The 143,796-nt window shown below is 44.6% G+C and overlaps 1 protein-coding gene and 1 pseudogene across 7 annotated transcripts; both read left to right on the top strand.

Annotated features, from left to right (window-relative positions):
• Positions 1 to 2,826: 2,826 nt before the first annotated feature.
• On the top strand, positions 2,827 to 3,600 carry LOC104678721 (annotated as a pseudogene).
• An 8,805-nt stretch (positions 3,601 to 12,405) lies between these two features.
• ACTR3B (actin related protein 3B) lies at positions 12,406 to 112,098 on the top strand. 7 transcript variants are annotated; one of them, XM_030933029.1, is made up of 12 exons: positions 12,406 to 12,591; positions 36,035 to 36,090; positions 57,424 to 57,548; positions 58,501 to 58,611; positions 71,314 to 71,409; positions 73,247 to 73,354; positions 77,139 to 77,183; positions 80,177 to 80,350; positions 81,855 to 81,947; positions 108,819 to 108,944; positions 110,181 to 110,264; positions 111,178 to 112,098. In XM_030933029.1, exons 1-12 carry the CDS (start codon positions 12,548 to 12,550, stop codon positions 111,271 to 111,273), a joined length of 1,158 nt encoding a protein of 385 aa, XP_030788889.1. In that variant the 5' UTR covers positions 12,406 to 12,547; the 3' UTR covers positions 111,274 to 112,098. The 7 variants fall into 7 exon arrangements, 6 of the variants coding, with proteins under 6 accessions (XP_030788889.1, XP_030788892.1, XP_030788890.1 ...); XM_030933032.1 differs by lacking the exon at positions 36,035 to 36,090 and adding an exon at positions 68,477 to 68,513 and having other exon boundaries at positions 12,414 to 12,591; positions 77,135 to 77,278; XM_030933030.1 differs by having other exon boundaries at positions 12,420 to 12,721; positions 77,135 to 77,278.
• Positions 112,099 to 143,796: the final 31,698 nt, after the last annotated feature.

Here is a 143,796-nt window from a genome sequence, read left to right on the forward strand (position 1 = left end):
TCGCTTTGCCCTTGCATTAGGCACAAAGCTGTGGGCCTCCTTGTGAGCACCTTCAAGGCAGTCTTATTCAAGGAAGCATTGGTCAGGCCCTTAAAGTCACTGAAAGCACTCACAGTCACCATGGCGTCTGATATGGTTTGGCTCTGTGTTCCCACCCAAATCTCACCCGGAACTGTAATCCCCGTGATCTCCACATGTCAAGGGAGAGACCAGATGAAGACATTTAAATCATGGGGGTGGTTTTCCCCACACTGTTCTCGTAATAGTGAGTGAGTCTCACGAGATCTGAAGGTTTATAAACGCAGTTTCCCTGCACTCGAACACATGCTCTCCCACCTGCCACCATGTAAGACGTATCTTTGCTTCTCCTTCATCTTGTGCCATGATTGTTAAGTTTCCTGAGGCCTCCCCAGCAATGGAGAACTGTGAGTCCATTAAACCTCTTTTCTTTATAAATTACTCAGTCTCAGGTATTTCTTCATAGCAGTATGAGAACAGACTAATATAGCATCTTATAAGAAAACACCGAAGAGGGGCTGCAACATTTTCCAGCAGTAATTTTTCTTTTTCTTTGTTTTTTAAGACATGGGGTCTTACTCTGTCACTCGGACTGCAGTGCAGTAGCGTGATTTTGGCTCACTGCATCCTTGACCTCTTGGGCTTGGGTGATCCTCCTGCCTCAGTCCCCCAAGCAGCTTGGACTACAGGTGCGTGCCACCATGCCTGACTAATTTTAAAATTTTTTTTTAGAGACGGGGTTTTGCCATGTTGCCCAGGATGGCCTCGAACTTGTAAGGTAATAAGGTAATTGTAAGGTAATAAAGTAATAAACCATGTCTTTATTCTTCACATCAGCCCTGTGAAGTCATTTCCTGCCTTTTGACAAGATGGAAACTGAGTCACAGAGAGGTTAAGTAACTTGCCTAAGGAAACAAATGCATCAAGTCAGAACTGAGATTTAAATCAGGAAGTTTGGTCTCAAAGCCTGTACCTTTGACCAACATGGACTATTTGGCTTCGAATTACAGAAGTTCTGGCACCATGACCATTAAGTGTCTTTGGACACAAGGGAGAGTTGGTATGAGGACATGAATAATTCAATATAGCTCATTTCTATTAATGAAAAGATGTCTCAAATCTTAAGTAATATTGAGGATAGGTGTCTTTCAACCATTTTTTATACCTTAGTTATAATCCAGGTAACCAAACACAGCTGTGTGATGTTGGCCACACAAATCTAAAGTTGAGAGAATCACCAATGAGAACAAGCTTGGCCCATGGCCTGTGGGCCAAATGCAGCCCAGGATGGGTTTAATGCGGCCCAATGCAAATTCGTAAACTTTCTTAAAACCTTATGAGTTTTTTTTGTGTTTTTTTTTTTTTTTTGCTCATCAGCTACCATTAGGGTTAGTGTATCTCATGTGTGGCCCAAGACAATTCTTCATCTTCCGTGAGGCCCAGGTAAGTCAAAAGATTGGACCCCCTTGAGTTAGAAGAAGGCAGCTGCTGAGGACCAGGGCAGTAATGGTATGGACACTTGCCATGTGACACTACTTAGCATTTTTATTTTTAAAAATTTTATTTATTGATTCATTTTTGAGACAAGGACTTACTCTGCTGCCCAGGCTGGAGTGCAGGGGCTTGAACATAGCTCACTGTAGCCTTGAACTCCTGGGCTCATGTGATCTTTCTGCCTCAGCTTCTTGAGCAGCTGGGACTACAGGTACACTACCATATCTGGCTAATCTTTTTTTTTTTTGGTAGAAGTGGGGTATTGCCATGTTGCCCAGGCTGGTCTTGAATGCCTGGGCTGAAACCGTCCTCCCACCTTGGCCTCCCAAATGGCTGGGATTATAGGCATGAGCCACCATGCCCAGCCCTTGGTATTTTTATACACTAACTTTAAAACTCAGAAAAAGCCTTTCTTACAGACAAAGAAACTAAAGCTCAGAGATATTAAATTACTCATATAAAAACATACATTTCTTTTCTTTTCTTTTCTTTTTGAGATGGAGTTTCACTCTTGTTGCCCAGGCTGGAGTGGAATGGCACGATCTTGGCTCACTGTAACCTCCGCCTCCCAGGTTCAAGCGATTCTCCTGCCTCAGCCTTGCAAGTAGCTGAGATTACAGGCACACGCTACCATGCCCGGCTAATTTTTGTATTTTTAGTAGAGACGGGGTTTCACTATGTTGGTCAGGCTGTTCTTGAACTCCTGACCTCAGGTGATCCACCCTACTCGGCCTCCCAAAGTTCTGGGATTACAGGTGTGAGCCACCGCGCCTGGCCTCACTTCTAAGATGGGCTTTGAATGCTGGTCTTAGAGATTTCAAAATGTGGGCTCTTTCTATTCTGCAAAAAAACAAGTATAGTTAATTTTATGCATTTTTGTTGGTATAAATTAATATAATTAAAAATGTTGGCCGGGCGCGGTGGCTCAAGCCTGTAATCCCAGCACTTTGGGAGGCCGAGGCGGGTGGATCACGAGGTCAGGAGATCGAGACCATCCTGGCTAACACAGTGAAACCCCATCTCTACTAAAAATACAAAAACTAGCCGGGCGAGGTGGCGGGCTCCTGTAGTCCCAGCTACTCGGGAGGCTGAGGCAGGAGAATGGCGGAAACCCGGGAGGCGGAGCTTGCAGTGAGCTGAGATCCGGCCACTGCGCTCCAGTCCGGGCGACAGAGCGAGACTCCGCCTCAAAAAAAAAAAAAAAAAAAAAGAAAAGAAAAGAATACAGTATTGGTGAGCGGCCATCTTGCTCCTGCCCCTGACAGTCTCTGGGGTCACAGGATGCTAAGACTGCTGCCTGGACCTTTGCTGACCATGCTGTCCCGGGTGGAACTTTCTGCCACTGCCACAGTGGCCCCCTCTCTGAAGAATGCAGCCTTCCTAGGTCCAGGGGTATTTCAGGCAACAAGGACCTTTCACACAGGCAGCCACACCTTGGCCCTCTACCACCTTTTCCTGAATATGGAGGAAAAGTTCGTCTTGGACTGATCCTTGAGGAATTCTTCAAGTTTCTTTATCTTAAAGCCGGTGTTAACAGGACCCTATGTGCTCGGAACTGGGCTTATCCTGTATGCTTTATCCAAAGAAATATATGTGATTATTGCAGAGACCTTCTCAACCATATTAGTAGTAGGGTTACTTGTCTATGTAATTAGAAAATATGGCGCCTCTGTTGCAGAATTTGCTGATAAACTCAATGAGCAAAAACTTGCCCAACTAGAAGAGGCGAAGTAGGGCTTCCATCCAACCAATCCAGGATGCAATTGATTTGGAGAAGTCACAGCAGGCACTGGTTCAGAAGCTCCATTACCTTTTCGATGTGCAGAGGAATAACGGACTGCTGTGGCTTTGGAAGTTACTTACCAGGAACGACTGTATAAAGTATATAAGGAAGTAAAGAATCGCAGGGACTATCATGTATCTGTGCAGAACATGATGCGTCAAAAGGAACAACAGCACATGATACATTGGGTGGAGAAGCACGTGGTGCAGAGCATCTCTGCACAGCATGAAAAGGAGACAACTGCCAAGTGCATTGTGGACCTAAAGCTTCTGGCAAAGAAGGCTCAAGCACAGCCAGTTATGTAAATGTATCTATCCCAATTGAGACAGCTAGAAATAGTTGACTGACTAAATGGAAACCAGTCTATGTGACAAAATCTTTCTATATTGGTGTCTACTGAAGTTATAATTTACTTCTCTTAAAAATGAAAAGTTTATTTCATATGGTGAAAGCACAAAATCTATTGGCCAGTCAGATGTTTCTCATCCTTTTTACTCTGCATTTGAGTTCCATGATCACTTCTGAATAAGCAGTTTGCCTTTATTAAAACCTGCTGCCTGATTAAAGATGACCAGGTTATAGTTTAAATTTGCAATTAATTCTACCATCTTGCAATAAAGTGACAATTGAATGAAAAAAATACAGTATCATTTTTACCTTAACTATCAGCTCTAGATATCAAGAACTCAGTGGCCATATGTTGTTCTGCAAGTTATTCTCGCAGAGAATTCACTTTGCACTTTTTTGTGTAAGGCAAGTACATGAAATAGAAGGATAAGACATGGAAATGTTGACCTAAAAGGAAGAAGCTGAGGCAAAATTAATCTAAATAGAGAGTTTATTTGGGCCAAGTTTGAGGATTGCAACCCGAGAATGTAGATTCCAGTTACCCTGAATCTGCACTCAGGTTAGTAGCAGTTAAAAGTGAATTTTTTTTTTTTTTTTTGAGATGGAGTTTTGCTCGTTGCCCAGGCTGGAGTGCAATGGCGCGATCTCAGCTCACTGGAACCTCCGCCTCCTGGGTTCAAGTGATTTTCCTGCCTTAGCCTCCCGAGTAGCTGGGATTACAGGCATGTGCCACCACGACTAGCTAATTTTGTATTTTTAGTAGAGACGGGGTTTCTTCGTGTTGGTCAGGCTAGCCTCGAACTCCTGACCTCAGTAATCTGCCTGCCTCAGCCTCCCAAAGTGCTGGGATTAGAGGTGTGAGCCAACATGCCTGGTCACAAGTGGATTTTTAAAGGGAAAAAAGAAGCAATTCCTGGCCGGGTGCGGTGGTTCACGCCTGTAATCCCAGCACTTTGGGAGTCCGAGGCTGGCAGATCACAAGGTCAGGAGTTCGAGACCAGGCTGACCAACATGGTGAAACCTCATCTCTACCAAAAAAATATATACGCAAAAATTGGCCGGACGCGGTGGTGGGCAGCTATAGTGCCAGCTACTCAGGAAACTGAGGCAGGAGAATCACTTGAACCTGGGAGACGGAGGTTGCAGTGAGCTGAGATCACACCACTGCACTCTAGCCTGGGTGACAGAGCGAGACTCCGTCTCAAAAAAACAACAACAACAAAAAAAGAAAAAAAAAAGGCAATTCCTGAGTTGTTACCAACAATTTAAATTAACATCAAATAAACTATTGGTGGGCTGTACATTGTTAAGCTGTAGGTTGTGGCTATAGTGTCCAGTGTGGCATTATTAGGTTAATTTATAGCTACTTGTGGCAATAGTAAGCAGTTTCAAGACATGAATACATAGCTCAAAAAGGGGAAAGTACAGTGGGATTGCTGTCTCATTTCAGTGCCTCTCTGGGCCTGGTAGTTTAAAAGGACTGGTATTCCTCTGATAAAAGGTCGTTTGTCAGAAACATATTGTAACTTTGCACGTAGTTTTCAGATACACATTGTTGCAACTAGAGGTTCTGCTGAATGAAGCAGTCAAGGCAGCAAGTGTGGGTTCCCATTTACCCCCCTCCATCCTGTGCCTGCTCTGTTGCTCCACCCCATTCACTGTGACCTCCTTGTTTCCCAGCACAACTTCTGCTGGAAAGGACTAAGTTAATATCTGGTGAAGATATTTTTCTAATGACATAGTCTTGCTTTATTCATTCTACTATAATTACATGAGAATTCCTGCTGTCCTGCTTCTGATAATGTTCCAGAATGAACATCAATAAGGAGAGGAGAGACCCTTGGAAAGCCAGTTCCTCCAAAACCTGTTGCTTGTGAGATTGCACAATGGCAAGAAACATTTGGACCTAGTTTTTGGCAGTACGCTGTGTCCAGATTGCCTGGAATCCAATTTACGCTACTCAGCAGTTTCCCTCCCTATTGGCAAAATAATTTAATTTTTATTGGATACCACTCAGTCTCTAGGACACATAGTGATTGTGTGATGGGAATTCATGGCATTTGTTACTGAAAAGAGACAACATTCAAGGTAAAGAGCTCAAAAGTAGAAAAGTGTATTTAAAATGATAAAAGGATTGAGTTAGTCTGAAGGACTGATCACTGAGATTCCTTCTGGCTCTAACATCTATTATACCTATGCTTACCGGATGCTGGTTTTGCACAGCGTGCCCAGCTGATAAATAGGTTTAATGGACTCACAGTTCCACATGGCTGGGGAGGCCTCACAATCATGGCAGAAGGTGAAAAGCACGTCTTACATGGCAGCAGCAAGAGAGAAGGAGAGCCAAGAGAAAGGGGTTTCCCCTTATAAAACCATCATATCTCGTGAGACTTACTCACTACCATGAGAACAGTGTGGGGGAAACCACCCCCATGATTCAGTTCTCTCCCACTGGGTCCTTCCCATAACACCTGAGAATTATGGGAGCACATTTCAAAATGAGATGTGGGTGGGGACAGCGCCAAACCATATCACACCCCATTATGGCTAGGAACTCAGCTTTCAAGGTTTCTCTGGGGTCCCCTTGGCCAAGAGGGAGTCTGTTCAGTCAGTTGTGGGGCTTAGAATTTTATGTTTATCTCTCAAACCCTAAATATTGTCTGATAGAGTGGATGAACTTATTAAAATGCAGCTCCCCAGATTTCATCTCTGGATTCTGAGCAGTGGGCATAGAATCAGTGACTGATTCTGATGAGAGGCACATGGAAGCACTCAGCCTACTTTGTTGAATGAATAAATGAAGCGGATATGAATTGAAATTGGAAGGATGAGGGAAGCTTTGAACAGAGTTTTGAAGGATGATGAGAATGAGGTAGGTGAGGAATGTTCTAGACTCAGAGCCCTGCACAAACACCTGACAATACAGAGGGTTTGAAGAACAGTGTGTGGGCATAATGTGAGATGAGATTGCAAAGGTAATTTAGAATTTGATCTTAGAGAACCCTGAATGCCATAATAAAGGTTTGGATCAAATTCCATAAGAAAAACACATCACTGATGGTTTTAGGGAAAGAAGATTGACCTAATACATACATTTTGGAATTCTGTCATGATGTCCCTCATAGCAGTACAATTTTCCTGAAAGATGTCTTGGAGAGACAAAAGCCTGGAGACAGGGTGGCTAGTGGGAGGCTATTGAGCAGTTGAGCAAGAACAACAGTTGGAGTGAAAAGTAGGGGACAGAGACACAAGGGAAGCGGTGGGGTTGAATGACCAGGGCTTGGCAGCTGAGTAGTATAGGAGGGAAGCAAGAAGAGAAGGGGGCATGGAGGGTCACAGTCTGAGTAACTGCCCTTGGCAGAGACAAAACATAGCAGAGTTGGTCTGAATACGTTCAGTTCTCTGGGTAATTTTCTTAAGACTTGTGGTTTGGGGTCTGTTATTAACTCTCTGAACACACTCAACACACTCTGGCCAATCAACTCTTGCTTGGACCATTTTCTCCTGCTGTTGCCAAGACATCAGCGAGGCCCATTGAGTCCAGTGACAGGCCCTTCCTCTTAAAGGAGAATGCCAGCTACTTTCAAAGGAACGGGGTTCTAATTTTTTTGGTACTCCTTTCTCGTTTGCATCCTCATGGCAACAGGGAACACACAGCTTGCTCTTGCCTACAGCTCTGAGATTTAAGATTCGCAGAGCTGCTGGGTGGGCAGGTTTTGAAGACAGCCTTTAGTTTTTGTGTTCTTTTTCCTTCTTGGCCCAGCACAACTACTTAAATGCAGGACATTAAGATCCCATTGTCCGGGGACTCATGCACTAAATCCCATTGGATAGACAATCTCTAAGCCCTGATTATTTTGTTCTTAAGCTGTCTTAATATGCATAAATATATGGCATTGCCAGAATCAAATGGTGTTTATTACAAGTTCATTTGAGAGTGGTGTGGATCTAAGGCAGTACTTGGGATCATAGTTATGAAATGGTCACATCGTCTGCTAGAGGAGATGCTGAATTGTATATGGGAGGTGTTCTGGTTTCCATGTTTCTGACTGTTGGCAGCAGGTGGAGTAGGAAGCCATTGTTACGTAGAAGCACAATAAAGAGATGCTTCTTCCTGCTGACAAAAGCCAACTAAAACACTTCTCTCATGACAAGTTGAATTTAAGGCACAAATCAGAAAGCAGGCTGAGCTACTCAGAGAAAGGTTTCCTAGGTTAATATGCATTTAGTAGCAGGAATTTTTAAAAGTATATTGGAGAGGGCAAACCTCTTTACCAATATAATTAATAAAGATAGTACTTGAAGTGCTTTTTTTTTTTTGAGACAGAGTTTTGCTCTTGTTGCCCAGGCTGGAGTGCAATGGCACGATCTCAGCTCACTGCAACCTCCACCTGCTGGGTTCAAGTGATTCTCCTGCCTCGGCCTCCTGAGTAGCTGGTGACAGGTGCCACCACACTTGGCTAATTTTGTATTTTTAGATTTTTAGTAGAGACGGGGTTTCACTGTGTTAGCCAGGATGGTCTCGTCTCCCGACCTCAGGTGATCCACCTGTCTTGGCCTCCCAAAGTGCTGAGATTACAGGTGTGAGCCACCATGCCCGGTGAAGTGTTTCTTATAGAATAGGAGGTTTATACCTCTGTGGGTGTGTCGCCTTAGGTACTGTCAAAACTGATGCAATTAGTTTCTGATGTATAGGAGTATACAATCTAAGAATAACACAGAAGAATATACAGAAAACTGTCTTAGACTGTTCAGGTTGACATGACAAAATACCATTGACGGGGTGGCTTAAACAATAGAAATTTATTTTTTCACAGTTCTGGAGGCTAGAAGTCTGAGATTACCATGCCAGCAGAGTTGGGTTCTGGTGAGGCCTCTCCTCTTGGCTCGCAGACAGCCGCCTTCTTTTGTTCTCACAAGACAGTGCTGTGTCTTCATACAATGGCCATTCCTCTTCTCGTTGATCAAACCCAATTTCAGTCAGGTATTGGCAGCCACATATTTCAGAGGAGATGAGGCCCCTCTCCAGCCCAAGGGGGTCTTCTTCAGTAATCTAAGTCAATTCAGTATATCAGAGGTGACTATTTCATAACTACCATTCTGAGTCCTGCGTCATCCCAGCACCACTTTCCAAGGAACTTATGATAAACACCATTTGATGCTGGCAATGCTGCATATCTATGAACATGAATAAACCATCCAGTGACTGCTTTTGGCGTAGGTTGGAATTGTGGGTTGAAGTGTGTCTCCTACAGAACGTGCTGAAATCCTAACCGTTGGCACCGGTGAATGTGATATTTGGAAACGGGATATTTGCAAATGTAGTTAAGTTGAGATGAGGTCATTAGGGTGGGCACTAATCCAATATGATTGGTGTCCTTATAAGGAGAATGCCATGTGAAGATGCAGACAGTGGGAGAAGGCTACGTGATGATGGAGGCAGAGACTGGAGTGATGCACCTGCAAGCCAAGGAATGCCAAGGGTTGCCAGGAGCCATCCGAAGCTGGGAGAAAGACATGGAACAGATCCTCCCCTAGGGTCTTCGAGAGAACATGGCTTTGCTGACACTTGGATTTGGCCTTCTGGCCTCCAGAACTGTGAGAGCATCAGTATCTTTTGTTGAAGTCACCCAGTTTGTTGTTCTTTGTCATGGCCACCCCAGAAAAAGAACAGAAAAAGAGCTGATTAATGACACAAGAAGAGAAGCAGCTGGGAACTTCTGGAAACATTTCCTCCCACTTCCTTTGAGAAAGGGCATCATGATGGGGCATTTCTTCCACTGTTTTTGTCCATCATGATTTTGGTGCATGGAGTGGCTGCAGCCATCTCAAAACTGCACGTGATAAGCTGAGGACAAACGTCAACATGCAGGGCCCTGGCAGAGCTGAACGTACAGGCCCATGATGATGCCATGGAGTGGACAAATTATCCTGGAGTCACTGGATTTCCTACTGTGTGAGATAACAAATTTGCTCTTTCCTCGTGCCACTTGTAGTTAGGTTTTCTGATATCTGCCTATAAAACATCTTTGATATATCAAGGGTTAGTGGTATCTAGAGGAAATCACTGAGGTCAGGAAATCTTTTGTTTTCTACCAGTCGCTGACCATAACCATCAATCCCAGTAAGTCCTATGCAGAGAAGATGCTCCCTGAACACGCACACCCTTTATTACTAGTCAGTACCAAATTCCTATAAATGCTTCTTCCCTGGTGTAGTAGCTGGGTCCTATACAAGCCTTGAGGTCTTTCTTCCTGGGCTTTGTACATGTTTTCCATCCCAGAAACACTCTTCCACCCTACAGTCTCCTCCACCTAGCTGCTTTCTGCCCACCTTCTGGGTTTCAGCTTCAATACCATTGCTTTGAGAAGTCGCTACTGATTCCCAAGTCAGCCCCTCTGTGGCTTGCTGGGCACCCTGGACTTGCCCTGTCTTCGCATTGACTACACGGTATTGTAATTGCCTGTTTCCTGTTGCTGTCTCCCAGTGGACTCTCGTGGGCAGAGACTCTGAACATCCTGTTTACTGCTGCATGCTCAGTCTAACACAAAGCCTGACTCACAGCAGGCGCTTGATATGTCTGTTAAGTGAATAAAATAAAAGACATGGCAGTGTCAACAGCCTGTAATTTAGAATTAATCTATGTTTAGGCCAGGACCATGGAAAAAATAGGAGTTGGACTGGGAGCAGTGGCACTTGCCTGTAGTCCCAGATACTCGGGAGGCTGAGGTGGAAGGGTCCTTGAGCCCAGGAGTTCTGTGCCACCCAGAATGACGGATCCGCACTAAGTTTGGCATCAATATGGCGCCCTCCCAGGAGCAGTGAACCACCAAGTTGCCTAAGGAAGGATGAACTGGCCCAGGTCAGAGATGGAGCAGATCACAACTCTCATGCAGATCAGTAGTGGGATTGTGCCTGGGAACAGTCGCTGCCCTCCAGCCTGGGCCACATAGTGAGACCCTATCTCTAAGAAACAAGCAAAAAGAAAAGAAAAGAAAAAGAAAAGGGAGCAAGGCAGGGCTTTGGCAAAACACAAAGCAAGCCAGCCAATCTTTGGCCCCAGCCTTGGGCTCCTAAACTGGGATTCCTCCACACTTACTCCCTTTTATTTTCCTCCCATTTACTTCTCTCTTCAGTTCTCCTAAACATTCTCTAGGTCTGGGCCTTAATGGGTACTTATGAGTTAAAAAAAAAAAAAAAGATAATGGGTCACCTAGGAGTGGTCAACATATCTATTACTTCTAGGTAAAAAACACAATGTTTTAAGTACCTGTAAAAACAACATGTCTCAGCTGGGCGTGGTGGCTCATGTCTGTAATCCCAGTACTTTGGGAGGCAGAGGCAGGCGGATCACGAGGTCAGGAGTTCGAGACCAGCCTGGCCAGCATGATGAAACCCTGTCTTTACTAAAAATACAAAAAATTAACCGGGAATGGTAGTGGGCGCCTGTAATCCCAGCTACTCGGGAGGCTGAGACAGGAGAGTTGCTTGAACCTGGGAGGCGGAGGTTGCAGTGAGCAGAGATTGCACCACTGCACTCCAGCCTGGGCAACAGAGTGAGACTTGTTTCAAAAAACAAAACAAAAAAACGACGTTTCCAGAAAGCTCCTAAAAAATTAGTATCAAGAATTTATGATCAGGCAAGAAGCAGGAAGCAAGTGGCGAGTGGGGCTTTCAGTAACTTGATAATATAGTAGGTGGTGTTTGCCTTCTTTGGTTTCAGTAAGAACTTTTGGGCAATCATCCCATCTTTGACACTGGAAAACATTTTCCAGGAGTGATCTTGGTGTGGTTTACTCAGTCTAAGGTCATTCATTCCTTAAGGCTGTCCCGCATTTGTTTTGCAGATTTTTCTTCTGAGAAAAATTTAGGCAGTGTTAAGTAAAATAATTCCAACTAATTTTTTTTTTGGTTTGTCTTTTTGAGGTGGACTCTTGCCCTGTTGCCCGGGCTGGAGTGCAATGGCACGATCTTGGCTCACTGCAACCTCCGCCTCCCAGGTACAAGCTATTCTCCTGCCTCAGCCTCCCGAGCAGCTGGGATTACAGGCGCCTGCCACCACCCCTGGGTAATTTCTGTCTTTTTAGTAGAGAAGGGGTTTCACCATGTTGGCCAGGCTGGTCTGGAACTACTAACCTTGTGATCCGCCCTCCTCAGCCTCCCAAAGTGCTGGTATTGCAGGCGTGAGCCACCGCGCCTGGACAATTCCAACTAATTTTTTTTTTTTTTTTTTTTTTTTTTTTTTTTTTTGCTATATGGGGAAGGTTACTCATTCAACAAACATTTGGGCACTTCCACATATACACCAAATACTGTGCTAAGCACCTGCTGCTCATCAATAGTTATTAAGACAAACTCAAGCCCTATCCTAGAAGATCTGATAGTCCAGTAGGGGAGACAGACTACAAATACATAAATATAAAAATATAAACACTTTGCTTTAAGGGTTAGGAATGAAACCAACAGATTGTTGAGACAGAGGATACAGTACCGGTGGGGGACCTAGTCAGGGTGATCAGGAACAACTTCCCTCGCAAGGTGACATTCGAGCGAAGACTTACAGGATGAGAAAGGCGCCAGGCCTCGGAAATGGGGTCGCGTTCATGTAAGTCAGTTAAAAATAAACCCCAATCTCTCCAGCAGCAAGGTTGGACGTGTCGGGCCAAGAAGCCTCGGTGCCAGCACTAAAGATGGCGCGCCAGGGGAGGGGGCGGCGCACTCGCGCGTTCTGATTGGCCAACCGGGGAGTGACGTCACGTGTCGGCCGCCGAGCATCCGGGCTCCTGGCGGCGGCGCTCCGGAGGCTCGCGGGAGACGCGGCGCGCAGGGCGAGCGGGCGGCCGAGCGGACAGCGGCGGGGCACTCCCGGGGGGCCGGAGGGGCCGAGCGCCGCGCGTCCCGAGCATGGCGGGCTCCCTGCCTCCCTGCGTGGTGGACTGTGGCACCGGGTAAGAGCCGCTCGGCGCCCACCCCCGCTCCTCCGCGGCCCCGCTCCCGGCCCCCGGCGTCCACCTCAGCTGGAGGTCGAGCTGTGTCAGTCGCCCGGGGCTTGAGCCCCGCGACCACCTACCTGGGCAGGTGGGGCGCTGGCCGCCGCTTCCCTCCAAGCCTTGCCTTGACGTCTTAAAACCCCCTCTTCCCCGCCGGGAAGGGCCACAAGAGGAAAAGCACGGAGGGGAGGGACGCGGTGCCCACTCTGAGCTAGCCAGGCGCTCCTCGCCTCCCCCGCCCACGTGGCCGGGTCCCTGGTCCCGCAGCCCGGCTCCGGCCGCCGCCGGGGTGGACACCCTGAGAGGCACCGGGAGCGCGGGATCTTCCCTCCTAGGAATATTCGCCAGCGTGAGGCACAGATCACTGCAGATCCTTTAACGTCACTCATCTCCTAGCGAACGGTGTCCCTGCCTTCCAGCGTTCTCAGCACTGGCCCTCGTTCTGTGCCCGCGTGTGCGTGTCATTCCTCCTGGCTGAGGATTCTTTACCACCTACTTGTGGAGAGAATTGCATCGATCTCCCAACTTGACACCCTTTTTACTGCCCTCCCTGCGCTTTTCCAGTATGAAATGGCACACTGAGGCCAAGCTCTCGCTTTGGTTTGCATAGATTTGCCTTTTTGCTGAAAAACGATGTGTTTAAAAAGACTCCATTTTGAAGAACACCCTAAATTTGGGAAAGCATGTGTGTGGAATTGTGGTACAGGTTTTTGTTTTTAACTTTTGGAGTGTGACCACTTCGATGCCGTTAAGCTATTAAAGATAGATCTTAGGAAATGCCCTGAAATATCGGTGACCCAAGTTAGCTGGTTGTAGTAAGCTGATTGCTGAATCCATGTAGCTGGTAGTTTGGGAATACAAGCTTGCCTGCTTGCGTTATGGATGTAGTGCTTAGTAAAATAGCCTGGAAGTAAATTTGGTCTCTTAGAGATTTTTTTCAAGAAGGGTTTTTAATCATTTTTGCCACAGAATGTTCCGCGGCATGTTCACCTTACCCTTGATTCTTTTCTATAGAAAAATGCACTCGGTTTGGTTTCCTTGACAACCTTGTGGGGGTGCCGTCTTTAATTTGCTACAGTCCATCTCCTACTGGTAGTTCCTTCCTTTTTGCTGCTGAAGCGACCAGAAGTGGTTATGGACTGGAAAAATCTGCCTCTTTGCTTGTATGAGTTCTTTTTGAAATACACATCATATCAACCTTTGTAGCTGTTTATTTTAGAACTTGCTTTTCTCCCTAAAACTTAACAAGACAAAGTCAGCGTTGTTGATGCTACAACTCCTCTTAACTCATGCCCTCCCTCTACCCCCGTGGGTTCACCTCATGTCCCCTCAGGTCTGGTTGTGTCAAGAATGAAACCAGGAGGTGAAAGTATTTTTCATTTCCATATTTGCATGTGAGATTTTTGCTTTGTATTTTTGGTCTTGCAGAACTATTGAAGTATAAAGGATTTCTTGATAGTAGCAATAAAATAATGCTCACAGAGTTGTCATACCTTTCATATTAGTAAGTCATGGACCTTACTCATCTCTCTTGCTATAAATACCCAAAATGTCGTGCTCAGTTTTGACCTTTTGAGGTAAGTGATTAATGTAGCTTGGCTCACTTGGAGATTCAGCTTCTATAGATCGTTGTTTTGTGGCCCAAAGTCATGCTTCAGAAGTTGGTGTCAAGACTTAGAAACGGTGGCAGGGAGTCCCCGTATGAATTCCCCATAGCCAGTGTATGACCAGAAGGAGCCTGAATTTTCTAGCTTGAGCACATCTTGTATTTCCCAGTGAGGTAAAATGATTTTTGGCTTCAGTTTTGCCTCAAAATAGGAAAAAAAATGGTAAAATTCAGATAAAAATAACCAAGCCAAAGGAAAAGAAGGGACCTAGGAAGTCACCCTGAGCTTTAGCCCAGTGGCTGCTGAAGTTGGTCCGCACATTTGAGCTTAGTCTTCCTATCCAACAATATTATAAGAGTCATAGTTATGTAATTTCTGTCATCAGAAATCAAGAGAAATATCTGTTTCTTGAGTGAAAAAAGCCTTTTTTGTAGTACTAAATTGTAAAAACATTAATGTTGAGCTATACATAGTGGGCACTAATGATTTATTGGACAGTGTGATAAACAGTATTTTTTACAAATAAATTTCATCCCAGTATCCTTGAATCCTCCTCTGGTAAACTCCGAGACTAACTGAGTGAGCACTGGTGTGCTGGGGGCCAGGATAATATGGACAAAGGATCTGCTGAATCCAAAAATAAAGCTTCATCTATTTAAAGGGATGACTAGGCTGCATAGTTTTCAGAGAATATTTCACAACTCCAGTCTCACTTCTCTGAGCCAAACTTTTTAAATGAAGTCTTTTGCATTTTTCAACTTACTTTGAAATAATTTCAAATCTACCAAAAGCTGGAAGAGAACAAAAAACTACTGTATACTCTTCTTCCAGTTTTACCAACTGTTAACATTTGCTTTGTCACAGTCTGTATGTCCATACATATTATTATTACTTTCCTGCACTGTTTTGAGAGTAAGTTGCAGACATCACTTCCTTTTATACCAAAATACTTCAATGTCTGCTTTCTGAGGACACATTTTCTCTTCTAGAATCACATACTAATCATCAAAATCAGAAAATTTAACATACGTACAAGTAGTATCCTACATACAGTACAGATTCTTGTATTTTGTGGAATATCACCCATAAAAGACCTCCCCATCTAGCGTCATACGTTGCATCTGGTGGTTGTCATGTCTTTTAAGTCTAATTTAATCTGGAATAATTCCGTAGCCTTTTTTTGTCTTTCAAGATGTTGACATTTTTGATAGCCAGTTGTTACCTAGTCTTCCTCTGTGATAGATACAGGATAGGCATATTTGTCAGGACTGCCACAGAAGTCCTGCTGATCCTTCTTAGTGAATGCCATCAAAAGGCTTAAGATAGGGACTTGCCTCACTCTTGATGAGGTCCACTTGGATCGTTTGGAGAGGGTGATGTCCACGAGGTTTCTTTACTGTTCAGTTACTGTTTTCCTTTGTAATTAAGAAGTCATTTGGCCGGACGCAGTGGCTCATGCCTGTAATCCCAGCACTTTGGGAGGCCAAGGTGGTGGATCACCTGAGGTCAGGAGTTTGAGATCAGCCTGGCCAACATGGTGAAACCCCGTCTCTACTAAAAATACAAAAATTAGCTGGGCCTGGTGGTGTATGCCTGTAGTCCCAGCTACTTAGGAGGCTGAGACAGGAGAATTGCTTGAACCTGGGAGGTGGAGGTTGCAGTGAGCTGAGATCGGGCCACTGTATTCCAGCCTGGGCGACAGAGTGAGACTCCGTCTCAAAAAAAAAAAAAAAAAAAAGTCATTTGTGGGGGAGTATTTTATGTAAGTATTCTTAAACTTTCATCCATTAGTTTTAAGCATCCATTGGTGACTATTTTTTTTTGTTTTTTTTTTAAAGACAGAATCTTGTTCTCTTGCGCAGGCTGGAGTGCAGTGGCACAGTCTCTGCTAACTGCAACCTCTGTCTCCCGAGTTCAAGCGATTCTCCTGCTTCAGCCTCCCAAGTAGCTGGGATTACAGGCATGAACCACCATGCCTGGCTAACTTTTTGTATTTTTAGTAGAGATGGAGTTTCACCATGTTGCCAGGCTGGTCTTGAACTCCTGATCTGAAGTGATTCACCCACTTTGGCCTCCCAAAGTGCTGTGATTACAGGCGTGAGCCACTGTGCCTGGCCCAGTGTGATTCTTGCCTGAATTGCTTATTATGGTGATGATTGCAAAATGGTGATTTTTAAACTCTATTATTCTGTCTCCATTTATTAGTTAACATTTTATCGTAAGGGAGAACTTATCCATAGTCCTCATTTGTGTATTGATTGTCTGTATTAGTTGTCGTTCTGTTCAAAGTGTGATAATCCATTATGCCGTCCTTATTGTCATCGGTGGGTGATTATCTATTGCCTTGATGTGTTTTGATGCTTAAAGTGTCCCGGATTTGGCTAAGTGAAGCTCATTCAGGCTGGCTCCCATGTTCTTTATTTTGCATTTATTTTTTGAAATGGAGCCTCGCTCTGTTGCTCAGGCTGGAGTGCAGTGGTGTGATTTCGGCTCACTGCAACCTCTGCCTCCCTCTGAGTAGCTGGGATTATAGGTGTGCACCACCATGCATGGCTGGTTTTTTTGTGTTTTTAGTAGAGATGGGGTTTTGCCATGTTGGCCAGGCTGGTCTTGAACTCTTGACCTCAGGTGATCCACCTACCTCGGCCTCCCAAGGTGTTGGGATTACAGGCGTGAGGCACTGACTGCACCTGGCCTTGCATGTTCTTTAGACATGTCTTCATTTTTTGAGCATTCTGTTGTTATCAAAAGAGTGCAAGGGGCTGGGCCCAATGGCTCACACCTGTAATCCCAGCACTTTGGGAGGCCGAGGCTGGTGGATCACCTGAGGTCAGGAGTTCGAGACCAGCCTAACCAACAAGGTAAAACCCCGTCTCTACTAAAAATACAAAAATTATCCGGGCGTGGGGTCATACGCCTGTAGTACCAGCTACTCGGGAGGCTGAGGCAGGAGAATTGCTTGAACTGGGAAGCGGAGGTTGCAGTGAGCCGAGATCTCTCCACTGCACTCCAGCCTGGCGACAGAATGAGACTCCATCTCAAAGAAAAAAAAAAAAAAGCAAGGATATCTTTTTGTATTTTTTGCCTGAGTATCTGTGGTTTAGATTTTTAGAAATGGGCTTTCTGCGTCAAAGGGCAAATGCATATGTAATTTTGCTAGGCAGTGTCAAATTCCACTCATTAGTGTGCATTCTCACCAGTAGTGTGTGAGGATACCTGTGTCTTACAGACTCACCAGTAGAGCCTTTGCCGATTTGTAAAATTACCAGCCTAGGAGAAATGATATCTTAATGTCTTTGTTTTGTGTTGCTGTAACAGAATACCACACACTGGGTGATTTATAAAGAAAAGAATAGAATGGTGAAGGTGACAGCAGTTAGTTGGAGTGAGCATCTCCCAAAGTTCTACAGTGTGGCCGAGGACCTCGATTGCTTGATTTTACATTGTTCTTTATTTTACTTATTTATTTTTATTTTGAGACTGGGTCTTGCCCTGGCCTGTTTGTTTTTTTTTTTTTTTTTTTTTTTTGTTCTTTTTGGAGACAGAGTTTTGCTTTTATTGTTCAGGCTGGAGTATAATGGCGTGATCTTGGCTCACCGCAACCTCTGCCTCCCAGGTTCAAGTGATTCTCTTGCCTAAGCCTCCCAAGTAGCTGGGATTACGGACATGCACCACTATGCCCAACTAATTTTGTATTTTTAATAGAGATGGGGTTTCTTCATGTTGGTCAGGCTGGTCTCGAACTCTCGACCTCAGGTGATCTGCCTGCTTTGGCCTCCCAAAAAGCTGGGATTACAGCCGTGAGCACCTGGCTTTTTTTTTTTTTTTTAAATAGCCATTGCAAATATTGCGAGATACATTGTTACAGGAAGTCCCTTGCCCTCCCAAAAGCTACCCCACTTCTCTGTCGAGAGAATGGCCCAGTTCTCTCCTGAGTCCACAAAGGGGAGGTGACAGGATTGCTTTCGTGTACATTATATAATGCAAAATTTAAAAAATCTTCACCTGAATACTTTTTGTTTTATTTTGAATAATCAGCCATCATGGTCCCCATTTTTGTCCCCAACTTGAGATGTATGAAGGCTTTTGGTCTCCCTGGGAGTGGGTAGTAGTGTGGAGGCAGCCAGGGCATACCTGTACACTGACTTGAGACCAGTTCAGTAAAAGTGCACACCTTGAAAAAAGAAAAAAAAAAGTTTATTTGCCTCACAGTTCTGGAGGCTGCAGAGTCTCAGAGCATGGTGCCAGCATCTGATGAGGCCCTGCGTGCTGTGTCATCCCATGGCGGAAGATGGAAGGGTAAGAGCACGTAAGATTGTGAGCATGAGAGAGGGCTGTACTTCATATTTTAACAACCCACTTTCATGATTATAATAATCCTTGGGTTTATTTTTTCTGTCTCTTCATTTCTCTAGCTTTTCTCTGGGGTTTTGGTCTTTTGCTTCTTTATTTTTAGAAGCTCTTCATGTATTAGAGTCTTTTGGGTTCTGCAGACCACTCCCAGTTCCAGTGATTTGCTAGGAGGAATCAGGACTACAGTGAAAATGTACAAAGCAAATCAGCCAAGGGAAGAGACGTGGGGTGGAGCCTAGAGGAAACTGGGGCGAGCTTCCCGAGTCCTCACCCAGTGCAGCCACGCAGGATGCACTTAATCTTTACCTCCAACATCAGGCTGTGACAACATGTGTGCAATACTCTGTACCAGGGAAGCTCCTCAGAGACTCAGGGCCCAAGATTTTCACTGGGGGCTTGTCATGGAGGCACCCTGTGCATAGCACGTGCCAGAATTCCAGAGTCCCAGAAGGAAAGCAAGGCATTGGCATAAACCACATTGTTTGCCACTCTAGGCGCAGTGAACTACTTTTAGCATTTAGGGAATGATAGGAACCCCCCCAACTCCAAGATCCTAGATGCCAATTAAAGGCCATTCCTCCAAGCAGGACTTTCTAAGAGACTGCAGTCTCAGGCCCATTAACTTTCTTTTGCACACAGGGAATATTAACCCTTAATGATATACGTTGCAAATATCTTTCCCCTATTTATTATTTGTCTTTTACCATGCAAAGTTTGTTTCCTTTAGCAGTCGGATTTATTAATCTTTTCTTTATTGTTTCTAGATTTTGAGTCATAGTTAAGAAAGGTTGTTTTCATTCCCAGATTATGTGATGGTTTATTTTTTCTTTTTCTTTTTTCTTGAGACAGTCTCACTCTGTTGCCCACACTAGAGTGCGGTGGCACAGTCTCCACTCACTGCAGCCTCCACCTCCCGGGTTCAAGCAATTCTCTTGCTGCAGCCTCCCGAGTAGCTGGGACTACAGGTGCATGCCACCACATCGGGCTAATTTTTGTATTTTTAGTAGAGATGGGGGTTTCACCATGTTGGTCAGGCTGATCTCAAACTCCTGACCTCAGGTGATCCACCCACCTTGGCCTCCCAAAGTACTGGGATTACAGATGTAAGCCACTGTGCCCAGCTGGTAGTTTTTTTTTTTTTTTTTAATGGTTTCATTTTTTTCATTTAAATCTCTAATTCATTTGGAATTTATCCTGAGATAAGGTATGAAAAATGAACCCAGTTGGATCCACTTGTGTGTGTGTGGCTATGGCTGCCCTGTTTATCTCAACATAATTTATGGAAAAAACCCAACGATTGGAGATGCTGCCTTTATCATGTGCTACATTTGTCTATGCAATTGTGTTTCTTTCTGATTTTGTATTGCGTTGTATTAGTCTACTGGTCTGTTCATAATAGCGGCACCACACAGTTTTAATTAGGCTATTTAGAATAATTTCATTTCTAATGGTTCCAGCTTCCCCTGCCCATCTAATTCTTTTTTAGAGCTTTCCCATGTATTTTTGCTTGTTGTTCCTCCAAGTGATCTTTATAATCAGCTTCTCTAGTTCCAGGAGAGAAAGCCTGATGGCATTTTTATTGGGATTGTATTAAACTTAAAAATTAATTTAATGAGCATCATCATCTTTATAACACTGAGTCTTCCTATCAAAGAACATGGTTTATCTCTCCATTAGTTCAAGTCTATTTTGTGTCTTTTAGGAATACTGTGGTGTTTCCGCAGATAGATTTCTTGTTAACTTTATATCTATGTATTTGATTTTTTTTTTTTGCTGTCATAAATGGTGCCTTCTCTTTCATTTTATTCTCTGTTTTTCTTGAATATATGAAGACAGTTTTTTGATTTCTAGATTGCATGGTGATTTTTCATGGTAGTTATTCATTTTATAACCTGCTGCTTTACAGACTACTCAGGTTATTTGTATGAATGTTTCCCTTGATCCCTAGGGATTTTCAGGTATAAAAACTTGTCATTGGGCCCGGCGCAGTGGCTTACACCTGTAATTGCAAGCACTTTAGGAGGCCAAGGCGGGCAGATCACGTGAGGCCAGGAATTCGAGACTAGCTTGGCCAACGTGGCAAAACCCTGTCTTTTCTAAAAATACAAAAATTTCAGCTGGGTTTGGTGGCACACGCCTGTAATCCCAACTACTTGGGAGGCTGAGGCAGGAAAATCATTTGAACCTGGAAGGCAGAGGTTGCAGTGAGCTAAGATTGAGCCACTGTACTCCAGCCTGGCCAACAGAGCCAGCCTCCGTCTCAAAAACCAAAACCAAAACCTGACAATGGCAAAAGAGATTGTTTTACCTCTTCCTTTCCATTTTTAGGGACTCTAACTGCTTTTTTATTGACATAGTGCAGGGGCCAGTACCTCCAAAACAATGTTAATTTAAATTAGAGTGGAGTTAGTGGGCATTATTATTTTATCCCTGATTTTAGCGGGATAGTCTGTTTTGTTTTGTTTTTCCCCATTTATTGTGGTCGAAGAGGGTTTGTGAATGTTCTTTGTATTCTTTTTTTTGAGTCAGAGTTTCACTCTTGTCGCCCAGGCTGGAGTGCAGTGGAGCAATCTCGGCTCACTGCAACCTCCACCTCCTAGATTCAAGTGATTCTTTTGCCTCTGCCTCTCAAGTAGCTGCGATTATAGGCGCCCGCCATCATGCCCAGCTCATTTTTTATATTTAGTAGAAACGGGATTTCACTATGTTGGCTAGGCTGGTCTCGAATTTCAGACCTCAGGTGATCCACCCGCCTCGACCTCCCAAAGTGCTGGGATTATAGGCATGAGCCACTGTGCCTGACTAGGAGATATAATCTTTGTAAGTTCTGAGTTTAATGTAGCTATATGAACTATCTTATTAATGATGTTATTTAGGGTTTCAGGTTTTTTTTTTTTTTTTTTTAGCTGAGACCGAGTCTCCCTCTGTCACCCTGTCACCCAGGCTGGAGTGCAGTGGCGCCATCTCGGCTCACTCCAGCCTCTACCTCCTGGGTTCAGGTAGTTATTTGCCTCAGCCTCCTCAGTAGCTGGGATTACAGGCACCCGCCACCATGCCTCTAATTTTTGTATTTTTAGTACAGACAGGGTTTCTCCATGTTGGCCAGGCTGGTCTCGAACTCCTGACCTCAGGTGATCCACCCACCTCTGCCTCCCAAAGTGCTGGGATTACAGACATGAGCCACTGCACCTGAACTCACTTTGTGTGTGTGTGTGTGTGTGTATGTGTGTGTGTGTGTGTGTGTGTACCTAGTCTGTCTTGGACTGAGAATGGCGTACTAAGGCCTCCTGTTATTAGTCTCCTATTAAGGTCTCCTTGCATTTTCTGTGGGTCCTGCTTTATGAAAGTTGTTGCTGGCATGTTGGTTGTGTAGATGGAAATAACTTGTTTCTTCACTAGAGTTGTTGATTTAGCATATTAAGTAGCCTTCTAATTGTTGTGTCAGCTGAGTTCTGCTTTGTCAGATATCAAGATGTGTGATCCCTGCTTGCTTCTCCTTGTGTTTATCTGATGTTTGTCCATCCTTTTATTATTCTTTCTGAATTGTTTGTACCCAAAATATTGTTTGATTTTGCTTTTTAGTCAGTGTGAAAATGTTGCCTTTTATTGGATGACTTAAGCTCATTTATACTCATAGATAGGTGATTTAAGCATATTTATATGTATTGATATGATTGATATATTTGGCCTTAGTTTTGCAATATTTACATATATACGTATTTAAACATAATCTTTTGCCATATAGTCCATTTTGTTTGATTTATATTATATCTTTTTTGGTGCACTTTAGGGCAGACTGTATTTTTGTCTAATGGTTATCATTATATATAGTCCTTTTATTTGTGGCTGGTTTCTGTTGGCTCCCAGCTGTGAGTAATCATGAAATTAGCTTGCATCTCTTCTTCCCCTCCCGCTTCTCCTTTTCACCATCTGATTTGCAAAAAAAGCCATCTAATTAATAAAAATTATTAGCAGTCAACAAGTTTATTATATTTTATGTGCATTCTTTTCATGTTGCATTGGACCTGTATTGACAGAGGACAGAGCCATAAATTACTATACTTTTTCCCTTACAACTGCCATAAAAGCTTCATTTAAGAAAAGTTCTCTGTAGCATTGATTTTACCATATGTCTTATATCCTTTTCATACTAAAAGATTCTTTAATAGTTTATTGGGCATATGGTGCTATAAATACACATTCACGTAACACTACTTCCTGGAACCTCCTAAAAATGAACAAAACTAACCAAAAATAGAAAACAAAACAGCTAAAATTCATATCACATTTTATGAAATTTCCAGGGAAGTGTGGATCCATTTGCAGGAGGATACTGAGATGTGGCATTCCTGCCCATCTTTGGCTGGTTGCAGGTGTCTAAGCATACGTTTCTGAAAGTACCACTCACAGTCCTTACAGCAGAGCTAGGAGCTGACGGATGAATGGACCACTGCCAAAGAAGCATATTCTGGCAGCAGCTCCTTTCCATCATAAAATACAGCAGGGCATGCTGAGCTGAAAGAGGGACCATGTAGTAACAGTATCATTATGTTCTTTGACTTTGTGTCACTAAAGGAGAAAACCTGTGAGGATGACCAGCTTATATCTGATCAGAAATTGCTAATATCTAACATAAGGCATTTCCCCTTAAACCTGCCTGTCCTGCACAGTGAACTTCGGAATGAGACATATGCCCAGAACAAAGGATTTAGTAGAATTAGTAGAAAAGTATGCCCAAATTCAGGCTCTGATTGCTCACTGTTCAGCCAGTTCTTCTAAACAACCAGAGGACTACACAGAGATTTCAAGACATTGTATTCGGTATCATTGTAAGCAGGGCGAAGAGTTGTTGAGCAAGCAGGTGCAGGGAGACCTGCACCCATTCGAAGCTGAGTGTGAAGCAGAAAGGACCCACCATGGGACTGTGCACAGAAAATAAGGAAAGAAACATAACAAGCAAAAATAGATGAGAAAGTACACTTTGGAAAGAGTACTTCAGTAATTAGAGTGGAATTTTATTTTTTTATTCTTCATTTTTTGAGACGGAGTCTCGCTCTATCCCCAAGGCTCGAGTGCAATGGCTTGATCTCGGCTCACTACAGCCTCTGCCTCCTGGGTTCAAGCCATTCTCCTGCCTCAGCCTCCCGAGTAGCTAGGGTTACAGGTGCCTGCTACCACGCCTGGCTAATTTTCATATTTTTAGTAGAGGCGGGGTTTCACCTTGTTGGCCAGGCTGGTCTTGAGCTCCTGACTTCAGGTGATCTGCCTGCCTCAGCCTCCCAAAGTGCTGCGATTACTGGTGTGAGCCACTGTGCCCGGCTAGAATGGAATTTTAGATAAAACCACTTTGCTTTTAAATTTAGACAACATGAGCTCAATAAAACAAAAGAACAGAGAAGTAATTTTAAAAGATTAAAGAAAGCTAAAAGGAGGACATGGAGGTCAGTCAGCTGACATCCATAAGGAAAGAAATAGAAAACTGAAATCATTTCAGGAATGAAAAGCATGTTGGAGGTTGCATGAGGTAGTACCAGTGGTTCTGAAATCTCTGACATGGAGGATCAACTTCCTGAAATTACATAGACCACGGTAGGAAAGAACAAAGGGGTAATGGTGATTAGAGAGAAGATGGAAGCTGTGGGAGAAGAGTCCAGAAGGGATCTACTGTAGTCAGAGCTGGTGTTCCTGAAGAAGAGAACAGAGTGTATGGAACAGATGTAACATTAATAAATAAAAGACAAAGTTTTCCTGGAATATAATGAAAGATCATATAATATTAATATAAGGACTCACTGTGAACTGGAAAAAATTCACTGAGTCATTAAAATGGAAGTGTATCCTGGTTAATTTATAAAACCTGAAAGATAGACCAGGCACGGTGGCTTGCACCTGTAATCCCAGCACTTTGGGAAGCTGAGGCGGGCGGATCACCTGAGGTCAGGAGTTCCAGACCAGCCTGACCAACAGGGAGAAACCCCGTCTCTACTAAAAATACAAAATTAGCCAGGTGTGGTGGAGCACACCTGTAATCCCAGCTACTGGGGAGGCTGAGGCAGGAGAATCGCTTGAACCTGGGAGGCGGAGGTTGCAGTGAGCTGAGATTGCACCATTGCACTCCAGCCTGGGCGACAAGAGTGAAACTCCATCTCAAAAACAAAACAAAATTTAAAAAACCCTGAAAGATGAAAGAATCCTATATTTAAGCAGGAAAAAAGCAAACTGGCCACCTCTAATGGAAAAAATAAAATCACCTTAGTCTTGGGGTTTTCAGCAATGTAATGTGCCAAAAGGTGATGAAGCAATGCTTAAGAATGTTCTGAGGGGGTGCGGGCACAGTGGCTCATGCATGTAATCCCAGCACTTTGGGAGGCCAAGGCAGGAGGATTGCTTGAGCCCAGGAGTTGGAGACCAGCCTGAGGAATGTAGCAAGACCCTGTCTCTATTCCCCTGGCCCCCGAAGGAAAAAGCTGGGTGTGGTGATGCGTGCCTGTAGTCTCAGTAACGTGGGAGGCTGAGGTGGGAGGATGGTGTGAATCTAGGAGTTCCAGGTTATAGTGAGTTATGGTTGTGCCACTGCACTCCAGCCTGGGTGACAAAGCGAGACTATAGCTCAAAAGAAAAAAACAAGAGTAGGGGAGTTAGGGCAAGAAAGAAGACAATGTGATTGGATTGAAATGTCATTAAAATGCAGCATAATAAGACATTTACAAATGGGCAAAAGCTCAGGAATTAATAGCATTCAGAAACCTCACTGAAAAGTCTACTTGCAGATATAACCCAGCCAACTGAAAGATGAATCAGCGAGGGCTCCAGAAATAGAGAGGTTGAAGTACAAAGATACCAGCTTCAGTAACTGAATAATCTTTCTTGGAGAAATAAGCCAGAACGAAAAAAAAAAAAAAAAAAAATTGAATAAATACGGACTCAACCTTAAAAATGTCAATACAATGATAACATGCCCTAGCAAAATTTCCTGAAAGTCAGCAATATCATGGGGGATTAGGTTACGACTGGGCTGGGGACGGGGAGTGGGAGTGGGAGCAGGAGATAGCACTGTGCTAATTGTTGTATCTTTCAGAATATGTAGTTAAGGAATACGGTTTCATTTTTTGAAATTGATAAATTGAGAAGGCTATTATACTAAAAACAGACTTTGTATACCTTTGAAATGTACAAATTGAGAGGAAGAAAAGCAAATAAAATAGATTAGGGAGTAAAAGGAAACAGGCAACAACAAGGAATAGTACAAAAGTTAAAACAAGAGTAAGACTCTTCTGTTGCACATGAGAAGACCTCACCTGGCATGGACTCAACTAAATTCACTTTCTGTACTAAACGAAAACTATGTTGGTTACATATAGGTCAGTCATTCAGAAAGTAAAAGGATGGAAAAAAATTCAAAAAAGAAAGTAGGCCGGGCGCGGTGGCTCAAGCCTGTAATCCCAGCACTTTGGGAGGCCGAGACGGGCGGATCATGAGGTCAGGAGATCGAGACCATCCTGGCTAATACGGTGAAACCCCGTCTCTACTAAAAAATACAAAAAACTAGCTGGGCGACGAGGTGGGCGCCTGTAGTCCCAGCTACTCGGGAGGCTGAGACAGGAGAATGGCGTGAACCCGGGAGGCGGAGCTTGCAGTGAGCTGAGAGCCGGCCACTGCACTCCAGCCTGGGTGGCAGAGCAAGACTCCGTCTCAAAAAAAAAAAAAAAAAAAAAAAAAAAAAAAGAAAGTAAAAGGGGCCGGGCAGGGTGGCTCACGCCTGTAATCCCAGCACTTTGAAAGGCCAAGGTGGGTGGATCACTTGAGGTCAGAGTTCGAGACCAGCCTGGCCAACATGGTGAAACCCCGTCTCTACTAAAAATACAAAAATTAGCTGGGCATGGTGGTAGATTCCTGTAATACCAGCGACTCAGGAGGCTGAGGCAGGAGAATCGCTTGAACCCGGGAGGTGGAGATTGCAGTGAGTGGAGATCGTGACACTGCACTCCACCCTGGGCAACAGAGCGAGACTCTGTCTCAAAAAAAAAAAAAAAAGCAAAGGAATGGTTCAAAAATAAGCCAAACAAATGCGCAATAAAAGAAAGCATGAATATTATTTGATTGCAAAGCAAAACATTTTAAATGAAACAAGGGTTTAATTGTTATTTTTTGGTTTATTTACAAATGTTTGATTTTATCATTGTACTCTGACCCTGCCAGTTAACTGTAAGTGCAAAGAACCTTTGCTTTACACATTCCAGAAAACTTCTAGCGAAGGCTGAAGACAGGGAAGGGCAAGTGCCCAGCAGTGTGGGGCAGGAGAGGGGCTCACCATAGCCTGAATATTTTGGGCTGTCCACACTTGCTCCTAAGTCCTCCAGTTCCAGTCCCACAGGTACCTGGACACCAATCAGTTCCAGAGCCTTTAAGAATCTAGGGTGTATGTTGAGCTGGTTCTCACCTCTTGCCACTGCTGGCTTTCTTATATCTCTAAAGTCAGGTACGATGGGTCCTCAACTTTCCAGGACCAAAGTCTTGCTGTTGTCACCTTTTCTTTTCTCCACATTCTCAAGGTTTAATATTGTTTTAAATTTATTTTTCTTTTGAGACGGAGTTTTGCTCGTTGCCCAGGCTAGAATGCAATGGCGTGATCTCAACTCACTGCAGCCTCCGCCTCCTGGGTTCAAGCGATTCTCCTGTCTCAGCCTCCAGAGTAGCTGGGATTACAGGCATGCGCCACCATGCCCGACTGGTTTTGTATTTTTAGTAGAGATGGGATTTCTCCCTGTTGGCCCGTCTGGTCTCGAACTCCTGACCTCAGGTGATCCGCCCACCTTGGCCTCCCAAAGTGTTGGGATTACAGGAGTGAGCCGATGATGCGCCTGGCCTAAATTTTTTTTTTTTTATTTTTAAAATAATTGCTAAAAATTGTTTTTGCCTTGGTTTTAGTGGGGCTTTGGGAAAGAGTGAAGTTAGATAATATGTTTAGTCCACCATTTAAACAGTTAAAACACTTTTGAAACATTTTAACTGGAAGTCAGAGTTTACCTTATAATAATGTTCAGAATCCACAGAAGGGCAGTATGCTTTATGATCTTGTATATACGAAATAACATAGAGGAAGAAAAAAGTACTCAGAAGGAGAAATAGAAAATTTAAGCACAGGCAAAGATACTGGATTTGGATAAAACATTTAAGTTTAACTTTATATATTGAATTCTTCGTGCTATAGAGACTATGCTTTTCTATGCAACAACCCAAGGAACATTAAAAAAATAGGTCATGTAATTTACATTGCACGATATGGAGATTGTACATTGTTTTAAAACTATCATTAGGATCTGGGAACAATTTTACTTTTATCAAAACCATATTTAAACTGTGAAAAATCTTAGGAGGGAGTAGAGCTATTCTGATTGAAGTTTGGGGTTTGAGACTGGACCTCACCAGGGGTCTCAATCAAAAGAACTTCTCACAGGACACAGTTTGAGAACACTAGCCAGGCTTGGTGTCGTGCACCTATAGTCTCGGCCACTCAGAACGTTGAGGCAGATGATTGCTTGAGGCCAGGAGGTCAGGGCTGCAATGAGCCATGATTGCACCACTGCACTCCAGCCTGGGTGACAGAGTGAGACCCTGTCTCAAAAAAAAAAAAAAAAAAAAAAAAAAAAAAAATGTAAAGCACTGTTTTAAGATGTAACAGTTCTACTTTCAAACACAAATTAATTGACCTTAGGGTCATTACCTTCTGCTTATGACACATGTTTGGAAGAGGAGTTTCAGTTATATATAAATATGTTGAGTCAACAATAGGTTAATTCTCCTGACTTTGTAGAACTGAAAAGTCTACATATTACTGCTGTTGAAAGATAGGCGCATCTAACAAGTAAAGTGAAAGAGTCTTTGTGCAAGGGCTGTTTAAAATGTTTGGGGCAGGCTGGGCGTGGTGGCTCAGCCTGTAATCCCAGCACTTTGGGAGGCTGAGGCGGGCGGATCACCTGAGGTCAGGAGTTCGAGATCGCCTGACCAACATGGAGAAACCCTGTCTCTACTAAAAATACAAAATTAGCTGGGCATGGTGGCACATGCCTGTAGTCCCAGCTACTTGGGAGGCTGAGGCAGGAGAATTGCTTGAACCCAGGAGGCGGAGGTTGTGGTGAGCCGAGATCGTACCATTGCACTCCAGCCTGGGCAACAAGAGCGAAACTCCATCTCAAAAAAAAAATTAAAAAAAAGTTTGGGACAAATAATGATATATCTTATCTACAGAGAGAAGCATTGGAAACATACACAGGAATAGAAGGTGGGTAGAAGGCAGAAATGGAGTAGAGTAAGACTTCTTAAGGGATACCTTTTTATATTGCTTTGAATTTTGACCTATAACATATTCTTTGTTTAAAAGGCAGAGGTGTAACTATTGGTAGTGCTTTATGCAGCTGTTGACTGGGTCTGCTTCCATGGTTTCCTCTTCTGTCTTTCCTGATTTCTGTATGAGAAAAGGTCTCAGAAAAGTTAAGGGACCCGTGGAAGGTGGGATGAGTTTGAGAACATGGCTGGCAATCTGTAAGTATAGTTTATGTGTTTTTGAGAGTAGTGCCTACCTCCATCATGCTAACTTTTGGAAGGTAGTGTTAAAAAAACCAAGGGCTTTTAATGTAAAGGTGATGGTCTTAAATGCTTATATACATGTGTTTGGGAAAATTGGATTAGTGTAGTTCTTCCCATTTGGGATAATATATATATATATATGTGGAAGAGAAACGATATGAAATTTTAGCATGTAGAGGGACTTTCAGTGTAGAAACAGGAAGGAAATTATTCAGGAAAATAATTGGTAGGTTTGATCACCTAGACTGTTTAAATATTTATATTTCAGAAAATGTATAGCAAGGTAAACAACAAGCTGGGAAAAATTAGCAGTGTTTGTGAGCAAGCACAAATATCCTCAGTATATAAGCATTCACACGAATTGATGAGAAGCACTAAAACTCCAGTAGAAAGGTAATCTAAGGAGAATTCATGGGAGAAATAGAGATCACTAGTATACAGAAAAATAATATTCAGTAGTAAGTAAATAAATCACTGCATGATGAAATCCTACTTCTTTTGAATTAGGAAATATTATCCAAAATGGCAACATTTAACACTGAGGTAGGGATTATTACCCACATTTTAGAGATGAAGAAACCAAGGAATGAAGGGATTAATTTACTTGCCTGAAATCACATAGCGGGTGCTGGGATTTGAACCTAGCATTGTGGCCCTATTAAGCTGGCCTCACATTATAAATATATAATATTTTCAAGCACTTTCAAGCTATATTATACATCTGTTTATGGCAGTAACTATACATCTTCATTTTTGATGGTTGTATAGAATATTATTGAATGGATGTAATATAATATAATTTAATATATCCTGTATTTTGAGTGTTTCCAGGTTCTGGTGTTTGTTTTGCTATTATATTGCTTCCCCGAACATTTTTGTGTGTGTCTATCTTTGCATACATGTAAAAATACTTATGTTAGGTAAGTTCCTAGAAAGGCACTATTTGGCTAATAAGGTGGGTATATGCATTAAAATTTTTGATAGTGCGACCTTTTATCGTGGCTCTTTAACCCTTTACTATCACCTGTGTATAATTTACCACCACCTTCAGTATTGGCACCAGTTTTGAGTGGCTTTGCATTAAATTTGTAGGTAGATTTAGTAATATTCAATATTTTTACAAGTACTGACTCTTCCTCATCCTGAACCAATTGACCAGAAAAATATAAAAAAAGAAAGGACTCTTCCTGTGTAAGATTAAGGTATGTCTCCCTTTGTCTGCTTGTGTATAGTTTATTTAAAGAGCAATGTTGTTTTTAAGGGCAGGAGTAATAGCTTATTCATGTAGTTATGCAGTTTATTCTTAAGGGTAATGTTCTGTCGCTGTTGCCATTCTGAGTGGGATGTTTTCATCCATTATATGTTCTTATTGTTAGATAGGGAAGTTGTTGATTTTTGTCTCTTCATTTAGTAACTGGTCATCTTTTTGAATTTTTTTATTGCTTTTAGTTTTTCACTTAATTTCCTTAGTTATTCCAGGTATGCAGTTATCATCTATAAAGAATGAAATTTGGCGGGCACGGTGGTTCACGCCTGTAATCCCAGCACTTTGGGAGGCCGAGGTGGATTGCCTGAGGCCAGGAGTTCAAGACCAGCCTGGCCAACATGGTGAAACCCCGTTTTTACTAAAAATACAAAAATTAGCTGGGCATGGTGGTGCACGCCTATAGTCCCAGCTACTCGGGAGGCTGAGGCAGGAGAATCACTCAAACTTGGGAGGTAGAGGTTGCAGTGAGCCGAGATTGTGCCACTGCACGCCTGGTGACAGAGCAAGACTCCGTCTCAAAAAAAAAAAAAAAAGAAAAAAGTTGAATTTTAATCTCCTTCTTCCCACAATCTTTTCCTTTACTCCGTTCTTTTTGATTTGTAATACCTAGTTCTTCCTAAACAATGATAGTAGATCTCCTTGGCTTAATTCTGGCTTCAATAAGGATTCTTAAGTGTTTCATTTTATTTTGGTTTGAGATTTTTTTTCCCCCATTATCTCTTCCTAAGGAATCTCTCCCTTTTTAGCTTAAGTTTTTTACTTTCTTTACTTTCCTAGATTGAGCCTAGATTTTTTTTTTTACTACTTCTGTTTTTTTTTTTTTTTTTTGAGATAGAGTCTCACTCTGTTGCCCAGGTTGGAGTGCAGTGATGCCAGGGCTCAAGCGATTCTTGTGCCTCAGCCTCCTGAGTAGTTGGGACTACAGGCACGTGCCACCATGCCCAGCTAATTTTTTGTATTTTAGTGTTGAGATAGGGTTTTACCATGTTGCCCAGGGTGGTCTTGAACTCCTGAGCTCAGGTGATCCAGTGCCTCACCCTCCCAAAGTGCTGGGATTACAGGTGTGAGCCACCACGCCCGGCCTTTTTTCACTACTTCTTAATTGCATAGTTTGAGTTGAAAAGCATTTCCTACGTTTTTTTTCATAGAGTACCTATACACACAGTGTTTTAAATAATAAGACAAAATTGCTGCATTTGGTAGCTGGGCTCTGTGGCTCACACCTATAATCCTAGCACTTTGGGAGGCCACGGTGGGAGAATCCCTTGAGCCCAAGAGTTTGAGACCAATCTGGGCAACATAGGAAGACCCCCCTCTACAAAAAATAAAAAAAACTTACCCGAGTGTGATGGCATGTGCCTGTGGTCCCAGCTACTTGGGAGACTGAAGTGGGAGGATCACTTGAGCCCAGGAGGTTGAGGCTGCAGTGACCTGTGATCACACCACTGTACTCCAGTCTGGGTGACAGAGTGAGACTGTGTCTCCGAAAATAAATAAATAAAATAAATAAATAAATAAATAAAGGACATATGGGTTCTTTCTTCTGAACTTCTGACCAGTATTAAACTTCAGTATTACAGATACATCTTGCTAAATGTGGGGGGAAGGAGGTTTTGGTAGAATGTGACAGTGAGGTTGGGGAGCTTGCATTATATAAAAATGCTAAAGGTGACTTCATGTGACATAGTTGAGGTCAGTGAGTTCTAGGCTGGTTGACCACCAGAACCATGCGGGTGAGGGAGGGGTATTAAGAACACAGATGTCCAGCCTTCTCTGGAGATTCCCATTTACTGAATCTTGCACAACCTCTGGGAATCTCTTTCAGGAGTTCCCCAGGTGATCTGGTCAGCCACATGTGGCTTATTCTTTCTTGATGCCTACCGAGATCTTAAACTTGCCTTCCAGGTAAAGTAAGCCATGATACAACTGGAAAACTCAATCTGAAGTCCTGTATCCGATAGGTAAACATTCTGAGGAACACTTTGAGGACCTGGACCATGTCCACCCGCCTCCCTATCCTCAGTCTGAGTGCGGCTCAGTGATTAGTACAGTGCCTGCTACATTGTTTCTAGCTAGTAAATTGGTTGAAATAGGGACGTTTCTTTTTTTGGTAAATGGTGTCTTGAGCACTTGCCATATTTAAGAACTGTGTTTTGCTGTTGCTTTTTTGGTCCTGCTCTTCATGGCGTTGAACGGTGATGTTATCATGGGACAGGCCAGTCTAGCATTGAATTCTCCTGGGAAAGAATTTGAGGATGCGTACTTTTTAGATGACATCTACTGAATTATATAATAGATTGTCATTGAAGTTTGGGATGGATGAGGCTGTGTCGGTGCAGATTTTATTAAAATTTTAAATTTGAATGTCTCTTAAATTTTGTTTGATGTTTGTTACGTTATGATTATTCAAAGTAACAAAACTTCAAGTATATTTGATACTATTAATATATAAGGAAGAGTCCAGGAAAAATGGAAAGATATTACATTAGGATAAAGTGATCTGAATAATTTGTGCTTTTGCCAGTGTTTTTTAAAATAACTTCAGTTCTGATAGGAGGGTAAGGATCTTATAGTAAGTTGTTAGCACATGAGAATATTAGGGCCAGGCATGGTGGCTCACGCCTGTAATACCAGCTCTTTGGGAGGCCGAGGCAGGCGAATCACAAGGTCAGGAGTTTGAGACCAGCCTGGCCAACATGGTGAAACCCCATCAAAAATTAGCCAGGCATGGTGGCAGGTGCCTGTAATTCCAGCTGCTCAGGAGGCTGAGGCAGGAGAATCGCTTGAAACAGGAAGGCGGAGGTTGCAGTGAGCCAAGATCACACCACACCACACTGCAGCCTGGGCAAAAGAGCAAAACTCCATCTGAAAAAAAAAATTAATTTCCTCAGTCATGAAAACCATCATTGGTTTCATGTCATTGATACTTAAGGTACCTGTGTGACTCTGACACAGAGGCCTCCTTCCAAGATGATACTGTCTAAAAGAATGATGTGGCTCCAGAATCTGAACGTTCCAGCAGCTGCTTAGTTGAATTTTAGAGCTGTGGGCCTAACAGCGCTCAAGTCTGTTTTTGTAGTCTGACATTTTCCTGCTGTGGGTCATAGTTACGATTTCAGGGTACAAAACTTTGAGATGGAAATGAGCCATAGTTGTTGAAGGCCTATCAGGTATCTACTAGATCTACCATTTGTTTCATACATTTCATTCTCACCACTATACAAATTAAACTGTCCATGGTGTACAGTGGAAAGAATGAATGCCATCACTTGGGACACAGAACACATGGCTTGTTTTTTTTTTTTTTTTTAACTTTTCAGATTTTTTTTTTTTTTTGAGACAGGGTCTCGCTGTCACCCAGGCTAGAGGGCAGTGGTGCAGTCATAGTTCACTGCAACCTCGAACTCCTGGGCTTAAGGGGTCCTCTTGCCTCAGTCTGTTATCCCCATTTTACAGTAACTGACATACAGATAGGTAAAGTAGCTTGCCCAAAGATACACATTTGGCAAATAGTGGGGCTGGGATTTGAACTCAGTATGGTGCCAAAGTGCAGAATATGAAGATGATATAACAGCCTCAAACTTAGCACCTAATTTTAATAAATGTTAACATTTTACCATATTAGTTTCAGTGTTTTTTTTTTTTTTTTTTTCTGAAACCCATTACGCATAGGCCACTGCTTCTGTTTAAGTAGGAAATTATAGGAGATGTGATTTTTTTTCTGGTTCCATCAGATTCTTTTTCTGACTTTCAGCATCCCTCTTGCAAAAAATATTGGTCCTTCCCCTAGCAGTCTGACGATGATTACCTTTTTTATAACTGGTGAGAATACATTGAGCAGTTATTTCTGGAGTATTTGCCATGTGCCAGGCACTGTGCTGGGGGTGTAGATAGAACTATGAGAAAGGACCCTGTTCTGGGCAGCGTGTGGAACTCATAGTCTAACAGTGTGGGAAGTTGGATTTATTTAAGCATAAGGTGCATCATTTTTGTGGGAAGTAGCTGATGTAGCTTGTTAAAGACACAGATTTGACAATTTTAGTGATTTCTGGTCTGCTTGTTGGATTCTGTAGGCTTCTTTAGCCTTGGGTTAGTAATTCATTTATTTATATGTATTTTCTGGAATAGAATTCCAGATGTTAAAATTGGGAAGGATCAGGAATTCTAAAGGTCAGGCTCTGTTGCCTCCATTCTGGGTTGGCTCTCGGTTGGCTCTGAACTCCACCTTGTAGGTGGAACCCTGGAGTGGAGTTGTGGGTCCGCTTGGCCTCGTACTCTGTTTCCGGCTCTTGAGTTGTGGAACTGGAGAGAGCTTCACATGGTCTTACCTCCAGAAGCTCCTTGTAGGGCCTGAGGAGTCTCAGGACTTGGCATTGCCCTGGCTCCTGTGGCTTGAAGACCTCAGATCCTGGGGAAGTTCAGCAGTCGTATGTGATTTGAGGGGAACTAACTTGTTTTTTTTTTTTTTTTTTTTTCGGTCTCTTATCCATTCACTGTGTGTTCAAAAATAGTAAAATTAGCATATGGTAAAATATATTTAAAAATTGTAAAATTAATTTATTAGAATTTGGAAGTATTACCAGATCAAAAATTTAATATCAAGCATCTTGAAATAATTTTTAAGTAGAATGAATGAATCAAGTTAGTTTCAACACTGCTAGTATTAGCTAGCATTATTACAGACGGCTTGGTTGTCCAGACGTTACTGTTGATTAGAGTAATCCTAATAAGAAGGGAAGCGCTGATGAGTCTTCTCAATTTACTTACCGCTTTTCAACTTTATTTCCAGCAGATGGTTCTGAGTGGTGTTTTTTTTTTTTTTTTCACCACCCCCCCTTTTATATTTAGGAGATTAGCAAATGCTTTTGGAACAGATAGTAGTATTTTGGCATTTGTTTTAGTTAAGACTTTTGGAATCTATCATGCAGTGTCTTGACAGAAAATGGGCTCCTTCTGAAATGAGATGATAAAGAGATGCTCTTGTCAGATGATTCTCAGGAGACGGCAGTAGCTGTTTCTTAGACATATGCCATGACATTTTAAGAAAATTATATAATCATTTTCTAACCGCCGCCCCCCACCCCACAAAGTTCAGGAAGTTTGTATAAAAGTTCTAGGAAGTAAGTATACTTCTTAGAGAGCCAGCGTTGGAATTAGCCTGCATATGTAGATTGGAGTTCTTTTTCTGCAGTTCACTAGTGTGGGCAGTTTAATCAACTTCTCAGCACCTCCCTTTTCTCATTTGCAAAACAGGGATAATTTCTACTTTCTTCACAGGGTTTCTGTAAAGATAGAGTGTAAAAGCACTTTTAAAGTTATTAGGGATGCATAAATGTAATTTATATGTTAGTATATATGTCTTTTTTTTCTACCAGAAACAAGCATAATATTTTAAGTTTTTGCAAAACTGCTTTCTTTGAAATTAGTGTTTGATTCTCACTGATCACAAGTTTTTTCTTTTTTAATTTCAAGGACTATTCTGAGGCTTGATATTTTAGGACTTGGAGAGCTTATAATGAAAGACATTAATCCAATATAGACGAGAGTATTATTATCTAAACATGTGTTGATGACTTTGTGCTTTTAGGTATACCAAGCTTGGCTACGCAGGCAACACTGAGCCCCAGTTCATTATTCCTTCATGTAAGTAAAGCTCTATCCTTGGGTTTATAAAGGTTTGTGTTTCTCAGAATTGTTCTAAGTGTTCTGATTCTGTTTTTCAAGGCATATTAATGTACCTATGTACTTACCATCTTCTTTTAGAAGACCGTTCTGGTTACCCACAACTTTCTAGTCCTTTTGTTCCATTCTGATAAAGCCCTTGTCACTGTCATTGGAATCTCAGCTTGGGTGGTCAGCAGGGTCCGTTTATTCAATTATAAATGCCTGAACTGCCTAGAAAAAGTGTATCTGGTCGTTAAGGTTAATTTGTAATTTTAAGTACATACAATCTGTTAGCTTAGTAACTCAATACACTGAATATCTCTTGTACTACACTATTCACTCTATTGAAAGATTTTTTTTTTTTTTTTTTGGTAGAAATGATAGGCCTGGTGACTGTTTTTATTGTGTTCAGTAGTGTTCTATTTTTGTTTAAGTTTTAATCAGTAGAGAATAAGTTTAACAGAAGTGTCCTTGCAGTTTGGCATGGGGTGTGTTCTACTCACTCTCTATTTCCTGTAGGAGTCTTCCCAAGGTTAGTCAGTTGTTAAAGGATGGGATTCTCGGCTGGGCGTGGTGGCTCACGCCTGTAATCCTGGCACTTTGGGAGGCTGAGCCGGGTGGATCACCTGAGGTCAGGAGTTCAAAACCAGCCTGGCCAACATGGTGGAAACCCCATCTCTACCAAAAATACAAAAATTAGCTGGGTATGGTGGCGGACACCTGTAATCCCAGCTACTCGGGAGGCTGAGGTGGAGAATCACTTGAACCCGGTGGGTAGAGGTTGCAGTGAGCCGGGATTGTGCCACTGCACTCCAGCCTGGGTGACAAGAGTGAAACTCCGTCTCAAAAAAAAAAACAAAAAAAACAACAACAAAGGATAGAATTCTCTGGAACTATCTATATTTCAGGTTATTATTTGGAAACAGTTTGATGTATTCATCAAGAGTAAGTGAAATTCTGTTTTCTACATGTAGCTCTCATAAGTTGTGATTTTAGAAATCGTAAGTTTTTAGGGGGCTATGATGTTGTGATAACAGGCTCTGTGAAGAGTGAGGAACTTGGAGAGGGAAAAAACGGCTGGAGAGAAGGTGCTTGATTCGTGTTTATTCAGGGGAGGGCTAAAGCGGTGTTTGGTGAATGTGGGTATTCACATCACTAGAAAGTGGACTCCAGATTCTTTGGGAACATTTAAGTAACCTCATTCCAGTTCCTTGCTTGCTGAAAAACCGGCCATGAATGTGATTTTCTAGATGTGAACGCGCTGCCGTGAATGGGTTATCGTGATGACAGGCGTGATTGGTCTGCTGTGTCCTCATTTTGAATTCATAAATGAGTGTCTTACTGTGCTTGGGCTGCCATAACAAAATACTAAAGACTGGGGAAATTAATGTTATTGTAGCCTGGAGGTTGGAAGTCCAAGATCAAGGTGCTGTCAGGGCTGGTTTCCAGTGAGGCCTCTCTCCACAGCCTGCAGAGGGCTGCTTCTCTCTGTGTCATCCCATGGTCTCATCTCCGTGTCAGTGTGTGGGGTTGCTGGGGACCTCGCTGGTGTCTCTTTCTCTTCTTGTAAGGCCACCACCACTCTTATTGATGGGGACCCCACATTTACGCTAACCGCCTCCCTAAAAGTTTCATCTGCAAATGCAGTCACATTGAGGGTTAGGGCTTCAGCATAGTGAATTCTGTGGGGACGTGGTTCAGTCCATGACAATTGGTGTTCTGTAGGATGAGTCAGTCTTTTGTGAATTTCATTAATGTGACTGCCCCAGAACCCGATCATTCCTTGCTGAGTTGATAAATTGAACTTCCTGACTTTTCAAAGCAGAAGATTAGATTTTAACCTTGTTAAATGCAACAGCTATAAAAGGCTGACCTTGCACCTTTTGCTTTAATGTGTTGCCATTTAAAGCTGTCGGTAGCATTCAGTTGGCTGCCCCATTTAACCTGTCGTCATTAATAGAGACGGGAAGCGAAGACAGTTATTATCAGGATTTCATTCACTGTCAAAAAGCAGGAGAGCTCTCAGACTGTGGCTGTCAGAACCTTAGCAGTCGCAGAAGCTGGGAGGATAATACAGATGTCAAAGAGGTGGGAGTAAAAGAACAGTTACTTTGTTGGGCTGAGTTTGTTGCAAGAGATGGAGGCCCCAGGAGTCAAGGTTAGAAGATGTTCGGGCAGAAGTGAGGATACTGAGATGTGGAAGGGAGGGCCTGGGTCACTGTGGACAGTTAGCCTGCTGCATGTCTTGGGACTGGGAGTGGAACCGTTTTGTGCAAGTGTGTGGATGTGTGGTGAGTGCTGGAGCAAGACTTTCTCTGCTGGGCACGGAGGGGAGGCACTGGGGGGGTGTGGAGAAGCAGGGGTGCTGTGGGATGGTGGGGAGAGCGCCAGGAGGTGGAGACGACCTGTGGAGAAGGGCCGGGTGGCGAGGGACTTGCAAGGGTCCTCTTAAGGACTTCTGGTTTTAGTTTGCATCCCAGGAATTTTCGGACTGTTTGTGAGGTTTCTCGCTGAGGCCTGGCCCCCTGGACGGAGAATCCTCAAGCCCCATCCTTGCCTCCAGGGGCATCTCTGCTAGTGTCTGGTTTGTTGGAGCTTCTGTGCAGAATTGGCTTGGTTGTTTGAAGAAAGTTTTTCCCACTTTTTTTCTTAAGTTGTTGGAGGATATCGGTGGTCCTGCCACAGCTTCAGGCAGAGAATGAATGTGTGGTGATCAGAGAAGGTGTGGTGTAGAAAGAGGCTGGACCAGGAGGAGCAGCGAGGGGCTGAGAGAAAGGGCACACATTTTAGAAATTCGATACGGGAAGAGTTCAGGTATGAAGAAGTTTAAGACCCAGGGAAGAGAGTTAGGCTGCAGATAGAAAGTATAACAACAGGTGCTGTGGGTCATGCCTGTAATCCTAACACTTTGGGAGGCCAAGGTGGGCGAATCACCTGAGGTCAGGGATTCGAGACCAGCCTGGCCAAAATGGCGACACCCCATCTCTACTAAAAATACAAAAATTAACCTGCATGGTGGCGGGTGCCTGTAATCCCAGCTACTTGGGAGGCTGAGGCAGGAGACTCACTTGAACCCGGGAGGTGGAGGTTGCAGTGAGCCAAGATTGAGCCATTGCACTCTAGCCTGGGGGACAGAGTAAGGCTGTGTCTCAAAAAGAAAAACAAAAACAAAAACCACACACACACACGCACACACAAACACACTCACACACTCCATGCCATGGACTCACCACCGGGAATGAACACATCAGCATTACTGCACATTTCATCTCTGTATCAGAGCAAATGAATAAATGATACATTCTAGGCTGAGTATCAGCCCCCTCTTCTTTCCCTCTTTCCTCTGGTGGATATTTTCTGATTGTATTTTTATTCAATTTTTATCTGTATATAACATGTACAAATATACATTGTTTTGTGAGTTCAAACATTTCCAAAATGGTATCACACTGTAACTAACTTTCTCCATGGTCTTTAAAAGGAAAAACCCTCAATATTATGTTTTCATCATGTATCAGTTCTGATACATACAGATGTACATCAGAGTTCTAACGTGAATATACAACAATTTTTTTCCTTTTGGGTATTTTTCACATTTCTCTGTTATATAAAATGGTGCAGTAAAAATCTCCTTATGCATATCTGCTAGTTTCCTGAGAGGAAATAATCAGAAATTGTTTTGTCACAGAGTGTACACCCCTTCATCCTTAGGCAACACCTTATTAGGTATTGCCACGTGGCTCCTCCAGGAGGCTGTCCTGATGGATATCCCGTTGGCAGTGTGTGAGTTTCTGCTTCATACATCCTTGACAATTGGTATTGTTTGACTTACATTTTGGTCAGTCTAATGAATGTAAAACGATAGCTCATTCAAAGAATTTCTATTTCTCAGATTACTGATAAGGTTGAGCACCTTTCATTGCCTGTTCATATCTTTGCCCATTTTTCTATTGCATTTTTTAATGGAATTACAGGAACTCTTTGTAGAGGTTAAATATGAACTTTTTGCAGACACTTTTTTATTCTAGGACATTTTAAAAAATTATCTTTTATCACCTAGAAATTAAAAATTTTGATATAGTAATACTTTTCAGTCTTTTTCTTTTATAATCTGTTTCTGTTTAAAAAATGCATTTCTGCCGGGCGCGGTGGCTCACGCCTGTAATCCCAGCATTTTGGGAGGCCGAGGTGGGCGGATCACAAGGTCAGGAGATCGAGACCACGGCGAAACCCCGTCTCTACTAAAAATACAAAAAATTAGCCGGGCGCGGTGGCGGGCGCCTGTAGTCCCAGCTACTCAGGAGGCTGAGCCAGGAGAATGGCGTGAACCCGGGAGGCGGAGCTTGCAGTGAGCCGAGATCGCGCCACTGTACTCCAGCCTGAGTGACAGAGTGAAACTCTGTCTCAAAAAAAAAAAAAAGAAAAAATGCATTTCTACTCCAAAGTCATAAAGACTTTCTATATTTTTCTAAGAAAATTTTAAGTTAACTTCTGAGTATGGTGTGAAGGAGATAGGTAATTTTGTTTTCCATGTGGAAGGCTGGTTGTCCCAGCACTATTTATTAAAAAGTGTGTTCCCGTTTGGCACACCTCCTTGATCGTATTGAGGTTCCATTTACGCTTGGGAATATTTTTGGTGTCTGTGTTTTGTTTCGTTGATGTATTTATCTGTGTTCCACACTCACAGTGTTAAATATTATTACTTTGTCATGTTTTAATCTAGTGGATTCAATTCCTACTCATTTTTTTCCTCAGAATAGCTTTGGCTCTTTAGAATCAGCTTAAGTTCCATGAAAATTATAATGGGGTTTTGATTATTATTATTATTATTTTATTATTTTTTTTTTTGAGATGGAGTTTCGCTCTTGTTGTCCAGGCTGGAGTGCAATAGTGAGATCTCGCCTCACTGCAACCTCCGCCTCCTAGGTTCAAACGATTCCCCTGTCTCAGCCTCCCCAGTAGCTGGGATTACAGGCATGATCCCAGCTGATTTTTGTATTTTTAGTAGAGATGGGGTTTCACCATGTTTGCCAGGCTGGTCTGGAACTCCCGACCTCATGATCCTCCCTCCTCGGCCTCCCACAGTGCTGGGATTACAGGCGTGAGCCACTACACCCAGCCTTGATTATTATTTATAGATTTTTTTTTTTTTTTTTTTTTTTGGAGACGGAGTTTCTCTCTTGTTCCCCAGGCTGGAGTGCAGTGGCATGATCTCGGCTCACTGCAACCTCCCCCTCCCGGGTTTGAGGGATTCTCCTGCCTCAGCCTCCCCAGTAGCTGGGATTACAGGCGTGTACCACCACGCCCGGCTAATTTTGTATTTTTAGTAGAGACGGGGTTTCTCCATGTTGGTCAAGCTGGTCTTGATCTCCCAAGCTCAGGTGATCCACTGGCCTTGGCCTCCCAAAGTGCTGGGATTACAGTCGTGAGCCACTGCGCCTGGCCTATTATTTATAGATTAATTGGGGAAAAATTTGACATCAAATTTGACTTTCTTGGATCGGAATATAGTATTCCTACCCTTGAAGATGGTATATGTGTTTCATTGTTTATTTATGTCTCTTGTGTTTTTCAGTAATGTTCTAATGTTCTAAAGTTTTTTTTTAAGATGGAGTCTCGCTCTGTTGCCCAGGCTGGAGAGCAGTGGCACAATCTCGGCTCACTGCAACATCCACCTCCCAGGTTCAAATGATTCTCCTGCCTCAGCCTCCTGAGTAACTGGGACTACAGGTGCACACCACCATGCCTGGCTAATTTTTTTTAGTAGAGACGGGGTTTCACTATGTTGGCCAGGCTGGTCTTGAACTCCTGACCTTGTGATCCGCCTATCTCAGCTTCCCAATGTGCTGGGATTACAGGTGTGAGCCACTGCGCCCGGCCTTAAAGTATTCTTTAAAAAGCTCTTACAGGATGGGCGCAGTGGTTCACACCTGTAATCCCAGCACTTTGGGAGGGCTAAGGTGGGTGGATCACTTGAGGCCAGGAGTTAGAGACCAGCGCAGCCAACATGGTGAAACCTTGTCTCTACTAAAAAATACAAAAATTAGCTGGGTGTGGTGGCACACACCTGTAATCGCAGCTACTTGGAAGGCTGAGGCATGAGAGTCGCTTGAGCCTGGGAGGTGGAGGTTGCAGTGAGCTGCAATTGTGCCACTGCACTCCAGCCTGGGCAACAGAGCCAGATGCTATTTCAAAACAACAACAGCAACAACAACAACAAAAAAGCCCTTACAGTCTCACACAGAGGGCTGGACACAGTGGCTCACGCCTATAATTGCAGCACTTTGGTAGGCCGAGGTGGGAGGATTGCTTGAGCCCAGGAGTTGCCAGCCTTGGCAACATAGTGAGACCTTGTCTCTACCGGAAATGAAAATAAATTGGCTACGTGTAATGACACTCACCTGTGGTCCCAGCTACTTGGGAGGCTGAGGTGGGGGGATTGCTTGAGCCCAGGAGATTGAGGCTGCAGTGAGTTGTGACTGCCCTGCTGCGCTCTTGCCTTGGTGACATAGTGAGACCTTGTCTCTACCGGAAATGAAAATAAATTGGCTACGTGTAATGACACTCACCTGTGGTCCCAGCTACTTGGGAGGCTGAGGTGGGGGGATTGCTTGAGCCCAGGAGATTGAGGCTGCAGTGAGTTGTGACTGCCCTGCTGCGCTCTTGCCTTGGTGACATAGTGAGACCTTGTCTCAAAAACAAACAAAACCCCAAAACAACTCTTTACATAGTTTTTGCCAGCTTTATTTTTAGGTACCTTTATATTTTTGTTGCTGTCATCAAAATACTTTAAAAATTATATTTTCTAATTATTTCCAGCGTATGGGAATGCTACTGAGGTTTGTAAGTTTTTTTTTAAATCCAACAACCTTTATTGACCTCTCTTATTTGTTTTAATAGTCTGCAGATTCTTTAAAGTTTTCTATGAAGACTATTGTATTGCCTTCAAATAGTGGTTATTTTGTCTCTTCCAGTTCTAACACTTTGTGTTTCTTTTCTTGATCTTGCTGTGTTGACTAAAACTTCTATTAAAATAATGATCAGGACTGGAGACAGCAGGTGCTTTTTTGACTTTCCGACTTTAATGAGAATGAGATTTTATTATAGTACTCTACTAGTGATTACTGTAGGTTTTTGCAGAAATCCTTTTTCAGATTAAAACAGTGGTCTTCTACTCCTAGTTTAACCTGAGGGTTTTTTTTTAAGAATTAAAAATATCATGACTGACAGTGAGTATTGACATGTAGTCAAGGCTTTTCTGTTTTTGAGATGATCATATGGTTTTGGACATCTGTGGTTTTTTTTTTTTTTGAGACACTATACTTTAAGACTGGAGTGTAGTGACATGATCATGACTCACTGCAGCCTTGACTTTCCAGGTTCAAGAGATCCTCCCGCCTCAGCCTCCCAAGTAGCTGGGGACCACATGTGGGAGCCATCATGTCTGGCTAATCTTTAAATTTTTCATAGAGATGGAGTCTCATTATATTGCCTGTGCTGGTCTCGAACTTCCTGGGCTCACGCTATCCTCTCACCTTGGTCTCTCAAAGTGCTGAAATCATAGGTGTGAGGCACCCCACCTACTCTTAATAGGAGGAATTACTTTAATACATTTTCAAATATCGAACAGTTATTTCTTTTCTTTTTTTTTCTTTTTGTGGAGATGGGGTCTCTCTTTGTTGCCCAGGCTGGTCTCAAACTCCTGGCCTCAAGTGATCCTCCTGCCTCAGCCTCCCAGAGCACTGGGATTATAGGAGTGAGCCACCGTGTCCAGCTTGAACAATTATTTCATTTTCGGGATAAATCATACTAGGTTATGAAATATGAAGTACATGCTGAACTGTAATTGCAAATATTTGAGAACTTTGCGTCAGTATTCAAAAGTGAGATTGGACTGTAATTTTGATTTCTTATTTTTGTCTGGTCGTGTATCAGGATTATATGGGCTTCATAAATGAGTTTGTTAGCTTTCTTTTTTTATTCTCTGCAACAGTTTGAATAAGATAGGGATTGTTTGTTCCTTCAAGCTTTAGTAAAAATATGTAACAGTTTTTTGAGAAATATGCTGGATTAAAAAAATGACTATTGTCGTGTCTCTCAACTGTTGTAGCAAATGTTCTGAAGTATCTGTGTCTTAAGTCCTTAGATACACTCTTCTTGATGACCTTCCTTAGATTGCCCTCAGATGACTTTTTTGGCATTTAGGAAAGTAGTCACGTCTTTTCTTGGTTATCCACATCCTATAATCCTATACCCAAACAATTTTTTTTTTTAACTGCAGAGCTTGTTAAAAAAAAGAACTGTTCTGTTTGTTTGTTTGTTTGTTTGTTTGAGATAGAGTCTTGCTCTGTCGCTCAGGCTGGAGTACAGTGGCACGATCTCAGCTCACTGCAACCTTCACCTCCTGGGTTCAAGCAATTCTGCCTCAGCCTCCCAAGTAGCTGGGATTATAGACGTGTGCCACCATGCCTAGCTGATTTTTGTAGTTTTAATAGAGACAGGGTTTAACAGTGTTGCCCAGTCTGGTCTTGAACTCCCGGCCTCAAGCTGTCCGCCTGCCTCAGTCTCTCAAAGTGATTACAGGCATGAGCCACTGCGCTGGCCCACTGTTCTTTATTATTAAGTTTAATCTTGTTAGTTTTGATTCATCATTACAGCTGAAGTGTTTTGGCCGGGCGCGGTGGCTCAAGCCTGTAATCCCAGCACTTTGGGAGGCCGAGACGGGTGGATCACAAGGTCAGGAGATCGAGACCATCCTGGCTAACACGGTGAAACCCCGTCTCTACTAAAAGATACAAAAAACTAGCCGGGCGAGGTGGCGGGCGCCTGTAGTCCAGCTACTCCGGAGGCTGAGGCAGGAGAATGGCGTAAACCCGGGAGGCGGAGCTTGCAGTGAGCTGAGATCCGGCCACTGCACTCCAGCCTGGGCGACAGAGCGAGACTCCATCTCAAAAGAAAAAAAAAAAAAAGAAGTGTTTTATTTTCTAGTTTAAGTCATTTATAAGCTCTGTCTTTAAAATATTTTATTTTGAAATAATTATAACCTAATAGGAAGTTGCAAAGATAGTTTAGAGAGATTCTGTGTACACTTTTCCTATATTTCCCCAAAGGTTGCATCTTACAAATTGTAGTGCAATATTATAACCAGAAGTGAGACCCTGTCTCTAAAAAACAAAAACAGACCAGCCCCAGGAAATGGATGTTGGTACAGTGTGTGTGTATAGTTCTATGTCATTGTAATTCTATCTGTAGATTCCTTGAACTACCACTGTAATCAAGTTACAGAATTATTTTCTCACTACCAAGATCTCTCTGGTGCTACTCCTATATAATTACACTTCTCTCCCTCCACTATTCCTAACCACTGCTCTGTTTCCATTTCTATAATTTTATCATCTCCATAATATATGTTCCTCAATAGATTAATATTTAAACTGACGGTGGTATATCATACACTAAATACTACTCAGCTGTAATGCTACTACTCATACAGTGTGTGCCTGTTTTTTTTTTTTGAGACAGAATCTCGCTCTGTTGCCCAGGCTGGAGTGTAGTGGTGCGATCTTGGCTCACTGCGACTTCTGCCTCCTGGGTTCAATCAATTCTCCTGCCTCAGCCTCCTGAGTAGCTGGGATTACAGGTGCCCGCCACCGTGCCCGGCTAATTTTTGTATTTTTAGTAGAGATGAATTTTCACCATGTTGGCCAGGCTGGTCTCGAACTTCTGACCTCAAGTGATCCACCTGCCTTGGCCTTCCAAAGCGCTGGGATTACAGGTGTGAGCCACCGTGCCCAGTCACTGTTTTTTATTTAGCTGATCAGTAAGTGTGTTATGATTTCTCATCATTTTCAGTTCCCTAATGGCTAGTGATGTCAAACATCTTTTCGTGTGTTTATATGCCACCTGAATGTCATCTTCCTTGAAATGCCTTTTCATGTATTTTGTTCATTTTTAAATTTGACTATTTATATTTTTACTGTTGTGTTTTGAGAGTTCTTTATTTTTACTTTTATTTTAAAATTTATATTTTTTAGAAACAAGGTGTCTCTCTGTTGTCCATGCTGGAGCGCAGTGGCGCAATTGCACCTCATTGCAGCCTTGAACTCCTGGGCTCAGGTGATCCTCCTGCCTCAGCCTCCTGAGTAACTGGGACTACAGGTGTGCACCACCACACCTGGCTAATTTTTAAATTTTTAAAGTTTTGTAGAGATGATATCTCACTATGAGTTGTTGATATATACCAGATATAAGTCCATTGGTCAAATGTGTGGTTTATAATAATTTCTTCCAGTCAGTAGCTTGGTTTTTTACCTTCACAGAGTTTTTCACAAAGTTTTTATTTTTGATGAACTAGCTTTTTTGATTCATTGATTTTCTCACATTTCCTGTTTGAAATATCAGTGATTTCTATTGTTATCTTCATCATTTCATTCCTTTTGCTCGTCTTGGGTTTATTTTGCTTTTCTTTTTCTAGATTCTTAAGGTGGGGTGGAGTCATAGATTATTAGTTTGAGACTCTTCTCATATAAGCATTTAGTGCTAAAATTTTCTGTATTAGCATTGCGTTAGCTGTGACATTCCTCCGAATTTTGATATGTTTTCATTTCATCCTGTTAATGTATTTTTTAGATTCTCTAAAACTTCCTCTTTGACTATGGATTCTTACAACTGTGTTTTTAAATTTCCAAATATGTAGGAGATTTTCTCATTATTATTTGTTACTGATTTCTGGGTTAATTTTATTGTAGTCAGAAAATACACTCTGTATGACTTAAATTCTTTTATATTTGTTGAGGTTTGTTTTATGGTCCAGCATAAGGTTTCTTTTGGTATAAGCTGCATGGGCACTTGGAAAGCAATGTGATTTCTCTTCTTGTCAGAGTGTTCTATAAAAATGGCAGTCAGAGCCTGTGGGTTGATGGCATTATTGAATTATTTGATATTCTTGCTTATTTTCTGTGTACTTGTTCTATTAAGTGTTGAGAAAGAGACATTGAAGTTTACAATTATAATTGTGGATTTGTATATTTTTTTCCCCATCAGTTTTTGCTTCATGTATTTTGCAGCTCTGTTTTTTGGTGCACACCCATTTAGGATATCTATGTCTTCTTGATGGATTGACTCTTTATCATATATAATGTCCCTGTCTGTAAGTGGTAATTTTCTTTGCTTGAAAGACTACTTTTTCTTATAGCAGTATAGCTGCTTGTGCTTTCTTTTGATTAATGTTTGTATGGAATGTCTTTTTTTCATCTTTCTACTTTCAACTTACTTATATCATTACATTTGAAGAGTTTCTTGTAGACAGCGGAGATCAGTCTTATTTTTTAATGCACTCTGCCAGTATCTATTTTTTAATTGGTATATTTAGACCATTTATATTTATTGTAATTATTGATTACTGCTTTTCTGTTTATTCCTTTTGTTTTTTGTTTTTCTGTTTTGTTTTGCCTAACTTCTATGGGTTATTTGTACATTTTTTTAAGAATTGCATTTCGATTTATCTGTAGTTTTTTTTTTTTTTTGGAAACAGAGTCTTGCTCTGTCGCCCAGTGGCATGATCTCAGTTCCCTGCAACCTCTGGCTTCTGGGTTCAAGCTATTCTTGTGCCCCAGCCTCCCAAGTAGCTGGGATTACAGGCATGTGCCACCACTCCCAGCTAATTTATATATATATTTTTAGTAGAGACAGAGGTTTGCCATGTTGGCCAGGCTGGTCTCGAACTCCTGAACTTAAGTGATCTGCTTGCCTTGGCCTCCCAAAATCCTGGGATTACAGGTGTGAGCCATTGTGCCTGGCCTGTCTATTGTGTTTTTGCATACATCTCGTTGTATAGTTTTTTAAGTGGTTGTTCTAGTTATTATAATTAAAGAAATATATATATATTTTCCCCTTGGTCTACTGGTATCAACATTTTACCAGTTGGAATGAAATGTAGAAACCCTACCTCCCTGTAGGTCCCTTTACCCCTATTTCTTTTCTTTTCTTTTCTTTTCTTTTCTTTTCTTTTCTTTTCTTTTCTTTTTCTCTTCTCTTCTCTTCTCTTTTCTTTTCTTTTTCTCTTTTCTTTTCTTTTTCTCTTTTCTTTTCTTTTCTTTTTCTCTTTTCTTTTCTCCTCTTCTCTTCCCCTCCCCTCCCCTCCCCTCCCTTCTCTCTCTTCTCTTGACGGAATCCCACTCTGTCCCCCAGGCTGGAGTACAGTGGCGTGATCTTGGCTCACTGCAACCTCCGCCTCCCGGGTTCAAGTGATTCTCCTGCCTCAGGCCTCCCAAGCAGCTGGGATTACAGGTGCCTGCCACCACACCCAGCTGATTCTTGTATTTTTAGTAGAGATAGGGTTTCACTGTGTTGGCCAGGTTGGTCTCAAACTCCTGACCTCAGGTGATCCCCTTGCCTCAGCCTCCCAAAGTGCTGGGATTACAGGCGTGAACCACCGTGCCTCCCCCCCATTTCTAACGTAATTGTCTTAAATCTTTCCTCGATATACATTGAATCTCATGAGATTCACATCAGTTATAATTTTTGCTTCAACTGCCAGACATAATTTAGAAAACTCAAGAGGAAAAGGAAAATAATTCTCCACATTTTTGCTCTGTCCATTGTTCTTTTTTCTTGATGTACCCAAATTCCTTCTTTTATCATTTCTTTTCTCTTTAGAGAACTTCCTTTAGCCATTCTTTTTAATATTTATTTATTTTTTCATAATTAAAAAAACATAGGCTGGGCACGGTGGCTTACGCCTGTAATCCCAGCACTTTGAGAGGCAGAGGTGGGCGGGTCACAAGATTAAGAGATTGAGACCATCCTGGCCAACATGGTGAAACCCTGTCTCTACTAAAAATACAAAAATTAGCTGGGCGTGATGGTGTGCACCTGTAGTCCCAGCTACTTGGGAGGCTGAGGCAGGAGAATCGCTTGAACCCAGGAGGTGGAGGTTGCAGTGAGCCGAGATCACGCCACTGCACTCCAACCTGTGTGACAGAGCGAGACTCCGTCTCAAAAACAACAACAACAACAACAACAACAACAACAACAACAACAAAACAAAAAAAAAAACAAAAAATCATGGACTGCCTGAACATCCCAAGCCATTCTTTTGAAGTGGGAATGCTGTTGACAAATTGTGTCAGTTTTATTTCAATGGAAAGTCTTGATTTGCTCTTTATTCTTAGGGGATATTTTTGCTGAACACAGATTTCTGGATGGACAGTTCTTTCAGCACAAAAATGTTGTGGCACCTTTTTTTGTGTGTGTGTCATGATTTCTGATGAGAAATGTCCTTGGAAGCTGAATTTTTTCTTTTTTTGGTCTTTAGTTTTTTAGAAGTTTGAGTATAATGTGTTTTGGAATGGATTTTGTTTTGTTTTGTTTTGGGTTATCTTATTTGGGGTTTGTTAAGTACTGAATCTATTAGTTTATTTCTTTTTCTTCTTCCCTTTTTTTTTTCTTGCCAAATTTGGCAGTTTTAGCCATTATTTCTTTGCATGCCTTCTGGTCCTGCCTTCTTTCTCTTTTCCTTCTGGGAATTGTAATCCATGAATGCTAAATCTTTTCTTATATATCCCAGATGTCCCTGAGGCTCTGGGCTCTGTTTTTTTTTTTTTTCTTCTTCTTCCAGTCTATTTTCTCTCTTTTGTTTGGACTGGGTAATTTCTGTTATTCTGTCTTCAAGTTCAGTGTTTTCCTCTGTCCTTTTCTTCTGTTGAGGCCATCTCTCAAGATTTTTATTTCTGTTATTGTGATTTTTAATTCTGTAATTTCCATATGGTTTTGTCTTTATATCTTGTTTCTTTGCTGTGGCTTTGTATTTGCTTGCTGAGACTTCCTTTTATTTTCCATTTGTTTCAAGAGTCAAGAGTATTTGAGATTGCTCTTTGAGGCATTTTGTGGTGGCTCCTAAAATCCTTGTTTGGTAAGTATAATGTCTGTGTTATCTCAGTGGCATTGTCTATTCATTGTCTTTTCTCTTTTCAGTTGAGATGTTACTGGTTTTTGCCATGGTAAGAGTTTTAAAATGGAAACCTAGGTACTTTGGGTATTATGTTAAGAGGTTCTTATTTTAATTTTGTGTTTTAGCAAGTCTTTTCTGACACTACTCCAGCAGGGGAATAGGGATACCACTTCATTATTGCCAGTTTGGGAGTCAAAGTTGAGGTTCTTCTTTTGGCCTTTGTTGACAGTCACTTGGGGAGGAGTTCTGAGTTACTGCTGGGTTGGGATGGACTGTGGTATGTTGTGGTATACCAGAGATAGCTTGGGTGACATAGATTATTTAGACAGATTTCTTCGTTGTGTTCATAAGAACTGTTTGGTCCACATCTTGGTTTCCATAGGTATAGACAAAATATTTGGAATATAAGCATATATTGGAATATAAGCTCTATATACTTTTATTCTCTTGCATGGATACAGTTGCTTCCTGTATAGTAGTTAAAAGAAGTATACTTTGTGTGTGTGTGTGTGTGTGTATGTGTTTTAATTTATTTTTATTATTTTTGATTATTATTAGTTTTTAGACGGAGTCTTGCTCTGTTTCCAGGCTGGAGTGCAGTGGTGTGATCTCGGCTCACTGCAGCCTCAGCTTCCTGGGTTCAAGCAATTCTCCTGTCTCAGACTCCCGAGTAGCTGGGACTACAGGTGCACACCACCATGCCCAGCTAATTTTTGTATTTTTGGTAGAGTTGAGGTTTCACCATGTTGGCCAGGATGGTCTCAATCCCTTGACCTTGTGATCCACCTGCCTCGGCCTCCCAAAGTGTTGGGATTACAGGCGTGAGCCATGGCACACGACTATCTCTTTACAATCTTTTATATTGACTTGACAGTTTAATTCTGAATTCACACACAATTAAGTTTGATCTTGCCCAGAGGATAGGATCTGTCACTTGTATTGGCACTTTGGCCAGTGGCCCTTTGGAATACCAAACTTGTGCATCAGATGGTTCTGTGTGGCGCCAGTGTGCCATTTAATGGTGTGGTCAGAGATGGGTGTTACCTGTTTCTGCAGATCACCGCAGTCGTCGTGGCCCACCAGACTTTTCTAGCCCATGTTCAGCCCAAGGTCTCCGATGTCGTCTTTGCTTCTCATTCTCAGCCTCAGTTTCCACTTCACTCTTGCTTTCTTCAGTTCTGCTTAAGTTCTGTCCTTTAGTTTTGTGCCACTGTTTATAACTTGGTATCTTTGAGACTTTAAAAGTGGCAGTGAGTTGGAATGAGAAAAGGAGGTGGGGAAAGTGATTTCTGCCCTGTGTCTTTTTCTTTTCACCTTTTTATCCTGTTACTGCAAGATGCCTTTCTGATAAAAAGTCTTCAGTTTCACTCTTTTTTTTTTGTTTGTTTGAGACGGAGTCTCACTCTGTCACCCAGGCTGGAGTACAATGGCATGATCTCAGCTCACTGCAACCTCTGCCACCTGAGTTCAAGCAATTCTCCTGCCTTAGCCTCCCGACTAGCTGGGATTACAGGCATATGCCACTACGCCCAGCTAATTTTTATAATTTTTTTAATTGGAATATAAGTATATATTGGAATATAAGCATATATTGGAATATAAGCTCTATATACTTTTATTTTCTTGCGTGGATACAGTTGCTTCCTGTGTAGTAGTTAAAAGAAGTATACTTTGTGTGTGTGTGTATGTGTTTTATTTTTATTTTTATTATTTTTGATTATTATTTTTTAGATGGAGTCTTGCTCTGTTTCCAGGCTGGAGTGCAGTGGTGCGATCTCGGCTCACTGCAACCTCAGCCACGGTTTCACTGTGTTGGCCAGGGTGGTCTCAAATTCTTGACCTCAAGTGATCCACCCACCTTGGCCTCCCAAAGTGTTGGGATTACAGGCGTGAGCCACGTTCCCAGCCTCAAATTCACTCTTACAGCTGTGTTGTTATTCATTTGTAGTAAATTGGGGATTCCAGATAATCTACTTTTAGAAAAAATTATATATGTTTACTAATTTGTCTTGGAACAAAATACAAATTTGTAGCTAGCTTAATAGCTCTCTGAGAAAATTCTACAGCCTGACTTACCTTGAAAACTTTTCATATGGAAGTGAGGCATTAAGGGTAAATGATTTTGAGAGGTAACAGAATAAATACTTCAGTTCATAAACAAAAGATTAGCTTTTACTTTTATTTTGTTTTGTTAGCTTCTTTTTAATAGTTGAAAAACCAATATACCCAGTAGAAGAAGCAAAAGTCACCAATAGCTCTACCATCCATGGTTAACCAGTATTAATCTTTTGTCTGGGCGTCTTATATACATTAAACACACACGTGCAACTCTGTGTATTTACTGAAGTGGAGTCATACTATGAATATTCTAAAAGGCAACTTAGTAGCTCTTGTTTTTTTTTTTTTTTTTTTTTTTTTTTTTTTTTTTTGAGACCGTGTCTTGTTCTGTCACCCTGGCTGGAGTGCAATGGTGTGATCTCGGCTCACTGCAGCCTCCACCTCCCATGTTCAAGTGATTCTCGTGCTTCAGCCTCCCAAGTAGCTGGGATTATAGGTGCCCGCCACCATGCCTGGCTAATTTTTGTTTTTTTAAGTAGGGATGGGGTTTCATCATGTTGGTCAGGCTGGTCTTGAACTCCTTACCTCAGGTGATCTACCCGCCTTGGCCTCCTAAAGTGCTGGGATTACAGGTGTGAGCCCCTGCGCCCGGCCTTAGCAGCTCTTTCTAAGGATTTGATATAATTTATTTATCTGATCTCTGATTTCAGGTCAGTTAACTTTTCCCCTTCAGTTTGTTGCTATTATTAGTTCTACAAAGAGTATTATTGTATATATACCTTTATTTACTCAATGATTATTTCTTTAGAATGAATTTCTAGAAGTGGCATTGCTGGATAAACATAATATTTTTCTCAGTTCTTCTCTGGAATGGTTGTATCTGGGTACCTGTTCAGTGTTCAGCCAGTCACAAATTTGGTCTCCAATTTAGTATAGATAATATTGTTTATTGAGTACTATTCTCTTTTTTTTTTTTTTTTGAGACAATCTCGCTCTGTTGCCCGGGCTGGAGTGCAGTGGCCGGATCTCAGCTCACTGAAAGCTCCGCCTCCTGGGTTTACGCCATTCTCCTGCCTCAGCCTCTCGAGTAGCTGGGACTACAGGCGCCCACTACCTCGCCCGGCTAGTTTTTTGTATTTTTTAGTAGAGACAGGGTTTCACCGTGTTAGCCAGGATGGTCTCGATCTCCTGACCTCGTGATCCGCCCGTCTCGGCCTCCCAAAGTGCTGGGATTACAGACTTGAGCCACCGCGCCCGGCCTATTGAGTACTATTCTATAGCACAGTCTCTGCTAAACACTTTGTAAACATTGTTCCATTTAATTCTCACCACCCTGATAGGTAGTAGTATATGCATTTTAGAGGAGAGAGCACTGAGGGTTAATAATAACTTTTCAAGTCAGCTAACTAGTAAGTGCTCAAACCTAGGTTTTCATTCCTTCAAAGTCTGTGTGCTCATTCATGAAGTAGCTTTATAGAAAAATTAACTTGGCTGGACTGTTTGAAGAAATTAGTTCATATCAGAAACTTTTTGTTTGTTAGTTTGTTTGTTTTGTTTGTGACAGGGTCTTGCTCTGTTACCCAGGCTGGAGTGTGGTGGTGTGATCATGACTCACTGCAGCCTCAATTTCCCAGTCCCCTTGTCTCAGGCTCCCAAGTAGCTGGGACTCCTGGCTAGTTTTTGTATTGTTTTTGTAGAGACAGGTTTTCACCATATTGCCCAGACTGGTCTTAAACTCCCAGGCTTAAGCAATCTGCCTGTCTCCGCCACCCAAAGTACTGGGATTACAGGTGTGAGCCACTGTGCCCAGCCTAGAAACATTATTTACTCTTTCCTGAAATTCAGTCGCAAGGATTTAAAAAAAATTTTTGATTAAAAACAGTTTTTAAAAATTTAAACTTTTTTGATATAGGATCTCTCTCTGTAGCTCAGGCTGGAGTGCAGTGGGGCAATCATGGCTGAAACCTCCTGGGCTCAAGTGATCCTCCCGAGTAGCTGGGACTACAGGCATGTGTGCCATTGTGCCTGGCTAATTTTTTAGCTTTTTAAGATATGGGGTCTTGCTGTGTTGCCCAGGCTGTTCTGAAACTCCTGAGCTCAAGCGATCCTCCTGCCTTAGCCTCTTGAGTCTCTGGGATTACATGCATGAGCCATGAGCCACCACAGACAGCTAGCTCTGATTTTAATTTTTTAAATTGACAGATAACATTGTGTGTTTTTATCATATATAATATGATGTTTTGAGGTATATATACATTGTAAAATGGTTAAATCTAGCGAATTAACAAATGCATTACCTCATATAGTCATTTTTGTGATGATAACACGTAACATGTACTCTACATTTTTAAAGAATGCAATATATCATCATTAACTGTTGTCACCTTGTATGCTAGATCTCTTGTAATTTATTTCTCCTATCTAACTGTAGTTGCATATTTTTTGACCAACATCTCCCTGTCCTTCCCATCGCCGAACAGCCTCAGACCCCGGTAACCACCATTCTACAGTCTGCCTCTATGAGGTCAACTTTTTAAGATCCCGTGTGTAAAGGAGACCATGTGATGTTTGTCTTTCTGTGCCTGGCTTATTTTAATTAACATAACCCTCCAGGTTCATCCATGTTGTGGGCAGATGGCAGAATTTCCTTTTTCTTTAAATGGCTGAATAGTATTCCAGTGTTTATAAAGCCACATTTTCTTTATCTGTTCATCTGCTAATGGACACTTAGGTTGATTCCAGATCTTGGTTATTGTGAATAGTGATACGGTAAACATGGGAGTGTAGATAGCTCTTCAACATACTGATTTCATTTACTTTGGATATATGCCCAGTAGTGGGATTGTTGGATCATATGGTAGTTCTATTTTTAATTGTTTGAGGAGCCTCTATACTGTTTTCCATTATGGCTTGACTGATTTGCATTCCCACCTATAGTGTATAAAGGTTCTCTTTTTGTCACATCATTACCAACACTTACTATCTTTTGCTTTTTTGATAAATGCCATTCTCAGTGGGGTGAGGTGATTGATATTGTGGGTTTGATTTGCATTTCCCCAATGATTAGTGATGTTGAACATTTTTTCATATACTTGTTGGCCATTTGTATGTCTTCTTTTGAGAAATGTCCATTCAGGTCTCTTGCTCATTTTTCACTTGGGTTATTTGTTTTTTTATTGCTGTTTGAGTTCTTTATATATTTCAATTATTAATCTTTTGTCAGGTAGATAGTTTGCAAATAGTTTCTCCTATTCTATAGATTGTCTCTTCACTTTGTTGTTTGTTTTCTTTGCTGTGCAGAAGATTTTTAGTTTGATGTAGTCCCAGTTATCTATTTTTATTACCTGTGCTCTTGGGGTCTTGTCCAAAAAAAATCCTTGCCCAGACCAATGTCATAAAGCATTTTCCCATTTTCTTCTAATAGTTCCACAGTTTCAGGTCTTACATTGAAGTCTTAATCCATTTTGAGTTAATTTTTGTATATGGTTGAGTGGTAAGCATTCATTTTCATTCTTCTGCATGTGGATATCCAGTTTCCCCAGTAACACTTAGACTTTACCCATTGTGTAAAATCAGTTGAGTGTAAATACATGGATTCGTTTCTGGCTGTTTTTTCCACTGGTTTATATGTCTGTTTTTATACCAGTACCATGCTGTTTTGATTACTGTAGCTTTGTAGTGTACTCTGAAGTCAGGTAGTGTGATCCTTCCAGCTTTCTTCTTTTTGCTTAAGATTCCCTTGACTATTTGGGGTCTCTTGTGGTTCCATGTGAACTTAGGATGATTTTTTCTATTTCTGTGAAGGATGCCATTGGTATTTTGATAAGGACTGTACTGATTCTGTACATCACTTGGGTAGTAAGTCACAAAGATTTTGATGTTTTAATTTGGAGAAATTTTATCTAGCACTTATATTTGTATAGCTAGGAGAGTTGTACTTTCATCTGAAATACATTAAGGATAGTGAGATGCCATTAGTGTATTTATGGAATTAGGTTTATGTTAGAATTATGTAGGTATAGTTTGACCATTTTTCAAACCCACAATAAATATTTTAGTGGAGTAAAATGTTAATTTAACAAATATTTCTCGAATGCCTATTCTGATAGTCAGCGGCCTGCTTAGGTGCAAATCCTGTCTGTGTCTGTTAGAAGCTGTGTGACCTTGATAGATTGTTAAGTTTCCGTTTCTGTAAAATGCAGGTAATAGTACCTGTCTCATAAGCTGTTGTGAGGATTAAATAAAGTAGTGTGCAAAAGGAAACACTTAGCAGAGTGTTCAATAAATGTAAACTTTTAGTTATTGACATCTGAGCCTCCCACTGGAGAAACAGTAAAAGGTGGGTGTTATTTGACGTTAAGGAATCTACAGTTTGGTAGACTGATCTTAAACAATTGTAATTCATCCTGAAAAATGCCTTAATGCAGGCATAAAAGGGCCAGTGGAAGCATCAAACACATGTGCAGAACTGCAGGTTGTCAAGGAAGCCTTCAAGGGAGGAGATGGTGTTGATGTCAAGACCTGATGAATGAAAATAGCTCATGGGAGAGCTCAAGAGTGTGACCAGGAGTTAGGAATTTCAATGGAAAATGGAATCTTTGTGATACCCTCCACATTTCATTAGATGTTAAATTCTAGAGTGAAGTTCGATATGATTATTTACTACTAAGTATATTCCCAAATATTTAAGGTTAAGATCTTATTAAAATAATGAATTATAAAGCCATTAATATTTGGAATTTTTATGTAATAGTTATTTGATTATGGTACTTTTTTTGGCTACAGATATTAACCAATAACATTCTAATTTATCATTTTAATGGGAAATCACAGCTTTTTTCTCCCTGTAACAATACTAAAGGTACATTTTAAGGCTATGTGATGTCGAGTGTTATTATAGACATTATTTTTCTGTTTACTCTCCTTTTCTGTATTGTACAGAAATTTGTCCCCTTCTATATTGTGTTTTAAATTTAGAACCTACTGATGTATAGGCATTTCACTTACTATCTTGAGGGATTTTTCCAGATAAAACAGAAATTTAGTAAGGTAGCTTCTGTCAGTATAAAAGCAGAGCAGCTCATTTCCTTTGTACCATTCTGAAAATCATACCAGAATAGAATAGCTTGTTTCTGTATTATTTTATGTACTCATTGACATTGTCTTTTTTGTGAGCATCCTTCACCCCATATGGAACCCTAACAATGAAAATTTACTTGTGTGTATATAGGGATGTTATCCCTTTTGATCATTTAAATACATATGGATAGTGATAGAAATCTCTGTGTGTGTGTTTTTTTAAGGTATTGCCATCAGAGAGTCGGCAAAGGTAGTCGACCAAGCCCAAAGGAGAGTGTTGAGGGGAGTTGATGACCTTGACTTTTTCATAGGAGATGAAGCCATCGATAAACCTACGTATGCTACAAAGGTAAGTGTCCGGCAGGTGTTTGCTTCTCTAAGTGTAGAGCAGTAGGATGAGTAATGCAGAATGGTCATCTAGAAGTTGTATTTGTGAGTTGTGGAATGTGTTTCTATTATGTTTGAATAGAGGTGGTGGTGGTGGTTGGTTTTGAATGGGGGTGTTTTGATTGGAGAATTAAGGGAATTAACAGATCCCTGGAATGCAGAATAGACTCAGGAAACACCAGGTCACACGTGAAAGCAAGATCCCCTCCTCTGGAAAATTGTTGACAGGTTGACTAACCTGTCAGTTGAGGGACAATTGCAGATTGGTTAATTAAAAAAACACATTATTTAAGCAGACTTTTTTTTTTTTTAAAGCTCCAGATCCAGTTGTATGATAATTAGCTGCAGTTTTCTATCTGTTCCTCATTGTTTTTTGTTGTTGTTGTTTTTTTAGAGATAGGTCTTACTCTGTCACCCAGACTGGAGTGCTCTGATGCCATCTTGGCTCACTGCAGCCTCGACCTCCTGAGCTCAAGCAATCCTCTCTCCTCAACTTCTCAAGTAGATGGGACTACAGGCATGCATCACCATGCCTGGCTGATTTTTTAAATTTTTGGTAGAGACTGTCTTGCTATGTTGCCCAGGCTGGTCCCGAACTCCTGGGCTCGAGTGAGCCTCCTGCCTTGGTCTCCCGAAATGTTGGATTAGAGGCGTGAGCCACTGTGCCTGGCCTGTCTCCCTGTCATTGTTAAGGTGATTCTTTGTTTGTAGAAATGAGTGGAGGAGAATATGAACAATAATGTAACTTAATCTTTTCTTTTTTCAAATGCTGTTGTTTCTTTACAAGAATTAAAAACTGCAATGAGAAGGAGACCTTTATTCTGTAATAACACAGTTTCTTCTGTGCCACTGTTAAACTGTTGCTCTTATTGTCGTGAACTGAGGCTTAACAACTCTGGTTTCTCTTCCTCCAGTGGCCAATACGACATGGAATCATTGAAGACTGGGATCTTATGGAAAGGTTCATGGAGCAAGTGGTTTTTAAATATCTTCGAGCTGAACCTGAGGACCATTATTTTTTAATGGTGAGTAACTGGAACTAAGAGGAATATATTCTTGTAAATTCCAAATTGCTTAGATTTTAAACTGAAGATATTCTTTTCTAGGGCGTTTTAAATTTCTTCTAAAGATATGTGCATGAATCAGGCTGTTTTCTTGAAAATACTGGAAAGCTCAATAAAAATGTTCAGAACAAAAAGGGGCTTGTTAGCTCACCAAACAGGAAGCCCAAGTGAGGCAGCTCTAGGGCGTTGTTTTAGCAGCTCAGTGATAGAATTGCACATGCAGCCTAGGGCACAGCTCGAGCTCTTCTGTTTGTTCCCTTTGGGTCCCAGGGTGGCTGCCAAATTCCCAGATCACCTCTTTGGACATTTCCATACAGAGATAGAAGATTTTCCTTTCACTTTTTAAGAATTTAGAGACCCTTTCCCAGAAACCTTCCCAGCAGATTTGTCCCATCTGCCTATGCCTAACCTGGTTAGAGCAATAGGAATGGATTTACTGTGACTGGTTTAGATTCATGAAGACTTTCTCCTTGGGGCGGTGACCAGGAGAACCTGTCTGATGTTCTGGACCGTGGAGGAGGGTAAGTAACTAAACAGGCCTCCAAAAGCAAAGACAATAGAAGGAGGAATGGATTTGGATAAACCAACTGCCTACTTTAGTTTTCCTGAGACATAGCAAGATGATTGTAATTATTGCCCTTATAGCAGAGGAAACCAGGTCAAGATGTTATTTTTTTCTAGGGTTTAAATATTACTGTAAAAGATAACTGAACTGAGTTATGGGCCCTAATTATGATACTTAATTGATTTCATTCAAATGAAATGAAACATCACAGATAAATGTGAAGAAGTATCTCCTAGTTCTCTAGTGGTTCTACTCAGCATTACGTGTTTTCTTCTGTGAGATGCTCTTTTCAAGTTAAAATTAATTCCATGTACAGAATGCTTGCTTTATAGAGGGCAGTTTCATGTGACATAAACTGCATATTAAATACATAATTTAGGTTTGGATTTTTTTTCATGCAAGTACATTGTCAAATGGTCCCAGATCCAATGATAAAATTCTTTCTAACATTAGAATATGAAATGTTTTTAAGAATTATCTGGTATAAGAAATATTTTAACTATAAGGCTAATAGTTAATGGAGTAACTATTAAATATGGAATAACTCTATAACAAATATATATATTTAATGTATATTAAAGCCAGTCTTTGATCTTTTCTCCCTGGCTGTGTCTTCACAACTGAAATTGCCAAGTATGGCTGCTGCGTTTCACAGGCCACTCTGTTTTCTCTGTACATCCACAGTAGTTTATTTTATTTTGCTGTTTTGCTTTGTATTTTATTTTTCTAGAAATGGGATCTTGCTCTGTCGTCCAGGCTGGAGTTCCGTGGCACAATTCTATCCAGTCATTGCAGCCTCGGACCCTGGGCTCAGTTAATCCTCCCGCTTCAACCTGCTGAGTAGCTGGGACCACAGGTAGAAACCACAAGCCTGGCTAATTTTTAAAAATTTTTTGTAGAGACGGGGTCTCGCTATGTTGTCCAGGCTGGCCTCAAACTCCCAGGCTTAAGTGATTCTCCCACCTTAGCCTCACGAAGTGTTGGGATTACAGGCATGAGCCACCATGCCCGGCCCACAGTGGTTTATGTGGAACAAATGGAGCCAATAAACTGACTGTGTGTGAGTGGCTTTGTCTTTACAGCCAAAACAAATCACAGATTCCCACCTGTCAGATTTGGCATTTTTCCTTCTCTAGCATATCACATCAACTACCTGTTGGATAGGATTTTAGGAGCAGGCATGGAGCCCAGCTGCTTCCTTCTGCCTACTTCAGCTTCCTGTGCCAGGAGTTCTTGCTTTACTTAGAGGGACATCTAATCTCAGGCATGTGGAGCAAATATGGACCACCACATGGCTCGCAAGAATTTTTATTAAAGGGGATTCTTTTTGTGATTTAGCTGGCATATATGAGATAGTAAAATATAACCACTTGCCAGGATGGAATTGGAGAGGTTTGGTGTGAACATAGAAAAGGCTATTTGCTAAAAATGGGTACCTGCAATGAATGTTCAAAAACAATCAAGTTTATTATTAAAAAAGATAAGAAAATACTGTATTACATGTGTTGTGCTTTGAATTCTGCAAGTCATTTTGTTGCATGTCGTGGTTGAGGAAGTGATGAGAATGGTAAGTTTCCTTCAGGTATATGTCCTTAACCGTGTGTTGATGGAATAAAGGGGCGTGAACCAGGTGGAAAGATTTAAGGCCAAGCCATCAAAGTGAATTGAAGACATTAAGAGAGTCTAAGAGGCCCAAATGATAGACCCCACAGGAGCTCACAGAATTATCCTTTCTGACGGCCGTGCCCAGTCATCTGAACATGCAGCGAGAATGACCTCCTTGCCACTGACTGTTTTCAGGGAGGTGCAGAGACTCATCTTATGCTGGTTATGCGGACTGAGCAGATGGCACCTGGGAACTCTGCTCTTCCCCAATACTGCGTTGCCCAAAGCTCAGTACTCACTCAGAGTTGTCAAAGAGATGCAGTGCTCCTGAGTGGAAATTGGATTAGAACTTCAGAAGGGATTTTCAAACTTCTTGAATGTAAATCCTGCAAGAGCAAACAAGCAGCACATGCAGACGACCAGCAGTGAGAGGGCGTGGTGACTCTGAGGACCTGACTGGGTTAGGGTGATTAGAGCAGGGGAGTATGGAGAGAGGAGGTCAGGCAGCCTTTGTGCAGTGTAGACAGTGAGCCGCGAGGCCAGTTTTGTGTTTTAGGGAGACTTTATGGGCAGGCACCTCCATTACACAGAGTCTAGAAGATGACCCCATGTGAGGTAACAGGTGCCTGTAAGGAGGGCGTACGGTGAGAATGGCAGGAGTGGGTGGAGGGGAGTTCTGTCATTTGCGAGGTTCTTAAAATTATGTAAGGGGATATGTATAGTCAAAACCACCCATGAAAATTCATCCGGAAGGGCCCGTTTATACAGCTCTGAGTCAGTGGGAGAAAATGGATTTTCCCTCAGCATGGAGGAACTTTCTTCTGCACCAGCTGGGGTGGTTGACTTACATTTAGGAGTGCAGTGTGGTGTGTGGAAGCACACATTGTTCATTAGGTTGCCCTCAGTCCAGCACTTGGCTCCCAGTCCCAGTATGTTGAAGCTGAGACCGCCTGAGAGCAGTTGGACTCCCAGAGCCAGGACTCATTAAGGAGCCCGGGGCAGACATTGTGTTACTCATGTAATTATTTCACCTGCTCTCATATTGGGCCTCATTGTTCTGGCTTGTACCCTCACTAGCTTTTGTATGCTGTTGTGTTTTTGGAGCATGTACAGTTGGTTGGGGTAAGCTATATATAGTTAGCAGAGATAAACAGGAGGTAGACTTGGTGGGTCTTAGTGATGAGAATTGGTAGCAGTTAAGAGAAATCTAGGATGACTCAGATTTTGAGATGGGGCAGTGCATGGATGATAATGTGATTGGTTAAGATGGGAAACATGAGAGGAAACTCACTTGAGGGAGGGAGGAGGAAGAAGGAGAGTTTGATTTTGTACATGCTGAGGTCTAAGGGTCTAACTGGGCTGCGCAGGTAAAGCAGCCGAGGAACAGCCAGCTCCAAGCTGCAGGTGTTGATGGAGGAGTCAGTAGCGTTCACGTGTTGATTGTTGATGGAAAATTAACTCTGATTACTAAAAATAAAACATACCATCCTTGGTATTTTAGAGATGAGTGTATGAATACATGATTATTTTGAGATCTTTAGGTAAAGTTAGTGCTCTGTGAAATCATTTTCTTCATGAACCTGGTGAAATTAAAAAATGCTAGCCATGGCAGTACCCTACATCTGAATCACAATTGCGTTATGTCCTGACTTACTCTAGTTTCCTTTCTGAATTCTTGAGAATGGTTAGACCTGCCTTGTGCACTTCACTAACCAGTGTAGACCTAGCCAGTGTAGACCAAGCCAATGTAGAGGTCAGCTTTCTTGGATTTGCTAAGCCACCTCCTGCACGTACTTTCCAGCTTCCAGTATATTGTCACCTCCTCTCCTATTCACTCTTCCTTGAGGATTTGTAATTTTAAAAATGTTTCTTTACTGTAGATTTAGAGGGGCATGGAGGTGAAGTAATATTAGATACATGTGTTCAATTTTCTGTGTTTATCCAGAAATATGGGTTGGTTTTATGATAGTCATTATTCATTTTTAAATCAATACCAGGTGATAATTTTACCATTGTTATGAATAAAAATATTTATGTAGCTTGCATTCATTGATGCCTTGATCATATGCTTCTATATTTAAAAAAACCAGATTATTCTTTCTCTTCTCACTGTTGCACTTGACTAGTCTTAAAGAGAGGAAAAACCCCAGAAAAACTGGACATATCCTATTTAGATTTTGTTATAAATAATAGTTTGAGAAAATTTTAATTACCTTTGTCTCCTAAAGGAATAATTACAACATCAGTAGTGGTGGATAGAGATGAAATGGGAGATTGAGGAAGATGGAGGGTTTGTGATTGTGCTCCTCAGAATCCATAAGGATATGGCCTGAATAATGTCGATTTTGATTTAAGAACCAGGAGAACGTCATTATATTGTAAATGTTCCCTTAAATGGAAGTACATAGATTTTAGTTCTTCAAAGATGGTGAACTGTTTTTGGCAGCAAGTAATAGAAGTATAAAAGCAGTAGTTTAAAAAAGTTAAGGTTTTACTTTTCTTAAATAAATTTGTAGCAGAGTCCAGTGCTGATACGGCAGCTCTCTGGTGTTGCTGAGGATCTCTCTACTCTAGTGTCTAGAATATATGGCTTTCATTCTAAGGATGCCTCATGATCACAAGTTGATTACTGCAGCTCCAACTGTCGCCTCTGTGCTGCACGAAGGAAGAGGGTGTTCAGGGCAGGAGGCAAGTCTACTCAGCTTTGTAAGGAGCTTTCTTGGCAACCATACTCCAGCTTTTGTGTCTTACTGGCCAGAACTTACTCACTTAGTCATCCCTGTCCACAAGGACGTCTGGGAAATGTTTTTGTCTGGGCCTATTGCCATTTCCCATCATAGATCAGCGGTCTATCAGTCACAAACTTGCAGTGTCGGTAAGTGTCACTCACAATGCCTGCCGTAGTGGTGTCACTCACAGGCATGAAGACAGTAGCAAAGGAAAGAGTCAGCTGCTTTCACAACTGTGACTGGATTTTAGCTATCTGGAGAGTGTCACCCACGTTAGGGAGCCGCTGGCCAGGAGGAAGCTGTGACAAGATGTGCTGCGTCTCCTTCTTGGCATTGCCATATTGCTGCCGTAAGTCTCTCTGTTTGTGGATAAAGTACATTAGGAAATTAGGAAGTTATATTAGGAGTTTGTGTGATCTTGCCCCATGGCCCTAACTCAGAGTTTAACACTTGATGTAGAGATTATTTCCCCTTCATTACAGTAGAATTGTAAATATGATAGAGAAAATTTGCAAGATATCTATGGGACTTTTTATAGTCTTATCACATTAACATAGGTACTGTTGACATTTAGTATATTTTCATTTCATCTTTCTACCCATTTAAAAATGATTTTACACTCAATATTGTACTCATTTTCTTAGTTTTCATAACCCTTATTTTAATAGCTATATGATTATCTATCTAGTAGGTATTTCCTGCTCAGCAGTTCCACTATTTTTAGTCATTTTCTTGGTTTTATAAGAAATAATGTCATCTTTGTGCATACAGTTTTTCCTCTATTTTGAGTATTTTTTGTTTAAAAAGAACTAGCAGTGTTTGATTATGGAGTTCAGCAGTGTTAATTTTATCAGTCTCTGCATAGTGTGCTATTTCGGACTGCCATCAGCACTGTACAAGAGGCTTACTTTCTTTGTACTCTTGTCAGCATTAATATTTTTGATTATTTAATGGATTAAAATTTACCAGATGCTTTAAATTTGCATTATTGATAACTTTGACCTTATAAATGTTTCCACATGTTAGTTGTATTTCCTCTTTTGTGAGCTGTCCATTCATGCCCTGTGCTCTTTTATGTATCATTTTTATTGCTTTTCTTGTTACTGTGATTTCTATGAACTTTGTTTTTACGTAACTTTTTTTATTCTAAAATACGTATAACAGAATTTACCATTTGAACCATTTTTGAATGTATAGCTTGGTGGCATTAGGCACATTCACAAACCATGGCCACTGTCTGTCTCCAGAAGGCTTTTCAGCTTCCCAAACTAAAACTCTGTCCCCATTGAACACAAATTCTCTTTACTCCTTTATCTGCCCCTGGAATGCCCATTTTGCTTTTTGTCTCTATACATTTGATGACTGTAGGGCCCTCCTATAAATGGAATCATATAGTATTTGTCCTTTTATGACCAGCTGATTTCACTTAGCTGGCGTCTTCAAGCTTCATCCATGTTGAAGCATGCGCCAGGATTTCCTTTCTTTTTAAGGCTGAATAATATTCCATTGTACATAGATGCCACATTCTGCTTGTTCTCTGGAAGCTCTCGTATAATGAGGATAGCAAGCTGCTCTTGTTGTTCTATTCACAGCAGGTTAGTTTCACTCAGTGAAGTGTTTGTCTTTTCTCTTTCGGTTATTTCATGTGGACACCCCGTAACTTTACATTTGTATGTGGGAAAACCCATTTTCCTTTGATGTTTGTATTTAATCTTCATCCATCTGGGATTTATTTGGATCATCGTTTCACACTGAACTTAGACCCAGAGAGAATGCAGGGAGCCAGGGTTAATCTGATTCTTGTTGGTGATGTCTTCTTACAGGTCTGTTTTTGCTTCAGGTTTAATAGGCAGCTCTTTGCTGGGAGGCAAGAAACCTTCCCAGCTGTTCTCAGAAATCTTCATACCTTCTTACCCTTTCTCTGCTGATACCTCTCCCCTCTACTCAGTTTAAATGTTTGTTTATTTCACTTATAAATATGCTTGGGTTCCTATTCAAGATGAGAAACAACTTTATAGGTTTCTTTAGTTAATACGTTATTTCTTCTGGAATGAGATACAATATTGGCTATTATGGCTGTTTATTGAGTGCTTCTATGTGCCCAGCCCCATTCTAAGTGTTCACAAGTATTAACTCATTTTCTAATGCCACCAACAACCCTCTGAGATAGGTAATGTTATTAGGCCCATTTTTCAGATTGATAGGAGGTGCCTTAAGAGAGAGATTGTACACACTGCTGTTGGAATCTGCAGCTCTTACTCATGTGCTTTAAATGAAGGAAATTTAAAGTATTAATCACTAACATTTATGCTATTAACTGTGTTCTGGGCACTTCACTGCTGTTAGCAAATTTAATCTCCTCAGCCCCTGAGTAGGCACATTGAAATAAATAACATGTCGTGGAGTGCTTTTTAGGTTCCCTATTTGCAGCCTGTGTTTGAGTATGACTTCATTATTCTCTCTTCCACATTTTGAGATGGCTTCCTCTCTCCTATCCAGGAATTGATGGATTCTAATTACAGTGACTAAAACTTACTTGAGGCAGCATGTTTGAACTTTGCACCAGCTGTTGTGCCAGAGTTTCAAGTGCCAGGCTAGTTGGTAGGTAGATTTGCTTGCTTGTTGTTTGAAGAAGTGATACACACACAGTGCAGAATTGAAAAGGTGCTAGAAGATTTCTAGGGAGCGTGCCCCCCTTGCCTCTTTCCTGCCTAGAGGAAGCTGCCCTTACCAGTTCTTAGCCAGCTGATTGTTCATGTTCCAGGGGTGATTGTGTGTAGGCATATGGGTTAGCACACCCTTTTTTTTTTTTTGAGACAGAGTCTCACTCTGTAGCCCAGGCTGGAGTGCAGTGGCACGATCTCAGCTCACCGCAACCTCCGCCTCCCGGGTTCAAGCAGTTCCCCTGCCTCAAGCCTCCTGAGTAGCTAGGACCGCAGGTACATGCCATCATACCTGGCTAATTTTTGTATTTTTAGTAGAGACGGGGTTTCACTGTGTTGGTCAGGCTGGTCTGAACTCCTGACCTCGTGATCCACCTGCCTCAGCCTCCTGAAGTGTTGGGATTACAGGTGTGAGCCACTGCACCTGGCTAGTACACAGTTTTATTTTACACAAATGGTAACACAGTATGCATACTGTTGTACACCTTGGATTTTGAATTAAACTTTTTTTTTTTTTGGTTTAAATTGTAAAAAAAGAACCTAATACTATTTGTACCCTATTAGCCATTTTTAAGTGTACAATTCTGTACTGTTAACTGTATTCACACTGTTGCATAAGAGATTCTAGAACTTTTCCATCTTGCAAAACTGAAACTCTCTGCTCGTTGAACGAGTCCCCATTATTTCCCCTCTCCCTGCACCTTGTTTTTGTTTTTGAGATGGAATTAACTCTTGTTGCCCAGGCTGGAGTACAGTGGCACCATCTCAGCTCACTGCAACCTCTGCCTCCTGGGTTTAAGCAATTCTCCTGCCTCTGCCACCTGAGTGGCTGGGATTACAGGCATGCACCACCACGCCCAGCTAATTTTTGTATTTTTGGCAGAGATGGGGTTTCCCCTTGTTGACCGGGCTGATCTTGAACTCCTGGTGATCCACCTGCCTCTCCCTCTCAAAGTGCTGGTATTACAGGTGTGAGCCACAGCGCTCAGCCTGTTTTATTTATTTATTTATTTTTTTCTGAGAGGGAGTCTCTGTGTTGTCCAAGCTGGAGTGCATTCATACAGCCACTACAGCCTCGAACTCCTGGGCTGGAGTGATCCTCCCACCTCAGTCTCCTGAGTAGCTAGGACTACAGGCACACGCCTGGGTACCACACTTTGTTTTTTAAAAATAGTTTTTGGCCTGGCATGGTGGCTTATGCCTGTAATCCTACCACTTTGGGAGGCTGAAGTGGGTGGATCACTTGAGGTCAGGAGTTCGAGACCAGCCTGGCCAACATGGTGAAACCCTGTCTCTACTAAAAATACAAAATTTAACTGAGTATGGCAGCATATGCCTGTAATCCCAGCTATTCCAGAGGCAGAGGCAGGAGAATTGCTTGAATTCTAGGAGGTGGAGTCTCCCAGAGATCCGTGATTGGGCTACTGCACGAGCCTGGGTGACAGAGTGAGACTCTGTCTCAAAAAAAAAAAAAAAAAAAAAAGTTTTCATTACAAATTGTTGAAGCAGAAGGATATTTAAGAATGTATATAGAATGAAGACACCTTTCTCTTTTTAATTTAACAATTCATCATAGAGATTGTTTCTTCATAGAGTTCATTTTTTAAAATGGTTCCAAAGTGTTTAGTGGTGGGTATTTAGGTTGTTTCTGATCTTCTGATACAGACAGTGTTGACTTTTTACCTTTCTAAGCTACTTTGTTTTAGTTGGGTCTTTTAACCTCAGAATGTAATTTGATTTTGGTTTTGTTTTTGACTGAGAGACTTTTAGTAGTTGCATTTCCCCTTTATATTTGCTGATAATTTTAGTAATAGCAACTCACTGCCATTGAACACATCTGTGTGTCCAGTACTGCTCGAAGCACATTATTTAGCCTGCCTTTAATCTTTGTAACTCTCTGAGTGGGGTACTAATTACCTCCACTTAACCCATGAGGAGAGTCAGGGAGAGAGAGGAAATAGTTTACCAGGCCTAGTAAAGTGGAAGTCTGGGATTTGATCCCAGTCACTTTGACCTCAGATCTCTTAATCAGACTGGTGTGCCATGCTACTGTGTGACAGATATGTTTGGTCTTAATTTAACTATTTTTTAAAAATGTTATGCTTCATGTTTTTAATGTGTTTTATTTATGTATTAGTATTTTTTAACTGAAGACTTATTTTTCTCTTTGCTTTGTATTGGGTGTGTGTTCTTAGTAATAATTAAAAGGACTCATTTTTGCGTATTTTAGTATAATTTGATATATTTACCCTGTATTTGTTTAGGGGTAACTATCTCCTTCCTGCTGTAATCAGTGACCAGGTTGGTATTGCCACATGTTCTTGCCTCCCCTTCCTTCTCTCCACCACCTGCTTTTGATTAATGATGTTACTAAACTTATTCCAATGTTAACATTTATAACTTTATGTTTACTAATGCCTGTGATTCTTTATCAGTTTTAAATAATACCTTTTGATCTCACTGTAAGAGGCAAGTGTCTTTACACTCTCTCCTTCTTTCCTTTGTACACTGCTCAACTGGATACCATTTTTTCTGTTAAAATTTATGACATTTACATTCTGTTCTTAATTCCCAGAAAATAAAAGTCTTTTTTTTGAGACAGAGTCTCACTCCATCGCCCAGGTGGGAATTCAGTGGTGCAATCTCAGCTCACTGCAACCTCTGCTTCCCAGGTTCAAGCAATTCTCCTGCCTCGGCCTCCCAAGTAACTGGGACTACAGGTGTGCACCACCATGCCCAGCTAATTTTTGTATTTTTAGTAGAGATGGGGTTTCACCATGTTGGCCAGGCTGGTCTCAAACTCTTGATTTCAGGTGATCCGCTCACCTCGGCCTCCCAGAGTGCTGGGATTACAGGCATGAGCCACTGTGCCTGGCCAAAGAAAAGTCTTTATTCCTACATCTTAAATGGCTTCATTGCTCACTGTAAGTCTTTTGCTGGACTTTCTGCATTCTTCTTGGTTGGATAAAGTTTATCCTCTAATAGTTCATGAATCCATACATTTTGGCTCATGGGAATGAAATTTTCCAAGTTCTTACATGTTTAAGGATATATATTTTTTCTCCTTAGTATTTTATTTTATTGTTTTGTTTTTTTAATTGACACATAATAATTGTGCATATTTATGGGGTACAGAGTGAAGTTTTGATACATATAATGTGTGATTATCAGATCAGGGTAATTAGCATATCCATCGTCTCAAATATTAGATATTTTGATTTTGTAACATACTTGACTGACACTGTGGCCAGATGTAGAATTCTTGGGTTGTACCTTCTTCCCTTGATGACTCTTAAGTGTGGCCGCATGTGTCCTAATGTTAAACGTAGCAGTGTTGAAGGCTGAGGCTGACTGTACTTTCCCTGTCGTAGGGGTGTATTAGTCTACTCGGCTGCTGTAATTTTGTTTATACCACAGGTTGGGTGGTTTAAACAGCAGACAGTTCGTGATTTTCTCGCAGTTCTGGAGGTTAGAAGTCCAAGATCGAGGTCCGTCGGGGTTGGCTCCTGGTGCGGCCCTCTTCCTGGCTTATATGTGGTCACCTTTCCTGCTGTGTCCTTGCAGGCCTTTCCCCTGTGTGAGTGTAGAGTGGGGAGAGAATAGGAGAGAGAGATTGATTTCTGGTGGCTCTTCCTCTTCTTAGAAGACCTTCCTCCAGTCCTATCAAATTAGGGCCCCACCTCTATGACCTCAGGTAACCATGACCTCTTGAAAGGCCCTGTTTCCAACTATAGTACAGTGGGAGTTAGGGCTTTAATCTATGAATTGGAGGTGGGGGGAGCACAGTTCATGCGTAATAAAGGGTAATGTCTACGTTTTGCCCAAAGGTCCAGGGACTTTTTATTTTTTCAGTTTTAAATATGAGATGTAGACCCATACTTGTTGACAAGGAAAAATGTTCATAGTATATTGTTGAATGACAAAAATCAGGTTTATTTATTCTTTTTCTGTTTCTGTTATCTGTCATTTCCTCCTGTTTGATGATGGTTATTTTAAAATAGATACTTGGATTCTTGGAAATGTCTTTGGAAATTCTTGGGAATTTTTATCTGCTTTGTTTTAATATTTTTCCAGATACGTTTTTTTTTTCTTTCTTTTTGGAGACAGGATCTTACTCTGTCGCCCAGGTTGGAGTGCAGTGGCACAATCTCGGTTCACTGTAGCTTTCACCTCCAAGGCTCAAGTGGTCCTACCTCAGCCCCTCAAATAGCTGGGATCACAGGCATGTGCCACCACACTTGGCTGACTTTTAAATTTTTTCATAGAGGTGGGGTCTCGACCAATTTGCCCAGGCTGGTCTCAAACTCCTGGACTCAAGTAATTCTCCCTCCTCAGCCTCCTAAAGTGCTAGGATTATAGATGTGAGCTACCCACCTGCCCCTAGATAGGCGTTTTTTTGTCTGCCATTTGTTTTTCCTATTTTCTCTGTCCCTTTTCTTTTTCTTTGAGTGTTTTTATATCACTGTTGGCTGGCTTCTTTGTGCCCCTTACTCGTCTCTGAATGAGCAGAGTTCTTCTGAACTAATGGCATGTGGGTAGGCTGGGGAGGTCCTGGGCAGCGTCTGGGGGAAGCTGTGCTCTGCCCTGGGCTCTTCCCTTGCCACTGGACTGTAAGGGTGCTTGGCCTAACCTTGCCTGCTCTGCCACCCTATGGCTCCTCACACCGGGCCTGTCCTGAGCAAGGGCTTGCTGCTCCTCTGGCTCTCCTTTGCTGAGACCTGAAGTCACTGGTTTGCCTTTGGTGTCCTCACTCGTCTTGGTTGTGTTTTCACAGCCCTTGGCAACTTGCTTCTGGGATATTCAGTTTCATGGTGTTTAGGTGTTATGTTATTGAAGACAGAGTTTCTTTTTCTGTAACTCGTTCTTACTTTGGGTGGGTAATAAGAACAGAAGCCTTCAGAGAGGTCTTTACTCTGCCATCTTAAAGCTTTTAAGGCCCACAGCCAGATTTCTTTAATACACTTTGGGCATCCTCTATCTCTAAAATCAGGGAGTTGTATAATGTCCTTGCTAACATACTTTCTGGTTAACCTGTTTATGGTTCTGATGTATTTACATGAAATTTGGGCAAATACTAAATATAGTGAATATTTTCTTACAGACAGAGCCTCCACTCAATACACCGGAAAACAGAGAGTATCTTGCAGAAATTATGTTTGAATCATTTAACGTACCAGGACTCTACATTGCAGTTCAGGTAAAAGCAGTTGTTTTTGTGATTCCTGGAGCACCTGAGCTGTCTAATAGTGGAAGCAATGGCGTTTCCCAAGGTTCTCCACGGAAAGACTGCACTGTGCACCCTTCCTTTCCACTCCCTGCCCCGCCCCCATGCCGTTCAGGACTGCAGGGAACATGTCCTGTGACTTTTCTTTTCATATTTATGCCAATTTTTGGTATAGACGTCGTCTGGCTCTTTTTACATGCATTAAAGTCTCATGCATTTTTGTCTGGGTGACAAGATATAGGTGTAGACGTGCTTCTTCTTTTGGCATCTCTGACTTACTTTGATCAGAAAAACAAAATCAATACCTTTAGAGGTTTCCCCTTTCTGATTTTGGGCTCTTATGAGTCCCGGTGTACTTGATTCTGAGGGGCCCTATGTGTTCATGAGCTCGCAGAACTTGTTCTGAAGCTGCGATTCTTGGTATGATGGTTTGGGTTGCGTTTGGTCGCATGTGGTCATTATTTGCCTGCCACCTTATATCAGGGAATTGACTGAAATTTTGGGGAATAAATGAGATGGGTGTTGCCCAAATGTTTCCTGCATACTACTAGTCACTTCTAAGGAGGAGGAGGAGGAGGAGGAAGAGTTCCGTAGAAAGATGAATTTGGGTGGTGCTGCATCCTGTAGCTTTCTCGGGTTGATTCACAGTGCCTGTCAGCACAGTCTAGGCTCTGAGGATTCCTGTGTCGAAATCTATGTATTCTAGCACTTCCAAATTCATTTAACTACAGATCTTCCCCCTGGCTGTTATTTGTATTCCATGGGATAGGGAAACACTTTAGGAGACATAAGACTGGTGGTTCTCAAAGTGGTCTATGCAGCAAGTTTACCTGGAGAATGTTTTTTAGAAGCACAGATTTTGGGCTTCATCTTTGAGCAGGGTTTTCCACCCTCAGTGCTTTGGGCTGGGTAGTCCTGTGTTGTGGGCGCTGCACTGTGCATTGCAGGAGGCTTAGCAGCATCCTTGGCCTCTGCCCACTAGAAGACAGCAGCCCCACCTCAAGCCTCCCCGCCCCGACAAAGAAAATGGTACCAGACATGGCCAGATATACCCTTTGGGGCAACATTTTCTTTGGTTGAAAAATTACTCTGTACCTTCCAGATTAGAATTTCTGGGTGTGAGGCCTAGTAGTCTGTATTTTTAACAACTCCACAAGTGACCTCATTGCCAGTCTGTGGCCCCACACTGGAAACCAATGAATTAGAAGTTAAAATCTTACGATTCTATAATGAAATATCTTTTTCACTGGCTTTTCTTTGCAAAACTTCAGGTTTTTTTTCTTTTCTTTCATTTTTGAGACAAGGTCTCACTGTGTTGTCCAGGCTGGAGTGCAGTGGTGCAATTATGGCTCACTGTAGCTGCAACTTTCTGGGCTGAAGGGATCCTCACACCTCAGCCTCCCAAGTAGCTGGGAGTACAGGTGCGTGCCACCATGCCTGGCTAATTTTTGTGTTACTTGTAGAGATGGGGTTTTCACCATGTTGCCCAGGCTGGTCTCGAACTCTTGGGCTCAAGTGATCTGCCTACCTTGGCCTTGCAAAGTGTTGGGATTATAGGCATGAGCCACCACATTCAGCCAGGTTTCTTTATTGAAAACTTGACTCCTATAGTTTTAAGTCTCAACATTTTCGTGTTAGTTGTCCAAGTCTGAATTGGAATTTGAGGGACGGTGTCAGAGGATGGATAGGAAAAGGAAAGAGTTACCCCGACATATTTAGTAAGAGAGTTTGTTGATTGGACCTGGAAGGAGCCCACAGATGCTTTAGAAAGAGTTCCCATGTGTGAGTGGTTTCCATGTCTTTTCTCCAGGCAGTGCTGGCCTTGGCGGCATCTTGGACATCGCGACAAGTGGGTGAACGTACGTTAACAGGGATAGTCATTGACAGCGGAGATGGAGTCACCCATGTTATCCCAGTGGTAAGCAGAATAGTTCATGTATATATGTCTCTGTAGGCTTAACACCTGATTCGAGGTAAGGATGGAAATAAAAAAAAAAACAGCCTTCTGCAATGAAAATACATTTCAGATGATAGTTATACTTAGAAAAGGTAATAAAAGTTTTTTATTTTTTTGCCACCTTATATAAGGGAATTGACTGAATTCCCCAAGTATGTGGGAAAGAATGAAAAAGATGGCCAATTATTGTGGCTTTGGCAATTTTAAATTCATGGTGGCATATTTCTACAGTCAGAATGTCAGAGAATGTCCAGGATGTCTCTGGATCTACAGAGCCTCTGTTACACCATGGGTGTAACATCAAAAGAACATTTTCCGGAGTTATCATTCTGACGTGTTGGGAGATAGACACCATTTTGGATGTTCAATTTGTAGGTGCAGTGCGTGGCCGTTTGAAGGAGCACATCTGTGTTCTGTGAAAAGATGTGAATTGCAACCAGCTCAGGCTTGGAAAAACTGCTTCTTGTTTTAAAAATTTACTTAAGGGCCGGCCGCGGTGGCTCACGCCTATAATCCCAGCACTTTGGGAGGCCCGGGCAGGCAGATCACTTGAGGTCGAGAGTTCGAGACCTCCCTGACCAACATGGAGAAACCCTCTCTCTACTAAAAATACAAAATTAGCTGGGTGTGGTGGCGCATGCCTGTAATCCCAGCTACCTGGAAGGCTGAGGCAGGAGAATCACTTGAACCTGGGAGGCAGAGGTTGCAGTGAGCCGAGATCGCGCCGTTGCACTCCAGCCTGGGCAACAAGAGCGAAACTCCGTCTCAAAAAAAAAAAAAAGGTTATTTAAAAGCCAAGAATGGGAGATTGTACATTTTGGCTTGCAGAAGGCTCTGCAATACCACTTTTTGGTTTTAGATAAGTGATGCCTAATTTGGGTCTCAAGAGATCTCTAAATTTTTATTTTGGTCCGATGGACTATTTAAAGGAATTATCTTAAATTCATGTTTTTGGAAAATGTATTGGAAGTGTCTGAAGAAGTATTCAGAGGGAAGTCAGACTCATCCTGGTCTTTCTCCTGTGAGGTCTCCTCCTCAGGAACCACCATTGCTAGTTACTTCTCTTATGTTACAGATGTGTTTTTGCATATGTATACAGGGGTGTGTGTATGTGTATATTTTTACATACACACACAGCTCTTTTAAAATGCAAATTAGGATTTTCAAAAACCATTTCGTTGAAAAAATAGTCACCGTTTCATTTTGAGAGGTGATGGGATGATGTACTAATACTAATGCCTTTAATTCCCTGAAGATTAGGAGTCACTGCAGTGGAAAGGCTTCATGGTCCATGTGCCTACAGTGAGGGAGAAAAAAGCCACCCTCCTGCGCCCGTGCCTTGTACTCCTGGCCATGGTCCTTCCCGTGGGGAGGAGAGGTGGCTGCCCTGCCCTGTGAAGTGTGCTCTAGACTTGAGCCTCCTTCAAGCCAGTCTCAGCACTCCTTTCCGTGGATCTCGAGAAGAGTTAGTGCCCTGGGTGCAGAGCACTCACTGAGAACTCAGGCTGCTGTTTACTCAGAGAGCTGCACGGCTGAGATCCAAGATGCGGCCCCTAGGCCCCTGGCCTGCACTTTGGTTCTTTGCCTATTTCTTATGTCTGATTTAGGAAAAGGAAAGAAAATACATTTCACAGCATGTCCAGGCCCACCAAGAAAGTTGTTTGAAAAGATATTTTATCATATCTTAGTTCAGTTTTCCCCCAGTTATAAAAATTACATTTGTCATTGAAAATTGGGATAAAATAGAAAAATTTGAAGAAATAAAATTACCTGTAAAGCCACCCAAAGACCTGTATTATACCTTTATTTGTATAGTCTTTAAGCTCTTTTTCTTTTTTTTTGGAGATGGAGTTTCACTCTTGTTGCCCAGGCTGGAGTGCAATGGCACGACCCGGCACACTGCAACCTCTGCCTCCTCCTGGGTTCAAGTGATTCTCCTGCCTCAGCCTCCTGAGTAGCTGGGATTACAGGCATGCGCCACCATGCCCGGCTAATTTTGTATTTTTAGTGGAGATGGGGTTTCTCCATGTTGGTCAGGCAGGTCTCAAACTCCCGACCTCAGGTGATCTGCCCATCTTGGCCTCCCAAAGTGCTGGGATTACAGGCTGAGCCACTGTGCCCAGCCTGAGCTCTTTTTCTAAGACACATGTCACATGCACACACTTTAAACACAATTGGAATGTCTCATGTCTGGTTTGGGATTCTATATATAATACAATCCTAAAGTTATATTTTGCATATTAGTTTAACCCTAATTTTTTTCTCTTGTGATTAAATATTCTGTGAAAATACATTTAAGAGGTGCATAATTTATTTTTCTGTTGTTGGACATTTATCTTGTTTTGATATTTTTACCACTGTCATGAGCTGATATTTATTTAACAGTATTTTAGAAGATATTACATGTAATGCATAGAATGTGGTAATTTTGAATAGTTTATGTGTTAGAAAGCTAATATTTTTATGGGTTTAAGTTGATTTTTAATAATTTGTACATATCTTTTATCTCCATCTTAAAATACTTTACAAATACTTGGACTCTACAGAAAGGCTAAATTGTTTTTTGCTTCTAGAAGTTAGGTACATCAGAAAAAACCATAGGAGGAATTCAGTAAGTTGTCCTTGCAGCTTTACTGGTGACTAGATGCAACTATTAGAATGAATACATGTGTAAAATGAAGTCAGCGTTTCACTTCTGTTCCCTTCTGTCTCACTTGGGGAGTGTGGCACAGAAGCTGTGATTGCTGTAACGTGAAACCTGAGGGTCTTTACTGGATGATCCAGTGGTAGGCGTTGTCCACTCTGACGGTCAGCATCCTGCTCACCCCTGTAGAACAAGCTGGATGTGTGTCCAAGCCTGTGGCTCTTGTGGCAGGTCTGTGCCCACAGGAAGGCTGATGAGGGAGCTTTGGACCCATCATTGCTGTGGGCATGTGGACACTTGACACCGATCCTGCCATTGATCGGCCCAGGTGCTGGTCACCCTCCTTTCCTGGTCCCTCACAGACGTACCTCACTTGACACCGGTCCTGCCATTGATCGGCCCAGGTGCTGGTCACCCTCCTTTCCTGGTCCCTCACAGATATACCTTCACTGGCTCAGGGAGGCAGTGGAATGAGAGGTTCCCCACCCCCAAAACCCGTGCTATGTGCGCGACACACACAGTTTCATCTGAACTGTATTATTGGCCCCTGCAGGGTATTGTTTGCCCCATATGATGGACAAATGCGCTGAGGCTGAAGCATGTCAAACTTGCAAATGTGGAGCCGGAATTGGAGTCCAGGTTGTTAGAATCTAAGCCCTGTGTATTAACCAGATTGCTGACTTTTAAACATAAGTAGATATATAGTTGGCTTAACAATTTATAAATAAAACTTTTTCCTTTTTGTTAGGGAAAAAACCTATTGAGTTTAGTGTTCTCACAGACAGCATTACTTTTTGGAAATGAACTATCCTATGTGTTTTTTCTTTTCATATTCCTAATGAAGACATCATTTTGGTTGCTTTCGGAGAGCGTCAGATTATTGGAATAATCTGGAAGTTTGAATATAAATGGAATTGCGTATGCAGTCATTTTGAAAGACCTTCTGTACCGAGCTTGCAGAGGGTGGGGATTCTGTAAATGCTTGTTAATGCTGTGAGGGGCAGACAGGGAGGCTGAGACAGGAAACCTTGTGAGTCCAGGCTGCTCTCCACTACAGAATCACTAACACAGCTGTTTTGCCTCCTCTTCTTCCCTAGGCAGAAGGTTATGTTATTGGAAGCTGCATCAAACACATCCCGATTGCAGGTAGAGATATTACGTATTTCATTCAACAGCTGCTAAGGGAGAGGGAGGTGGGAATCCCTCCTGAGCAGTCACTGGAGACAGCAAAAGCCATTAAGGTAAAAACAGATGGGAAACCGGCTGGTTTGGGGGTGAGAGAGATGGTGTTCTGGACACTTCCCCTCGGTGCCATCATCCCTGCTCCTCCTTTCCTTCCTCTCCCCTTCCCATGAGTGTGGGGCTTGATTTGTTTTACCCGTTGAGTTAAGTGGGCTGAAGATGTAAAGCTTAACCTCTTCCAAACTAGATGCTCTGAGGTTCCAGCTGTCACTGAGAATGGCTTGGTAGCTGGTGCAGCGTACCAGCATGCAGAGGCGCATTGTTCAGCTGGAACCTCACTGCCAGAGGCTCAACTACCAGAGCGCTCCTTCCATACTGCCTCCATGCTTCGCTGTAGAATCAGGAGGCGACCGCAGCAGCAGAACACTGCCACCCTAGAATCCAGAGCTATTGCACAAAATTCACACACAGGTGTGGATGTGACGTGTGGCCATAAGCATCTCCTTTCTTTACTGCACAGTTTCTGAGTGTAGTGGAGCTTGAGGGGGGTGAGCCTGACACCCACCCTTCTCCTCACTGCCTTCCTCCCTTCTCAGCACCTCGTAACTGAGGCTGCTTGAAGGAAAGGAAGCATCAGAGATGATTCCTCAGGTGTGTTTAGGACAGGAAGCACTGGCATGGGGCAGGCTCTGCAGTTGGGTATGACCTGCCCTGCTTTACCTGGAACCAGAGATTCCTGGGAATGGGGCTCTCAGTGCTGAGATGGTGACGTGGGGAAGACGTGGTCCCTTCCATCTCAGGGGAAGGTTTCCTGAGGTATCATTAGACGTTCTTTTTTAGACGAAAATTTTTCCTAAGGGGTTACCGTTGCCTTTCCTTCCCTTTCCTCAGTGGAAGAATATTTGACTATTTGATCCAAGCTCCCTTGCCACTCCAAATCTGTTAGAAATGTAAGTCAGAATGGAGCCCCTTCATAGTGGCTCACACCTATAATCCTAGGACTTTGGGAGGCTGAGGCGGGAGCATTGCTTGAGGCCAGGGGTTCGAGACCAGCCCAGGCAATATAGCGAGATCTCGCCTGTATTTCAAAAAAAAAAGTAAATAAAAGAATTGAGCCTCTTGTTACTGATGCCCAGGGTCCACTCCAGTGGGTCTGAGTCCTTCCTATTTCCACCAGGATTGCTGAGCGGCACTGCTAAGGAGGGTCTTTCCTGACCCTCATGCTGGGCCTTAAACTCTCCTCAGGGCTGTTGGAGTTCCAATTTGGACCCTGAAATCTGGGCCGGTGTGCTCGATGTGACTGTGTGTCACCCTCCTGTGAAGGCTGGGAGTAAAAGAGACTCCGTTCATAGCCTCCAAATCAGCTGCCCTGGCCCTGCTGTGTGGGGTAGCCCTGTTAGTTCTTGCCTCACTTCTCTCTTTAAAGGAACAGATCCCGAAAGGCGTGGTTTAGAGCTCCCCCTGCTGCCCTTTACTGCCATGGCCTTCTGTGGTTGTGAGCAGGCCTGAGGGAGTGTGGACCGTGAACACACCACCTTTGCAGCATGAATCCTGAACCTTAAAATTAAGCCTATTACTCTGCACCCAACTCCATGGAAGCATTTCATAGGAAGCATTTGAGTTAAGTAAGCTGAGATGATGTGGGATGTTGACCAGGCCTGTGAGGAGAACTGAATGCCTTTGTCTGCAGTCTTGGTTGACCAGGGATTTGAGGTTGTAATCAGCTGACCCTGTTTCTCTGTGTCATCAAGGAACACAGGGTTGTGTAACACTTCTTGCCTGTCAGTCTTCTTAAAATTCTGCTAGAGTATATCCAAGATACCCAGAAGATGGCATTAGAATATGTTTCAGGGATGCTAAGAAACTTTAAACATAATACCACAAGAACATCTTTGGAGGTCCTTGAGAGAACCATTCCTTCCACGGTGTGCTGAGTGCCAGCTGGGCAGCCCACCTGGTGCTTCCCATAGGCAGCGAGTACCTGGGGGTCACCTGCTGCTTTGCTGAGGCCAGCTCTAAGGACACGTATCAACACAAAGGTGTCCAAGAATGTTAATCCCACCAGATACTCAGGAAACACTTCACATCCCTCAGGTTGCCTGTCAGTGCAGGGCAGGGATCGTTAGCGGGCTCTCTCGCAGCAGCAGCATCCTGGCAGCTCCAGTCCTCCCACCTGACTCTGCTTTTCCTTTATTCCCTGGGACCTATCACTTTATAACCTACCATGTCATTTACTTGTTATGGTTGCTTCTTGTTGTCTGACTCCCAGCTGGAGTGTAATCTCAGCAGGGATCTGTGTGTGTTTCGCTCACTTGTGTCTCCCAAGTGCCTAGACAGTAAATCTGTGTTGATTGAGGGACTTAGAATACCCAGTCAACAAGGTACACTATGTCTAGGCAAAGAGATGGTGTCAGTGGAGCCGATGACAGTGCTGTGGCCAGCTCCACACCTTATTAACAACCAGCAGGTTGACAGTGGCCACCCGGCTTGTGGATGCTGGGACGGAAAGAAGCCTCTGCAGTCAGGTGTTAGGGTGTAGACAGTGCTGCTCTTGGTAGGTGAGGCTGCAGCACGGGTCCGCTGGTCCAGCGTGGACAACAGTGAGGTGCCAGGGCAGGCCATAGGGGGCACCTGAGAGGAACAAGGCAAGACGTGCTTTCTAGACACCTGTAGACATCATTTCAGATATGGTAGCGATAGAATTGGATAGACCAAGGCTGAGATTAATAGCTGAGCTGCAGAGAAAGCAGACTTACCTGTCCAGAGTCCGAGTGTAACCATGTCTAATATGAAAGACGATGGAATGTGAGACTTGACACATATCCACACTGGAGTGATGGTGGGGGTGGTTCTGATCCCAGGGCGTGTTTACTGCATGGGGTTCCTGGTTATTTGTCTGAGGGCAGAGACACTGGGCAGTTGTTAATGCCTGGCAACATCTTTGTGTGTGTATGCAGGAGAAATACTGTTACATTTGCCCTGATATAGTCAAGGAATTTGCCAAGTATGATGTGGATCCCCGGAAGTGGATCAAACAGTACACGGGTATCAATGCAATCAACCAGAAGAAGTTTGTTATAGACGTTGGTTATGAAAGGTTCCTGGGACCTGAAATATTCTTTCACCCCGAGGTAAGCTGTTTCCTTTTGTGTGTGCTCAAGTGTGTGGGATGGAGCGGTACTGCCACCCAGAGTGCAGAAAGAGCATTTCCCAGCAAAGGGCCTGTGAGCAGGGCCGCCGTCGTTCTGTCTCCCCATATCCTCCGTGCCGTTTGTCTGCTTGACAGATTGTTCGGTTTGCCTCTACTCTTGGCTGTCTGTGTTAATAATTAAAGATGGGTTATACCACAAATAGTTAGGAAGACTTATAGGAGCAATAGACGATAATAGAATTAAAAGTAATCTTCAAGAGTTGTGGGTGGTCACATGCTAGTATTACGAGTAGCTATAATCTCAAGGACTGTATGGAGGTTGCCTGTGCCTCAGAGTGGGGTAACATATAACCTTTCCATCTTTGGTGATTGCCCTTCCTAACTTCTAATTTTAACCCTGGACAGTTGATCCTGCTCTGTTCCCTGCTGCAAGTTAGGTTAATCTTCTGTCTAAGGCCAGCATTTTTGTTATTTAGGTAATCTTAAGAATTAGAAATGGCATCATTTTAACTAGTAGTCATAAGGAATTATTAGTACTTTTGCAGAAAGCAGTAATTAAGAGGCACATTTTAAGATTTACATGTAATGCATTTTATTTATATTTTAATATATATTCCTGGCTAATTCAGTTTATATTCGGTAGGTGGGTTACAAGCTGCTGTTTGGTTTTAGATGTGTATATGGCTGTTTTGTGCAGAGAAACAGCATGGAAAGTATACCTCAGTAGTAATCCGAAGAATAAAACGATGGCAGTGATAATCCAGCGAATGCCCGCTTTTAATCTATGGGTTTGGAGTGGACATAGAGCGGTCAAATGCCCAGTGAACAGCTTGTGAGCCCCTGAGTGGCCTCCTCCTTCCTCTGAGAGTGCACATTCAAGCTTTCTTTGATTTTTAACGTATTTCAAATGAAACGTAATTGAGTTGACGCTTATTTAACTCATGGAATTGAATCTAAGGCTGTTTATTCAATAACGTGATTATCATGTGGATTGTTTCATTTTAAACAAACACTTCTCGTTAAACAAAACACTTCCCTCCATCTTCTAGACCAGGTTTAATTAATCTTTCATTGAACCTGTTTCTTTTTCCTTATATCCTGATTTTCTCATAATACGAATATTGTCAAATGATATGTCAAACTCACGTTTCTCACTGCGTGTCACGTGGATCGTGCACATACTCTCCACTGCTCTTATTAGGCTGAATCACTGCGTGTTCATGGTGTGGGGATGGTCTGTCTTTGATACTGTTGGTATTTTTTCTTCACCAGATCCATACATTTTATCTCATGAGGAGAAATATATCACCACCCCACGCACACGTAGTCACGTGGGATTCCTTTGACATATCCTTCATTCCAGTGTGAATTCTTATAAGTTATAATAAATTGTATGTTTGTTAAAGTTACTTTAAAAAAAGTGTTCATGTTGTTCTATTTGAGAGAAATGTGTAATGTTTCTTTTCTATTGATATACAATTCAGTTTGCCAACCCAGACTTTATGGAATCCATCTCAGATGTTGTTGATGAAGTCATACAGAACTGCCCCATTGATGTGCGGCGTCCGCTGTATAAGGTATAAACTGCGTGGGTAAGGTACTTTGATTTCATTCCACAATTAAAGGCCCATCATTCTTAGAAGACGGTATTACTATTTATTACTAGTAGATATTCCTGTTTCACCTTGTGTTTCACAGGATTTGTTAAAGACAGTATAATTGTAAGAGAAAATGGAAATGACTCAGTTAACTAGAATTTTTATTTTATTTTATTTTATTTTATTTTGGAGACGGAGTCTTGCTCTGTCACCCAGGCTGGAGTGCAGTGGTGCGATCTCGGCTCACTGCAACCTCTGCCCCTTGGGTTAAAGCAATTCTTCTGCCTCAGCCTCCTGAGTAGCTGGGACTACAGGTGCATGCCACCATGCCCAGCTAATTTTTTTTTGTATTTCAGTAGAGACAGGGTTTCACCATGTTGCCTAGGCTGGTCTCAAACTCCTGAGCTCAGGCAATCCACCCACCTCGACCTCTCAAAGTGCTGGGATTATAGGCATGAGCCACCGTGCCCAGCCGACTGGAAGTATTTAAGTATTGTAAATATATTTTATTATTATCTGACAAGATATGTTTTAAGTTGAACAGTTTTAGCCACACGTATTGATTGAAAGTAAGAGCGATACTCTCTCCCATGCTTTCCGTGAACTCCTTTGATTTCGTTTTATGCATATGTGGGTTTAGTGCCGATGTGGTGGTGTCAGATAGAGGTTAGAACCCAAAATGGGACAGTCTGATAGAATATGCTCATGTATTTTTTTTTTCCAAAATTCTTTGATTGCAGGGAATTTTGAAACCTGGAATGAGGAAAATCTAGTCTATGTGATTATTGAGTAAAAAGAAGTCCTGCTGACAGCCAGAGATGGCGAGCAGGTGGTGATGGGCAGTTAGCCTTCCTGCACCTTTAATCAGTGTTTGCTTGAGGGAGTCGTGCCGTCAGCTCGGTGGCATGACTCACTCGCCTCATTCAGACTCAGGTTGCTGAACTGTACAGAGAAGAGAATCAGGCTCAACAGACAGCACTCAGCATTGCGTCACCTGTACCGTGCAATACTTTGTAGCTTTTAAAAAGAATGAGGTGAATCAATATAAATTCAGATGAAAAGATAGCTACAGTATGAAGTGAGAAAGGAGCTTGTAAAATTTACGTATATTTCATTTGATAGAAAATATAGTTTGCATATTTTTTGAACTATGTATGCTAAACTCTTAAATAAAATATCTTTGGGGTAGAATGATGGGTAAGTTTTACTTTCTCCATTTTGTGTTTTAAAGTTGTTTGAAATTTTGTTAAAATTTTTTTATAATTAAAATTTATTTCTGTTTAGATAACTTTTGTGGGTGTAAACAAATTATAGTTCGGTTTTTACTGCATATTCTTAAACACTTGTCTACTAAAAAGTACAAAGAAAGGGAAACTAAAAAGAGACTGGAGTATGAAAATTAAGAAAGGTAGCAGGTCATGTCCTTCCCACTTCAGTCCCGGCTGACATTCGCTGTGTCTTCTCATCCGTGAAAGCAGCAGCAGGCGAGCACTGTTCAATCTTAATCCCATCATAAAGCAGAGGAAACTGCCAGCAGTTACGGATTGTTCCTGATGGGGTGGGAAGTTTCTTGTTTGACAGTTTAGTTCCCTGAACTTCTATAGAAGTTTTGGAGTAGAGATGGTCTTGGAGACCGGGTAGATGGAGTCCCTTATTTAATAGATTATGACACTGAGCCCCAGAATTGGGAAAAGGTGGTGAAAGGCACCTGGGTTACGTGCTAGGTGAGATCACATGGCTGCCAAGTGGCATGGTTGACTTTCAAGCCCATTTCCCGCGTCTTTGAAAACTCGTGCTTATGCCACCATATCACATGAAAATTATGTAAAATGTACAGGGAAGAGGATTCTTCTTTTCGTTGCCCACACTGGAGTGTAGTGGCATGATCACGTCTCACTGCAGACTCGACCTCGCGCTCAAGCGATTCTCCTGCTTCAGCCTCCCAAATAGCTATAGGCATACGCCACCACAGCCAGCAAGATTATTCTTCAAAGAGGGAAACCCTGTCCCTGACCACTTTGTCACTAGGATAACCATTTGTTCTCTGTGGCTTTCAGAAGGGTGTAGCTTGGCCCTGGCTGTCAAGTTTGTGCAGAATAAATCCTGTCTTCCCTCCGCCGTCTTGGTTATTTGTACAGGACCTCTCCAGTGTTACGAGTGCCTTGCAAGTGATAGAGAATTCAAGTAGGGTTGAGAGGGGGACGGATCGACTGTCCTAGGGCTGACCATGCTTTCTCCTTTGTCACATAGCTGAGCTCTGTACCCTGCTGTGTGAAAGGAGAGACACAAAGGAGGCCACCTCCTTTGCCACCTTTCTAAGTTAGAGTAGACCAGCATATGTTACGGGAAAAATTAATCCAGAATCTCAGTGTTTAGCAGCAGAAGTTTATTTCTTTGCACGTGGTTCGTATCTGGTGTGGTCGGCAGCAGGCTCTGCCACCGTGTTATGGCTGCCCTTCGGAAACACGCTGCTTCGGGTCCCCGCCGCTGGGGAGGAGACAGCTGGCGGGCCATCCCGCCCCTCCTCCATGGGCCGTCACCTGGGCCAGCCTCCCCCGGACACTGGAAGCAGGAGGGTGATAGAATGTTTGGTGGGCACCGCTGCCTCTCCTGTAGCCACCAAGAAAGGGACTTCTTTCCAAGGTATGGGGCTTGATGACTAAGTTGAAGTTGAATCCTGAGGCCTAAGAATGCCCGTTTCTGTGCGTTAGCCTGCCAGGTAACAGCTGCTGTGGTGTTTTTTTCCCCATGGTGATATGAGACCGGGAGTTGGCCAGCGTTTTCTGTAAAGGGCCAGATGGTGAATCATTTTGGCTCCTCAGGCAGTATTGTCTGTGCTGCATTTATTCAGTTCTGCCAGAGCAGCCGAAGACCATGTTGAACGACTAGGGGTGGCTGGGTTCCTATAAAGTTTTCTTTACAAAAGCAGGAGAGAGCCTGTTGTAGACATGTGAGGAGATACTTATGAAAGCCTCGTTCTCATACTGTCCGGGTTGGCCGGTGATCATCATCTGCGGACCCTCCTCAGGTGGTGCGTGTGGGGGCGTGGCCTTGGTAGTTCCTCAGCGAGTCAGTGCTGCCTTTGGGAAAGACTGTGGAAGAGTCACTGCTGAGCTCTGCTCACAGCCCAGGGTAGTCACACATGTGCGGCTAGGGCTTCTGCTGACTCGGTTTCGGGAAGCTGTCAGCCCTCCCAGGTGGCCTCTCACTGTGTGGGATGGAGGAGGGTCCCTCCAGAAGCAGTATCTGAGCAGTGAAGCTGCGCTGACGAGGTTCGCTCCTGCTCAGTGCCTTCCCTGCTATGCTCCCTTCTGTAACTCCTAAGTGCAGCGGAGAGCACGCCCCTAATCTGTGTTTGCAAGTGCACAGATAGGTAGGTTTGTGGGTTTTTAAAAATAATTCTAAAACACTCTTCCGGTTAGAAGACATGCTGCAAATACTTCTGCAGAGCACGCAGTCGCCTTTCTCTGGACAGCCACGCATTCCTGTGTCTTAGGGGTGTGCCTTTCCTCTTGGTTCGCTGTGTGGCGCTTCCAACCTGCTGGGCCACTCTTGCCAGGTAAGACGCCCTGTCTCCAGGGGTGATGTTGCTGATTCCTGACCTCGGCTACTTGTGTGCTTTCACTGGTTTCACAGCCTCATTTGGTCAGCTCTGCTGGCCACATAGACCAGCAGAGTGGGTGCCCTGAAGATGTGCTTTTGGCTTCCGAAGAGGTGGTCTCTCTCCGTCTGCCACACCTGCGCCTTGAGGTGCTGGTCTGGACCAGTGGGGCTGGCCTGTTTATATTTCACCGGACGGTTGGTAGGATTGAGCACTACCAAGCAAGTAGGAGGTGTGTATTTTAGGTTCTGCTGAAACCCTCCTGGCCGTTGAGTTATGTTACTCAGACTAACAGACGAGGAGAGAACAAGAAATAGAAGGAGAATAAAAGATGGCTTGGGAAATTTAGAATCTTTTTTCCTCTAGCTTTATTGAAATATAATTAATTTTTATGAGTAGTTAGTAGGTATATTATTGAGGTATATTGACAAGTAAAAATTGTATGTATATATATACACACACATCAAGAGCAAGAAAATTGTGTGTATTTAAGGTGTACAGCGTGATGATTTGATACAGGTATATACTTTGTGGCATGTTTACCACAATCAAGCTAATGAAGACACCCGTCACCTCACACAGCTACCTTTTTCAGTGTGTGCAGTGAGAATATGTAAGATTCCTCTCTTAGCAGATTTCCACTACACCGTACCCTCTTCCTAACTACTCACCATGCTGGAATTAGGCCTTCAGAGCTTGCCCATCTTGTAACTGCAAGTTTGTTCTGTGTGACTAACATCTCCTGACTCTGCAGTGCCTGGTAACTACCATTCCACTCTCTGCTTCTATGAGTGACTAAAAATTCAGAATCTTTAAACAAGCAAAACAGCTTTTTTAGATGAAAGTAGCCATCATCTGTCTGATTTTTATTTCAGTCTGACTTGTAGATGAGAAGGGTATTTACACATCTGCTTTATCTGTTCCCGCCTCCAGGAATGACAGGCGCGGGGGCCTGCGGGAAAGCCTCCGTGTGAGAGCAGGTGGACATGAGCCTCGGCCCACCGTGGGCTTCATCCAGGAGCTGTGAAATGGACCGGAGTCTGTGTCCCACCCTAGGAGATTCTGATGTAATTGGGCTTGGGCTGGGTGGAACCTGGGCACCTGGATCTTAAAAGCTTCCCAGGTGACTCTAATGTGCAGCTAACTTGAGACCCGCCATCAGCGCCTGCCCACTCTTGGATCAGCCAGTGTTTAGTAACTTGCAGGCTTTACCTTAGGGGGAGGCCAGTTTGAATCGCTTTGTAATGTAATGGAAGTCTTTCTACTTCTCAGTTCTATTCAGGAGGTACTTGAGTACCTACTAGGTACAAGACAGTGTTGTTAAATTAGAGGATTTAAGTATGTACAAGATATGGTTCTTGTCTTCAAGAGCTTATAAAAAAGCTAAAAATACTGAGATAACTCTAATGGGAACCTCTACAAGCTAAATGTCATTAAAGTGAATCATGCAAATTATGGTAATTGAGAGAAGGGGCAGATTGCATTTAATTAGAGGGGATCAAGAAAGGCTTTGAGAAGCTGCCATCTGAGCTGAATCTGAGAGCTTGGCCTGCAGAGCTGGGGGTGGGTGGACGGGCCAGGTGGAGGGAAGAGAATGAGCGCAGATAGAAGGAGAGTGGGCAGATGCCTGCGGTGCCTGTTTTGGCCAAAGCCTACAGTGATGGGGAAGGTAGTGGGAAACAAACCTAGGTGGGAGGGTGGGGCCAGCAACAAAATATCTTTAGCCTGCTCCAGTGGGTTGGGGGTTGTTAAAAACTCCTGTTTATGAAGTTTGTGAAGCAGATGTGAATACATCCTACTATAGCAAAGGGATTGATTTTTTCTGTAACAAATTGCTTGAATATATATAATTACGTTAATGCATTTTAAACTAGAGAAGCACGTTGCAGGGTAAATGAGTTATATTTATAATAAATATATACTTATTATTTAGAGACAGAGCCTTGCTGTGTCACCCACGCTGAAGTGCAGTGGTGTGATCACAGCTCACTGCAGCCCCGACCTTCTGGGCTCAGGCAGTCCTCCCACCTCAGCCCCTCCAGTAGCTGGAACTACAGGCGTGGGCTACCACATGCAGCTAATTAAAAAAAAATTTTTTTTGTGTGTGGAATTGAGGTCTTGCTGTGTTGCCCAGGCTGGTTTTAAACTCCTGGCCTCAAGTGATCATCCTGCCTCAGCCCCAGAGCACTGGGATTATAGGCATGAACCACTGCCCCGGCTCTATTTTTAGTTTTTAATGTTTAAGGGTATGTTTAAATACCTTTAATATTTGAAGAGAGAAAATCAGAAAAAAATACATATCATTGGTTCTTTTCATCTTTTTTCAAATAGGTCTTTTATTCATATGAAGTCCTGGTTGAAGTGTAATATGTGAACAGATAAAAAGGTAGCTGCTCTGATTTTGTCAGGGTAGTGGGCAGAGATGGTTCCAGAGTTCCGCTCTTTTAGCCCCAGTTCCACACTAATATCCCTCGTAACATCTGTTTGATGCTTCCTGTTGATACATCCCAAAATGGCATGGTTTTGTCTTACTGGGAAGGGAAGGCTTATGTTAACAACTGGAAATTGGACATTGACTTGCCCAGCTCACAAGAACATTAAGACACCTGTGGCCGTGGGAGGCTGGTGGAGACGTGGATGGCGGAGCTCCGCCACTGCGGCAGCATCGAGTCATGTCAGTGAGCACCTGCAGAGCGTCAGGTCCCCCCACGGGCACTGAGCAGCGGGGCATGGCAGGGCTGTGCTAGGAGAGCCACAGGAGCTGGGGTGGGCGTCCGAGTGGACAGGAGTGTGAGGATCTGGGTCCGTGTTCTCCAGTGGTGCTCGGTGGTGTTGGCAGTGTCTTCTCTGTGCTGCCCAGGGTGGCCACTGAGCCCCTGGAATGTGACTGGTGCAGCTGAGGAGCAGCGTTTTAAACTTGATTGTGAGTTGAAATTGCCGTATGTGGCTAACGGCTACCCTATGGGACAACTTAGATCAACTCAGATCGGAGTGAAGGCTGGTGTGACCTGGTCAGTGCAGGGAATGCAGCATGGGAGGGGAAGGGTTTTCCAGCAGCGGGATCTGTGTGCAGCGCCAGGGTGAAGGAGAGTAGCACGAGCCTGTGGGTCTGGAGGGAATTTGGCTTCCCTGGAGCTCATGTTTGAACATGGGAATGGGGAGTGTGAAGCCTGGGATGTGCTTGGGGCCCGATTACACAGGGCTTGTGGGGAAGGCACAGGGGCCACCATTACCAACTGGGACTCTGAGGAAAGACAGGCACATCCACCTGGAGGGGCCTCGCATGGAGTTCGATTTTATCCTGAGGGCGTTGATGATTTTCTCCAGGGGTGTGATGTGACCCAATTTAAGTTCTAGAAAGGTACTTGGGCTGCACCAGCGGATGTAGATTGGAGATGGAGTTTGGATTCGGGAAGACCAGGCAGAAGGCCACTGTAGAACCACGTGGAGGCAGGAGAACACCCGTATTGGGAAGTGGCCGTAGGTGGCTCATGGAGGAAGCAGGGAGAGGAGAGAGGCTCCAGAGCATAGGTGAGAGCTTGACAAGTGGGAGGAAAAGGTTCAGGGTTCTTGCTGCTTATCTAGGAGGGTGGGGGGTCATTTACTGACAGGAGATACAGGAGCGGGGCACCTTTTTGAGGCAGCGAAAGACTAAGTCTAGTTTGGTGGAGATGTTGAGTTGCATTTGTAGGTTGAAGGCTTTGCAAGTCTGGGCCAGACATAGAGATTTGAGGACCAAAGGTGTGCTAACAGAAATAAAAGGTCTGCAAATGGATGTCACCGAGGGAGAGTAGCAGGTGAGGACAAGACGGCCTTAGCCTGAACCAGCAGAAAGGTCAGGCTTTTAAGGATGGGTAAGAGAAAGGAGACCAGAGAGACTGTCAGTCAGGGCTCTTCAGAAACAGAACCAATAGTGGGTATTTCACAATCTCTTTTTCTTTTAAGAGGTGGGTCTTGCTGTGCTGACAAGGCTGGTCTCAAACTCCTGAGCTCAAGCCTTCCAAAGTGCTGGAATTACAGATGTGAGCCACCACACCCGGCCACTGTCTCTATATTATCTATAAAATTTAAGAAATTGGCTTCCTTTCAGGGTGGCAAGTCCAAAATTTGTAGGAAGGCTGGCAGGCTGGACACTCAGGCAGAAGAATTCCTTCTCGGGAAAATCTTAGTTTTTGTTCTTGAGACCTTCAGCTGATTGGATGAGGTCCAACCACATTATAGAGGGTAATCTTTCCTTAATGCTGACCGCATCCACAAAATACCCTCACAGCAACACCTTGGTTAGTGTCTGGTTAAATCACTGGGTGCTGTGCTCTGGCAAAGTTGACACACAAAATTAACTTCCACAGAAGTCAAGTAGGAGTCACCTGAGAAGAGAAGGAAAGCTCTAGAAGCTAGGGGGCCCTAATAAGTGACACTGAGAGGTCACACAGGATGAGGCTCAAGAGGTAGCCCTTGGGTTCACCACACAGGGGTGAGCAGCCTTGTGAGAGAAACCGGGCAGAGGTCAAATCACAGCAGTTGCAGGCCAAAGGTGGGGGGGGGGGGGTGGTTAGAGGAAAGAAGATGTGTGGGTAATCCTTGTAAGACATTTGCCATTCGTTGTTATGTCCCTTCCCGGCAGGCAGCTGTTTAGAGCCGGACCTGGAGATTTGCTTGGATTTCTCCTCGGACACTGTTGGGTATCATAACATCCCGTATTTTAGACATAGGTTTGTTCAGACTTGGCTGGGATTGCAATCTCTGGGTTCAGTTCGACAGTGAAAAGCTCTAGTTCCTAAGGAAGTAAAACTTTTCAAGAACACAATATAGAAATAGCAGGGGCTTCTAATAGAGCTGTCCTCTTAGCCTGTCGTGGTTGTGGGCACGGAAATAGGGAGAGGGGAAGGCGTGTCTGTGAGCGGTTCTTTGCCTTGCACCTGCAGTTACAGAGGATGGCTGATAGGTGGCACTGTGTGTCTGCCAAACGGAGTTAAGAAGAGAGCCTCTTAATATTCCAGGAATGAAAATTTTTGTTATTTTTAATACCACATTTGATATTAAGAACTTGCTGTTAATATAGATTTTATTTCCAATCTTTCTGACATAAATTTCAGGAGATTATTGGGTGATGTGTGGTGTTTATAATGGTATGTGCTGTGGTATTCTTTTACCAGCATAAAGACACGGCCTTTCCATCTGCAGAGGTGGTTTAAAATGGAGACTTTTATTTGGCATCATGAAATATACATTTATCTGGCAAGGTAAGGTTGTGGGCTATTGAGAAATCCAGTTGACATGGTGAACTGAATAAATAGACGACGGCTGACACCAGGTGGGAAGTGAAAGGTGTGCTGTGAGACAGGGTTGGAGGGAGGAGGGTGGTCAGAGGTTCACTGAAAAGAACTTAGACTCTACACATGAGCAGAGTGCATGATTTCCAATCTAAAATTCATGTTCAATATAGAAAATTTGAGATGTAAAAAACACTATTACAAAGCAGAAATTACTCCTTTATAGTCGCTGTTTGTTTGTTTATTTATTTATTTATTTTGAGACAGAGTTTCGCTCTTGTCACCCAGGCTGGACTGCAGTGGTGCGATCTCCAGTCACTGCAACCGCTGCCTCCTGGGTTCAAGCGATTTCCAGCCTCAGCCTCCCGAGTAGCTGGGATTACAGGCACCCGCCACCACGCCTGGCTAATTTTTGTATTTTTAGTAGAAATGGGGTTTCACCATGTTGACCAGGCTGGTCTTGAACCCCTGACCTCAGGTGATCTGCCCACCTCGGCCTCCTGAAGTCCTGGGATTACAGACGTGAGCCACCACGCCTGGTCATTGCTGTTTATGTTATTACTTCATCTTTCCCTTTTATTTTCATGAACTGTATATAGGTAGGTAGATATATCCTGTTATCCTGTTATATTTATATTTAGTGCTGTGTATTAACACCACTATGTTGTAAGCACTTTCTTAAGTGATTGAAATTCTTTAAAAACATGATTTGTAATGAGGCCTGATGCTGCATGCTATGTCCGTTTCAATACCAACTCTGTTTTTTGTATTTAGATTTTTGATACTTTTCTAGCTTAGGTCAAGATTTATTGCATTACCAGGATGTGTATGCTTTGCTGGCATAATCTGGCATACACAGGAGTCTGTAACTAATGGTGCTTTTTGAATCAAATGATGGTGATTTGAGAATCTGCTGGCTTGAGTGGAGCAGATATTTTCTGGCTAAAATGCTGACCTGGCTTAGCCAGTTTTTGAATGCGTTTGGATTTCCAATCACAGTTCTCAGTGGGCTGTGGGAGGGAATGACTGTGGGCTGGTGTCAGGAAAGTGTCCAGAAGACTGCTGATCGCCAGAACGTAACCCAGGAGATTTGCCGATTTCTCACATTGTGTCAAAAGTGATAAGGGATCACTTTGTTTTCTGAATTAAATGTTTTTTTAGAATCAGTCATATCGGACTTTGGCTTTTGTGGGAAGCGTTTTGAGCAGTATTATTTTTAGATTGTCGTGGTTAACAGTATAGGCTCCAGGGCCAAATCGCGTGGGTCTCCACTTGGGCCAGGCTGCTTCCTAGCATCATGACTGCACTCATTCCCAGCCCCTGCGTCCTCAGGTGCAGGATGGGCCAGGTGTAAGCGTCTCATGGAATTACCAGGTCACCCTTACGGAGGGTGAAGTGTAGTGCTTGATATGTGATAAATAATATTACAGGCATAACTTGGAGATTTTGTGGGTTCAGGTTTGGACCATCCCGACGAAGTGAATGGCACAGTGAATTGAGGCACACACATTTTTTGGTTTCCCGGTGCGCATGAAGGCTGTTGTTTGCACTGTATTACGGTTTAATTGTATAATAGCATTATGTCTAAAAAACCAGTGTACATACCTTCATTTAAAAAATACGTTATTGCAAAAAATGCTGATACAGAGACATGAATTGAGTGTGTGCTTTTGGGAAAATGGCACTGACAGACCTGCCTGGTGCTGTTTCCTCAGACCTTCAGTTGGTAACAAACACACTGTGGGCGAAGTGCACTAAATGCCGTCTTCTAGGGAGGCGTCCTCACCAGCCTGCTCTAGACCGCACCTTGGCGCTTTTTCCCACGCCATTTTGCCCTGCCTTGCTTTATTTTTTTCTCCATGCCGTTCGTCTCCTAATTTGCTATATATATTTACGTATTTAAACTTAATAGTTCTGCCTCTCTACCTGAAACACGTCTCAAGAGGGCAACCATTTTGATGTGTCAGATTCATTGCTAACCTGCGGTGCTTAGAACACTCCTGGCCCGTGCGGGGTGCTCAGGAAGTGCTGCTGACCCGGTGAATGAGATGCACGGCACACTGTGGGACCGGGGGCTCTGCGGTCTCACAGAGGAGTCAGGCAAGGAGGGGTTGCCAGGTTGGCGAGGTGGTGAGCGAGGGCTTTCCAGGCCCTGGAGACATCCCTCAGAGATGCTCAGAGTCTGCAAGACCACGGAGATGTGGAGGCTGGAGGGCGGGGGTGCAGGTTGGGGTGAGACCTGAGGGGCCTTTGTCTGCTGTCTGGGGGGTTTGACTTTAGATTTGAAGACCAACTCTATAATCTTACTGAAAGAAGTATTTCAACAGATAGGCTGAGTAAATATTTGTTAAACTGCGAAAGTAAACCTTGAGTTCAGAATCTTATTTTAGGAAGTCATGTTAAGCTAGGTGCAGGGGCTTACGCCTCTGTAATCCCATCACTTTGGTAGGCCAAGGCAGGAGGATTGCTTGAGCCCAGGAGTTCGAGACCCGCCTGGGCAACACAGGGAGACCACATCTATAAAAAAAATTAGCCAGCTGTTGTGGAACGCACCGCACCTGTGGGCCCAGCTACTTGGGAGGCTGAGGTGGGAGGATCCCTTGAGCCCAGAAGGTCAAGGCTGCAGTGAGCTGTGATTGCACCACTGCACTCTAGCCTTAGCGACAGAGGGAGACCCTGTTTCAAAAAAAAAAAAAAAAAAAAAAAAATTGTCACGTTGGTCTGTGCTCTATAAGCAGTGAAATAAAACAGTGATGTATGCTATGTTTTCATACTTTGAAAACAGTATTAGATTAATAGGGCATTTAAAAATGTTTTGTCTGTGCTAGATTTGCTGCTGAGAGAGCTTTCTTTCTAGACTGTTGTGTGGGATAATCTGCCTTTCTAAAAATAAAGGGGTTTGATTTTAAAATACTAAAATGTTATTTGTGACATCTTTCCTTTCTTTCTTAGAAAAAATGTTTGCTTACTTTTCTTTGTGGAAATTGATTAAGAATGCAGGCCGGCCTTCGTGGCTCATGTGTGTAATCCCAGCACTTTAGGGGGATGAGGCAGGAGGATTGCTTACAACCAAGAGCTGGAAACCAGCCTGGGTAAGATAGCAAGACCCCATCTCTACAAAAGAAAAATGAAAAAATTAGCTGGATGTGGTAGCATGCACCTGTAGTCCCACCTGCGTGGGAGACTGAGGCAGGAGTATCACTTGAGCCTGGGAGGTGGAGGCTACAGAGAGTTAGGATCGCACCACTGCAGTCCTGCCTGGGTGACAGAGTGAGACCTTGTATCAAAAAAAATAAAAAAAAAAACCCTATTAGGCTAAATGTTTATATTTCTGAGGTACAGAATTATTAGAATAAGCACTGTTGCTTTACTTTGAGATGAGATGGAAAGAATACATTTATTGGTAATTTCACATATTTCTCTTTTTTTCTGCTTTTTCCTCACTGTGAAGGTGAAACAAGCATAGGTAATAAGAAACCAAAGCAAATGACACCTGTAAGCCACATTTAAGCCATCAGAGTAATTATGGATAGTCACTTGAGTTTAAAAATAATAAGCTCAGACACTGTTTTAATCCTCATAAAAGACTAGTTAGAAAACCAATTTTACTTTGATGCAAACAAGCTAGCTAAAGTTAGAGAAGGGGTGCTAAGAAAATGAGTGGGGACAGTCTGTTCTCTCCTGATCCCGCCCCTCAGCTGCTCTGGGGACATCTCCTTGTATTTAATCTCCCATCAAGACTCCTGCTGAATACATTTTAGGAATGAGAGGCAGACTCTCAACCCTGTCATTTTCTCAGAGAAAACTGGATTGTGTGTTGGTAATAACAGCACCTGTCACTGAGAAGTGGTTTGTCGTGGGCGTGGCTGAGAGGCTTCAAGCCCACTTTGTTGTGGTTTGCTCTCGAATTTATTTCTTGTGTTTTCAAGCACCGGGAAAGGGATGCTGACAGCGTGAGGGGCTGTGAAGGCTGCGAAGTTGGGTCTAGGGCTTTTTCCTTTTCCTTGATAAAGTAACTTTTCTGTTTAGAATGGAAATAACCCTTCCATTAAAGTTTTTCCATTTAATCTGGGCGAGGAGGGAGGTATTGCTTTTGTAGTTAAGTGTTAAGAAAGGTTTTCCTTGGTTTCAGTTACTATAACACTTAATTTTTGATTTTCTGTTCGTCGTGTGCAACATGGTTGTTGGTGGTAAGAATGGGTTCAAAGGGACTAAGGATCTAGAACCAGAAATACCATTTGACCCAGCAATCCCGTTACTGGATATATACCCAAAGGACTATGAATCATTCTGCTGTAAAGACACATGCACACGTATGTTTATTGCAGCCCTGTTCACAATAGCAAAGACTTGGAACCAACCCAAATGGCTGTCAAGGATAGACTGGATAAAGAAAATGTGGTCATATACGAGAGAAACAAATGTTGCTAAGCCAGAACATCCTATTCACTCATTCCCAGATTCTCCAGTCAATAGACAAAGAAGGAGTCAAATAGATCACGATTCCTCCCAACTCAGAGACCAGAGGTAAACTGGAGTAGACCAAGTTAACTATAAGTTGTAGAGTAACTGCTTAACTGTAAGTTGTAGAGTAACTGCTAAAGTGAACAACTTAACTATAAGTTGTAGAGTAACTGCTAAAGTGAGATTTGACAAAACATGCTTGAAGGCAATGGTTGATAAAATATTCACACTTTTTTGTCTATTCTACAGTTCATTGTGTTGAGACTCAATAAACCAATCTCATAAATACAGAAATAAAAAAAAAAAAAAAAGAAAATGTGGTCATATACACCATGGAATACTATGAAGCCATAAAAAAGGATGAGTTCATGTCCTTTGCAGGGATATGGATGAAGCTGGAAACCATCATTCTCAGCAAACTAACACAGGAACAGAAAACCAAACACTGCATGTTCTCACTCATAAGTGGGAGTTGTACAATGAGAACACATGGACACAGGGAGGGGAACATCACACACCAGGGCCTGTTGGTGGGCCTCTTAGGAGAGGGGAGAGCATTAGGAGAAATATCTAATGTAGATGACGGGTTGATGGGTGCAGCAAACCACCGTGGCACGTGTATGTATACCTGTGTAACAAACCTGCACGTTCGGCACATGGACCCCAGAATGGAAGCATAATAATAATTTAAAAAGTAGTAACGCTTCCTCCATTTCCCACTGCATCGGACGTAGAGGTGTTTACAGCCACAGACCACTTTTTGCTCTATTAGGAGATGGCAAGTCTTTTGACCTTGATTGGCCCTCAAGGCCAGGGTTCCTACCTCACTGCTTCAGAGTTTCTTTCTGTTTGTCTTGGGGAGACATGCTGTGTTGATGGTGCTGTGTTCTGCTGCAGAGGGGAGTCCACATTATAAGAGGCTGGTTGTTGGATTTCGAAGTATATCCAGAGGAGGGTCCCCAGAACAGCAAGAGGTCCTGAAAAGATGGCCTGTGAGAAATGGTTGAGGGAAGCAGCATTGTTTGGCGACCTGGCAGGGAGCATGAGGCTGTCTTGGGACACGTGATGGGCAGCTGGCTGGAAGGTGAGCAGTGCTGAGGAAAGAGAGAAACCAGGGCCAGGTGGGTGGCAGATTTCAGCTCAGCACAGGGAGAGCTACTTTACAAATTGGTCTGTACAAAGTGGGGTCCGAATTCTGTGTCACGGGAAGGGAGGCTGTGCGGACTGGTGGTTAGAGTGCTGTGCTTGAGTGCATGGGCTGCGGGGGGTTGGTGCCCCCATGCGGTGAGTGTGTGGATCCTGCATGGTGGTGAGCACGAGGTCTGCAGGTGTGGATGCCACGTGGCCGTGAGCTTCTAGACTGCCAGGTGTGTGTTCTGCCCTGCCTACCGCTTGTTCAGTTGTGTGACTTTGGCAGGTTACTTGATCTCACTGTGCCTCAGCGTCCTCGGCAGAATGGGGGTGGGAATAGTACCTGCTTTATCCCATTTTTGGCAAGGTGAAAGGAGTTGATGTGTGGAATTGCCTTCAGCTGTGTCAGGCAGTGAGTAGGCACTGTCATTGTGTTCCATGAAATGACTTCAAGTGATATTCTGAAATGGCGCTCCACATCCAGGCCAGGGCAGCAGATTCCTCACCTGCTGCGGCCTCTAGCCGATTGACTTTTCTATTTTTAAAGTTCCCAGGGATTTTGCCTGGTTTCCTTTGCTTTTTTGCCCCGGGCAACTGCTGCCTTTTGGGACTCCTACACGTCTTGGATTAGCTGCAGAGTGGCACACCACTTCCCCAGTGACCGTCTTTGCTGGTGCGCAGGCATCTTTGGTTTTACTGCTCAGCGCTAACTAGGGCAGGGTTTCTTAGCCTTGGTGCTGTTGACGTTTTCATTGTAGGATGTTTAGCAGCATCTCTGGCCTCTCCCCACAAAGTGCCAGTAGCACCTTCCCACCCCCACCCAGTCCTGACAATCAAAATTGTCTCCAGATGTTGCTTAATGTCCCCGGGAGGCACAATTGTCCCTGATTGAGAATCTGTGCACTAGGGAGAAACGTTAGGAGGTTACCAGAGTCCAAGGACTTAATCAGAAGTTGTCAGTTATTGTTTCTGGTTCTTGAGTTACTTGCTGGAGTCTTTTTTCCTTTACTGACCCCCCTTTATTCCAGAGGGGAGAGCGAATGAAATGCACCTCGTTCATTCCACGATGGCTGTGGAGGGTCCCTGCTTACCGAGCGCTGTGTGTAGCGGTGCCTTTAGGGAGGAGTGGACAGACAGGGTGTAGACCTGACCGTGCTCAAGCCTCTGCCTGGCCCAGGGCAGAGAGGGCCAAACAAGAGAACTCACTGTGCTTGTCATCGTCCTGCCTTCCCTGGGCCGGTGCTGACAGTCATTACCCTCTGATTTCCCCCCAGACCTGCCAGTGGCCTGGTGATGTCGTCACAGATGAGGGCGTGAGAGCTCACGGGTGAGGGGTTTGCTGCTTGCTTCAGGCCTCAGCACTGAAGCAAGGGAAGCGTGAGGCCTTTGGGTATCCTCACCTGGCTCCAGGGAGCAGGCTGGGGTCAGGTTGTGAAGGGCTCCAAACGCCCTGTCAGGAAAACCGGGTTTGGGGCCAGTACTGCTTCGTCTTCTTAAATGCTTGTCTTCTGTCGGGCCCTGCTCTCATCTGGTGTTCCTGTCAGGCTGACAGTTCGATAGAGCCTATCACTTAGCACTTGTATGTTCCTTTTAGACTGTATTCCACCCTCCACTGTCGCTCTGGCAGGTCCCCCTTGTCCTCTGAAACTTCTGCCGTCGGCAGCGGGACGCGGGGAAAGTTGCATCCGGGACTCAGCCTCAAGGGTGGTGTGGGACAGCTTAGGGCGAGGGGTTCAGGGGCTGCGAAGTATGAGCCAGCTCCCTTGACCTTGTCCTTGGGAGGTGCCGTCTGGGGCAGCTCTGCTCTGGCCTGCCTCCCTCAGGATGCGCCACACAGGGACCTTCTAACCCGGGGGCTGTCGTTCTGTGCATAGAGCTAAAGTTCAGTTCAGTAATTCTAGGCTGAAGCTCAGCGTGATGAAAACGAGAGTACTTGGCAGCATTAATTTAGAAACAGTATCTGGGCAGAGCTAGTGGAAGACTTGTAGGACGGCAGCCTGCCTGTGCAGGAAGCATGTGCAGGAGACCTCACCAACTCTGCGTTCCTACAGATCCGGAACCCACTGTGTGTGCCACATCCGTGTAGACAGTGGACATGGGGATGTGTCTGCTGGTAGTTGTTGTGTTCCAAAGCTCAGGCAGGAGCAAAACAGGAGATTTAAACCTGTTATTTGGCCTGGGGCACAGAAGCTCTCGCTTTCTCCTGGAGTTCTCTCTAAAGTGTGTCTGTGTGAAAGGGGACATTTGCCAGTGGGGAGGAGTTGGGTTGGAGGGTGGGGACGACAGGAGTGTATTCAGAGGGCGGAAGGAGCAGGGTGGACAGTTACTTTGGTAACAGATCAGGGGTTGTTCATTCTTAAATACTAAAGGGTTTGTTGAGTTTACTGGTTCACATGAGAATTTCTCAACACAAAGCATGGCGTGGAACTAGGGTGGGAGCTGGAGTTTGCTTTTAGGAAATGCCTCCAAGTATAGTGCGTATTGTTTTCCTGTTGTCCATAGCAACTATGGGGGATTAAATGTTAAAAATGTTAAAATAAAATTGGGTGACTTGGCTCAATCTTACGTCCTCACACAGTGACAGAACATTGAGAAACGAAGAGTTAGAGACTGTACACTTTGGCTGAATGTGCACCCTCTTGAGGGCATCCTTCTTCTCATTTAAGTCCCTGTTGCCACCTTTTCAGCAAGGCCATTCCTGCCGTCTCAACTCAGTGACCCGTTGCCATCACTTTCTCTTATGTTGCTCTGCTTTTAAAAGTTCGACTTTGAGATGTAATTTATATAGAGTCAAATGAACCCATTTTAAGTGTATGGTTTGAAAAGAAAGTTTACATACTTAGGTGATAATCACCACAGTTAAGGTACAGCAGGGAACCATCGCTGGCAGGAGTTCCTCAGCCTGTGCTCCAGGAAGGCGCCCATCTGAGGGATTTGACTTTCCAGAGTTTCGTATACGGGAGTCCCTTCTTATCTGTGGGGCATGTGTCCCAAGACCCCCAGTGGATGGCTGAAACTGTGGGTGGTACCACACCCTCTGTATATGATCTTTTTTTCCTGTGCATACATACTTTTGATAAAGTTTACAAATTAGGTACAGTAAGAGATTAGCAGCAATAACTAATAATACGGATCAGTTACAACAGTGTGTTAGCATCATCACTCTTGTGCTGTGGGGCTATTATTAAATAAAGTGAGGGTCACCTGAACTCAAGCACTGTGATGGTGCGGTAGTTGGTCTGATCACCAAGGTGGCTACTGAGTGACTCAGGGCGGGTGGTGTATATGGCATGGACATGCTGGACAAAGGTAAGACTCGTACCCTAAGTGGGACACAGTGGGACAGCTCGAGATTTCATCATGCTTCTCAGAATAGTGCACAGCTTAAAACTTAACAAAGTGTTTTTTTCTGGAATTTTCCATTTAATCTTTTCAGACTGTGGTTGACCACAGGTAACTGACACCTTGCAGCGTGAGCTGCAGATAATGGGGGGCTGCTGGAAATGGAGTGTTCCACGTATTCTCTGTTTCTGGCTTCCTTCACTCCACTGGTGCTTTTGAGGTGTGCGTGTCATTTGTCCCTTTGTACTGCTGGGAGTGCCTCAGCGAGCGGCTGTGCTTCAAGTCAGCCGTACCCTGCTGGCGGACATTTGAGTTGTTTCCAGTCTTGGCTATTACAAAAAACCCTGCTATGAACATTGGAAATATACTCAGCGTCTGCTGGATATGTTTTATTCTCCTTGGGAAATACCTGGGAGTGCAGTTGCTTTGTTGTATGGTAAGTGTACATCGTTTTCACTTTGTGAAAACTGCCCAACTTTTTCCAAAGTACTTACAGCATCTACCCTCCCACCAACAACGCACAAGAGTTGCAGTTGTTTGTCTTAACCCAAACTTGGTGTGTGGTGGATTTAAGCTGTATGATCCTGATGACAAATGTTGTTGATTGTCTTTTCCTGTACTTAGTGGTCATTTGTATATTTTCTTTTGTGAAATGTCTGTTTGAATCTTTTGCCCATTTTTAACTGATTTGTTTATTGAGTGACAACTCAATAATGAGAGTTCTTCAGATATCCTGGATACAAATCCTTTGTCAGATTTATGTGTTGCAGATTTTTTTCCTAGTCTGTGGCTTGTCTTTTCATTTTCTTAGTGGTGGTTTTTGAAGAACAAATGTATGGAACCCCATTTATCAACTTTTTTCTTTTATGGTTCATGCTTTTTTATGTGCTAAGAAATTTTTGCCTGCCACAAAATTACGAAGTTTTTAAAAAATAGTTTTTAAAAGAAATTTTGTACTCTTAGCCCTTACATTTAAACCAGTGATGAGTTAATTTGTGTACATGAAATGAGAAAGTAAATAAATGTTCATCCTCTCACTCCATGGATATAAATTATTCCCACATCATTTGTTGAAAAAGACTGTTCTTTCCCTATTGAAGTATCTGGGTGACTTGGTGTAAAATCATTTGACCACACATGCATAACACTGTTTGTATGGTTATGTGAATAAATGAAAGAAATGAATTTATATAATACCTTTGAAGGCAACTCAAGATCATGTAGTGCTTCTCAAGTATTATAATGAACATTTATTTTCATAACCTAGTGAATAATTTTTAATTAAAAAACCTATTACAGAGACATGACAAGTAATTGCACAGTCTGACCCTGCACTGGACTCTGGACTGGAGAGAAAAAAAAATGCCATGAAGAATATTAATAAATCCAGTGGCAAGATGGGAATAGGAACAGTAGATTAAAGTTTTGTATTAATGTTAAGTTTATGAAGTTGGCAGTTGTACTGTGGTAACATGAAAGAATGTTTTCAGTTTTCGTAACTACACGCTAAAGTATTTAGTAGTAAAGGGCCATGAGGTATGTAAGTTATGCTCAGATGCTCCCCGGCCCCAGATGTGTGTGCGTGTGGGAGGGGACAGAATAAATGCATGCAAATGATAAATAAAAGCACTCTACCATAAATGTTAACAGTAGGTAAATCTGAATAAAGAATGTATCACTTTTGCTAAGCTTGGAATTCTTTCTAAATTAAAAAATTATTTTATTTATTTTTATTTTTTTGAGACGGAGTTTCACTCCTGTTATCCAGGTTGGAGTGTAATGGTGCAATCTTGGCTTACTGCAACCTCCCCCTCCCGGGTTCAAGCGATTCTCCTGCCTCAGCCTCCCAAGTAGCTGGAATTACAGGTGCATGCCACCACGCCCAGCTAGTTTTTGTATTTTTAGTAGAGATAGGGTTTCACCATGTTGGCCAGGCTGGTCTCTAACTCCTAACCCCAGGTGATCTGCCCGCCTTGGCCTGCCAAAGTGCTGGGATTACAGGCATGACCCATCACTCCAGACCTAAAAAAATTTTTTTTAATAAAATGTTTTTAAAAAAAATCTATTACATTAATTTGTTGACTTAACATTTGCCTTTTACATGGAAGTAGAATTTAAACGTATTAAAATAGCCATTAATAGTGATTTAAAAAATCTAGGTTGTTAGGCTTATGTTTATTTGAAATAGAAATTTCTCTGAAAACCAAATGGCCATTCTAAATGTAATGATCATTTACTATTTAAAAAAAAAAGTTTTATGATGATGTCTTGTGTTACAAATTCTCTCTTATTGTCTGAAAGCCAGCTCTCAGTTTCGCCGGGTAAACTGGCCTGTTTGAAGTTTTCTGAGGATACATTTTCTCTCTCACTATCTTTTTGGTCACCTAGTTTGATTACAGCAGTAAACGTTATTACAGAGCCCTCTGCACAAGAGCCCGTGTATGTCTTTAAAAGGTGGAATTACTGTTCATTTCAGGTGTCACTCCAAGGATTTAATGTGAATCTAACTGTATTTGTTAAGTCCTCTTTTGTATTTGGTCTATTTTCTACCACAGCAAAGTCAACAGAACAAGCTAGGATACAGATTATCTACTTCTAGGCCAGAAATCTGAGAGGATTTAGAGGAAATCAGTAAACCAGTGAGCTCTCATACAGCGGTTGACCTGGCTGGTGAGACCGTCTTGTCCACTTGCCATGGCCAAGTGGGACCCGTTGCTGTCTTATCCACTACTTGCAACTTTGAGTGTCTTAATTGACTCGGTTTAGGGACTTTTGTTTTCTTCAGCTTGTCTTGTCTTTGAAGTTTTAATATACATTTATATACAGTATATACTGGGTAATATAATATACGTTATAACCTGGACTCAGAGCACCCCTCAGTTAGTGTTTTCATTTTCTGCCCTTTTTCTGTCTCTCCTGTTCCACATTCGTCTCATTTGCCGAGTACTTTCTGAGCTCATGATGTTCCTTTCCGAGTTTCCTAACTTCGTGCAGTGTTGTCTTCAGGTTTTATTTGTTGCCTAGTTTTAGAGTTCACTATCTGTGGCCACGCTAATCGTGCCCATGCAGAGTGCTGACCGCAAGGAGCTCTATTCCGTGCTGAGCTGGACTCTTGGAGCTCAAGTGACGTTTCGTGGTGAGGAGGCAGGGATTCTGAATTGCAAAGGAGCAGCGCGAATGAGGGCTGTTTGGCCCTTGCCTGTTGCTGGCTTGTGACTTCCTCTCACAGAATCTCTTGAAATGGATGCCACTCCTGAAGTGACGTGGCTCTGTTTTAGGGGCCTACTCATGCAGTGGTGTGTGCAACTCTCCTGGCGCTCGGGAAAAGTGGAGTACAGGGATGCCTGCGGGACGATCTGTCATCGGCCAGGGCCCTGCCTGCCTTAGCCCCCGCTGAAAGCTCAGCATAGCTTCCACCTGCAGCGGTCTTCCTGGGCATTTTCTTAAGTGAAAATAAAGATTCAGCCATGAAATGATTTTTGTTTTAATTAATTAATTAATTAATTAATTTTTTTTTTTTTTGAGACGGAGTTTCGCTCTGTCGCCCAGGCTGGAGTGCAGTGGCCGGATCTCAGCTCACTGCAAGCTCCGCCTCCCGGGTTTACGCCATTCTCCTGCCTCAGCCTCCTGAATAGCTGGGACTACAGGCGCCCGCCACCTCGCCTGGCTAGTTTTTTCTGTATTTTTTAGTAGAGACGGGGTTTCACTGTTGTTAGCCAGGATGGTCTCGATCTCTTGACCTCGTGATCCGCCCGTCTCGGCCTCCCAAAGTGCTGGGATTACAGGCTTGAGCCACTGCGCCCGGCCTTATTTATTTATTTTTAATGTAAGAAACAAATAGAATTGCTTTTTAGAAGACAAAACTGAAATGAAGCATTGAAAACATTCACGATTGTTATGAAGATGCAGATCCTCAGAATGAAAAAGTATGTGTTTTAAAGTTCCCTGTTTACATTTCTGAACTTTTAGGAATCTCTAGGTTTGGGAGGTTGAGGCGTCTTCTTCAGGCCTCACAGTGAGCCCCGGCACCGGGGCTGCCGTCCGCTCCACAGGGCTCACTGTGATGTTTTTTTTGTGTTTGTAGCTCAGTGTCTTTAATGCAGTAACTGCCTGCTGAATGCAGTGGGGTGTTTGCTGCTGATCACAGGGACATTTAGGCTGTTGAGGTTTGTCTTTCAGTTACTGAAGGAAGAAAGGAATTCAGAATAAGGACCCAGCATCCTTTCATAAACTTAGGGAATGATTAACTGTATTTTGCCTGAAGATCATGCAAGCCCACACCCCTGCCCCCTCCTGCCTGCTTGCCTTCTAGTGTGGAAAATTTGAAGCAGGCAGGAAAGTATATCCAATCTACAAGGATGAAGTAGCTGAAGGAATCTGGGTGAGGAGAAGTGAGGGTGGCAGAATAGTGCAGGAAGGTCGGACGAGGACAGAACCCATGTACACCATTCTGTGGTCGTGCCTAGCTACGGGAGAGGCCCCTCGTGGCTCTCAGCTTCTCAGCAGCTGGGGAAAAGGTGGGAACCCAGTCTGTAATGGCAGGCACAGGGGACATATGATTAAGGCCAGTGGATTTTCCTAAGAGGCCCAGCTTTTTCTGACACTGAGATCTGAGAGAAATTTCTTCTTTAGACCCTCACTAAGAATATGTCCTCCATCCATCCCTACAGTGGATAATGAAATGGATTTCTTCCTTCTGGGTCTTCTAATGGCTCGCGGTGAAGTTCGGAGGGGAAACAGTCTTGTGGGTGAATAGTGAAAGAATGCCGAGCAGACAGGGAGCATTCCCCTGGGACTTTTGGATCCAATGATAGAATTTAGAAGACTTAGGGGTGTGAACGGACTGTGTATCCCTCAGATTATCCTTCAAAATAACAATGGCCCAGAATTTTGAGATGAGGCAGCAGGTGTGCCCATGGTGCTGTGTCGGCCGCTGGGTGTTACAGTGAGAAGCGGACCCGTGTCTTTGACAGTTGTCTGAGGGAAGGATAAGCTCACCAAGTCCAGGGTGACAGTCAAGGAACCTGGCCCCGTGGCCCCTCTCCTACACTGTGGTGGGCCAAGGGAGAGCTCTCAGACACCCCGGGCTTCCTTGGGACACTGTTTGGGATCGCCTGACAGTGTCCCAAGGAACTGTTCCCAAGGCTGCAGCATTCCCTGACAGAGAGCGAGGCTGTAGGAATCTTAGCCTGGAGAAGTTTTGAAGAAGTTGTCTGCGGTGGGCTTTAAAAAAGTAAATGACATCCTGGCTAACACGGTGAACCCCTGTCTCCACTAAAAATACAAAAAAATTAGCTGGGCGTGGTGGCGGGCACCTGTAGTCCCAGCTACTCAGGAGGCTGAGGCAGGAGAATGGTGTGAACTCAGGAGGCGGAGCTTGCAGTGAGCCGAGATCGCGTCACTGCACTCCAGCCTGGGCGACAGAGTGAGACTCCATCCCCCCCCCCCCAAAAAAAAACCACAAAACAAAAAACAAAACAGTAAATGAAAAACAATAGCAAAAGAACAAACAAACAACCAAAAATCACAAAACCTCAGCAAAAGCACCCTTAGAAATGTCTCATTCCAAGCACTGACCCATCCTTGTTCTTCCCCAGTCCTCACTTAATTCTTAATTGGATATAAGCCAGGGTCTGTCTCTCCAGGAAATCATCGGCGAGCGTGGCCAGTCATGAGAGAGCAGGACCAGGGATCAGCTGAGGCTTATTCTAAGATGAGATGATCAAAATACCAAGAATGCTTCTAAGTTATGATTCTTGATATTACGGCAACGAGGAATGCAGTGTGTCTGAAAGAGCCACCAGGCCAGGAGACCCGTCTGAAGGAAGCCAGGGATCAGAATATAACCCTGTTCATGTGATTTCAAGCTGCCACCCCGTCTGTCAGGGACTTGTTCCTGCCAGTCCTCCCCTTTTGGTGACCTCTTACCTGAGTGTTGGTAACCAGGGGCTCCCCTGAGTTTGGCATTTCCATAGCTGCAGCTGTGGCTGATGGTCCCTAGACTCTGACAGGAGCCAGGCGCTCTCAGGTTGATCACGAGAGGTTTCTCCACAGGGTGACAGAGGACAGCAGTGATGATTCATCATACTAATCCTGGGACAGGATGTTGGCTTGAAAACTAGACTGAAAATGGGTCAAGAAGGCAGGTGCCCAGTGACCTCGTGGTCTGCCTGTGGCGAGGGGCGTCAGGGTTGCCTCTCGAGAAATGGACGTGACGGCGGTTTCCTCGGTTGGCCACGCCCACAGAGTTTTAAGAAAGCAAAGAAGTGTGTAGCAGTGAAACCCCCAGATGAGGACAGACTGCAGAGTTCCCGGGGCAGAAAGCCATTGCCAGGTATTTCATTCAGTGTGTTCATGATCAGGTCGTCTCCGTAAGGCATGGGTACCCCTTAGAGTGTCTGCAGTGTTCAGGGCTGTTCCTTGTGAGTAGAAGTGTGGGGTAGACACCAAGGAATGGGGCGCGGTGTGGGCTCCGGGGGATCTCACCGCTGCAGAGAGTCCTGGAAGGGTGGCCTCAGGACCACCCCAGTTCCTGGCCCTGAAGGCCAAGCCCAGATCCTCCTAGCCTTGACCTTCTCGAAGCTGATAACAAAATATTGTGGCACAGTTTTATGAGATCACAGTTTTGTGAGGCTCTGTCCCTGGCCAAGCCCCTGTAGAAGCTTTAGCCCAGGGGTGTCCAACCTTTTGGCGTCCCTGGGCCCCATCAGAAGAAGAAGAAACTCTTGGGCCACACATAGAATACACTAACACTAATAGCTGACGAGTGAAGAAAAAGGTCCTGTGCATCATGTGTTTGGTATTTGCCACCATGGATGAGCAAAACCATTGTTGCATTGAAAGGGCTGGACATGGCTCCTTCAGCTCCTGACAGCCTTTCACCTTAGCGACTGGAGCAGCTACAGCATGTTGGGTGATTTATCAAACATCTGCTGCTGGCAGGTGACCGGAGGTGAAATTTCTCTCTACAGACACTCAGGGTGGAATTGGAGCAGAACCCAGGTGGAGGACGAGGTCACTGGTGGCTTCTCCAGGTAGAAGGCCAGATCCCTTGTGGCTTCTCCAGGTGGAAGACCAGGTCACTGGTGGCAGTCCCAGGTGGAAGGCCAGATCACTGGTCACTTCTCCAGGGGAAGGCCAGCGTCTCCAGGTGGAAGGCCAGATCACTGGTCACTTCTCCAGGGGGAAGGCCAGCGTCTCCCAGGTGGAAGGCCAGATCACTGGTCACTTCTCCAGGGGGAAGGCCAGCGTCTCCCAGGTGGAAGGCCAGATCACTGGTCACTTCTCCAGGGGGAAGGCCAGCGTCTCCAGGTGGAAGGCCAGATCACTGGTCACTTCTCCAGGGGGAAGGCCAGCGTCTCCCAGGTGGAAGGCCAGATCACTGGTCACTTCCCCAGGTGGAAGGCCAGCGTCTCCAGGTGGAAGGCCAGCATCTCCAGGTGGAAGGCCAGATCACTTGGCTTCACCACATGGAAGGCCAGATCACTGGTGGCTTCCTGTGGCTTCTGCCCCCTTTCATTCTTCCTGCTCTGACCTCACTATGTAATCCTGAGTCCACGTGGGTGCTGTCACAGCAGTTCTAGGAGTTGGCACAAGAGAAAAATGATCCCTTTGCACTCAGTGCTGGCTGTCTTTCCCCAGAGCAGCAGTAAGCAGGAACGGACTACTCTAATATCATATAACTTAGAACCTGGGCTGCTAGGGACAGAAAAGTGCATTTTTTTTTTTTCTGTACTGATTCCTTATGACTTCTGCTTACCTGTAAACTTGGTGAGGGACTTACTGTTCACGCACCCAGAGCTGACTGGGAGGAGTGCCTGAAAGAGAGCTCTGCAGTTGCTCAGGAACTCGGGAAGAGCTAACATATTTAGAGGATTAAAGGAAATAGGGCTTTTTGACTCCTTGAAAGATTAATTTCCTTATATAGTTTTCACATAAGGTGTTTTCTCTAAGAAAGTTCAACCAGGAGATACACTGGTCCCCCTTGCCAGTGGGGGATATGATTGAAGACCCCAGTGGGTGCCTGAAACTGCAGATAGTACCAAATCCTATATATACTGTGTTTTTTCTTGTACATACATATCTATGATAAAGTTTAATTTAGAAATTGGGCTCAGTAAGAGACTTCTGAACAGCACTAACTAAGAATAATTATTGTAACAAAATACTGTAGGAAAAGTTACATAAATGTGGTCTCTCTGTCTAAAAATATCACCCTTCCTTGTCTTGTGAGGACGTGAGATGACGCAGTGCCCTGTAGTGAGAGGCGAGAGGTGAGTGATGTAGGTTAGGCCACTGTGGCCCTCTGACATACACCAGAAGAGGACCAGCTGCTTGGGTGACCTGGGCCGTCGAGCCATGAGGATGTCAGTGGCTGCAGGTCAGGAGCAGACGGTGTCGATGACTGACAGGCAGGCAGGGTGACAATGCGGAGATGCTGGACAGAGGGCTGGTTCAGGTTCTGGGCAGGCAGAGCGGGACAGGCGAGTGCTTCCCCTTCCTCTGCCCTCCACCGAGCTTCTGGGGTGGCCAGCGAGTGAGTCTTGGCACTGGAGGGCAGTGCTGGCTGGGTGGCTCATCTGAGAATGTTCCTTCTGGTAACTCGGATGCTTTCTTCCCAAGATCGTCCTTCTGAGAAGCTTCAAGCACCCATTAGAAGACGTTCCCCCGGTGATGGTTAAGGCGGAGCAGCGGGAGAGCCAGTGTTGTTTTGGCTCAAGTCAGCTGGACAGTTTCTGTTATTTGATTTGGCTTCCTGGTCCATGTGAGGGGTTGGTGGGGGGGCATGAGAATCACCTTGTTTTTGCTTTGCTGTAACTGAGGAAAGGATTAAGGAGCCATCTGTGGCACATTGTTGTCGCCATAAAAAAAAATCTACACTTTTCCAATAGCGTTAAGTTTGCTTCTGTTCACGTCTGTCATAGGACAGGTGTGTCATGCCCACAAGCGATTGGACCTGTGGGAGTTCTGTTGTGGGTGGTTCCCGGAACTATGGGCGGGCGGTTTCACCCAGGGCTCCCTCTGCTTTGTGTCTTGTAGAATGTCGTTCTCTCAGGAGGCTCCACCATGTTCAGGGATTTCGGACGCCGACTACAGAGGGATTTGAAGAGAGTGGTGGATGCTAGGCTGAGGCTCAGCGAGGAGCTCAGCGGCGGGAGGATCAAGGTAGGAGCCAAGGGCCTCCACGTGGTGCCGGGGGCTTCTGTGCCAGGCCTGACTCGGGCCGTCCTGACACAGAGCTGAAGGAGCTTGTCTGGGTCGCATGAAATCAAAACAAGTGTGCATCGCTTTCTGAGCTGCATTTTGACATGACCGCGGAGGTTTGCTGCCTGAGGTCCTTCCAGGCTGGTAGTTCAGACCGATGGTCCTGACGACACAGCAATGGCAGCTTCACAGTCTCCCTGACCATACCTACCAGCAGTTTCCTTTTGTGTCATAGAGATCAGGCATGGGGTGTAATGACCAGTGTCCCAAGGAGATGGGACTGATTTACGGTGAGGATCTCTCATATCCTTCGGAAATGTTCTCATTAAATGAAAATAACTAATGTTAGCAGGGAGTTAAGGCATTTCTCCAAGATAGTCATTCTTAAGTAGCTGTTGATCACTGTGGGCTTCTAACCAAGATTGAGCTTCGATAGCGGCAGTGGGCGCAAGGAAGAGAGCGCACGAGTCCACTGTTGGAAAAGCACAGTTTCTTTTTCTTTCTTTTTTTTTGGAGACAGAGTCTCGCTCTGCCGCCCAGGCTGGAGTGCAGTGTCGAGATCTCGGCTCACCGCAAGCTCCACCTACCAGGTTCACACCATTCTCCTGCCTCAGCCTCCTGAGTAGCTGGGGCTAAAGGTGTGCCCGCCACCACACCTGGCTAATTTTTTGTATTTTTAGTGGAGACGGGGTTTCACTGTGTTAGCCAGGATGGTCTCCATCACCTGACCTCGTGATCTACCTGCATTGGCCTCCCAAAGTGCTGGGATTACAGGCATGAGCCACCTCACCCAGCCGGAAAAGCACAGTTTCTTTTAGTATTTTGGGGATGGTTAATCTTATTTGGGATGATCTCTGCGGTGCCAGAACATTTGATATGTTTGGTCAAAAAAAAGCAGTGAGGTTAACTGCTTGGATTTTGTGCTTTTGTGCTTTAATGCTTTCAGCCTTGTGAGAGGCAGGTTCTGCTTGCCGGACACACTGTGTTCCTTTGAGCCCTGGGGGCTGGGATTGTGGTGGGTCTTAGGGGGGATTTGGCAGCAGGGGCAGAGTCACTGAGTGCTGGGTGTGAGGTTGTGCTTGTGCCAGTAAAAGGAGGGCGGCCCCGGGTGAAGCCGTGGTCTCGTCAGCTGGGGGATGATTGGATCACAGATGTGTCTGTGCGCGTGGAGTAAGTGAAAGCTGCTTTCTCTTCCAGCCAAAGCCTGTGGAGGTCCAGGTGGTCACTCATCACATGCAGCGCTACGCCGTGTGGTTCGGAGGCTCCATGCTGGCCTCGACTGTAAGTCCCTCTCTCGGGGGCTCTGTGTTTCCATTCCTGTGCTCTCTGTTGAGTTTGGGTAAATATCGTCTATGAAGGTGAAATAGTGTGTGCCCTAATCGTGTGGCTCTAAACAGACAGTTCTGTAAAATATAAATTTTATCTTTTTTTTTTTTGAGATGGAGTTTTACTCTGTCACCCAGGCTGGAGTTTAGTGGTGCGATCTCAACTCACTGCAACCTCTGCCTGCCTCCCAGTTCTCCTGCCTCTGTGTCCTGAGTAGCTGGGACTACAGGTGTTTACCACTACGCCTGGCTAATGTTTTTGGGTTGTATTTTTAGTAGCGATGGGGTTTCGCCATGTTGGCCAGGCTGGTCTCGAACTCCTAACCTCAGGTGATCCCCCCCCACCCCCCGCTTAGCCTCGTAAAGTGCTGGGATTACAGGCCTGAGCCTTTGCGCCCGGCCCAATATAAACTATGGTCTAAATAATCACACAACACATTTATCACTTATCCTTGCTAATTAGGGGTTACAGATAACATGGTAAGTGGAATCAAAAAATAATCTAAACAAATCCTGCATTAATCATTAATTTCAGTGACTTTTCCAAATAATTCTTACTTTTCCCCTCAAATCTGTGAACAGCTCACACGTTGTTGGTGGGGGGGGGTCTGTGAACAGCTTACACATTATCACACGTTGTTAGTGGGGGACCAGCATTTGGTTGGTCCTGAGAAGATAGAGGCTGATGACATTTCTAAAAAGTGAAATGCCCCCCCATTAGTAGTTCAGTACATCAGAGAGGTAAAATCTTGCAGCAATGGTCCCGTGAGGGAGGGTGGAGGCCGAGATGAGGAGAGTGTCTTGCCTGCTTGATAGCTTGACTTTATTCTGAAATGTGTGTCTTTCTGTCCGCCTGTTGCCTCTCGTAGCCCGAGTTCTTTCAGGTCTGCCACACCAAGAAGGACTATGAAGAGTACGGGCCCAGCATCTGCCGCCACAACCCCGTCTTCGGAGTCATGTCCTAGTGTCTGCCTGAAAGTGTTGTTCGATGGTGTCACGTTGGGGAACAAGTGTCCTTCAGAACCCAGAGAAGGCCGCCGTTCTGTAAATAGCGACGTCGGTGTTGCTGCCCAGCAGCGTGCTTGCATTGCCGGTGCATGAGGCGCGGCGCGGGCCCTTCAGTAAAAGCCATTATCCGTGTGCGACCGCTGTCTGCCAGCCTCCTCCCTCACCCGCCCTCCTCTCCCTCGCTCTCCCTCCTCCTCTTCCTCTTCCGAGCTGCTAGCTGACAAATACAATTCTGAAGGAATCCAAATGTGACTTGGAAAATTGTGAGAGGAAACAACATTAGAAAATGGCGCAAAATCATTCTGCCCCGGGAGAGAATGTGGGGGCGCAAACCCTTTTCCTCCCAGCCTATTTTTGTAAATAAAATGTTTAAACTTGAAATACAAATCGATGTTTATATTTCCTATCATTTTGTATTTTATGGTATTTGGTACAACTGGCTGATACTAAGCACGAATAGATATTGATGTCATGGAGTGCTGTGATCCAGAGTTTTTAATTGTGAGGCATGTTCTGATATGTTTATAGGCAAACAAATAAAACAGCAAACTTTTTTGCCACATGTTTGCTAGAAAATGATTATACTTTATTGGAGTGACATGAAGTTTGAACACTAAACAGTATTGTATGAGAATTACTACAGATCATGTATCTTTTAGTTTTTTCTGTTTGAACTTTCTGGAACTGTTTTATAGAAGATGATGGTTTGTTGTCGGTGAGTGTTGGATGAAATACTTCCTTGCACCATTGTAATAAAAGCTGTTAGAATATTTATAAATATCTTTCTGCTGTAGTGTGGTGGTCTGTTGTTTTTCTCCCTGTCGCTGTGCTTCTTTTAAAGAATATTGACATTGTTTTACATCATTGGCGGATTTGATTAATACCCAGCTTGTGGGAGGAAATATCTTTTTCTGAATGGTGTGGGCTGCCTGCCGTGCAGTGGCCAGTCCATCGCTGGGGTATCGTGGGTCTGGATAACCCGTCAGAGATGGTTTTGGCATCTGGGGTATAGTGGGAAGGAGCGACTAATGATTTCTGATATTCTTTCCTAGAAATTCAGGATTCATGACTAAGCTTTCAGTAACTACTCTGATGTTTGCTGAATGGATTGTTGGCTTGAAAGGTAATTTGCTCAATTAATAGGTTTAGGTTTATTTCGCTCTTCATATAATTCTTATGTTACTTTAAAAATTGTTATTTATGGTATTTCTTCTAAGTTGTGAAGTGTGTTTTTTTTTTTTGTTCTGTTTTAAAATTTTTTCCTTACTTCCACTCTCAAAGGAGGTGAATGAAGTATGTTTTTTTCTCAGAAAATTTGCCTTCATAAAGAAACGTAGCCAGGTGCAGTGGTGTGCCCCTGTAGTCCCAGCTCCTCAGAAGGCTGAGGCAGGAGGATCACTTGAGTCCAGCAAGTCAAGACTGCAGTAAGCTAGGACTGAGCCACTGTATTCCAGCCTGGGTGACAGAGTGAGACCCCATGTCTTGAATAAAACAAAAACAAGAATAACAACACAAAAATGTGATGTTATTTTTTGAGTTTAGAAATAAGTTTAATATTGAACTCAGTATGGTGAAATCTGAGTTTACCAAGCCTCAGCTGCCCAAATCTCTGATATTGTCACTGTGCTAGACCCTCAGTCTTCCCAGTCAAGAGTCTGGTACCACCTGTTTCTCCCCTGATCCAAAGTGTTTCTCTGCACTCCCTTGGAGATTTGCTGCTTCTTGGGATTGCTGTACCATTGGCTTCTCATGATCTTCCAGCCGTTTTATTGCCTCAAATTCCCAGTTGGTCTGCCTGCCTTCAGTCACACCTTTGCAGCCCGAACATGGTAGTGAGAGCCATTCCTTCTAACGCATTTTCTTCTTAGTTCTGTGCTGTTCAGGGACCTACCTGATACTCCCACCTTCACCCTGCCCCGCCCGGTTCAGCATGCTTTGCACATCTCACAATGCGCACTGTCGTTCCCACCTCTGCTCTGCATCTGTGCATTGGCAGGTGCTTTGTTGCATCTTCTCCAAACCCCGGGAATAACACCACTCTGTATGTCAGTGCTGTGGCAGCCTGGCTAAGCTAGAGCTGTATAACCTGTCCTTCCACCACAGGACACCCAAAGCTTCCATGTTTGATACAAGATGATCTTTGAGATTGTACTTCTGTTTGTCAACTTAAAGGACTGTGGGAGAATTTTTTTTTTTTTTTTTTTTTTTTTAAGATGGAGTTTTGCTCTTGTCCCTCAGGCTGGAGTGCAATGGTGCCATCTTGGCTCACCTCGACCTCCACCTCCTGGGTTCAAGCGATTCTTCTGCCTCAGCCTCCCAAGTAGCTGGGATTACAGGCATGCACCACCACGCCCAGCTAATTTTGTATTTCTAGTAGAGATAAGATTTCTCCATGTTGATCAGGCTGGTCTCAAACTCCTAATCTCAGGTGATCCACCCATCTTGGCCTACCAAAGTTCTGGGATTATAGGTGTGAGCCACCATGCCAGGCTGAGCACATTTTGTTTTAAACCTACATTGACAGGACAGAGTGATCCATTAGAATGTGAGAGGTATGATGCTGTGGTTCTCAACCCTGGGCAAGATCCATCCCAAATTAAGAGAATCAGAATACGGGCCCCAGGGAAGACATCCCATTTTTGCTTTCTGTTTTTAAACTCTTTAGGCATTGCCAGCATAGCTGGATCTGAAAGGCTTATGAGCAGAAGGATGGGCTTTTGACTCAGAAAGATCTGAGTATGAATTCTGGCTGTTCCTTAAGCAAATGAGATCCTGTTTTCTGTTTGCTCATCTGTGGGAGAATTGTAATGGTCCTTTTGCTGTTAATAGAGGTGAGTTATAATTTTTTGTTTATTCAATAAACCTGGCAGGTACTATAGATAGAAATGAACTGTGATTCTGCCATGTGTACCATTCACTATAAGGAAGAAAAATGTTTACAGTTAGTAATTCTGACAAAATCTCTACTTACCTTTTGTTCAGGTTGAATTAATTAGATCATAATCTAGAAATGAGTTACGTATTCCTAGAGTTGATGGGTGAAATCGACCTCCTATGACAAAATTACGACTCCAGGTGAGCAGTTTTCTGTAAAAAACATTTCACCAAATATACTCGTTAAATTCTAAAATTACAAGTCTACAGTCTTCAGGACTATTAAAACAAACCTTTTAATAGTGCAGGAGCCAGGTGTAGTGGCGAGTACCTGTAGTCGCAGCTACTGGGTAGGTGGAGGTGGGAGAATCCATTGAGCCCAGGAGTTCAAGGCTGCAGGAGCCAGGGTCGTGCCACACACTCCAGCAACAGTGAGACCTTCTTAAAAAGTGCAGGAAGTTGCTTTGCCCTATTTAACAGATTTAGACATAAACTCGGCTTTACAATGGTGGGAATATTATACAAACGGCCTTAACTTAAAATCTGGCAACTAGTATGTGAATATGTAACATTATCTTTCTAAGAAGATATGATGGCTGGCTCAGAGCCGCTCTTTCCAACACACCTGTGGGAACAGCCTCTCACTTCTTTGGGGATATTCATCCGCTGTTCCTGAGGGTTTAGCTTCGGTTTTATGAACTTTTTTTTTTTTTTTTTTTGAGACGGAGTCTCGCTCTGTCACCCGGTCTGGAGTGCAGTGGCCGGATCTCAGCTCACTGCAAGCTCCGCCTCCCGGGTTCCCGCCATTCTCCTGCCTCAGCCTCCAGAGTAGCTGGGACTACAGGCGCCGCCACCTCGCCCGGCTAGTTTTTGTATTTTTAGTAGAGATGGGGTTTCACCTTGTTAGCCAGGATGGTCTCGATCTCCTGACCTCGTGATCCGCCCGTCTCGGCCTCCCAAAGTGCTGGGATGACAGGCGTGAGCCACCGTGCCCGGCCGGTTTTATGAACTTTTAAGCCAAGATTAGATTAAGTAATGTGAAGCTTATGAGTTTGTTTCTGCGTATGGTGAGGGTTGAGGAAGAAACAAGAGAAATGGAGACTCCTGAAATGGGGGCCGTAGAAGAGGACCCGATCAGCGCTGCTGAGGATGGGGGAGATGACTGCATCCCTTACAGAGGGAGGAAGGGGAAGCGCAGAAGGCACCCAGTGCTTGCGTTGACCAACTGCAGGTGGGTGGAGGACTCTCCCCGGTTGAGTTTCCATTTCCATGTGGCCCAAATGGAGGAGGGAAGAAGGCAAGGCTTTCTTAGGGGTTGGGGTTTGGGTTTTGCCAGGCAAGTGTGATGATGGGTGGGGCAAGTGTCCTGGGGGCAGGCAGGTGTAGACGGGGTTTGTCTGCTGCTAACATGAGGGACCACGGACTCCAAGTAGGGGGAGCGGAGGGAGATGAGAGATTGGGAGGAGTGGAGGCATTTGAAGCCTGAAGGCCCTGGGCTTCAAGATTAGGAGGTTGTGGTCCTGAAGAACGATACTGACTAAGATTTCAGAGGTGGAGCACCTCTCAGCAATAACAGGGTCATCGAAGTGGTCATTGTGTGGAGATGGAATTCACTGGAAATGGAGGAATGTAGGGAATTTTGAGAGAAGAGCACTGGATAGGTTGTCCGGTGGGTGCTGGCTCACGCGGGAGGCCGTGGAGGTGGAGATGAAAGGAAGACTGGTGCAGCTGCCTAAAGTCCTGCCTCAGGCTCGGGGTGGCAAGGAGCTGAGCACCGACTGTGAGCTGGGCACTGCGCCGAGAGTGACCCACGTCGGGAGTGAGGCTGCGTAGCCTCCTTTCATCTGAATGCAACCCTGTGAAGTTGGTACTGCTATTCCCATTTTCCGGACGGGAGAGCTGTGGCTGAAAGAAAGTCAACAACGTGCCAAAACCACACAGCCAGGAAGCCGAGAAGTCATATTGAATCTATTTTCTCCAGTCTTGTAGAAGTAGGTCATAGCAACTGGTGAGAGACCGGGTGGTAAAACCCAGTGATAGGGATCTGCGGCATGACTTCATCAGATAGCGGGGTAGAAAGAGTTTGGAAATGGCCGTGGGGAGCTGGAAATCCCCCTCGAGTCCAGATGCCTCGGTACGTAATGTGTTCCAGGGAGCTACTGATGCAGGGTGTCTAGATGTAAAATTATTTTCATTTCTGTTCACAGTGCTTTGTTAATATATGTCTTGTCAGGTGCACTGGCTTTCTTTTACAAGGCACATACAAGACAGTTGTTGATCTGAGCGCTTGGAACCATAATTAGCCCCTAGTAAGTGTTCAATAAATTTTAGCCGTTATTATTATTCCGTTACAAAGCAGTTGCTGTGTCTTAAGAGCTCTACTTATCAACATGGTGTTAAAAAAAGTTTCAGCATAGGAAAAGGGAATTTTGGATTCATGAACTGTATTGCCTTTTGGAATTTCATTAAGAAAGGGTTAGAAAAAAGATACTAGTGTGTTGTAGTAGAATGCAGACTCCCAGGGCCTTTTCTTACCACTGCAGCGGATAGGATCGAATCACTTTTATCGTCCGTCTAAGGAAAAGGAGGCCGCTTGGAGCCTTGGGTTGCCTGCATGGCAGCTGTCTCCCACTGGGCTCCAGACCAAGTCATCCCGTCACAGCCATGTGAGGACATCTCTGTTTTTGGCTGTGCGTGTTCCATAGGCTTGCCACTTGGGGGCAGTATGGTGGAAGGCGCCCTGAGTGGCCCCCGGAGGTGCTTGTTTCCTTCCCTGGAGTGCTCTTGCCTGTCTGGGGTGTTCACCCTCCTCTGCCGCTGCCCCTCTGTGTGTAGAAGGCAGCCCCTCCTTCACCAGTGCACCAGTGACACCTGTGTCCCTCGCCGGACTGACGTCCTGGAACAGAGGGGCCGTATGGTGCTTATCTTGGGACCCCCCAGGGCCTTCACAAGGCCTGGTAGGTGCCCAGTAGACGCTAAGTTCCTATTCGAAAAGAACAAGGCATCACTGGTTTTCCCGGGCTGCGTGTGCTCTGGTGCTGAGACACATTGTGTGTTTGGAGAACTGTAGTATGGTGAGCGCCCAGGATGTAGTGATCGTTACCTTGAGAGTTTAGTGGTATCATAAAACCTAATTCTTGCGCTTGGACTCCAGGAGGGTTTCGGGAACCTGAAGAGTAGAGGATCAAGCCTGTCTGAGACTGCCGCCCGTCTCGAAGTGGCCTTCCCTGCACTCTGGCCACCGTCTGCAGTGCCGATGGAGCAATCCCCCTGCAGGATCCTCGAAGACGTGCCTGTGTTTTATGGTAGTCGTAGCTCATTCCACAACTTTACTCCTATGAATAATGAGCTCTTTTGTGACTGAAGTGCAGATCGTTCGGTGATTAATTCGTTCTTTATGATCCCTCCTTTCTATCTCATTTGTAGAAATTACGATTGTGCCAGACAGGCTTGTGGGGTTAATCAAGTGCACAGCTTATTGAAAACCGCAAGAGAGGCCCATTAAGAATATTTATCTGTTAAATAATTCTTTACTTAATTGAAGAATATTTCATAATGTTTCTTTTAAAAGTAACTGTCACCCTTGTTAAATAAAAATATAACTTGATTGGCAAAATAATTGCATGGGGCTCTCATTGGCAGTTACATCAATGTCACTTGGTCAGACAGAAATCTTTTTAAAAAGAGGAAGAAAAACTATAGCTTGATCTTAGTATCACTGTGAAAGTTCTTTTTTTTTTTTTTTTAGTTTTAAAATATTAGCTCTTTTTACGCTATATTGGTTCTCAGAAGTAAGCAGCAGCTCATTCTCTGCAGATTGACTTCTCAGGTTTGATTTTTTTTTGTTTTTCATTTTGGGTGCTGTGGATTATTTTTTCTGTGTGTGTGTATGTGTGTATAATCATGTGTATGTAGTTGTTAATGTCATATTGTTGCTAGGAATTTCAATTTTTTAAATGTTTTAATCAGTAAGAGAAGAACAAAGCTTTAAATTATTAAAACAAAAAAAAAACCTAAGGGTTTATGATGTCAAGCAAAATGTGTTTATTTATTGAGACGAGGTCTCACTCTGTCGCTCAGGCTAGAGTGCGGTGGTGTGATCATGGCTCATTGTAGCCTCAGTGTCCTGGGCCCAAGCGATTCTCCTGCCACAGACTTCGGAGTAGCTGGGACTACAGGCCCATACCATGACTCCCGGCTAATTTATTTTTTGTAGAGATGGGGTCTTGCTATGTTGCCCAGGTTGGCCTCAAACTCCTGGCCTCAAGTGATCCTCTCACCACAGCCTCCCAAAGTGTTGGGATTACAGGTGTGAGCCACTATGCCTGGCCTGCAAAATTTAAATGCTAGGACATGGCTGTATTTCTTATATTTAGGGATCAGATGTACGTTGGCCTTGAGTCATCTTTTTTCTGCTTCTCATTTGTGACTGGCAATAGTGACCGTATGATGAGGTATTTTTGACGCAGTGAGCTCTGCGACATTTTTATAATTATATTGCAGGAGCTTGGGGGCTTGAGCAGAGAGTGGGACACCCAGAATGGAGTACAGACCCTGGCATTGCCATTGGCTGGTTCTCCGTTTGCGTTCATGTCGGTCATTCCGTTTCTGTCTCTCTCCTTCACCCAGTGAGACAATGGTAACAAGCAGTAGTGGAGTTCATGGTCCCAGGATCCCACATTTCTGAGCCGCTCAGAATGAAAATGTGGTAGAAAGATGAGCTGTGAGGGGCAACTGAGGAAGCCGATGTGAGGGGCTAGACATGTGGATGTGGAACAGTGGCCATGGCACGGTTCCAGGGCCTTCCATGCACGGAAGGAAAAGCTGTCAGTTACCGAACGCTTGCTCGGCTCTGAGTCACATGTTTACCAAGTGCCCGTCGGAGGATGCAGTCCTGACGATGTGGAGCTTCTACCCTAGCAGAAGACAGGGACGTGGGTCCCAGCGTCATGCTATATCATCACAAACCACAAAGGCCCGTGAGAGGAAGTACAGGGTGCCAGGAAACTCACAGCAGGCCTGGAATGGGGTATGAGCGAGGGGTGTGAAGGAGGCGCCGAGGGGAGGTGGAGCTGAGAGCTGCAGGGGAGTGGAGGCTGCCAGGCCACGAGGTGGAGGGGAGAGCAGTGCAGGAAGAGGCATGTATTATTAGATTGGTGCAAAAGTAATTGCGGTTTCTGCAATTATATTTAATGGCAAAACCCACAATTACTTTTGCACCAGCCTAACAGCTTGAAGTGGCTGTTTCTTGTAGGTCAGATGTAGCAAAGTGTCAGCCATGTCTAGTGAGTCACTAAGACAAATGCCTGGAGCAGAAGGAAGCCTGGCGTTTTCAGAAAGAAGGCCGGGTGTGCGGGGTGTTCAAGAAAAGAGGTAAAGTTGTTCACGTGGGGCTGGGCTACACATTTTGGTCCTTATCCTAGGAACAAAGTCCCGGGACACATGAAAAGATTTTTAACAGAAGGGTGGGTGCCTGGATGTGTGCTGCATAGACACAGTTAGAAGGTCTGCCCGAGAGGTGGAGCTTTTCTCTAGAGTCATGGAGCAGACCTGGAGGAGGAGAGGTGAGGCGGGCTGCACAGGCTGCGTGGGAATGCCGCTGTTGTGCGAGACAGTCTCGCTCTGTCACCCAGGCTGGTGCAGTGGCATGACCTAGGCTCACTGCAGCCTCTGCCTCCCGGGTTCAAGAAATTCTCTTGCCTCAGCCTGCCGAGTAGCTGGAACTATAGGCACGTGCCACCATGCCCGGCTCATTTTTTATTTTTATTTGTAGTAGAGATGGGGTTTTACCATGTTGGTCAGGCTAGTCTCGAACTCCTGACCTCAAATGATCCACCTGCCTCGGCCTCCCAAAGTGTTGGGATTACAGGCATGAGCCACGGCACCCGGCCTGCTCTTGAACTTTCTAACGGCAGCTCCAGAAAGATGCCCTCAGCCCACAGGGCGCATGGTTTGGTAGATACAGCATGGGAGCCACGGAGGAACTGTGTGTCTCCCTCTGGACAGAGTTAATAAAGGGTGTGAGAAGAGACTTCAGAATCAGCAGGGTCACCGACTGCGACCTTTGGCTGAAGGAAGGGAATGAGCTTTTTGAGGTTTAGTGTAACAAAATATATAGCTAGTTGGATGTGTCTCAATTTTAGTTTTAAAATGGAAAGTACCAATAAGATCATTTGTCTTGCTTCATTTAGAAGTAGTTTGTCTTCTCTTCCACCCCACAACTCTGCTTTATTTCTTTTGTAGGAAAAAAGCCTCTGTGATTTGTCCAGGATCGGGGGTATTTGAGAACGATTAAAGAAGAAGTTAGGATGTAACCCAGAGTGAGAAAGTGCTAGACACAGACAGTAATTAGGAATGCGCGGCCGGAGAAGTCACTTCGTGAGCTATAAAGGTACAAATGACTAACTGATAGTTTTCACTGGCGTCTTTTATCTTAATTAGGTCGGTATACGGAATGGGCATTTCTGATTATGCAATCATTTTCTTGAGCTGAATTAGCATGTTTTACATATTTATTCATTAGGTCTTATGTCCATGATAAATTAAACTTTATAGGTAATCAAAACATTATTGCATGATATAATTACAGCTCTCCTGAATCAGAGTTTAAGAATGTGATTGCCACACTCTACGTAACTTAATGTCCCCTAATGGCAAAGATTAATAGCATTATAAACTTTCTGGTAATGTGCAGTTCACGTCCGGGTTGATTTACTGTTGGGTAACTTTTAAAGAGCTGACAGCCCTTGTGCTGAGATTTTATGAACAGCATCATTTCTGGGGGGAGCGTCCTCTGTAATTTAGCGCTCATCACTAAACTGCTAGTAATCATGTGTGTACTAAGTTGTGCCAGTGCTCTGAGACGTTGTATATTTGTGGCAGAGTAAAGTAGGTGCTTGATTTCCCTTGGAAGGGAAATCACAGTAATGTTGATAGGGCTTAGTAACCACACCCAGGGACAGATTTTCAGTTTTTTTTCACCTTTTCTTAAAAATAAAACCACTGATGCATTCACACAAAGAGGTATGCATCTTGAGTGCCTATGTATAATTTAATTTAAACTCTACGATTACAGCAGATTGCTCTGGGAAGCCTTGGGCTATGAACACTGGAATTGCACCTGCTCCATCCTTACCCCCGGTGATGTGCGTGGCCAGTTTGAATAGATCAGGAACTGGATTTGGTGTCCATTTTCCCCCGTATTAGAGATGGGTTTATGGGGGATGACAGAATTACAGACCGCTAGACTGACAAGTTCACCTCTCCCCACCCTCCCCTTTTACCAAGGAGTCGATTGATGACTTGTGATGAGAAAGGGCCCATGGGATCAGAATCCAGTCTGTGTCCATAAGACGGAGTCAAGTCCACTGTTACACAGGAGTCAAACCGGTGACCCCCCGGAGGGGAACAACACTGATTACTCAGTCCTGGCCCAGGAGACTGTGGCTTCCTACTGAGCAGCTGCTCCTGCCTTCCCTTGTACAGCAGAGTTGTGAAAATCTAGCTCCAAGTCAGATGTGTTTAGGAAACTTCCGGCTAACAAAGGGGAACGTTTGTTTCCTCGAGGCCGTGAGACTGTTGTTAATGTGCTGGGCCGCGTTGTGTCCTGAGCAGGAGCCTGCTGGGACTTGGCATAAAGCCTTGGTGTGTCCCGCCACACCTCCAGGCCAGACCGCAGAGTCAGGGCTGCCGCACCTCCAGGCCAGACCGCAGAGTCAGGGCTGCCACACCTCCAGGCCAGACGCAGAGTCAGGGCTGCCACACCTCCAGGCCAGACCGCAGAGTCAGGGCTGCCACACCTCCAGGCCAGACCGCAGAGTCAGGGCTGCCACACCTCCAGGCCAGACCGCAGAGTCAGGGCTGCCACACCTCCAGGCCAGACCGCAGAGTCAGGGCTGCCACACCTCCAGGCCAGACCGCAGAGTCAGGGCTGCCACACCTCCAGGCCAGACCGCAGAGTCAGGGCTGCCACACCTCCAGGCCAGACCGCAGAGTCAGGGCTGCCGCACCTCCAGGCCAGACCGCAGACTTGGGGCCGCCGCACCTCCAGACCAGAACCCAGAGTCAGGGCCACCGCACCTCCAGACCATACTGCAGACTTGGGGCCACCGCACCTCCAGACCAGAACGCAGAGTCCGGGCCCCCGCACCTCCAGACCAGAACTCAGACTGGGGGAGCCATCGTATGGGGCTCCCCATGAAGCGTTGCCTTCAGATGGGGCCTCTGTGGGGGGACTTGTGTAGGTGGACTGTGTTTAGTGGGAGAGAGAAGCTGGTTTCTAAAAAGGATTTTTTTTTTTTTTTTTTGCTTTGGCATTTTTTACTGTGGACTGAGGAGAAATGATTATTGTGCTTTTGATGGTCATTGGTGATACATAAGGAGAACTGAAGTGACAGAGTATTTTGGTACTCAGCAGAAAGATTATAATTAACAAAATGGACTGTTTGGCATTTCTTTTTGTTATTTTTCATTTCTTTTTTATGCTCATACTCATCATCTAAGATAACGGAGAAATTCAATCTATTACTCTCTTCAGAATGCGCTTAAGCAGCCTCTTTTAGAAAAGGATATAATTTCCATCTACTGGAATCCCATTTCAAATATAAACAAAACACCCTGGAGGGAAAGGAGTTACAGATGCTGGTGACTGACAGCATTAACCAGTGGGAGCTGGTAAGTGTGGTTGTGATCACTGCGACATCAGATTTTCCTTCCCTTCCCTTCCCTTTTTCTGTCTTTTTTTTTTTTTTTTTGAGATGGACTCTCTGTCGTCCAGGCTGGAGTGCAATGGTGCAATCTTGGCTCACTGCAATCTCCCCCTCCCGAGTTCAAGCATCTCTTGCTTCAGCCTCCCGAGTAGCTGAAATTATAGGTGCCCACCACCACACCCAGCTAATTTTGTATTTATAGTAGAGACAGGGTTTCACCAGGTTGGCCAGGCTGGTCACGAACTCCTGACCTCAAGTGATCCGCCTGCCTCGGCCTCCCAAAGTGCTGGGATTACAGGCATGAGCCACCGTGCCCAGCCTCCCTTCCGTTTTTCCCCCTCTCCCTTCCCGTTTTCCTTCCCCTTCCCCTTCCCCTTCCTGTTTCCCTTCCCTTTCTCTGTGGTCTCCCTGTGCTGCCCAGGTTGCTCTCGAACTCAAGCGATTTTCCCACCTCAGCCTCCTAAGTAGCTGGTGCACACGAGCTGAAGTGTCCACTGCTTAGGGAAAACAAACTCCTTCCATGCATATGATAAAAGTGGATACATTATGGTGCCATCCGGACTCACCTCTTGTGAGCAGTTGTAGTGGGCATCGTGTTTGTGGACAGAGTTTCTCCGTGTCGTGGCTGTTTCGATTCGGAACTCGGGTGACCACCGCTGTTCCCAGCCTCCCGGGCCACTGCTTTCCTGCGGTGGGGACTCTGGTGGTCTTGCTGTCCCCCTGGCTATTTTGCTTCATGGCAGCACCTCTTCAGAGAACACAGAGGAACATTAACGATGAAAACGGCTTTCCTTTTCGTTGTGGGAAAAATTATTTGTCATAAAGAAGATAAAACATGGTTGTGTGGGAATAAATGAACGCCGGCCCGTGAGCGCAGGCAGAGGCTGTTCCCTCCAAGCCCGCTCTGCAAGGGCCTGGGCGCCGTCCTGCCCGCATGGCAGAGCCTCCTGGGGGCACAGGAGCGGGAGGTGTCATGGAGATCTGGGGAGGATCTGGGATCCTCCCAAAGTGCTGGGAAGCTCTGGGGTGCTGAGGGGGTGCTGGAGGCACGTGGAGCTGGAGGCCAGCTCGCCGGAGTCAGGCCCTTGTGTGATGGGTCAGGAGAGCACCTTTCTCTGATGAGTCCCAGATGGAAAGCGGTGGCTAAAAGGAGGGGAGCGGGCAGACACTGATCAAGTCCTGAGCATTTGGGGCCAGTTGCTGCAGAGGTCACCGTTTCTCCTCCTGGGTTGCAGACTGTGGGTTGGTTTATGTACAATCTACCATCGTCTGTTTGTGTATTCGGTCTCAGTTAGAAAAGTGGAAGTTTGAATAAGGTGTGGCCAGTCCATTCTACATTTTTCTGTGACTCAAAATGCAAAAGTTGAAGGCCTCAGTCCTGAATCTGTGCTGTGATACTGCTGTCACTTTACTGAAATCAAACCTTCAGTGCCTTTCTACCGCATCACACAATTTTCTTTAACAGAATTTAGGTTCCTGATTGTGGCCTTGTGGGTTCGTGAAAAAAGCCTCAAATTAAGGCAGAGGCCTGTGTTCTAATCCTGTCCCTGCCCCTGACGTGCTATCTGGTCTGGGCGAATCATTCCATTGCCATGGGCCTGAGGTGGCTTTTCTTTTAATTAATTAATTTATTTATTTGAGATAGAGTCTCACTCTGTTGCCCAGACTGGAGTGCAATGGTGCGATCTCGGCTCACTGCAACCTCTGCCTGCCAGGTTCCAGCGATTCTCCTGCCTCAGCCTTCTGAGTAGCTGGGATTACAGGCGCGGCTATCACACCCCGCTAATTTTTGTATTTTTAAGTAGTGATGGGGTTTCACCATGTTGGCCAGGCTGGTCTTGAACTCCTAACCTCAAGTGATGCACCTGCCTCAGCCTCTCGAAGTGCTGGGATTACAGGCGCAGTCATCATGCCTGGCTAATTTTTGTATTTTTAGTAGAGACGGGGTTTCGCCATGTTGGCCAGGCTGGTCTCAAACTCCTGACCTCAAGTGATGCGCCCACCTCTGCCTCCCAGAGTGCTGAGATTGCAGTGTGAGCCTCCACGCCTGGCCTGAGATGGCTTTTAAAGTGGGAATGAGGAGCTCCATGCCCATGACCCTCCTGGAAAATATGATGATACCAAAATTTTGAATATAGTTGAGGAGACCCGTATTAGTTTCCTGGGGCTGTTGTAACAAAGTATACAGAGTAGGCGGTTTAAACAACAGAAATTTATTTTGTCACAGCCTGGAGGTGAGAAGTCTAAGGTTAAGATGTGGGCAGGGCTGGGCTCCCACTCAGGGCCCTGGGGGAGGCTCCGTCTCGGACCCCTCCTGGCTTCCGGTGGTCCCCCGGCCTGTGGCAGCATCGCCTGCTCTCTCTGCATGTGGCGTTCTCCCTGTGTGCCTGTCTGCTTCTGTGTCCACATTTCTCTTGTTACAAGGACGCAGTCATGTGGGATCAGGGCCCACCCTACTCCAGTGTGACCTCGTCTCAGTTACTTTCCTCTGCAATGATCCTACTTCCAAATAAGGTCACATTCTGAGGTCCTAGGAGTTAGGACTTCAGCACATGAGTTCTTGCAGGGGATGCACTTCAAGCCACAGCAAGACCTTAAATCCACGTCGTTAATATCAGGCACACGAGTCTCCCTGTTTCCTGCGAACCAGTGGGTACCCTCCGTGCTCCTGAGGTTGACTCGAGTGTTGGCGGCCAATTCTGGGCAAGTGAGCCAGTCGCTGTAACTCTAACCCTGTCCTCACTCTAAGGAGAGGAGGGATGTGCACTTCTTGTGGTTGGAGGGATTAGCAGGGGAGACACATGGAAAGGGCTTGGCGCAGGTCCCAGAGCCTGATGGCCTTTTTGTTATTAGCACCTCAGAACATGAGTGGAACCCTGGTCTGCAGGGCTGCATGCAGAGCGGGGACAGAGGAACACAGGCATTTCCTGTCCTAAGGGATTTGGGCGTCTTGCTTCTGGGGAGCACTTCCTTTTCCACCTGTCCCCAGGGCGGGTCCAGCCCACTCCTCCCAGCCCCTCAGCACCTTGCAGGTGTGGAAGGCTCAGCACAGGCCATGCTCCTCCCCAGATCTGCCCAGCCCTGCTGAGGGCCAGCAACATGCCCTGGGCACTTGCCTGTGCCTTCTGGTGCATGGACTTGCAGTGGTGCCCATCCACCCCTTGGTGCTGCCCCTTGCAGGCAGGGCCTTGTTCTGAGGTCTTGTCTGTGCAGTCAGCACCACGCACCCCACGGCAAGGCCTCCCAGCAGCTCCTTGTGGACGGGTCTCAGGGTGGGCACTTCATCTGCAGGCCCGGTGCACAAGGAACATGCGGGGCCTCTTGTTATAAATGATTCAGAATTTCAAGATGGCAGAGCAGGTGTTCAGCATGAGTGTCGGATCTGCGTGTGACCCCATTGGTTGGACACCCGTGAAGCCCTGGCTGGTGCCAGATAAGCCACAGTCTCCCAGAAGCACATATTGTTCAAAATGCAGTGCCATCGCAGGGTGCAGAGAAGCATGCAGGGGAGAGGACCCGGCCTGGTGCAGCCCCACCCCGACCTGTCACCACCTACAAAATCGGATCCCTCCCGAGAGCGAGGACCTGTGTGAAGCCCCTCAGCACCTCTGGGACGTTCTGACTGATGCCCGTTATTGACAGCACCATGTTCCTCTGGGAGAAGTGGTTGAGACAGAGGGCTTGGGATAAATAAGCCACAGCGTGCTGGGCCATGGTAGTATCAATTCCTGCGTCTGCCTGGAAAGCAGAGCACAGACGCAATGATGTGCTGAAAAATAGGATCTAATTTTTTAAGTCATCCATTAGGCTTTCACACTTGAGTCATGACTTAGAGCACAGCGGGTCTGCCTGGAAGGGCTTTTTGCTTCTCCTGCTACACTGTTCAGGGGTCCTCGGGTTCAGGGGTGAGGCGTTCTCTTGCACCCACCTCTAACTGTCTGGCACACTGCACCATGGTCACTGCTCATGGACCATGCAGTAGACAGTTAACCCTGCCAGCAGAGCGCCTGGCTTTGGCCCTTGACCTTTGGTCCCTGGGAGGTTGGTCTCCAGGCCCCTGGGGCGTCCTGTCTGATGGGAGCATCTTTGTTACCTGAGCCCCTCAGGTCCCCCTAGACAGTGCACGCTGACAGCGGTGTTTCTAGTGGAGACCTTGGGCCACACTCTATTGACTTGACCTCCCAGGGCTGGACATGGAAGGCAGCCGGGGTCAGAAGTGAGGTGGTCTTGGGGACCCCCAAGCTCCGAAGTTAGTTTCATAAATGAGGTGGTCTTGGAACCCCCAAGGTCCACAGTTTGGGTCAGAAGTGAGGTGGTCTTGGGGCCCCCAGGCTACACAGTTGGGGTCAGAAGTGAGGTGATCCTAGGGGCCCCCACTTACCTATCAGTCCTGCTAGAGAACAACTTCCTTTCTGCAGCTCCAGTACAAGGCCCAGCACGGAAGTGCTCAGCGAGTGTCCGATGGAGAAAGGAATGAATGGAAAGCTGTGGTTTGAAGAAAAGGCCCAGGCAAGGGGAGCGTGGATCTGGGAGGGTCTCTGCAGGAGGATCCGGAGCAGGGGGGTCTCTGCAGGAGGAGGGAGGAAAGCCAGCAGCACCGCCAGCCTCTGGGGAGAGCCAGGCTCTGTTATCCCACGGTGAGTCCCAGTGGTCACGCCTTGTGCTCCTGAGATCCGAGGACACCAGTGTTTGTCTAGACCCTTCCTCCCCTTCCAGGTCGCACCCTAATTTCTCCAACTTAATATGCAGCTCCTCTCAAGTGGCAAAGGGCCCAGGTTCTAGAAAAGCAGCACCAGCCTTGTAAGTGGAGGTTCTCTCGGATGGCCCCGGAGCAGGGCCGGTTTCTTGAATTGGGACGCAGGCGATGCCCTCACCCTTTGGGCAAGTGCACTTCCTGACTTGGGGTCACCTGTGGGGGGGTAATGCACTCCATGTGCTTGCATCTGGCCACCTGCTCCCTCCCTGGTGAGAGGGCCCTGTGAGCCGGAGCATTGAGCCTCTCTGTGAGGCCTGACACAGAGCCAGCTCCAGAATGTCTCCTGCTGCTGCTGCCACTTCTGTCCTGAGCATGGTCAAAGGGGGAGAGCACCTGGCAGCCTTCCAAGCCGGGGCTGGCCGAGGTCTCAGGGCTCTGCTTTTCTGGGGATTGACTGATCCCCAGGATAGACGCTCTCGTGGCAGCAAAATGGCTGCTGCAGCTCTAGGCCTCGTAGCCACACACCACACCCCCAGGGAGAGAGGCCGTCCTTCCACTGTGTCAACGTGCACCCAGGCTTCTTACCCAGATGCCCCAGAAATCACCTCTGTGTCACTCATGACCCGTCACGGAACCAGTCCCCAGAGCCAGGGCCCAAGCCCAGCAGGTCCCAGTCTTGCAGCTGTGGTGGTCAGCCCATTTCCCGACACCCATGAGCCCGTTGAAGAGCCTGAACTTCAGGGTACTGTTACCAAGAGGAGGGGGATGGACACAGCGGGGCCTAACATAGCAGGACTTCTTCACTCCAGACTCACTACTGATGAAACTTAGCTCAGATTCTTGGGAATTCATGAATTCTGAAGACTGTCTTTGGCCCAGGTTCTACTTCTAGAGCTGGATCCCACAATGACAGACTCCTGGGCAACCCGTGGCAGCCGTGACTTTTGTATGTGTGGGGTCGTGTTACCTGCCGTCCTCAGCAGTGGCTCTGCAAGCCAGACGATCTCAGCCCAGGTTCCCCAGAACACAGCACGTGAGGTGATGACTAAAGTGCAGGACTTTGCTGTGGATGTGGTCACGGATGGAGTGGGCAGGGAGGAGGGCAGTGCTGAGAGGCCATGCAGGAGGGCGGTCTGGCGGCTGGGCAGGAGGGGCTGTTCAGCAGCCGGGCAGGAGGGGTGGTCTGGTGGCTGGGCAGCAGGGGCCATCCGGCGGCCTCACCTGTACCTTCCTGAGGCCACCGCTGCAGGAGAGTTGGTCGCGTGGCCGCGCAGGAGGGATGGTTGTGTGGCCGTGCAGGATGCCTGCTCTGACCTGCCTATCTATCTGTATATGCTGTGACCTGTGTGGGTCTGTGCTGTGACTGCCTGGAAGCCGTGTGGACTGTGTCTCAGAGTCACCCCTTTACTGGGGAGAGAGGAGGGAGTGTTACCCACTTCTCCTGCCCCCCTCCTGCTCAAAGTTTGCCCCATGTCTCATCTCACGCATGCCCGGAACTTGCCTGGCAGGTCACTGTGATGTTCTCTCCTGCACATAACAGGGAGGTCAGGGTGGCAGTGACGGTGCATGGGGCGGGCTGGGGGCAATGTCTGCCAGGTGCACCTGTAGGAAGCTGGTCGCTGCAGCGGTGGCCTCGGGAAGGTACACGTGAGGCCATTTGGGTCTGCGGTGGTACTTCAGAGATGTCTACTCCTGGGAGGCTCTGAGGGCACAGCTTACTTAGCAAGACAGGTTCCTGGAAAGATGGTATCCTTCTGTCCTGCAAAGGTCTGCTTGGGTGGGGATCAGGAGTAACTTCTGAGCTGCCCAGCTTCAGGATCTGGCCTCAATAAGGGAAAGAAGAAACCATTCTCTGTACATTGGTCATACTGGAAACTGGAGGGTCAGTCAGGTGAAGACAGAATTTCAAGAACCAGTGTGTCCACAGATCTTAGGCAAGGATTTTTGTAAACTCTTGATAAGTTCACATGACATTCATCTACTTTTTACTTCTATAGGTTGTGTCATTTTCTCCCAAGAGTCTTCTATTCGAGTTTTGTCACAGTGCTTTGGCAAAGACTGAGATTATCCTTCACAATGTATTTTTCTCACTTTCCATTTGCAAAACATGTTGCTTGTCTACAGATAGAATGTATTGAACACACAGTATGTTAACTGAAGAATTGGGTAGAAAAGGGGTTTTAAGAAATACTTGCATTGAGGCTTGCTTCTGTTCTTGATTTTTCAAACTTAAATAAGATCCAACTGAAGAAAGCTTGAACACAAAGATTTAGTGTAGAATCCCTGAAGGAACAGGGCAGGAGTTTGCATATAAAATACAGCATTTTAAATATTCCACTTTCCCACCGTCTCATGGTTTAGTTACAGACTATGGAATCCAAGATAGCTTTTTAATTTTTTAAAATTTTACTTTAATTTCTGGGATACATGTGCAGAACGTGCAGGTTTGTTACGTAGGTACACATGTGCCATGGTGGTTTACTGTACCTGTCAACCGTCATCTAGTTTTTAAGCCCCACATGCATTAGGTATTTGTCTGAATGCTTTCCCTCCTATACCCCCTGACAGGCTCCGGTGTGTGATGTTCCCCTCCCTGTGTCCTTGTGTTCTCATTGTTCAATTCCCACTTACCAGTGAGAACATGCGGTGTTTGGTTTTCTGTTCCTGTGTTAATTTTCTGAGGTTAATGGCTTCTAGCTTCATCCGTGTCCCTGCAAAGGACATGATCTCTTTATTTATTTAATTATACTTAAGGTTCTAGGGTACATGTGCACAACATGCAGGTTTGTTACATAGGTATACATGTGCCATGTTGGTTTGCTGCACCCATCAACTTGTCATTTACATTAGGTATTTCTACTACTATCCCTCCCCTGGCTCCCCACACCCTGACAGGCCCTAGTGTGTGATGTTCCCCGCCCTGTGTCCATGTGTTTTCGTTGTTCGACTCCCACCTATGAGTGAGAACATGCGGTGTTTGGTTTTCTGTCCTTGCGATAGTTTGCTTAGAATGATGGTTTCCAGCTTCATCCGTGTCCCTGCAAAGGACATGAACTCATCCTTTTTTATGGCTGCATAGTATTCCATGGTGTATATGTGCCACATTTTCTTAATCCAGTCTATCATTGATGGACATGTGGGTTTCCAAGTCTTTGCTATTGTGAACAGTGCCACAATAAACATACATGTGTGTGTGTCTTTATAGTAATATGATTTATAATCCTTTGGGTATATACCCAGTAATGGGATCGTGGGGTCAAATGGTATTTCTAGTTCTAGATCCTTGAAGAATTGCCACACTGTCTTCTTCCACAGTGGTTGGACTAATTTATACTCCCACCAACAGTGTAAAAGTGTTCCTATTTCTCCACATTCTCTCCAGCATCTGTTGTTTCTTGACTTTTTAATGATCGCCATTCTAACTGGTGTGAGATGATATCTCATTGTGGTTTTGATTTGCATTTCTGTAATGACCAGTGATGATGAGCATTTTTTTGTATGTCTGTTGGCTGCATAAATGTCTTCTTTTGAGAAGTGTCTGCTCATATCCTTTGCCCACTTTTTGATGGGGTGGTTTGTTTTTTTCTTGTAAGTTTGTTTAAGTTCTTTGTAGATTGTGGATATTAGCCCTTTGTCAGATGGGTAGATTGCAAAGATTTTCTCCCATTCTGTTGGTTGCCTGTTCACTCTGATGATAGTTTCTTTTGCTATGCAGAAGCTCTTTAGTTTAATTAGATCCCACTTGCCTATTTTGGCTTTTGTTGCCATTGCTTTTGGTGTTTTAGTCATGAAGTCCTTGCCCATGCCTGTGTCCTAAATGGTATTGCCTAGGTTTTCTTCTAGGGTTTTTATGGTGTTAGGTCTTACATTTAAGTCTTTAATCCATCTTGAGTTAATTTTTGTGTAAGGTGTAAGGAAGGGATCCAGTTTCAGCTTTCTACATATGGCTAGCCAGTTTTCCCAGCACCATTTATTAAATAGGGAATCCTTTCCCTGTTGCTTGTTTTTGTCAGGTTTGTCAAAGATCAGATGGTTGTAGATGTGTGGCATTATTTCTGAGGGCTCTCTTCTATTCCATTGGTCTGTATATCTGTTTTGCTACCAGTACCATGCTGTTTTGGTTACTGTACCCTTGCAGTATAGTTTGAAGTCAGGTAGCATGATGCCTCCAGCTTTGTTCTTTTTGCTTAGGATTGTCTTGGCTATGCAGGCTCTTTTTTGGTTCCATATGAACTTTAAAGTAGTTTTTTTCCAATTCTGTGAAGAAAGTCAGTGGTAGCTTGATAGGGATAACATTGAATCTATAAATTACTTTGGGCAGTATGGCCATTTTCATGGTGTTGATTCTTCCTATCCATGAGCATGGAATGTTCTTCCATTTGTTTGTGTCCTCTTTTATTTCGTTGAGCAGTGGTTTGTAGTTCTCCTTGAAGAGGTCTTTCACATCCCTTGTAAGTTGGGTTCCTAGGTATTTTATTCTCTTTGTAGCAGTTGTGAATGGGAGTTCACTGATGATTTGGCTCTCTGTGTGTCTGTTATTGGTGTATAGGAATGCTTGTGAGTTTTGCACATTGATTTTGATCCTGAGACTTTGCTGAAGTTGCTTATCAGCTTAAGGAGATTTCGGGCTGAGATGATGGGGTTTTCTAAGTATACAATCAGGACATGAACTCCTTCTTTTTTCTGGCTGCATAGTATTCCATGGTGTGTATGTGCCACATTTCCTTTATCCAGTCTATGATTGATGGGCATTTGGGTTGGTTCCATGGCTTTGCTGTTGTAAATAGTGCTGTCAAAGTTAGCTTTTGAAGTGAGAGAGTGTTAGGAGCTTCAGCACAGCTGGGAGGGCATATATGCCACCGAGCCAGTGGCAAACCAGGCAGGAGATATGTCCACCCAGAAATGCAGAAACCCTACCTCATCCCCCACTGGGCCCCCCACTTCCCAATGCCAGAGCTGGGACGGGAAAACCCCTTCCAAAGCTGCTGGAAGAGAGCTCCAGGTGTCCACCTATGGCTGCCACGAAATCAAATTTCCCTGTGCGGGCTGCCACCTCCCACACTGACTTCTGCCTGGAGGGCCCTGGTCACATGTGGAATGGTAGCTGCAAAGTATCTGAGTGATCTTGGCCTTCCTATACAGTTTGTACGAGAACCACAGGCATGGGCCTGGGCCGGGAGTTGAGCTTGCTACATAAAGCAACTTCCACAGTATGGCTCCCAAGTCTTTCCTCTTTCTGGCTCCTATACTTACCCTCATTCCCACCCACTGCCCTCACTGTCCTCTCCCACATCTGCACATCATCGCCCACCTACCTGCATTCCACTGCAGATACGCGGGCCTCCCTACTGTAGCCCACAACCCCTGGGAAGGGCAGTCTCGTGCCCACATAGTTTTTTTCTCTAGTGAGGAGGAACTCCCTGGAATTCTGTTGAGTGTAAATTTCCATCTCATTATATTTCTATGCTTATTAAAAGTATTTGGTTGTAACCTGGAACAGGCACTCCTGTTGTCACCCTGTGGTTATGAATGTGTCAGGAAGATGCTCCCTCCACCTGCCCTCCTGGGTAGATGCTGTTCTGTGGAGTAAATGGTTATCCTCTTGGGTCGATGGTGCCCTCTTGGGTCGATGGTGCCCTCTTGGGTAGATGGTGCCCTTTTGGGTGGATGGTGCCTTCTTGGGTCGATGGTGCCCTCTTGGGTGGATGGTGCCCTCTTGGGTGGATGGTGTCCTCTTGGGTGGATGGTGCCCTCTTGGGTGGATGGTGCCTTATTGGGTCGATGGTGCCCTCTTGGGTAGATGGTGCCCTTTTGGGTGGATGGTGCCCTCTTGGGTGGATGGTGCCCTCTTGGGTGGATGGTGCCCTTTTGGGTGGATGGTGCCCTCTTGGGTGGATGGTGCCCTCTTGGGTGGATGGTGTCCTCTTGGGTGGATGGTGCCCTCTTGGTGGGTTGCCCATGGTGCTGCGTCTTGTAGAAATAAACTGAAATTCCAGTTCTCTTTAATTTGCCTCTGACCCCAGCTCTTTCTCCACCTTCCTTTGCCAGTACTCTGGTTCTACTTTGTGATACTTTATTTCCTGTGTTTATTTAAAAGACCTGCACACTGTCTTCAACACAGTTAAAAACAAATGGAGTTCCTCCCAGGAAGCAGCAGAGGCACAAAAGAGGCTGAACCAAAGAATAGTCAGAATAATACAGAAAGAGACAGAAGAACTGAAGGAAAAAGAAAAACGGTTGTGTGGAAGGAAATACCGGGGCCCGCCTGTCCCCTTTGTCATGAGATACATGGAGATGTAAACTGTAGTTCCAAATTTAGTTAAATTGTATTCTTTGTAGGATCAAATTTTAAAATAAGTTTAGAAATCAAAATGCTATCTAGTGACTAAGAACCAGGAGCAGAAACAGCCCAGGCCAGCTGAAGACAAAGGCTCCATTTTACTATTAGATTGAAATATGAGACGTATCCAAGGATTAAAGCAGTGAAAAACCAAAAAGAAATAATTTAAACTGCTCTTGTTGCAGTAGCTCTCTAACCTCTCCTTCAGGGTGAGTAATGATTGCTGTCAAGCAAGTAAGAAAATATTCCCATTTCATGAATCTAATTATCTACAAACAAGCTTTCTGAGGTGGAGGAGGTTGGTTAAAAATACTGGGTGTAGGCCAGGTGCGGTGGCTCGTGCCTGTAATCCCAGCACTTGGGGAGGCTGAGGCAGGAGGATCACCTGAGGTCAGCAGTTTAAGACCAGCCTGGGCAACATGGTGAGACCTCATCCCTACAAAATTTTAAAACTTAGCTGGGTGTGGTGGTGCACATCTGTGGTCCCAGCTACTTGGGAGGCTGAGCCCGGGAGGCGGAGGTTGCAGTGAGCCAAGACTGCGCCACTGCACTCCAGCCTGGGTGACAGTGAGACCCTGTCTCAAAAAAAAAAAAAAATACTGATTATAGAGGCCTAATTTTCCCTCCTCCGTGTATATATTGTGCTGGTGTAAGAAGGCAGTTTTTATTTGTAAATAAAATAATTCTCTTATTTTGACTGTCTTCCCATTGACCTTTGCCACCTCAGTGATTTGCTTGAGGAAGTGAAGAGGCAGTTGCCGTCCATAGCACATACTTGAAATAGTGAGTTAGGGCTGGGCACGGTGGCTCACACCTGTAATCCCAGCACTTGGGGAGGCCAAGGAAGGTGGATCGCTTGAGGCGAGGAGTTTGATACCAGCCTGGCCAACATGGTGAAACCCCGTCTCTACTAAAAATACAAAAAGTTAGCTGGGTGTGGTGGTGCATGTCTGTATTCCCAGCTACTTGGGAGGCTGAGGTATGAGATTTCTTGAACTCAGGAGGTAAAGGTTGCAGTGAGCCGAGATCATGCCACTGCACTCCAGTCTGGGTGACAGAGTGAGACTCGGTCTCAAAACAAAAAACAAGAAACAGAAAAGAAATAGTGATTAGGCTCTCAGTTTGTGATCTGTCTTTTTGATGTAGGCATTTAGTAGTATACACTTTCCTCTTAGCACTGCTTTTGCTTTACCCCAGAGGTTTTTGATAACTTGTCAGTATTATCATTTATCTTGAAAATTTAAAAATTTCCTTCTTGATTTCATTGTTGACCCCAGAATCATTCCCACTAGAAAGTGGGCAAATGGCACGAACTGATACTCCTCAAAAGAAAATATAAACGGCCAGTGTGGTGGCTCACGTCTGTAATCCCAGCACTTTGGGAGGCTGCAGTAGGAGGATTGCTTAAGCCCAGGAGAAGTTCAAGACCAGTCTGGGCAAGATAGGGAGACCTTGTCTCTATTTAAAAAAAAATTAATAAAAAAGGAAAATATACAATGTTTAACACGTTCAACATCACTAGTCATCAGGGATATTAAAACCACAATGGATGCCACGTTACCCCATCCAGAATGGCTACTATTATTATTTTTTCAGTCAGGATCTTGTTCTGTCGCCTAGGCTGGAGTATGATGGTGCAAATATGTCTCATTGCAGCCGTGACCTCCTGGGCTCAAGCGATCCTCCCACTTCAGCCTCCCAAGTAGCCGGGATCACAGATATGCACCACCACACCAAGCTAAGTTTTAAATTCTTTTGTAGGGACAGGGTCTTGCCATGTTGCCCAGGCCGGTCTTGAACTCCTAGGCTCAAGTGATCCTCCCACCTCGGCCTCCCAAAGTGCTGGGGTTACAGATATGAGCCACAGTGCCTGGCAACCGTAGTTAAAATATATAACATTTTGCTTTTTTCCTCTGGGTGGGCTATCCAGGGATGCTCAGAGCTTCCATGAACTCCAGGGTCCCCTGCTCCTTCCAGTGTCCTGGCCTGCCAACCCTAGATTGTGGCCCTGGTCCTTGTATCTTAAGATAACAACTGGAAGTCCAGCTGATACACCTGCTTTCCGGTCAGCAGGAAGAAGGAAGTGACCAAAGGGGCATACCTCCTCCCCTTTAGGGCACTTCACAGACACCCCCTTGCTGGAGCTGGGTCACATGGCAATAACTCGCTGCTGGGCGTGGTGGTAAATGTAGTCATTGACCACTGTGAGACGTGACACTTGCTAGAGCTGGGTCACATGGCACCAACTCACTGCCGGGAACGGTGGTAAATGTAGTCACTGGGCTGGTGGCAGTGGCGTAGCTAAGAATCAGTGTTTGTCATGAAAGAAGAAGGGAGTGGACATTGGGCGGTAATGAGCAGCCTCGGTCACAGCCAAACTGGACAGAGGGCTCCATCTTTACAGATTTCTTTCTTTAAAGTGCAAGAGGGCTGGGCCTCCCCTCCAAGGCCCTGGGCCCAGCACCTCTGCCTGCGTGTCACGTGCATCACGTGAAGCTGCGTTTTCTGGAACAGCCTGGGTGGTTGAAGGGACGCGTCCCTCTGCCTCTCTGATGGGTTTCCTGAGGTTCTTTGATTTGATCTGGAGGAAACAGAACGCTTTCCTGGATGATGCTCATTGCTGGCTTTTAATTTTCTATGAACACAGCCAATTCTGTCTCCTCCGGCCCTTTGAGAGTCGAGCAAGGGGATGAAATAACTGGAAAAAACCTTCATTGTAACCTCACAGTACAGTCTCCTTCATCAGCCTTCCCGTGGCGACTGTTTCAGACAAAACAGAACGAAGCACCTGTGTTAGTTCCTAGAGTGGCTGTAATAAACTTCCACAAACGTGGCGGGGGGTGGGGGGGGGCTTAACACATTAGAAATTTATTCTCTCAAGTCCTGGAGGCAGAAGTCTGAGGTCCAGGTGTGGGTAGGGCTGCACCTTCCTGGCCTCTGGGGCTGTGGCCATCCTTGGCACTCTGTGGTTGTGGCTGCATGGCTGCCATCTCTGCCTCCGTTGTCCCACGGCTGTCTTGCCTCTGTGTGCCCATCTTCACGGGGCCTTCTCTCTGTGTCTCTTCTCTTCTTATCAGGACACAGGCATATCGGATTAAAAGCCCACCCTACTCCAGTATGACCCTCATTTGATATCTTCATTACATTGCAAAGACCCTATTTCCAAATAACATCACATTCTCAGGTACCAGGGTTTAGGACTTCATCGTATCTTTCTTGGGGGAACACAGTTCAACCCACCACAGCAAAAGTGCATGCCCAAGGCTGGTGTTGAGCCATCCCTCACTGGCGGGGCTGCCGGCTGATGGATGGCACCTGCTGGGATCTGTGGGGTCTGTGCTGCGCTGGGATCTAAGTGGTTCAGTATCATCTTTGCATGTGCTTGATCTTTTTTTTTTTTTTTCCCTTTTTTAGAGATGGAGGTCTTGCTGTGTCACCCAGGCTGGAGTACAGTGGTGCAATCTCGGCTCACTGCAACCTCTGACTCCCAGGTTCAAGTGATTCTCCTGCCTCAGCCTCCCGAGTAGCTGGAATTACAGGTGTGTGCCACCACGCCTGGCTAATTTTTGTATTTTTAGTAGAGATGGGGTTTCACCATGTTGGCCAGGATGGTCTTGAACTCCCGACCTCATGTGATCCACCCGCGTCAGCCTCCCAAAGGTGTGCCCACCGCACCTGACCTGCACTTGGTCTTTTAGCTCTTCTACTGGTCCCAGTAGCATAGGATTTTAAAGGGTGGGGAGGAAAAGAAAGAAAAAGACCTAAGTCTTCCCGAGACTCTTGGTTACGCGTCTGGGAAGAAGCGCTGGCCCTCAGCACGGTCGTCTCTGAGACTGGATCCTTGCTGCTGTGTGCATGCTGGGTGGAGCCGTTGCATCGATATCTCCTGGGAACTTGCTGGAAATGAGGGCTCTCAGGCCCCGCCAGTCCTACGGAATCCAGCTCCTCATGGTACAGGCTGCAGGGTGACTTGTGTGCATGTTAAGTTTGAGGAACACTGGACTAAAGGGTGGAGGAAGGAGGAGAGCCACCACAGGCCCTTGGGCTTGACGTGAAGGTGCTCTGATAATTCACACAAGGCCTGGCCCTGTTAAATCCAGAAGGGATGTTGGTCTAATGGCTGAGGGCCTCTCACTGGGAAGACACTGGAAGAAGGCTGGCAGGGTAGGTGGTGAGGGACAGAGCCGTGTATGCCCCGGGGCTGACTGCAGGGGTCATTGGAAGGGTTGCAGCAAGAGGCTGAGGTCACTGTGCATTGCAGAGTCCCTTCCCAGCATTCAGGAGCCGGGCAGAGGGGTGCGCATGGGCAGGGGGTGAGCCAGGAGAGGCAGGGGTGCTGGAAACGCCCCGCAGGGTGCTGGGCGCTCCATGCTGGTCTCTGTCCCCTCCACCACTCACCAATTGACACCTCATAAAATTTACTGCCTACTGTTGAGTGACTGGGTTTTTAATAGATGAAGGTTTTAAATTTTACAGTTACTTATGCAAATGTCAAGTGGAGACAGTGAGCTCCTTGAAGTGGTAAAGTGACAAATGAGGAACCAGGGGAGCAGGAGGCAGAAGATGCCTGAGGGCGGAGGCTGGGGAAGGGGGAGGCTGACACCAGGGGCACGTGATGGCCTCCATCTAGTTACTTTTGATTCTCCACAATGTAGAAGCGGTGGCTTGGGAGGCTAGAGGCTGGCTCCTGCACCTGCCTGCACACCCGGAGCTTGGAGGGAATCCCAGCCCTCGCTGCTTCCTGTGACAGAGCAGAGTGTATGTTTTGAAGGTCGGATCTGGAGGTCAAGCCCAGGGTGAGCCCCTCAGTCTCTGTAACCAGAGGCAGGACCCTCCATTTTCCTGCTGACAAAATGAGACGGTCAGCCCTCTGAGCCTAAGCCTGCACATATACATCCAGATGGCCTGAAGCAAGTGAAGAATCATAAAAGAAGTGAAAATGGCCAGTTCCTGCCCTAACTGATGACATTACCTTGTGACATTCCTCCTTCTGGCTCAGAAGCTCCCCCACGGAGCACCTCGTGACCCCTGCCCCTGCGCGCCAGAGAACAACCTCTTTTGACTGTAATTTTCCACTACCTACCCAAATCCTATAAAACGGCCCCACCCCTACATCCCTTTGCTGACTGTCTTTTCGGACTCAGCCCGCCTGCACCCAGGTGATTACAAAGCTTTATTGCTCACACAAAGCCTGTCGGTGGTCTCTTCACACTGGACGCGCGTGACATTTGTTGCTGTGACTCGGATCGGGGGACCTCCCTTGGGAGATCAATCCCCTGTCCTCCTGCTCTTTGCTCCATGACAAAGATCCACCTATGACCTCGGGTCCTCAGACCAACCAGCCCAAGGAACATCTCACCAATTTTAAATCGGGTAAGTGGACTCTTTTTACTCTCTTATCTAACCTCTCTCACTATCCCTCAACCTCTTTCTCCTTTCAATCTTGGCACCATCCTTCAATCTCTCCCTTCTCTTAATTTCAGTCCTTTCTTTTTCTGGTAGAGACAGAGGAGACGCGTTTTATCCATGAACCCAAAACTCCGGCGCCAGTCACGGACTCGGAAAGGACAGTCTTCCCTTGGTGATTAATCACTGCGGGGATGCCTGCCGGATTATTCACCCACGTTTCAGAGGTGTCTGATCACCGCGGGGACGCCTGCCTTGGTCCTTCACCCTTAGTGGCAAGCACCACTTTCCTGGGGGGCAAGCACCCCCCGCCGCTTCTCTCCGTGTTTCTACCCTCTCTTTTCTCTGGGCTTGCCTCCTTCACTATGGGCAGCCTTCCACCCTCCATTCCTCCCTCTTCTCCCTTAGCCTGTGTTCTCAAGAACCTAAAACCGCCTCAACTCATACCTGACCTAAAACCTAAATGCCTTATTTTCTTCTGCAATGCCACTTGACCCCAATACAAACTCAATCATGGTTCCAAATAGCCAGAAAATGTCACTTCCGATTTTTCCATCCTACGAGATCTAGATAATTCTTGTTGGAAAATAGGCAAACGGTCTGAGGTGCCTGACATCCAGGCATTGTTTTATACATTGGTCCCTCCCTAGTCTCTGTTCCCAATGTGACTTGTCCCAAATATTCCTCCTTTCCTTCCCACCTGTCCCCTCAGTCCCAACCCCAAGCATCCCTGAGTCTTTTCAGTCTTCCTTTTCTACCAACCCATCTGACCTCACCTCTCCTCCCCAGACTGCTCCTCCTCAGGTCGCTCCCCGCCAGGCTGAATCAGGCTCCAATTCTTCCTCAGCCTCCGCTCCCCCACCCTATAATCCTTCTGTCACCTCCCCTCCTCACACCCGGTCCAGCTTACGTCTTACAGTTTTGTTTCGCAACTAGCCCTCCCCAACCTGCCCAACAATTTCCTCTTAAAGAGGTGGCTGGAGCTAAAGGTATAGTCAAGGTTAATGCTCCTTTTTCTTTATCCGACCTCTCCCAAATCAGTTAGTGTTTAGGCTCTTTTTCATCAAATATAAAAACCCAGCCCAGTTCATGGCTCATTTGGCAGCAACCCTGAGACGCTTTACAGCCCTAGACCCTGAAGGGTTAGAAGGCTGTCTTATTCTCAATATGCATTTTATTACCCAATCTGCTCCCAACATTAAATAAAGCTCCAAAAATTAGATTCTGGCCCTCAAACCCCACAACAGGACTTAATTTACCTTGCCTTCAAGATGTACAATAATAGAGAAGAGTTGCAATTACTTGCCTCTGCTGTGAGAGAAACCCCAGCCACATCTCCAACACACAAGAACTTCAAAATGCCTAAGCCACAGCGGTCAGGGGTTCCTTCAGGACTTCCCCGCCCAGGATTTTGCTTCAAGTGCCAGAAATCTGGCCAGTGGTCCAAGGAATGCCCACAGCCTGGGATTCCTCCTAAGCTGTGTCCCATCTGTGCGGGACCCCACTGGACATTTGACTGTCCACCTCGTCTGGCAGCCACTCCCCAGAGTCCCTGGAACTCTGGCCCAAGGCTCTCTGACTGACTCCTTTGCAGATCTTCTTGGCTTAGCGGCTGAAGACTGATGCTGCCTGATCACCTCGGAAGCCTCCTGGACCATCACAGACACTTTGGGTAACTCTTACAGTGGAGGGATAAGTCCGTCCCCTTCTTAATCAGTACGGAGGCCACCTACTCCACATTACCTTCTTTTCAAGGGCCTGTTTCCCTTGCCTCCATAACTGTTGTGGGTATTGACAGCCAGGCTTCTAAACCTCTTAAAACTCCCCAACTGTGGTGCCAACTTAGACAATATTCTTTTGTGCACTCCTTTTTAGTTATCCCCACCTGCCCAGCTCCCTTATTAGGTGGAGGCATTTTAACTAAATTATCTGCTTCCCTGACCATTCCTGGGCTACAGCCACACCTCATTGCTACCCTTTTCCGCCAGTTCAAAGCCTCCTTCGCATCCTCCCGTTGTATCTTCCCACCTTAATCCACAAGTATGGGACACCTCTATTCCCTCCTTGGTGACGATCATGCACCCTTTATATCCCATTAAAACCTAATCACCCTTACCCCGCTCAATGCCAATATGCCATCCCACAGCAGGCTGTAAAAGGATTAAAGCCCATTATCACTCGCCTGTTACAGGATGGCCTTTTAAAGCCTATAAACTCTTACAATTCCCCCATTTTACCTGTCCAAAAACCAGACAAGTCTTACAAGTTAGTTCAGGATCTGTGCCTTATCAACCAAATTGTCTTGCCCATCCACCCCGAAGTGCCAAACCCATATACTTTCCTATCCTCAATACCTCCCTCCACAACCCCTCCACAACCCATTATTCTGTTCTGGATCTCAAACATACTTTCTTTACTATTCCTTTGCACTCTTCATCCCAGCCTCTCTTCACTTTCACTTGGATTGACCCTGACACCCATCAGGCTCAGCAAGTTACCTGGGCTGTACCGCCACAAGGCTTCACGGACGGCCCTCGTTACTTCAGTTAAGCCCAAATTTCTGAGAAATTCTGAGAAATTCTCTTCCGTTACCTATCTTAGCATAATTCTTCATAAAAACACACGTACTCTCCCTGCTGATCATGTCTGGCTAATCTCCCAAACCCCAACCCCTTCTACAAAGCAACAAGTCCTTTCCTTCCTAGGCATGATTAGGTACTTCCGCCTTTGGATACCTAGTTTTACCATCCTGACTAAACCATTATATGAACTTACAAAAGAAAACCTAGCTGACCCCATAGATCCTAAATCCATTCCCCACTCCTCTTTCTGTTCCTTAAAAGCAGCCCTGGAAGCTGCTCCCACACCAGCTCTCCCTAACTCATCCCAACCCTTTTTCATTGCACAGAGCCGAAGTGCAGGACTGTGTGGTCGAAATTCTTACACAAGAGCTGGGACTGCACCCTGTAGCCTTTCTGTCCAAACAACTTGACCTTACTGTTTTAGGCTGGCTCCCACATTATTCTTGATACCACACCTGACCTCCATGACTGTATCTCTCTAATCTACCCAGTATTCACTCCATTTCCCCATATTTCCTTCTTTCCTGTTCCTCACCCTGATCACACTTGGTTTATTGATGGCAGTTCCACCAGGCCTAATCGCCATTCACCAGCAAAGGCAGGCTATGCTATAGTATCTTCCACATCTATCCTTGAGGCTACCGCTCTGCCCCTCTCCACTACCTCTCAGCAAGCCAAACTCATTGCCTTAACTTGAGCCCTCACTCTTGTAAAGGGACTATGTATCAATATTTATACTGACTGTAAATATGCCTTCCATATCCTGCACCTCCATGCTGTTATATGGGCAGAAAGAGGTTTCCTCACTACACAAGGGTCCTCCATCATTAATGCCTCTTTAATAAAAACTCTCCTCAAGGCCGCTTTACTTCCAAAGGAAGCTGGAGTCATTCACTGCAAGGGCCATCAAAAGGCATCAGATCCCATCACTCAGGGTAACACTTATGCTGATAAGGTAGCAAAAAAAGCAGCTAGCATTCCAACTTCTGTCCCTTACGGCAGTTTTTCTCCTTCTCCTCGGTCACTCCCACCTACTCCCCCACTGAAACTTCCACCGATCAATCTCTTCCCACACAAGGCAAATGGTGCTTGGACCAAGGAAAATATCTCCTTCCAGCCTCACAGGCCCATTCTATTCTGTCGTCATTTCATAACCTCTTCCATGTAGGTTACAAGCTGCTACCCTGCCTCTTAGAACCTCTCATTTCCTTTCATCATGGAAATCTGTCCTCAAGGAAATCACTTGTCAGTGTTCCATCTGCTATTCTACTACTCCTCAGAGATTGTTCAGGCCCCCGCCCTTCCCTACACATCAACCTCAGGGATTTGCCCCTGCCCAGGACTGGGAAATTAATTTTACTCACATGCCCTGAGTCAGGAAACTAAAATACCTCTTGGTCTGGGTAGACACTTTCACTGGATGGGTAGAGGCCTTTCCCACAGGGTCTGAGAAGGCCACTGTGATCATTTCTTCCCTCGGTCAGATGTAATTCCTTGGTTTGGCCTTCCCACCTCTATACAGTCCAATAACAGACACAGACTGGCTTTTATTAGTCAAATCACCCAAGCAGTTTCTCAGGCTCTTGAATATTCAGTAAAACCTTCATACCTCTTATTGTCCTCAGTCTTCAGGAAAGGTAGAATGGACTAATGGTCTTTTAAAAACACACCTCACCAAGCTCAGCCTCCAACTTAAAAAGGAGGACTCTGTCAAGGATAGAGCCCAAAAACTCGTCAACCAAGCAAGTAATTATGCTGAACCCCCTTAGGCACTCTCTAGATGTCCTGGGTCCTCCCAATTCTTAGTCTTTTAATACCTGTTTTTTCTCCTTCTCTTATTCAGACCTTGTGTCTTCCGTTTAGTTTCTCAATTC

This window comes from Rhinopithecus roxellana, chromosome 6 (genome assembly GCF_007565055.1).
Source record: "Rhinopithecus roxellana isolate Shanxi Qingling chromosome 6, ASM756505v1, whole genome shotgun sequence".
In the NCBI taxonomy this organism is placed as follows: Eukaryota; Metazoa; Chordata; class Mammalia; order Primates; family Cercopithecidae; genus Rhinopithecus; species Rhinopithecus roxellana.

What these genes read in the sequence shown, in the direction of transcription:
- ACTR3B (XM_010384059.2), top strand. Translation starts at nt 12,548, where the DNA reads ATGGCGGGCTCCCTGCCTCCCTGCGTGGTGGACTGTGGCACCGG. An exon ending in GTGGTGGACTGTGGCACCGG is followed by an intron (nt 12,592 to 36,034) that starts GTAAGAGCCGCT and finishes TTGTGCTTTTAG; the next exon opens with GTATACCAAGCTTGGCTACG. An exon ending in GACTCTACATTGCAGTTCAG is followed by an intron (nt 71,410 to 73,246) that starts GTAAAAGCAGTT and finishes TCTTTTCTCCAG; the next exon opens with GCAGTGCTGGCCTTGGCGGC.